Consider the following 121,896-nt stretch of genomic DNA (forward strand, 5'->3'; position numbering starts at 1 on the left):
TGGCGCCCAAGGCCAAGTTTCTCTGCAGACTGCCTGATGTTGTCGTTGAGAATCCTCATGTATTGCTCTTTTTTCATGGTGCCATTTTCTGTGATTAGGTTCCCTGGTCCATTGGCTGAAAAACACCCCCAAAGCATTAGGTTCCCACCACCATGTTTGATAGTGGGGATGGTGTTCTTTGGGTTGAAAGCTTGAAGGCTTCTATGTCATTTCCCGTCAAAAAATTACTTGCTGGTTGAATAAAAGTAACTTTAAGTCAACATTTTCCAGTGGTATGAATAATTATGGGCAGCACTGTAAATGTGCCATATGTGTAGACCCAGTCACACCACCCTCAAATACATAGCCTGCACCTCCAGAACAAACTTTTTTCCCATGTTAATAAACTGAAACATACAGTAAGTTACACAACTCATCATGCAATGACCAAATTATATTACTATACAGTACCTTAAACGGGTTCTTCAGGGCTTTTAATAAATGTTAGCTTTGAGACAATTTAAAGATCATTTCACCCCTACTTACCATTCCATAATTACGCCAATTCTGCAATTTGCCCTGTGCTCACATGACCACCTGACTGGCTGTGGGTTCTTTTACTGTTGTCTTGACTAGATCTGCTCCTGTGTATTTCTGTAAGTAAGGGTTAAATTATCTTATTTCCACAGATGCCTCAAAGCTAAAATTTTATGGGGTTTTCCAGGATTTAGCCCTTTCTATTCTCTCATGTGGCATGTTGTCACGGATGGTGTTGCAGAAAGCTGGAACTTATAAATAAACATCCGACTGGCTTGATCCCAAACTAAGGAGCATATGGGTGAACCCTATAAAACCCCTAGAGCTCTCCCTGACTGCTATGCCCATGCAAAGATCTTTGTGGTAGAGGATTGCATGCCCTCGTACCTTATGCTATGTGACACCTGAAAACCCTATAATAGTGAGGGGACACGACCACCGGCTCCCTGCACTTAATACGGACGGAGTCAGGGTCACCTACAATCAAGCCAGCAAGAAACACAAATAAAGGAAACAGACTTATCTGAGGAATCAGGAGAAGCAGCATCCAGCAGTGAACACAATCCAGGAAGAAGTATAAACCGCAAAGTGAGGCAGTATGGGAGGGGATATAAAGGGAGACAATCAGTGCAAATGGGTGACAGCTGGGAGATGGAAAGGAGATGAGAAAGTGAAACCAAAACAAAGAACATCATACAACAGGTAGAGAAGAACGTCTGCCAGATCTTCTCACAGAGCTGGCGGTGACACATGTGTTACCTAATGAAAGAATCATACTCATCTGTTCACCATCACTTAGACCAATAAGGCAGTGAGCAGAGCCTGATGGGGTTGTCCCATGACGATAACTTATCCCCTATCCACATTATAGGGAATAAGTGACTGATTGTTGGAGGTCCAACTACTGGTGCCATCTCCAATTATGAGAATAAGGACCTGTGCTCCCTGTTTTGCTCTTGCCCATTCAGGTCTATGGGGCTGTTGGTTTGCCGCTCCATTCAAACAGTCAACATGTGGCCCAATGGTTGGATCTGAGCCAAGCACTTTACAGTACCAGCATAGCAAATGAGATTTTAAAGGGTTCTCCAGCAATTATATAAGATGGCCTCCAGCAATACATCCTAGTATGTGAATGGGATATGTTTTGTCCACTTACAGAGCTGCCTGGGTTTGAGGGTGGTGGGGCATTGGTACACTGCCCTCCATTGCCTACCTTCACTTTACATTGCTGAGCTTTCCTGTCACATTGTTTAGCCTGCCGGCATATCTCACACACGATCACCCCATTACTATCTATTGTACAGCAGGAACTCTGCTCTACAGTAGATGGTAATGATGTGATTCTGTGTATTGCCTCCAATTTAAATACTCACCTATCTAACATTCACCCGCCGTTAGTTCCCAGTTGACAGCTGCCTGCTTCACCATTGTATTCAACTGTATCTGACTTTTCACACAACCTTGCTTAAATGAGTAGTACAGGGTACCGGCTAATATAACTTTATAATATATGTTATCAGAAAAAATATATATGTTTCTCCACATTTCAGGCTCTCCTTCTCCCAACCGTGAAACAAACATTTTCTACCTTGACAGACCAAGACGGGCTGCCGAGTTACTCTTCCATCTCCCTTCCATCTCCATAACCACATACAGGCATCATGTGATCCTTTAGTGAGCTAACAATGTGTCTCTCTGTCTTGGAGAATGTTAGTTAATAGGAGGGAGTAAAACTGATAAGTGGAGAAAGTGGTATTTTTCTCTTCTAAGATATATTACAAAGTTTTTTTTACATTCACCTATCTATTGATATATGCAAAGTTTCTTGAAAGGTTAGAATTGGCATACACCTATATGAGCCAGGCTGGATTTATATTCTCTTGAAAACTTAAAAATGGGCATACACTATATTAGTAAATAGGAAGATGTGGGGATAGCCAAAGTTAATTATTAATGGTCATCTTCCCTAGAATACATAAAATACATATAATCATTAATGCCCTTTTTACTTACAGGTACATAAGATTTTTTTAAAGTCTGTTACAGCAGCCATTTTTGCAAAAGTGACAACTATATTGGCCACGATTCTAGGCAATTTCCTCAGTGCTAGTTTTCATGGCCAAAACTACTTTGGGCTAGTCTGTATTCAATGCAGTATTGAAATAATAGTCAGTAATCATAGTGCCAATAGCCTTTGTGACGTCCAAGTTTGTGCAGAATGTGACTTAGTGACTTGTTGCTGAAATGTTTGTTCTCTGCAAGACATGTGCCTCTTTGTTTTATTGAAATATGTTCCTTTCATTAATTACATCATGGAAAATTACTAGATTTTGTGCAAAAAGAAAACTGACTTCAAAACCAATTCAAAACTGAACAAAAATAAAAAATAAAAACACAAGAAGAAATAACCAAATTGCAATATAGTTAATTCCAAACCAGATAGGTCTTACAAACAGTATAAATAAATATATAAATATATATATATATATATATAAAAATCGAGTTTTAGGGCGAGCACTCAACACTTGTACCAATAGAATAGGGATAAAATATTTATTAAATCACAATTTGGAACACGTGTACATTTCAATAAAATAAAGGGATAAAATACATACAAAATACCACATATAGGGATAAGAGTCGTGACAGTGGCTAGTCAAGAAACTTGGATACTGTGTGGAATCTAACACTTGTGGTGGAGCAGCTAATAAATATTCAGCCAGCACAATAGAATGTAGCCAAGGGCATATATCCCATGCGCAGATGATTTGATCAATCAATAGTGCCGGCTTGTATCCGCGGCTCCAGTGTTGATAACGTAGCAGCAACTGAACGCAACAATTGTTCCTATGGTGTAAACACAGGCTACAATGTCCTTCAATAGCGATAGTAGATAATAATAGCTGATATATGCGGCTCCAGTGGTGATGACGTAATGGAGCGGCTGAGTTCAACAATTGCCACTAGTGATTAAACACAAGTTTCACTGTCCTTCAACAGTAATAGTACGGTCTAGTAGCCGTACACATTCAATAGTATGCCTGATCGCATACAAACTGCAACTGTAATGTTCCTACCTTCCTCTTTGATCAATAGCGAGGACGTTTCTATGGACGTGTGCGGTGGGTAAGCTGCAGGTGGATCGTTCCGGCGTCTGGATGGTGACTGCTGTAATTCGCTGTCTCCAGATATCGCGGGATTACGGAAGCAATAGGTGTCCTGGATAGCCCAAAGCGCTGTTTGGCAGATAATATGCTTGGCGTCCTAGAAATCCATATTCCTCCGATTTAAATTGATGTTTGCATGGCCATGCATAAGGTGCGGAGGTGCTTCTGTTACAGGTGTGCGGCCCAGACGCGTTTCGGGAACTCCTTCCCTTCGTCAGTGGTACTGCAACACCTGTCATACTCCGCCTTTTATATCTTCAACTTGCCTGAAATCCTGAATCACTTGATTGACTTCCAGCTGAAATAAATCTCCTGCGTTTCTTCATGCGTTTTCAGTGCGGTTTTTTGTAAACTTGTATGCGTTTTTTCATGCTATACATTGCTCATGACATTCTACATGTCCTACAGAGATCCAATTTGTAGTTTCATATTGCTCAAGAGCAATATACTCATTATACTGCATAAATGGCACAAAATAATATTATCTTACTTCATAATTAAACACACTGAATAAAACCTTACTTATGCACTATCCTGTATGATGCATAACGCAAATAAATAAAAAAGAAAAATGTAATCATACAAAATATATATACATATACACTATGTGCATACATATATACGTATATGCATATCACATACGTTTAAAATCCGATAAAACTACCAAAATACAAAGCAATGTGTAGTCCATATTTCAAATATTGTAAATGGTGCAACATCTTGATAGATAAATTACTAGAACAACTTATAAAAATATATAAAATATATAAAAAATATAAAATATATAAAAAATACATAAAAAAGGTTGAGAGAGAGATCCAAGGGCTGTTTTATAAAAAGGCGCTCATTCAGGTAGATTTCAAATGTGCAGATATTGATGGTTAGACTGTACCTCATTATCTAGATGTGTATGAGACTATATATATATAATCAAAAAAAGGAACAGCACCTCCAGAGATAATTGTAGGTGCAAGCTACCATGGCAACAATGTAGAAAAACAAAAAAGTAGCAGCACACCACTAAATGCACTAAGAATGAGTAAACAAGTGAATGTGTGAACGGGGTCAAATACATGACTCCTATACTTACTATTAAGCGGAGTAGAAGCTCTTCCCATCTGATGAGAAGCCACCTTGACGTCTGGTAGATGGGCCCGACATATTTTTGATGAATTATATGCACTTAGAGCTTCTACTCTGCTTAATAGTAAGTATAGGAGTCATGTATAGGAGTAACGGTTAAAAAGGCAGAGCAGCTTGGGCACCTACACACGGAACACCGCCCCTGGGCACTTGCGAGTGCTCATTTGCATATGAAATAAACATAGTTTTTCCTGCTTCTGGATGTCTAAAGAATATAACAAAGGTACCATTAGAATCATGTATAGGTGTGCTACAGCGCCATGTAAGTGCTGTATATGGTCATATAGTGGTGACAGACTCCCTTTAATAGTAAGTATAGGAGTCATGTATTTGACCGTGTTCACACATTCAATTGTTTATCCATTCTTAGTGCATTTAGTGGTGTGCTGCTACTTTTTTGTTTTTATATATATATATATATATATATATATATATATGTACTGTATATATATATATATATATAAAAATATATATATCTATTGTGACAAAGTTCACGGTATAGGTATGGTGGGGGTGTGTATTTCACCCGGTGGTTCAGTGTAGCTGGGTGAGGCATAGCTTGCTGGAGATTGTTTTGTTTAAAGTTGTATGGGCTGGATTTCTTTGGACTGGGAGACAGGTTGGTAGTGGGAGTCTTTCAGTCCACACCCCTAGTCCACTATAGGTATTCCCTTTAGCTGAGTCTCCCTTTAGGTGAGGTCAGCTGGGCTGTAATCAAGGAGGGATAAGAAAACCCTCTGTGTATGACTGAGAGAGGAATTGACCCTACATAAAAAAGTCTTGGAGTCTGAGATGCTGTGGATAACCTGTGACTAGAGGTGAGTCAGGGAAAACTACTGTGTATTAGTTAGAGCCCAGACGGGCAGGTGTTTATTTCATTTTGATGCTTATGTTTGGGTGGGTGCTGAAGTGCCACAATAAAGCACCAGTTTGGACATTAAATCCGGTTGTCTGCGAAAAAGGCTGTGACTATAACCCCCTGAGAGAGAGCGATCCCTTACTATATATATATATATATATATATATATATATATATATATATAGAGAAGAAAAAGTCCAGTGGGAGCACCAGCCAGCATGTGGGTGCAAGGTCCAACGTAGGGTAACGGCAATCCCCAATGGTATAGAGAACAAAGAAGTAGGACTGCACTCCAAGATAGTGATAAAATCAGCAAGTGGTTTATTCACCCATAATATGGCAAGTCTTGCGACGTTTCGGCTCACAAGAGCCTTCCTCAAGGCTTGAGGAAGGCTCTTGTGAGCCGAAACGTCGCAAGACTTGCCATATTATGGGTGAATAAACCACTTGCTGATTTTATCACTATCTTGGAGTGCAGTCCTACTTCTTTGTTCTCTATATATATATATATATATATATATACTTTATATGCAATATTTTATTGCTGGTTGCTAGACATTGACGTTGTGCCGCTCCCCATATTTAACGGTATCTTTGTCCTCTGGAATACTGCACCAGGGCACAGGAGCCTAAGATTCCCTGCTCCCCATGTTCACCTTTATAGACCACAGACCACTAGGCCTGCAGTCTATGGGAGGATGGATCAATGGCGCAAGCAGAGTTATGACATCATCACATCCACCTAAGCCAGGTTGCAGGCAGCTTCACCTGCAGCCTAGAAGAGATCTGTGCCCTGCCCTGCACCTGTGGTATGGGATGAGTATATTCCTACTAAGGGCACTATGAGAGACTTTATTAATACTATGGCGGGGGTGGGGGGCTTCTAGGAACCATCATTACTACTGGGGGCTCTGTATTATTACTACGAGAAGCACTATAGAGGGGCCTTATTAATAATGGGTACACTCTGGGGGAGTATATCACTACTGGTGCACCTATAGTTTGGCATTATTACTACTGAAGGACAATAGAGAAAATTGTTACTACTGGGGACACTGTGGTGGCATTAGTATTATTATTAGGAACTCTATGGAGGGCTTGATTACTGATGAAGGCACTCTGGGGAGGATTATTATTACTTTACTACTTTGACCTTTATTGTCCATATATGAACAACTAATTGATATGATAGCAGTAGGATCAGTTTTAGAGCAGAAATTAGGGGCAGTCCAGCCAAATATTCTACCAGGAAGATTTTTGGTGGGCCAATGCCCAGAGGGCTGTCTGAGCCCTTCTCATGACCACCTGCTGGGTGCATAATGATCTGACCATTCCAGCTTTAATTTGGCAGCAGGTGCCTTCTTGAATTAAACTGCATCACCATCCTCACGACAGCTACCGTATTTTTCGCTTTATAAGACGCACACGATGATAAGAAGCACCCCAGGTTTTAGAGGAGGAAAATAAGAAAAAAATATTTTTCATCAGACCTCATATATGATCCTCAGATCAAACCCCCATAAATATCAGGACATCAGATCAGACCCCCATATCAGGACATCACATCAGACCCACATATCAGCTCTCCATGTCAGACCCCCATCAGACCTTATATCAGACCTTTATTTCAGACCCCCATCAGACCTTATATCAGCACTTTATGTGAGATCCCCATCAGACCTCAGATCAGCCCTTTATTTCAGACCCCCATCAGACCTCAGATCAGCCCTCAATGTGAGACCCCATCAGACTTCAGATAAGCCCTTTATTTCAGACCAGACCCCTATCAGACCTCAAAACAGCCCTCATTGTCAGACCCCCCCAATCAGAGTTCCTTGCCAGAACCCCCATCAGACCTCAGATCAGAATAATATAAAAAACTTATCTTATCTCTCCTGCGCCGTGGCTCCACTCCATCTCCTGCTGCAGTCGCACTCCCATGTCTTCTCCGGCCGGCACTGCACTATCACCTGACAGCGTGCAGCGTCAGGTCATAGTGCACGCACTACATCCTGACGCTGTACGTGGTCAGGACAGTGTAGCGCCGTCCCCAGGAATGAAGACCGGGAGGGTGAGTATTACAAGCGCTTGCTCCCTACTCCCATAATGGAAGCGCTCACTAGTATTTGCTTTATAAGATGCACAGCCATTCCCACCACACTTTTGGTGGAAAAAAGTGTGTCTTATAAAGTGAAAAATAAGGTATATACTTGAATATTGCGTGCCCTACCATTCAACCTCATAGGCAACAGGCCACTAAGCCTTAAGCCTATGAAGCAGTAGACTGGCACAGGCAGTTGAACTGAATATTTTGCATAAAAGTTTAGCTGACAAACTTTTGTCAGAACATCCATCCAAACCTAACTATTATTTACTACCAAAAATTCCCAAGACAATGGAAACTCCCACACGTGGCCCACAGTGGTAGGTTGGGGTTCATTAACAGAGCCATTATCTTGATTAATACTTACGACCATTATTGTAAAGCATTTCATCCTATTTGTTGGACAAGTCATTACTACACAATTTAACTAAATTGCATTGGCATCAATCTTTTAGACGGCCCACAATTGATGTGGTCAATATTTATACTATTGTTTGCCATAATGAAGAATTACAAGCAGTTACAATGTTCCTGAGAAGGACTGGAAAGGATCAGGGATGCACCTAGCCTTTCTGCTGCTTGAGGCGAAAATTGAAATGGCGCCCCCACCTCCCCATGTCAAATTCTCAGTCGAACCCCTCCCTTCCAGCCCTACTATTAAAGATATACTTAGGGAAACATTACATACAGCTCTATCATGCATACAGAAGAATACAGCACTACATACCTCTTACATCCAGTGATGTCTCCTTTAATGTACACGTTCTCTTCACCGCTTGGACAATTTCTTTCAGCCTCGTCTCGTCCCTACAGAGTTTGGCATACAGACATCTTAGATTCCTCACTTTTCTATCCCTCCTCTTCCTGGTTCCCCAACATTGTTATCCTTCTACTACCCCCAGTACTATGCGGCCCAGTGCCCTTGCATACTATACTGCAAAAATAGTGGCATACAGATAGTCTACCCCATAGTAATAGTGCTCCCTCAATAGTATTAGTGCCACCTACAATACCCCCAATAGCGATAATGCTCCCACTAGTAGCAATGCCCTCCATGATAGTTTGGGCATTTTGAGAAAATGCAAATACTAATAATCTTTATTTATTAATTTTTTATACTATGGGGGGGTGAATGTTAAAATTTTAATTTTTTTATGATTTTTATACATTCTCCCATAGAATGCAATAATTTAACATTGCAACCTATGGGAGATTCACTGTTCCTATCTACCACAGGCTAGACTCCATTGGAAAATAGCTGTGGCATGCCGCAGATCCTTTAGACGGCCTGAGGCTGCTATTGGACCCTAATGGCTCCCTCGATCTTGGTGTGAAGGAGCCATTCGGACTCCGGTAGTGCAGGGCTCCCGGAAAGACCGCTCAGATGCTGTGGTCGTAATTGACCAGAGCATCTGAGGGGTTAAAGGGTTATTCCAGTTTTGCAATTTTACGCATCAATTGACAGGAAACAACTTATGTTATCACTTTAGTAAGTGATAACATAAGTTTTTTCCTGTCAATTGATGCGTAAAATCATCAATTGTCACGTGACACTTTCCACAGTGTTGGTTCCTTATCCAGATGACATCACACCTACATCTGAAGCATGGAAAGGCTTGTAAGGCTCTGTCCTGTAAACACAACATCATCGGTGACCTTGCCCCTCAGGGCAGTGTTCTGCTCATTCTCCTGGACCCTCCCCTGTAGTTGTGATGTCAGCAATGATGATGTGTCTTAGGGTGGGGTTATTCTTCAAGGGTTTCAAGCAGGCTTGGATCCAGGACTGCAATCAGAAATTTCAGGGCTCCATTCAGGCAAAACATGTGTGTCCCCCTTCCCCCATTTTTTATTCACACCGTTTACCAATCACCATATATAATATGTTCACTATATTGTAGAGGTTATTATGATTATAGGCAGGAGCAGCACTACAATTGAATCTAATGCACTTGAAGAGCTAAAGAACCTATGATGACATCACAGTCCATGTGATCAGTGCTGAAGGCAGTGGTTGAGAAGGACCTGCGATGATGTCACCATCATGTGACCAGTGCAGGAGAGGATGGCGCTCAGCAGTGAAGAGGAGAAGTCCTAGGGAAGAATCTGTAGTGAGGTCTGCTACATGAGGAGAGGTAAGTGAAGGGATAGATTCTCAGTGTGAGAGGCAGAGTAATGCTGGGAGTTGTGGTTATTTAACATGGACTGTATGTTAGGGCTCTATGTAGGGATGTTATTAACATGGGACTGTATGTTGGAGTGGGGTGGAGTTATGTCATTTATATTGGACTGAATGTTCAGGGGGTGATGCAGTTTACATGGGACTGTATGTTGGAGGTGGCTGGGGAGGGGGTGATGTTATTTTCATAGGACTCTATATTGGAGGGGCTGAAGAGAGGAGAGTGATGTTATTTACATGGGGCTGTATTTTGGAGGGGGAAGAGGAGATGTTATGTTATTTACATGGGACTGTATGGTGGAGGGGCTGAGGAATTCTAAAGGAAGGAATATAACTACAGGGGGCACTGCAGACTGCAGGGGGCATTATAAATACTGGGGGCACTTCAGGGCAAGCATTATAACAGTAGGGGGCAATATAAATACTGGGGGCACGGTAGGGGAATTTTAAATCCAGGGAACATTATAGGTGTTCTTATTACTACTGGGGGCTCTATAGAAGTGACTTATAGATCCGCCTTATTTCTACTAAGAGCACTATGGTGGGCCTTATTTCCACTGGGAGCTCTGTGAGGGCATTATTAATACTGGAGGGCTCTTCTATTAATGGAGGCACTTTTGGGGGGCGCGTTATCACTGTTAGGGGACTTGTAGGTGGCAGTATTAACTAATGAGGGCATTCTAGAAGGGAATTACTATTGGTGGGACTTTGAGGAGCACTATCACTATTGGGGGGGGGTATCTGTATGGCACTAATTTTTCTTTAGGATAGTATTTGGGGCTATTGGGGAGCACTGCAAGCAGCAGGATAACACTGTTGGGACTCCAAGTTGGTGGACGATGATAGAAAGGTGAGAAAGCTAAATTGTCTGTGTGTCAAACTCTGCAGAGACGAGAAGCGGCTGAAAGAAGTTGTCCAAACTGAATAGAGAAGATGATGAAAGAGAAGATGTAACATCAGAGGAGATGTCTCCTGGGAGGCACTGGATGTGAGGGGTACAGTATGTGCTGCTGTATACAGTGAGGAACAGAAGTATTTGAACACCCTGCAATTTTGCAAGTTCTCCCACTTAGACATCATGGATGGGTCTGAAATTCACATTGTAGGTGCATTCCCACTCTGAGAGACAGAATAAAAAATTCTGAAAATCACATTGTCTTGCACTGCTGAACATAAGTATTTGAACACCTGAGAAAATCAGTGTAAATATTTGGTAAAGAAGCCTTTCTTTTTAATTACAGAGGTCAAACATTTCCTGTAGTTCTTGACCAGGTTTGCACACACTGCAACAGAGATTTTGGCCCACTCCTCCACACAGATCTCTAGATCTGTTAGGTTTCGGGGCTGTCGCTGAGTAACACAGAGTTTCAGCTACCTCCAAAGATATTCTATTGGATTTAGGTCTGGAGACTGGCTGGGCCACTCCAGAACCTTGATATGCTTCTTATGGAGTCACTCCTTGGTTATCCTGGCTGTGTCCCATGGGTCGTTGTCATGTTGAAAGACCCAGCCATGACCCATCTTCAATGCTCTCACTGAGGGAAGGAGGTTGTTTCTCAAAATCTCACAATAAATGGCCCCATTCATCCTCTCCTTAATACAGAGCAGTCGTCCTGTCCCCTTCGCAGAAAAGCACCCCCAAAGCATGATGTTACTACACCCATGTTTTACAGAAGGGATGGTGTTCTTGGGATGCAACTCATCCTTCTTTTTCCTCCAAACACGAGTGAAGTTTAGACCAAAAAGTTCTACTTTGGACTCATCTGACCATATGACTTTCTCCCATGCCTCCTCTAGATCATCCAGATGGTCACTGGCAAACTTCAGGTGGGCCTGGACATGTGATGACTTGAGCAGGGGAACCTTCCGTGCAATGCATGATTTGAAACCATGACGGCGTATTGTTCTACCGACAGTAACCTTTGAAACTGTGGTCCCAGCTTTCTTCATGTCATTATAGTGAAGGAAATTCTGGTCAGGCGCAAAATCACTGGTTAAAGCCGGTCTCTGTAGGTGAATCTTCTTTTTTTACATAACAAACATATGTACATAGAACAACGTGTTTCGGGGCTCAAAATGTCCCCTTCATCGGGTTATTAAGTAATCACAATAACTAGTATTAATCACAGGTTTATATAGATGTAAAAAAACGCCAAAAAACTGATTACCTGAGGGCTGCCCACAGGTAGGAGGGGCTAGCCCCAGGTATAATGGCATATAGTGAAAAAAAAACATTTTCAAACATTTCAATTTATCAAAATGTACATTATTATATACTAGATGTAGTTTATTCATATAACTATAAAACCGATGTGGGCAAATGTATAAAACTCATGAAAGTATAATCCGGCTGGGAGACAGGGGTCACGTGACCGACTCACTGCAATCACGTGATAGGGACGGGCTGGTTAGTGGGTTCGCAGAGCGCTGCATTCCTGGATCCTAAAGGTCTATATACAGTATATATATCTACAAGTCTACAATAGAGTTGTGTCTATTATTAGCACAACCTTAAAAGGTGAGCACCTTTATCCTTCAATCAATTTATTTTTTATTGAATGTATTACCCTATTGTGCGCCCCCCACCCTCTTTTTTGTTTCTTTATTTCCCTCGTGACCGAGTGGAATTTAGATTCGCCCATGGTTGCTAAGACTTCTTCATGTCATTAACCAGCTCCTGGTTAGTAGTAGTAGTTCTGTGCTGATTCCTCACCTTTCTTACCATCAGTGATACCCCACGAGGTGAGATCTTGCATGGAGCCCCAGTCCGAGGGAGACTGATAGTCGTCTTTATCCTCTTCCATTTTCTAACAATTGCTCCAACAGTTGATCTATTTTAACCAAGCCGCTTGGCAATTGCCCCGTAGCCCTTTCCAGCCTTGTGGAGGTCCACAATTTTGTCTCTTGTGTCTTTTCAAAGCTCTTTGGTCTTGCCCATGGTAGTAGTTGGCGTCTGACTGACTGTGGGGTGGACAGGTGTCTTTAAAGAGCTCAGACAGGTGCTACTAAGGTAGATTAATGAGTGGAGTAGATGTGGACTTTTTAAGGGAAAATAACAGGTCTTTGAGAGCCAGAATTCTTGCTGTTTCTCAGGTACTCAAATATTTATGTTCAGCAGTGCAAGACAAATTCTTTCAAAATCATACAATGTGATTTCCTGGATTTTTTATTTTTTTATTCTGTCTCTCAGAGTTGGAATGCACCTACAATGTGAATTTCAGACCCCTCCATGATTTCTAAGTGGGAGAACTTGCAAAATTGCAGAGTGTTCAAATACTTCTGTTCCTCACTGTAGCTGTATAGCAAGTACAATAAAATGTCTTTAGTGCTATAGTATGTGGAGAGGAGGCGTGTATGGTCTATTGGGCCATATGCATTGGGGCTTGGGCCTCGGATCTATTGAGTCTCTAGCAACACCTCTGATTACAGGGCTACCAAATACTCCTGTCTCACAATCTTTAGGTGTGGCTTATACATTAAATTGCTTCTAACCTATTAAGAGAATATGTGGGTAATTTATCAAACCAATGTAAAGTAGAACGGGCTTAGTTGCAGCAACCAATCAGATTCCACCTTTCATTTTCCAAAGGAGCTGTCAAAAATTAAAGGTGGAACCTGGTTGTTTGCTATGGGCAACTAAGCCAGTTCTACTTTACACCAGATTGATAAATGACCCCATATATGCACATAATATTATCTCTTATCTCTTACATACATACAAACATGAAAATCTGTCTGTTGTCTGTCTGTCTGTTCTTTATGCACAGACAAACGACTAGACTGATCTGCAACAAATTTAGCACATAGGTACATAGGATATCCAGGAAGGTTTTAGACCGGGTCTCAGCTCTCTAGGACGCACCTTTCCTGAGATATTCCCCAAAAAATAATGCAAATATGGCACCATCACATGACCTGCATTAGCCAATAGAAGCCCACAGGTCTTTCACTCATATCCCAACTGCTGTACACACTGTCCCATGACCATTATCAGCCAATAGAAGCTTGCAGGTCCATCAGTCTCGACATACACACAGTTTTACACCAGGTTTCCATAACCACCTAGCCAAAACTGCTGTAGGTCACCTGTAAGTGTCATATTATTTTTTATTTGCTAGTTTATTAGAGCTAGGCATGTATACCTGAGTTAATCTGTCAATGATTGTCAAAAGATCAGTAATTACCTTATAATAACAGCTTTCATTAATGTCCCCTGTCCCTTTCCACTGCTCCCTTAAAAGACAGTTGCTATGGCTTGTCTGTCTCCAGCTAAGAAGACAGATAGACAGAGGGGCGGTCCTTCACACTGCATGCCTGCATTAGGCTTCAGAGTGAGGAGGCGTGTCTCTCAGTAATCCAAATTAATTGGCTGGCAGGGAGCTGCTGGCTACAGCAAGTGTGTATGTGAAGTCAGGGAAAGCAGTTTTGGCCTCAGAGAACGGGCAGAAGAGCCGTCTTGAGAAGATCCTCATATTGTAAATGTTTAAACAGCCGTAACTAAGGAAAAAACTCAAGGAAAACAGTGGTATGTGAAGAAACTAAAGATTGCTTTATGCATAATGCTGCTGCAGCAGTAACATATGCAAACATTTTTTTTTTTTTTCTATGAAAACATGACGGTTACACTTTAAAGGGGCAAGAGCGCTGTGGATGACACTGTTAAAGGACCGTAGTGCTGTGGAGGTCACAGTTAAGGGTGCAAACTGTTGTGGAGGTCACAGTTAAAGGGACGGTCCATTATGGAGGTCAGTGTTAAGGGGCGGGGTGCTGTAGAGATCACTGTTAAGGGGGCGGGGTGTTGTGGAGGTCACATTTTAAGGGAACAGAGCACTATGGAGGTCACTGTTAAGGGGGTGGGTTATTGTGGAAATCACTGTTAAGGAGACGGGGTACTGTGGAGGTCACTAATAAAGGGGCAGCCGCTGTGGAGGTCACTGTTAATGGGGAGAGAGCTGTGGAGGTTACTGTTAAGGGGGCAGGGCACTTTGAAGGTCACTATTAAGGGAGTGGGCTGCTGTGAAGGTCCCTGTTAAAGGGGCGTGCAATGTGCAGGTTACTGTTAAGGGGGCAGAGGACTGTGAAGGTCACTATTAAAGGGGCAGCTGCTGTTGAGGTCACTGTTAACGCAGCGGGATACTGTGTAGGTCACTGTTAAGGGAGTGGTGTACTGTGGAAGTCACTGTTAAGGGAGTGGGGTACTGTGGAAGTCACTTTTTAAAGGGGCGGGCACTGTGGAGGTCTCTGTTAAAGGGTCAGAGAACGGTGTAGGTCACTGTTAAGGGGGCGGGGTGCTGTGGAGGTTACTGTTAAGGGAGGGGGGTACTGTTGAGGTCACTTTTAAGGGGAAGGGCACTGTGGAAGTCACTATTAAGGGGGCAGGGTGCTGTGGAAGTCACCATTAAAGGGGCGTGGTGGTGTGAGGGGGTCACTGTTTAGGGGGTGGGCCACTGTGGAGGTCACAGTTAAAGGAAAGGGTGCTGTTAAGGGGGCATGGCCCTGTAGAGGTCACTGTTAAGGGTCAATCGCTGTCGAGGGTTACTGTTAAGAGGGCGAGCCATTGTGAAGGTCTTTGTCAGGGGGGCGAGTGAGGTGCTGTGGAGGTTACTGTTAAGGGGGAGGGGTGCCGTAGAGATTACTGTTATACGGGATACTTTATATATCTCTATATATATGTATATATATAATATATATGAATTTCTGTCTGTTCTTTATGCATGGCCAAACGACTGGACTGATTTGCACCAAATTTGGCACATAGGTACATCGGGGTGTTGGGGAAGGTTTTATACCGGGTCTTCGCTCTTTAAGACATACTGTTCCTGAGATATTCCCCAAAAAATTATTACCCAACAGGAGCTCACAACTTTGTTGTATTGTTGTTGTTGTTCGTCCATCGTTTTCGATGAGGACATTGACAGTGATGAGAGGCAGGGGCAATATTAGAATTCGCAATATTTCATGAATATTTGGGTGAATATTCATCATATATTCGAGAAATATATAGCACTATATTGTAAATATTTGCGAATTCTCGAAGTGGCGATATTCGCGAATAAAATTCATGTTTTGAATATTCGCGCTCAACACTAGACCTTGACATCTGATAGATAGATCTTCGGCCAATAGCGATGTATCCTTAAATGGATAATAAGGCCTATGTTTGTATTAAATGTTTTGTTACATACTGAACAGACAAATATGGATGTTTTGGTTTCATAATTTGCATTTGCATCTTTATATTTACAAAGTGTATGCTTCTCCCGTGCTAGGATTGTCCTTCTGGATTCGTATGTCTGGCAACCCTGATAGATCAGGGAACGCCATGAATAACGATCATGCGCCAGAGATTCCCACAAGGTAAAGTTGATATCCAGGTTCTTGAGAGAGGATTTCAGTGTATCTTTATATAGCTTATTTTGCCCCTTATGCGATCACTTAGCCTTGGACAGCTCACCATAGAAGATTTGTCTAGGGATGCGATGGTCTGGCATCCTTACGATGTGGCCTGCCCAGCGCATCTGGGCTTTCATCAATAAGGTGTAAACTTATGGTAAACCTGCTCTGGAGAAGACTTCTGTACCTGGAAACTTATCCTGCCACTGGATCCTCATGATTCTACGGAAGCAAGTCATGTGAAAGTGGTTCAGCTGTCTAGCATGTCTGTAGAGGTCACTGTTAAGGGGTAGATCACTGTGGAGTGTCACTATAAAGGGTGCGGGCCACTGTGGAGGTCACTATTAAGGGGGCGCGATACTGTGGAGGTCACTGTTAAGGCGGTGGGGTGCTGTAGAGGTAATTGTTAACGAGATGGGCGCTGCGGAGCTCACAGTTAAGGTGGTGGAGTACTGTGGTGGTCAATATTAAGGTGGCGCGGCGCTGTGGAGGTCACTGTTAGGGGGCGGGCTTGTAAAGGTCATTGTTAAGGGGGTGCGCCGCTGTGCAGGTTACTGTTGAGGGGGCGGTGCGCGGTAGAGGTTACTTTATAGGGGGTGGGGCATTGTGGGGTGACTGTTAAGGGGGCGGACCACTGTGTAGGTCAGTGTTAAGGGGGATGGGCACTCTTGAGTTCATAGTTAAGGGGGTGGGGTTCTGTGGAGGTAACTGTTAAGGGAGCGGGATGCTGTGGAGGTCACTGTTAAGTGGGTGGCGTACTTTGGAGGTCACTGTTAAGGAGACGAAGCGCTGTGGATGTCATTGTTAAGGGGCAGACCTCTTTGGAGGTCACTGTTAAGGGGGCGGGCTGCTGTGAAGGTCAAAGTTAAGGAGGTGGGCTGCTCTGGAGGTCAATGTTAAGGGGCAGGGTGCTGTGGAGGTCAAAGTTAAGGGGGTGGGCTGCTTTGGAGTTCAGTATTAAGAGGGCGGGGGGCTGTAGAGGTCACTGTTATGGAGAACACTGTGGATATCTTTTAACCTAACACACTGTGGAGGGTCAGTGTTAAGGGGGTTAGCTGCTGTGGAGGACACTGTTATGAGGGCAGGGGTTTGGTAAGGTCACAGTTTACTGGATGGGGCACTGTGGAGGTCAATGTTAAAGGGGTGGAGTACTGTGGAGGTAAGTATTAAGAGGGCAGGGTGCTGTACAGGTCACTGTTATGGAGAACACTGTGGATATCTTTTAACCTAACACATAAACATTAAATGAAATAGTCAAATTATACCCATGCGAAGCCCGGTCATCCTGCTAGTCTTTCATATATATATATATATATGTAAAAATGAGTTTCTGTCTGTCTTTTCTTTATGCACGACCAAACGACTGGACCGATCTGCACCAAATTTGGAACACAGGTACATCGGGTGTCCGGTAAGGTCTCTAGGACATACCGTTCCTGAGACATTCCCCAAAAATACAAATATGGCACCATCACATGACCTGCATTGGCCAATACAAGTCTGCAATCACGTTACCCGCAGGTCCTTCAGTTTCGAAATGCACCGAGTTTTACACCAGGTTTCCATAACAACCCAGCCATTTTTCTTCACTGCTGTAGGTCACCTTTAAAGGAGCAGGGCGCTGTGGATGACACTGTTAGAGAGCAGAGTGCTGTGGAGGTCACAGTTAAGAGGACAGGCTGCTGTAGAGGTCACAGTTAAGGGGACGTTCAACTATGAAGGATCAGTCTTAAGGGGCAGGGTGCTGTAGAGGTCACTGTTACGGGACCGGGGTTAGGGAAGTCACATTTTAAGGGAATGGAGCGCGGTGGAGGTCTCTGTTAAGGACGCTGGTTATTGTGGAAATCACTGTTAAGGAGACGGGATACTGTGGAGGTCACTGTTAAAGGGGCAGGAGCTGTGGAGGTCACTATTAAGGCAGCGGGGTACTGTGGAAGTTACAGTTAAAGGGACGGGCGCTGTGGAGGTTACCGTTAAGAGGGCAGGGCACCGTGGAAGTCAATGTTAAGGGGTGGGCCGCTGTGGAGGTCACTGTTAAGGCATTGGGGTACTGTGGAATTTCACTGTTAAAGGGGCTGGTGCTGTGGAGGTTACTGTTAAGGGGCAGGACACCGTTGAAGTCAATGTTAAGGGGTGGGCCGCTGTGGAGGTCACCGTTAAGGCATCAGGGTACTGTGGAAGTCACTTTTAAGGGGACGGGTGCTGTGGAGGTTACTGTTAAGGAGGCAGGTCACGGTGGAGGTCTCTATTAAGGGGGCAGGCCACTGTGGGAGGTCACTGTTTAGACAGTGGGGAATTTCGGAAGTCATTTTTAAAGGGGCGGGCGCTGTTGAGGTCACTTTTCAGGGGGCAGGCCGCTGTGGAGGTCACTGTTAAGGCAGCGGAGTACTGTGGAGGTCACTGTTAAGGCAGCGGAGTACTGTGGAAGTCACTGTTAAAGGGGTGGGCACTGTGGAAGTCTCTGTTAAGGGGTTGGGGTACTGTGAAGGTCACTGTTAAAGGGGCGGTGCTGTGAAGGTCACTGTTAAGAGGCAGGGCACTGTGGAGGTCACTGTTAAGGGGTGGGGCGGTGTGAGGGGGTCACTGTTAAGGGGGTAGGCCGATGTGGACGTCACAGTTAAGAGCACGGGGTGCTGTGGAGGTCACTGTTAAGGAACAGCTAACTGTGGAGGGTCACTGTTAAGGGGGCCGGCCGCTGTGGAGGTTTTTGTTAGGGGGGCGCATGGGGTGTTGTGGAGGTCAATGTTAAAGGGGCCAGCTGCTGTGAAGGTTAAAGTTAGGGGGTGAACTGCTGTGGAGGTCACATTTTAAGGAGGAGGGGCACTGTGGGGGGGTCAATGTTAAGGGGTGGGGGGCTGTGGAAGTCACTGTTAAGGGGGCGGGGTGCTGTAGAGGTCACTGTTATGGAGGAAACTGTCAATATATTTTAGCGACACACACACAAACATTAAATAAAATAGATGAAATCCGTTCTTTATGCACGGCCAAACAACTGGACCGAACTGCACCAAATTTGGCACATAAGCACATCAAGTGTCTGGGAAGGTTTTAGACCTGAATCATTCTACAGAACATTTAAATGCTGCAGTCATTTGAAATAGTTCCCAACCCAGTGGAGTATTCGTTAGTGCCGATGAAGCCTGCAGAAGAAAATAACCATAAATCATAAAAAAAAAACAGTATACTGGATTATATGTTTTTATTAGTCAGTTTTCATTTTACAGGGTGAAAATATTCAAACTATGTCAAATTGCTGTCTCTTTGCTACATTGTCAAATAATGTTTCAGTCTTAAAATTAAACTTGGATACACACAAAATAAAACCCGGGCCGAATTTTGCTTATTCAAGTAGATCACAGAAGCATTCCATTTCACAGGCACAAATCACTTTATATTTATCTTCAATGTAAGCTGTATGGCCGAGGGACTGTTTTATTAAACATCATCTGCAAATAGAACAAAGGACCGAACCATCATTGTATTATATCACATCATGCAGTTAGAAGGCAGAAAATTGAAGAGGATTCCTTACTGTTTTGACAGCACATATGGCTTTCTGTTTATCCATACGCATACATACTGAACTTTAAGCAAGCAGAATAACTATTCTATTCAAAGTCATAACAAAATCAAAATGACTAAAATTTTATAAAATCATGGTAGCTGTTTCAGCTTAACCACCTCAGCCCCCAGTGCTTAAACACCCTGAAAGACCAGGCCACTTTTTACACTTCTGACCTACACTACTTTCACCGTTTATTGCTCGGTCATGCAACTTACCACCCAAATGAATTTTACCTCCTTTTCTTCTCACTAATAGAGCTTTCATTTGGTGGTATTTCATTGGCAAAAGACAACTTTTCCCATTTTTTTTATACAAAGTTGGCATTTGACCAAGATATTTCTCTCACCCAACATGGGTATATGTAAAATGACACCCCAAAACACATTCCTCAACTTCTCCTGAATACAGAGATACCAGATGTGTGACACTTTTTTGCAGCCTAGGTGGGCAAAGGGGCCCACATTCCAAAGAGCACCTTTCGGATTTCACTGGTCATTTTTTACAGAATTTGATTTCAAACTCCTTACCACACATTTGGGCCCCTAGAATACCAGGGCAGTATAACTACCCCACAAGTGACCACATTTTGGAAAGAAGACACCCCAAGGTATTCCGTGAGGGGCATGGCGAGTTCCTAGAATTTTTTATTTTTTGTCACAAGTTAGTGGAAAATGATGATTTTTTTTTTTTTTTTATACAAAGTCTCATATTCCACTAACTTGTGACAAAAAATAAAAAGTTCTATGAACTCACTATGCCCATCAGCAAATACCTTGGGGTCTCTTCTTTCCAAAATGGGGTCACTTGTGGGGTAGTTATACTGCCCTGGCATTCTAGGGGCCCAAATGTGTGGTAAGGAGTTTGAAATCAAATTCTGTAAAAACTGACCAGTGAAATCCGAAAGGTGCTCTTTGGAATATGGGCCCCTTTGCCCACCTAGGCTGCAAAAAAGTGTCACACATCTGGTATCTCCGTATTCAGGAGAAGTTGAGGAATGTGTTTTGGGGTGTCTTTTTACATATACCCATGCTGGGTGAGATAAATATCTTGGTCAAATGCCAACTTTGTATAAAAAAATGGGAAAAGTTGTCTTTTGCCAAGATATTTCTCTCACCCAGCATGGGTATATGTAAAATGACACCCCAAAACACATTCCCCAACTTCTCCTGAGTACGGAGATACCAGATGTGTGACACTTTTTTGCAGCCTAGGTGGGCAAAGGGGCCCATATTCCAAAGAGCACCTTTCGGATTTCACTGGTCATTTTTTACAGAATTTGATTTCAAACTCCTTACCACACATTTGGGCCCCTAGAATGCCAGGGCAGTATAACTACCCCACAAGTGACCCCATTTTGGAAAGAAGAGACCCCAAGGTATTCGCTGATGGGCATAGTGAGTTCATGGAAGTTTTTATTTTTTGTCACAAGTTAGAGACTTTGTATGAAAAAAATAAAAATAAAAATAAATCATCATTTTCCACTAACTTGTGACAAAAAATAAAAAATTCTAGGAACTCGCCATGCCCCTCACGGAATACCTTGGGGTGTCTTCTTTCCAAAATGGGGTCACTTGTGGGGTAGTTATACTGCCCTGGCATTTTCCAGGGGCCCTAATGTGTGGTAAGTAGGTAAATGACCTGTGAAATCCTAAAGGTGCTCTTTGGAATATGGGCCCCTTTGCCCACCTAGGCTGCAAAAAAGTGTCACACATGTGGTATCGCCGTATTCAGGAGAAGTTGGGGAATGTGTTTTGGGGTGTCATTTTACATATACCCATGCTGGGTGAGAGAAATATCTTGGCAAAAGACAACTTTTCCCATTTTTTTATACAAAGTTGGCATTTGACCAAGATATTTCTCTCACCCAGCATGGGTATATGTAAAATGACACCCCAAAACACATTCCCCAACTTCTCCTGAGTACGGCGATACTAGATGTGTGACACTTTTTTGCAGCCTAGATGCGCAAAGGTGCCCAAATTCCTTTTAGGAGGGCATTTTTAGACATTTGGATACCAGACTTCTTCTCACGCTTTGGGGCCCCTACAATGCCAGGGCAGTATAAATACCCCACATGTGACCCCATTTTGGAAAGAAGACCCCCAAGGTATTCAATGAGGGGCATGGCGAGTTCATCGAAATTTTTTTTTTTTGGCACAAGTTAGCGGAAATTGATATATATTTTTTTTTTCTCACAAAGTCAGCATTCTAGGGGCCCTAAAGCGTGAGAAGAAGTCTGGAATATAAATGTCTAAAAAATTTTACGCATTTGGATTCCGTGAGGGGTATGGTGAGTTCATGTGAGATTTTATTTTTTGACACAAGTTAGTGGAATATGAGACTTTGTAAGAAAAAAAATAAATAATTCTGCTAACTTGGGCCAAAAAAATGTCTGAATGGAGCCTTACAGAGGGTGATCAATGACAGGGGGGTGATCAATGACAGGGGGAGTGATCAATGACAGGGGTGGTGATCAATGACAGGGGGGTGATCAGGGAGTCTATATGGGGTGATAACCACAGTCATTGATCACGCCCCTGTAAGGCTTCATTCAGACGTCCGTATGCGTTTTGCGGATCCGATCCATCTATCAGTGGATCCGTAAAAATCATGCGGACATCTGAATGGAGCTTTACAGGGGGTTGATCAATGACAGGGGTGTAATCAATGAGAGGGGGGTGATCAGGGAGTCTATATGGGGTGATCACCACAGTCATTGATCACGCCCCTGTAAGGCTTCATTCAGACGTCCGTATACGTTTTTGCGGATCCGATCCATCTATCAGTGGATCCGTAAAAATCATGCGGACATCTGAATGGAGCTTTACAGGGGGTTGATCAATGACAGGGGTGTAATCAATGACAGGGGGGTGATCAGGGAGTCTATATGGGGTGATAACCACAGTCATTGATCACGCCCCTGTAAGGCTTCATTCAGACGTCCGTATGCGTTTTGCGGATCCGATCCATCTATCAGTGGATCCGTAAAAATCATGCGGACATCTGAATGGAGTTTTACAGGGGGTTGATCAATGACAGGGGTGTAATCAATGACAGGGGGGTGATCAGGGAGTCTATATGGGGTGATAACCACAGTCATTGATCACGCCCCTGTAAGGCTTCATTCAGACGTCCGTATGCGTTTTGCGGATCCGATCCATCTATCAGTGGATCCGTAAAAATCATGCGGACATCTGAATGGAGCTTTACAGGGGGTTGATCAATGACAGGGGTGTAATCAATGACAGGGGGGGTGATCAGGGAGTCTATATGGGGTGATCACCACAGTCATTGATCACGCCCCTGTAAGGCTTCATTCAGACGTCCGTATGCGTTTTGCGGATCCGATCCATCTATCAGTGGATCCGTAAAAATCATGCGGACATCTGAATGGAGCTTTACAGGGGGTTGATCAATGACAGGGGTGTAATCAATGACAGGGGGGTGATCAGGGAGTCTATATGGGGTGATCACCACAGTCATTGATCACGCCCCTGTAAGGCTTCATTCAGACGTCCGTATACGTTTTTGCGGATCCGATCCATCTATCAGTGGATCCGTAAAAATCATGCGGACATCTGAATGGAGCTTTACAGGGGGTTGATCAATGACAGGGGTGTAATCAATGACAGGGGGGGTGATCAGGGAGTCTATATGGGGTGATAACCACAGTCATTGATCACGCCCCTGTAAGGCTTCATTCAGACGTCCATATGCGTTTTGCGGATCCGATCCATCTATCAGTGGATCCGTAAAAATCATGCGGACATCTGAATGGAGCTTTACAGGGGGTTGATCAATGACAGGGGTGTAATCAATGACAGGGGGGTGATCAGGGAGTCTATATGGGGTGATCACCACAGTCATTGATCACGCCCCTGTAAGGCTTCATTCAGACGTCCGTATACGTTTTTGCGGATCCGATCCATCTATCAGTGGATCCGTAAAAATCATGCGGACATCTGAATGGAGCTTTACAGGGGGTTGATCAATGACAGGGGTGTAATCAATGACAGGGGGGTGATCAGGGAGTCTATATGGGGTGATAACCACAGTCATTGATCACGCCCCTGTAAGGCTTCATTCAGACGTCCGTATGCGTTTTGCGGATCCGATCCATCTATCAGTGGATCCGTAAAAATCATGCGGACATCTAAATGGAGCTTTACAGGGGGTTGATCAATGACAGGGGTGTAATCAATGACAGGGGGGTGATCAGGGAGTCTATATGGGGTGATAACCACAGTCATTGATCACGCCCCTGTAAGGCTTCATTCAGACGTCCGTATGCGTTTTGCGGATCCGATCCATCTATCAGTGGATCCGTTAAAATCATGCGGACATCTGAATGGAGCTTTACAGGGGGTTTATCAATGACAGGGGTGTAATCAATGACAGGGGGGTGATCAGGGAGTCTATATGGGGTGATAACCACAGTCATTGATCACGCCCCTGTAAGGCTTCATTCAGACGTCCGTATGCGTTTTGCGGATCCGATCCATCTATCAGTGGATCCGTAAAAATCATGCGGACAACTGAATGGAGCTTTACAGGGGGTTGATCAATGACAGGGGTGTAATCAATGACAGGGGGGTGATCAGGGAGTCTATATGGGGTGATAACCACAGTCATTGATCACGCCCCTGTAAGGCTTCATTCAGACGTCCGTATGCGTTTTGCGGATCCGATCCATCTATCAGTGGATCCGTAAAAATCATGCGGACATCTGAATGGAGCTTTACAGGGGGTTGATCAATGACAGGGGTGTAATCAATGACAGGGGGGTGATCAGGGAGTCTATATGGGGTGATAACCACAGTCATTGATCACGCCCCTGTAAGGCTTCATTCAGACGTCCGTATGCGTTTTGCGGATCCGATCCATCAATCAGTGGATCCGTAAAAATCATGCGGACATCTGAATGGAGCTTTACAGGGGGTTGATCAATGACAGGGGTGTAATCAATGACAGGGGGGTGATCAGGAAGTCTATATGGGGTGATCAGGGGCTAATAAGGGGTTAATAAGTGACGGGGGGGGGGGTGTAGTGTAGTGTAGTGGTGCTTGGTGCTACTTTACTGAGCTACCTGTGTCCTCTGGTGGTCGATCCAAACAAATGGGACCACCAGAGGACCAGGTAGCAGGTATATTAGACGCTGTTATCAAAACAGCGTCTAATATACCTGTTAGGGGTTAAAAAAAACACATCTCCAGCCTGCCAGCGAACGATCGCCGCTGGCAGGCTGGAGATCAACTCTCTTACCTTCCGATCCTGTGAGTGCGCGCGCCTGTGTGCGCGCGTTCACAGGAAGTCTCGGCTCGCGCGAGATGACTCGTATATGCGTGACTCTGCGCAGGGCTGCCACCTCCGGAACGCGAATCTGCGTTAGGCGGTCCGGAGGTGGTTATAGGGTTTGTCCCATGATAAATATCCTACATTCTTCAAACCAGCACCTTGATATGAATACTTTTTGTAATTGCATGTATTTAAATGTGTCTGTATAACACCACCTGCTGTTTAGGTTTATTTCTCTGTCCTCTCTTCACTTTGTTGAGGTGGACACCCATGCTCACTTCCATCCTTCAACTGCCACCAGCCCTCTCTGCTGTTAGAAGCTATGGCAGTTGCAGGGAAATAACTGCAGCAGAAAGGACACCTCCTGAGATGTGATAGGGAGGGATCTACTGCAAAAAGGACATACCCCCTGAGAAAGGGCACACCCCCTAAGCTGCCAGGTTTAAATAAATTTAGGAGAACAACTGAAGCAATGAATCAAGAGATCTCTAGATCCATGTGAGATACAAGGCTAGTTCTGGTTGTGCTGGTTTGTTACAAAAAGATTGTCAAGTACTATATCATGTCTGATTTTCATTTTTACATCAATCATGCCATAAACCATTTAAGGAATGGATGCTTACCAGTTAAAACCATTGTTCTTTTACTTAGGGTACTTTCACACTAGCGTTTTTCTTTTCCAGCATACAGTTCCGTCACAGGGGCTCTATACCGGAAAAGAACTGATCAGGTATTTTTTTCACGTTTTTAAAGGTCTGCGCATATGCCTGGTTCACCAGCAGGTGGCAGCAAACACAGCAAAGCTGTACTTAGGTAGAATGGAGCTTTCCATTCCATTCTACCCCCCCCCCCCCTCTGGAGAGAAGTGGTCTAGTCCTACTTCTTGCAGGAAGTGTGGGGACCAGTTAGTTCCAGTCTAGCTTACCCCCAGCTTGGGGAAGGGTGTACAGGGGCACGTCTCTGCTGGACGTGCCCACGCCAGCCAGAGCACCTTAAGGCTCTCCTGGCCATGGAGGCCAAAGCTTAAAGCCTCAGGAGCCAGGAGGAATGTTCCCTGGCATAAGCTAGAGTCAGATTACAAAGTGAAGTACAGCATACAAGAAGGAGCTGAGTTATACAGCCAGCCTGTCAGTACAGCAGAGTCAGAGAAAAACAGATATAGCAGAGTGGAGTTTGCCTGCCAGTTTCATGCTAAAGCCTGCTGGAACCAAGACAAAGCCTGTAAACCGTTTTGGAGAACGTTTATGCAAAGTAAAGCTGCCATTGAACTTCATCTCAAGGTCTGGACTCCAGTTATTCTTTAATCCCTCAATTATTTCCCCTATTTATTGCTTCGGAGCCAAAGCCTGGGATCCAGCGGTATCCAGGTAGGAGCACCGTGACACACAATAAGAGACATTTTAGGCCACAACATACCACTCAGCATTTCCTACACCTTGGAGGCAACATATAGAGAGCCCTGGGGCGAGGCAGCCCGTTGCAATTTTGGCATCACGAAAAGGATTTACTTGTGTGTATTTATACTACAAGGCCTACAGAATTGTTAGAGAACCCCCTAAAAATGACTTTACTACGTTTATTGCGGAGCGACAGGCACAGGAAAGTGCGCGCCGGCTACCAAGGGGTTAATCCGCCATCTTTACCAGTGATGGCATATGCTCTTCTTGTACCTCAAGAGCAGGAAAACAGGGAGACGCCCAGCCCAAGAGCGGAAAGCGACAGCCCTGCCCACCAGGAACTGATCAGTGCAATTACAGAGAGTGAAGACTCCACCCCTAAGACTCCTCTTATAGAAGCTTGCTCCTGCCAGCGAGAGGAAGACAAAATGGCGCAACCTCTGCGGCCCAACTGGGGCGAAATATTGTGGGGCGACGAGCCCGAAGTGCAGGCTGCCCTGCAAGAAGTATGCCTTTCCCAGGTGCAGAGGGACCCAGAGAGAAGGTCCAAGGCGTCCACCGTTCCGGCTGGTGCTGTGGAGGCGGCTGGAGTATCCACTCCACTGCCCAGGAAGGAGGATGGTCCCGTCAGAGGTTACAGCACACGCCCAGACCATGTGGGACTACAAGACCAGCATCAAGGACTGGGTGTTCCACGTCCTGGACCACTCACGGCCGGGAGATCCGAAGCTGGAGCGGCGCAGAAGAGCTGTTCTGCGCGGCCGCCCACTGCATTTACTTCTCTATGTACACCACTGCTTGCATATCTGTTTATATTCTCCACTTCCGGTTTACATGGCTGCTCTGCAGAGTGATGAGTCACAGGCTGGCCCCGCCAGCACCATGTTCAGTTTGCAGGAGCTGTGCCGCCTACATTTGGCCATGTTACTACACCCAGACATGAATCCTGCTATTCTATTTCTTACTTAGTTTCTAAATCACATCAATGACAGTCCACAGGATCTTCCCTCATCATCTCCAGAGTGCAATAAACAGCAAGCACATCAAAACACATCTGTATCTATTTATATCATGTACAATACAGTCTGCTGAGGCTGATACATAGTCTGCTGTATGCTATAGTGCCTACTGAGTTGAGTATCTAATCCCATCTTGCATAATACTGTCTGGTGTAGTATGTATCTAAGCTTGTTATGCCATGAGATGCATCTGCTGTTTGTCTTTTTTCTTTTTTCTTTGTCCTGTTCACTGAGAAGGCCGCACATGCTCAATTTCATCTTTCAACTGCCCCCTGAGCTGTGATAGGGAGAGCATGGACAAGCCCCCTGAGCTGTGATAGGGAGAGCATGGACAAGCCCCCTGAGCTGTGATAGGGAGAGAGCTCCAGCAGAAAAGACACGCCCCCTTATGTGCAACAGAAAAGACACTCCCCTTGAGCTGTCAGCTTGATATAAATCTAGCAGAGCAATGAATGGGGAGATCTCTGGATCCATGTGAGGTACAGGGCTGCTTTTAGCTTCGTTAGAAAGATGTTGTCATACACTATATGATGTCTTATTTTAATTTTTTACATTAATCATAAAAATAACCCTTTTAAGCCACTTTTATGCCATTGACACTATACACTGCAAAAGGTTTAATTCATAGTAAAAAAAAATCTGTGACAAATCTGCTGCAGAATTAACATGCAGTGGATAAGAAATATGCAGCATTCCATCATTTTCGTACATATTTCTTTCTGCTACATGTATTATAAAACCACATCCATATGAATTGTACCATAATGCAGATTTTCAGCATAGAATACTCTCTGAAAATCCTGAATTTACCCTATGTTTCTTAACTTTCTCTAGTGCTAGTAGAAGAAATACAGAAATTTTATCATTCAAAGGATTGTCTCATCTGGCTGTTACTAAAGCAAAATCGGACACAGTCCCGTTAACCAGCCGGCCAGGACACAGCAGAGCGCTCTGGTGCTGGTTGTTTCAGTAGCTCCCATTGCAGTGCATGAGAGCTACGGAAACAGCATAGCAAATCAAGCTATGCTGTTTCCGAATTAAGGAAAAACCATAGCTTGCTGTGCTACACTATTTCTGTAGCTCTCATACACCGCAATGGGAGCTACTGAAACAGCCTGCCCCGCCACGCTCAGCTGTTTCCTAGCCGACTGGTGGTCAGGACTGTGTCTTATCTTGCCTTAGTAACGGCAATATGAGACAACCCCTTTAACGTTCTATCTATGTATGTGATTTGGAGGACTATCTATTTTAAAATACTAGACACTTGGCTTTTAGGGAGGACTTTCACTTTAACTATAACAGGGGTGGCCAACCTTACAGACACAAAGAGCCCCCAAAAAAAAATATGACTATCAGGAGCCACAAGCTATACATTTACACACGATTCACTGTATTTTTCGCCCTACAAGATGCTCCTAGGTTTTAACAAAGAAAAATAAGAGAAAAAAAGATTTTTCATCTGATTTGAGGTCTGATAAATATATTATTTTCTTATTTTTCATTAGCAGAGAAAAAAAATTAAAAATATATATTTCATAAGACCTCAGATCAGACTAGTAAATCAGATCCCCAATACTCATCTGACCTAAAATAAGATCCCCAAACCTCATCAGATGGTTTGGGGATCTCCAAATCAGACCCCCAAAATAAGAACCCCAGTGGTTGGATCAGACAACACAAATCAGACTCCCAGTGTCAGACCCTCAGTGCTCAGATCTCCCCCCAATGCTCAGATCTTCCCCCATGCTCATATCTCCCCCTTCTCAGACCTGACCAACCCATGCTCAGACCTGACCAACCCATGCTCAAACAAGACCCCCCATGCTCATATCTGCCCCCATGCTCAAATCTGAACCCCCATGCTCAGATCAGACCCCCATGCTCAGATCAGACCCCCATGCTCAGATCAGACCCCCATTGCTCAGATCAGACCCCCATTACCCAGATCAGGACACCCCCCATGCTTAGATCAAACCCCCATGCTCAGTTCTATAATTAAAAAAAATCTCTTCCCTTTCCTGATCAGGCACTGGGCTCCTGCTCGGGCACCTGCTACTCTGCAGGTCTGACACGCTCTCCATTGTGACCTGATGAGCACAACGTCGGGTCATAGTGCGTGTCTCCACGTACTAGGTTCTCACACTGTGTGCATCAGGACATAGTGGAGAGTGAGCTGGAGCTGCAAAGTAGCAACAGTGCCCGATCAGGAAAAGAGAACTGAGCAATGGGGTGGAGAGTGAGCCGTCCTGACTGCTCCCTGGCTCCACAGCTAGAGCCGCACTTGAAGAAGCAAAGAGCCGCATGCGGCTCAAGAGCCACAGGTTGGCCACCCCTGAACTATAACATCAAATGTTGGCCTTGAAGGTTGGTGTGTTTTGTCCACTATATAACACCCTATTAGGGTAGATTGATTTTTAAACTCTTTTTTTCATTGAAAATTGAGATTTTGCATTTACTGGTTCATTATCTTACTGTATGTATTACTACCACCATTACAGTCTTAGGGGTCATGCTTACTGTGCACACTGTGACGCCCGACTTTGATCCACAAAAAACAAACCTTGAAAAATGCATAGCTCCCACGTGCTTTCCTTTTTTTTTCACTCCCATCAATAGAAAATCTATTCTCATTGGAAAAGTTGACAAAAATAGGACCTGCAGTGAGTCTTGCTGATGGTGATCATGAAAAAATGGTTGCGTGCATAACTCCATTGACTTGTATAGCGCAGTGTGCCATTTGTTTTAACAACAGGTAGCAAACTGAAGAACAATACAGCTGTGCACATGAGGCCCAAGGCATATAATAGAGGAGTCTTGCAGAATTTTTTTCTTTTCTAACACCTACCTGTTTTCCTCTCCATCCAGGATACAGTGATATGCTGCTATTTCCTTCTCTAGCTGCAATTTATGGGACATCAAATGTTCCCGGTCTCGCTGGTGCTGCTCAGTTTCACTTTTAATTTCCTCCAGTTCTGCTTCCAACTTAGTGATCACAGATCCCAAATTCTGAAGCTCAATGTCATGCCAGTGTTTAGCATCATGCAAAGAATTCTCCAGACCTCTTTTCTGCAAATACAAAATTAACCATGACATTTTCAAGATCTTTAATCTGATCCCTCCTTTGGGACCCCCTTCTATGAATCAGAATGAAAATCTCTTTCAATAAATGCACTGAACAAAGATTTATACTCCCACTGAATTCTATAGCAAGTCTGTTTTCATTAAATACCAAAGCTCCCTCTAGTGGTGGCGGGAAGCTGCCAGAATTTTATCATTTAACTCTATGGCTGTATGGAAATTAGGATCCCTGTGTCAGAAAAAAATTAGTTTCAGTCCCTATACCACATTTCTAGCTTGACAGCACATCAGTTAGGACCAAAAATACACTACTTATAGGTACATTTTAAGATATCAGTATTACAAATCCAAGATTGGACACTTTTGTATGTACTAGCAGAAGGACCCTGCTTCGCATGGGAATATTTAATCTATTTCATGTAATGTTTCTGTGTGTCAATAAAAGATATCTACAGTCCCCCACCCCTTAACACTGACCCCCCCCCACAGTGTTCCGCCACTTTAACCCCTTAAGGACTTAGGACGTACCGGTACGCCATGTTTGCCGAGTCCTTAAGGACCCAAGGCGTACCGGTACATCCTAACTTTAAAATTACATTGCGTCGCGGTGGGGGTTAATTGGAACAGGATGTCCGCTGAAATCATTCAGCGGGCATCCTGTCACAACGCCGGGGGGGGGGGGCATGTGACCCCCTCGCATCGTCGATCGCTGCAAACCGCAGGTCAATTCAGACCTGCGGTTTGCTGTTTTACCTTATCCGGCGGGCGGCAGTGCCATCGGGTCCCCATGCGGATGTAGGGGGGACCCGATGGCATAGCAGGCAGCGCGATGCCTTCCTTAGGCATCAGCGTTGCTTCCGGTGACGAGCCTGTGAGATCCAGCCCCCTGGATCTCACAGGCCGGAAGCTGTATGAGTAATACACATAGTATTACTCATACAGCCAATGCATTCCAATACAGAAGTATTGGAATGCATTGTAAAAGGGATTAGACCCCCAAAAGTTGAAGTCCCAAAGTGGGACAAAAAATAAAGTTAAAAAAAAGTTAAAAAAATTAAGTTTTCCCCCCAAAAATTTTTAAATTTCAAGTAAAAATAAACAAAAACGTCATTTTCCCCAAATATCACATGACCTAACCCCTCAGTTGAATACCGTAAAAAAATAAAAATAAAAACGGTGTAAAAAAAACTATTTTTTGTCACCTTACATCACAAAAAGTGTAATAGCAAGCGATCAAAAAGTCACACTCACCCCAAAATAGTGCCAATAAAACCGTCATCTCATCCCGCAAAAATCATACCCTACCCAAGGTAATCGCCTTTTGTTTCAAAAAAGAAATCATTGTGTAAAACTTACATAAATTAAAAAAAAGTATACATATTAGGTATAGCGTGACAACTTGGTCCATAAAAATATCACATGATCTAACCTGTCAGATGAATGTTGTAAATAACAAAAAATAAAAACGGTTCCAAAACAGCTATTTCTTGTTACCTTGCCTCACAAAAAGTGTAATATAGAGCAACCAAAAATCATATGTACCCTAAACTAGTACCAACAATACTGCCACCCTATCCCGTAGTTTCTAAAATGGGGTCACTTTTTTGGAGTTTCTACTCTAGGGGTGCATCAGGAGGGCTTCAAATGGGACATGGTGTCAAAAAAAACAGTCCAGCAAAATCTGCCTTCCAAAAACCGTATGGCATTCCTTTCCTTCTGCCCCCTGCCATGTGCCCGTACAGCGGTTTACGACCACATATGGAGTGTTTCTGTAAACTGCAGAATCAGGGCCATAAATATTGAGTTTGGTTTGGCTGTTAACCCTTGCTTTGTAACTGGAAAGACATTATTAAAATGGAAAATCTGCCAAAAAGTGAAATTTTTTAATTGTATCTCTATTTTCCATTAATTCTTGTGAAACACCTAAAGGGTAAACAAAGTTTGTAAAATCAGTTTTGAATACCTTGAGGGGTTTAGTTTATAGAATGGGGTCATTTTTGTGGTGGTTTCTATTATGTAAGCCTCGCAAAGTGACTTCAGACCTGAACTGGTCCCTAAATATTTGTTTTTTTCTAAGCCTTGTAACATCCCCAAAAAATAAAATATCATTCCCAAAATGATCCAAACATGAAGTGGACATATGAGGAATGTAAAGTAATAACTATTTTTGGAGGTATTACTATGTATTATAGAAATAGAGAAATTGAAACTTGGAAATTCGCAATTTTTTACAAATTTTTGGTAAATTTGCAATTTTGTGACTGTGTGTATGGCAGTTGGGATATGAAGAGAAAGACTTGCAGGCTTTTATTGGCTAATGCAGGTCATTTTTTGGGAATATCTCAGGAATGGTACGTCCTAGAGATCTGTGACCCCCACAAGATTTCTTTTCCGGTAGCAAGGGATATACCAAGTTTCGTTGAAATCGATGGTTGCGTTTTTGAGTGATCGCGGAACATACATACATATATATGTCCTATTTATATATATATTTATATAGATTATATGAAAATTTATAGAATTTAAAGTAAAAATTTTAATTTCATTTTACATAATCATATATTGATTATATATTTCTGCAACTAAATAGACATAGACCACTGAACCTATTTTGAATTTAATTTTTTTTTCTCATAGCGCTCTCTAATTTAACATGTGTCACAAACACATGTCGACACCAGATCCTCATGGATCAATAAGTTTCTGTAAGTACTATATGGTCACTTCAACAGTACCACCAGGATATGCTTGCCATTCCAGTTTCACACTTTCAGGATTTCTTATCCAAATCCAGCAAACTTGTTTCTGAATACTACTGCTGCATCTCCCTGATAGAGGCTTGTCTTTTCACAGAAGAATCTCTGCCATCTATGCCTAGCCTAGAGAGTCAACCCCCTCCAGATGCTTGGACCTATATGGAACTATAAGGTGAAGAACCATGGAAGAAAGAGCAGACTGGGTGGAATCCACATGCCAGGAACAACCCCGCTGTACTAACAAAACCGATATCTTATAAAAAAGCATTTAAAAATCAGGTTGCACCCGACTGATTTTTCTCTCCCATTTTGTCAAGGGTTTACCATCCTTGATCCTACTTTCCCATAAAATACTCACCTTGACCATGCCTCTCCCCAAAGTGACCATTTTAATTTCACAATTAATACAAATAGGTAAAGCTATATTACAGGTAGAGATCAGCACATATGAATAAAATAATTAAAATGAAGTTCTATATTCATTCCATTCAGGAACATTGGCCTACATTTACTAATGTGAGTGCACATAGATTTTGGTGTAATTGCCCCAAGCCCAGGAGGAGTGGAGCGAAGGATGGGAGTGGTAGTGGCTCTGGCAATGACACAGTTGTTAACACAAATCACAGTGGCTATTCTCACCCCAAAGCTCCTGAGGGCTGGGCAGTGACAGGAAAGCACACCCTTTCTTCCCTTGGGACACTCCATGATGTTTGGGCTTCTGCCTGATGGAAGTTGGGGTGCCCAGGGTGTTATTAGTTTTGTACGGCTACATGGAAGAAGATGTAGGTGCTGTGGCCAAAAAATGGTGCTGGAGTCAGTAACCAGGCCATTTGTAGACAATAAATAAGTCTTTCTTTACTAAAGTTCAGAATGGGAGTTGTAGTACATACAACTGTATTAAAGCACAGCTCCAAACAAATCCCAGTGCAGGTATTCCCTGACAGCAATGTATGGACAACAGCAATAATGAGGGTTGTGGTACTTCTTCTCTCTATATTTCCAAAGTCTCTCTCTCTCTGCAGAATCTAAGACAATAAGGTTCTTGCCTGTAATTACAAGGCTGAGGGGTACAGGATTCAGATATGGCTAGCCAAAACTGTGTCAAAATGTGGAAGGGTCTATTAACAATGTTCCCTTATAATAATGCTGATCGCGGTCATTAAATCCTTTAGAAAAATAAAAAAGTTATGACTCCAGGAAGATGGGGAAGAAAAATAGCAACAAAAAAACCTCCATTGTCCAAAGGGTTGATCAAACAACCTAACAACAAACCCTTTGCACTTACCCTTATGTGGGATACTGCATCATTGCCTCAAAAAGTGGTACAATTTGCACATCTAGGTTTAGAGAAAATTTGGGAGCCTACGTTGAAAAGGGCTGTGTCTTAACTAAAGAGGTATGGCTTTGTGGGAAAGGGGTATTGCCTCAGATGTACCATTTTAATTCATAACTGTACCACAATTCTGGCGTAAAATTATGTCTTAATTAAAGTTAGCCAACCAAAAGTTGATATACTGGTAGACCAAAGTGTATTTTTATGTACATTTAGCATCCTACATGTGCCACTGCGATACATTTGGACAGCCTGTCTTAATTGTATAACATCTACAGGCTTATTAAATCTACCTCAGTGTATTATATAAACTCTGTTTCTTTCTCAGATAGCGCATTTATCAAGTCTTCACTTCCATTTTTTTTAGTTTGCAAATCCATGTAATTTTCGAAAACCCTTGAACCCTTGGAATCTCTATTATGCTCTTTATAAAATAACACAGATGCACTATGAGTCATTAGTCCTTTTTGATATTATACATATGTTTGTTGAGACTTGTTTTTAAACTGTGTCCTATGTGGGGATTTGTAATTTAGAAAATAACCACAGAGGGAGACGAGAAACGTTCTATCTAAGAAATAAACAGAGCTTAAATACTTGATGGACACATTGGGGCAGATTTACTGTGACTGGCATTTCACACACCAGCCTTAGTAAAAAGACTACCAAATGTGTTAGAAGGAGCAGGCCTCTTAATCAAGTCTGCACATCTTTTGGCAATGCATGCACCAGAAATGTAAATTTACAACAACTACAATATGAGCATGTGTAGATTGGAACTATAATTTATGCCAGCTGGCCCCGCATCCTCTTGATAAGCCGCATTCTTTTCATGCTACTTTTGAAATAGTCGCAAATGGTGGTGCAAATGTGGCATATGTCATAATTTGCGACTCTTTTTATGCCACAAAAGTGACATAAATACTTCAATAAATGTTTCCAAATGGAATTAATAAACAACTTGCTTTTTAGTATACTTCGTAATATAAATTTAAAAGTGTATTCCCATTTGGGACATTGATGGCATATTACTTGAATATCCCATTAATATCATATAGGTGTAGGTTCCACCTCTGGGACTCACTCCTATCTCCAGAATGCGGCCCCTGAAGTGAAGGGAAAGCTGCTGCGCATGTGCTGCCACCCTCTGTTCACTGCTATAGCAGTGACTGTGCTTGGATTGCTTACTGTTCATTCATCACTATGGGACTTCTGGAAATAGCTCAGCTTTTTCAGAAGTCCCATAGAAGTTAATGGAGAGGACAACACGCAAGCACGGCATGTTGTCTTTCACTTCAGGGGGCGTGTTCTGGAGAGGTACGACCTGCACTTATCCTAGCGATATGCCATCAATGTCCAGGATTTGAATACCTCTTTAACTATTTGTATTAAGAATGAAGTAAGAAGAAGAACAGCCAAGGTGAGTGTTTCATAGGAAAGTAGGATCGTGGATGATAAACCCTTGACAAAACCAGTTGGGTACTGTGGCGAAACCAACCTCGCCACTGGGTTTTGGAGGGGCCTGGTTGCCAGCCTCTTGCCCCAGGATTATGGCCCATACTAACTTTGAAGGAGAAGACAGACCGGCCACACAGCTTAAATCTGTGGAACTGTTTTGGGCAGGAAAGCCATGCTTGCAGTCGGCCAAATGTGACTTCCATGGAATTCGGGAACCCCTGCTCGGATCTGGGTGATTTTTGGATATGTTGTTCACCCAGATCAGAGCTATCCATGGATGTATACATTATGGGGATATGTGGGGTTTTGAGGTGCGTGACAGAACCATCTGTCTTTGGAATTGTAGTGTATGTTATGTGAGGGTACCCAGATAGCTAATTTTATTGTATTCGTGTAGTCTGAGTGCCATTCACCTAATAATATGCACTCAGACTTGAGCTATCTGGGGATATGTTAAATGTCTGTGTTTACTGTAAGGGTTGTGACATTGTATGTTTAAATGGTGATTTCTGTCCTGTTGTCCCCACATATGTATTGGCGATTTCCCTTTGTCCTGAGAGATAATTGAATTACTCCTCGGGTGTCTCCAGGGCAGAGAGGAGGAAACCATGATGCATTGTGGGGATGTATTGTGTCTGTGTATCCTGAATTTCTGCATATCTGTCCTGTGTCACAGTCTTCCATCTGGTCCCCTAGGGTAGTGTCCACCAGATGGGGACCTGCATAAATACGGCGGGTAGCCCTCAATAAAGAGTTCCTGTTTTACCCTTTATCATGTTGAGGCTGATGTTTGGGTAACTGATCGACGCTGGGGATTGCTATACGCTGAAGATTTGCTATGCTCCCCTGGCTATAACTACTAGCTCTTGTAAGAGCTGTTCCTGCTCTCTGGACTTAGGAGAGGTTGACCCACTGGAGCCTGGAGCCTTGTCGTAGGTCCAGGGTGGGTAGGAGACGGCGAGACCTCAACCAAGCTTCGGCGGTTCGTGGGGTCTGCAGTGCTTGCGGTGTCAAGTGGAGTGCTTGGAGACCTCGGGAAGCACTAGGAGCTTCTATCGACGGAGGTACCCGGTCGAGGTGCTAGGAGATCCGTTACAGGAACCATTTGTGATTTTTATATTTACAGTACATTGATTTTGTAAGTCTAATAAATTAACAGGATTTTTCCTAGAATAAGGGACCGCACCCAGTCAGTTACTTTTTTCTGTGGTTCTTCTAATTAGTTGCAGGTGGTCCAAGCACCTAAAGAGTTTGATGCTCAGGATTGGGTGAATCTTTTAAAAAATTTGTCAACAATATGGGCTTCATCCTACTGTAAAATGGATGTCCTCCACAGAGGTCTTTCGGAAGTTTCTGCAAATATTGCAAGACTTACTTCATCTCGTCTCGTCAGTTTGTTTCTTCACACAAATTACCGTATCAAAATACTAAGCTGAACTCGGCTGCTTACCTTATTAACAAAGCTGAGTTCAGCTTCGTATTTTGATACAGTAATTTATGCGACTAAACAAACTGACATGTGATAGAGGTGAGACGAAGTAAGTCTTGCGATATTTGCAGAAGCTTCGTAAAGACCTCCACAGAGGACATACATTTTACAGTAGGATGGAGTCCACATTCTTAACATAGTTTTTAAAAGAATTGGGTTCGGATACAGCAATCCAAACCCAAATCCCTCAACCCTACTTCTTGAAGTTTGGCCACAGATGGCATCTAGAACTATGTAAATGATGAGGATGAGCATCTGTCAGAAAGATGCAAAAGAGAGCTTGAGAAACATTGTGGACTGATTTGGAAAGGAGTGGCGAGCATATCTTGTTACTCTTGGAAGTGATAATACGTGTTTTTGGCATTAACACATTAAATCAGAGGATGCTCTACACGCTCTGTTTTAATGTGGTTGTAGATTGAATTTGTATGACCTTATCATACAACATCTTATATCTATATACCAACAAAAGAGAACAGGTACTATATAATACCCAAAATATCAAATCTTTATTAAGACATAAAAACATAAATACAAATACATATGTGTAGAGACAATACAAAGTGCCCACAACGGCAGCTCACAACTACACTGTAGCAAAGTATTAGAAAATCACTGCGGTACCACAACAAAGTGTGGGGACTCTGCATACTATGTGTCTAGAACAGCATATCATGCAGACCACATAGATGATATCTACACCCGATATATCTGCATCACATGTCTAAGACAGCTGGAGACAGCTTATATGAATGATATGCTGTTCTAGACACATAGTATGCAGAGTCCCCACACTTTGTTGTGGTACCGCAGTGATTTTCTAATACTTTGCTACAGTGTAGTTGTGAGCTGCCGCTGTGGGCACTTTGTATTGTCTCTACACATATGTATTTGTATTTATGTTTTTATGTCTTAATAAAGATTAGATATTTTGGGTATTATATAGTACCTGTTCTCTTTTGTTGGTATATATATTAAGGAGGTACACCCTTGCTAACACAAGGCTGTGTTGATCCAGTTGAATAATATCTTATATCTATGCAGTATTTTCATTGAGGTGGGTGCATGTCATTTCCATAAAATAATTCCACCACTTCATACCAGTCAACCCACTTTTACATTCTAGGAATCATGCACTGTGAAATTCAAGAGATGAAAGTACGCCTAGCCTTTCACTAAGTAGACTGGTTTCTACACTCACAACCAATGCAGAAAGAAATATACATGTCAGAGAAATGTAATGGTCTGTTAAGTCAATAGTCAAGATTCCATGTACAGTTCATAGATTTTTTTAATATTAGTGACCAATGAACATACCAGTGTTCGTAGGGATTCAGTCTCAGCCTGCAGGCTCTGGATTTTGCAAGCTGTATCATGGAATTCTTCTCTCAGACTCTCCACAACTCCCTCTTCTTGGCTTTGTAATGCTGGCAGCGCCGCTGATTGCTGTTTACAGTAAATAGGTAGAAAAACCAAGTCGTTTTTAGCATATGTGATCAGACTGGAATATCTGACCTGAATATTGTAATAATTGTCTGCACCCAATCTGTCTAAAATGTTTTGGTACAATTCAGCACATTTAGTGTCTCTTCACTTTTTCTTACTTGCTTGAAAGGGGTGGGGCTTAACAGGAAAGGTGCATAAAATTCAGTCTCAAACTAAGCCAACCAATAGTTGGTCTGGAGTTCGATAAAAGTGGTCCATGCACCATATGTATCATCCAGCTAGAGCCACTGTGATAAATCTGGTGGAGGTCTAGACAGCCTGTCAAGTTTACACTATTTATAGGAATAGTAAATCTAGGCCGCTACAATTAAATTTGAACAATTTGAAAGAACATGTTTTTATTCATTTCAATTACAATGGCAGCGATAATCATCTGATTGTGTTGACTTATTTCCCTGCGGTGAGTTAAAGGTTGAGTTAAAAAGGTTGTTCGGCAGGATTATATTTTTTTATATATAGGGCAGAGTAGTTAAAAAAAATATATACCGGCCACTGGCTTTCTGATGCCTACCAAGTCCCCACTGTTCTCTACATCTTGGTCCAATCTCCATATGCAGGAAATACCTGGAGAGTCCTGCATAACAAATCACTGGCTCAGGCAGGTCACTGTTAGTGGTTAGTGATTGGCTGGGCAGTTATCTCCAGGCATTTCCTGCATGTCGAGTTAGGACATTCATTTTCAGAAATTAAATGTAATTTTTTTCCTATTTTTAAAATGTTCTTCTGGGGAGGCAATATTGGAGACCAGGGGTGGAAACACTGTATGTTCCATCTGTGCATCTCCACAGGTATCCAGAAAATAAGAGGCTTGGTGACACCTTAAAATAAGCCATCAGTTTCTATTGTCTAGTCTATAAACATATAAGTGACTATGCTACTGAATTTCATGGTGCACAAATACTGTTCCTGCACAAGGGCTTTCTGTTTTTGAATATTTGCACACAACCCCGAAGACACACACTTCCTTTATACATTGTCTGTATCGACAGTACAGCAGGGTTTCTTTGCTTTATGGAAGATACAATTAATGGGAATTGCATTGCTATTCTGCCTTATATAGTGCCTCTAGCAGTACAACCAATCTGGAAATGAATCCTCCGCATTCTTCTAATTCTGTCCCAGTCTACACAGCAAAATTGACATATGAGCTGCAGAATATGGGAAATGTGAGCCTATTGAAGTGGTCTAGAGACCACTGTGAAAATTGGAATATTAAAAGAATGTGTTGAGGAAGGGTTGAGACGTATGCATATATATCCATATATGCATGCAAACACGTGCATGCATGTATGATATATATGCATGCATTGACTGCCACATCATAGGATGATGTGCGCAGATGTGCCCAGCATCTGTGCACATCTGCCCTTGGTGGCCCACAGGGGCTCATTGTGGCCCCTGTGGGAAATATGTGGTCCCTGGTTGATCTGTGCCCCCTTATATGATCTGTGCCCCCCTTATATGTGTCCCCTTATAGTTAGTCCTGTATGGCCGTGTATATATTGCCTCTTATGTATATATATACAGTACAGACCAAAAGTTTGGACACACCTTCTCATTCAAAGAGTTTTCTTTATTTTCATGACTATGAAGGCATCAAAACTATGAATTAACACATGTGGAATTATATACATAACAAACAAGTGTGAAACAACTGAAAATATGTTATATTCTAGGTTCTTCAAAGTAGCCACCTTTTGCTTTGATTACTGCTTTGCACACTCTTGGCATTCTCTTGATGAGCTTCAAGAGGTAGTCCCCTGAAATGGTCTTCCAACAGTTTTGAAGGAGTTCCCAGAGATGCTTAGCACTTGTTGGCCCTTTTGCCTTCACTCTGCGGTCCAGCTCACCCCAAACCATCTCGATTGGGTTCAGGTCCGGTGACTGTGGAGGCCAGGTCATCTGGCGCAGCAACCCATCACTCTCCTTCATGGTCAAATAGCCCTTACTTTCAAAGTTTTCCCGATTTTTTGGCTGACTGACCTTCATTTCTTAAAGTAATGATGGCCACTCGTTTTTCTTTACTTAGCTGCTTTTTTTTTTGCCATAATACAAATTCTAACAGTCTATTCAGTAGGACTATCAGCTGTGTATCCACCTGACTTCTCCTCAACGCAACTGATGGTCCCAACCCCATTTATAAGGCAAGAAATCCCACTTATTAAATATCTGACAGGGCACACCTGTGAAGTGAAAACCATTTCAGGGGACTTCCTCTTGAAGCTCATCAAGAGAATGCCAAGAGTGTGCAAAGCAGTAATCAAAAGCAAAAGGTGGCTACTTTGAAGAACCTAGAATATGACATATTTTCAGTTGTTTCACACTTGTTTGTTATGTATATAATTCCACATGTGTTAATTCATAGTTTTGATGCCTTCAGTGTGAATCTACCATTTTCATAGTCATGAAAATAAAGAAAACTCTTTGAATGAGAAGGTGTGTCCAAACTTTTGGTCTGTACTGTATATATGGGGATGTGTGTATGCAGTGCATACATCTGTATATGTGTATCTGCCATGGCTCTCCCCCAGGTATATATATGGGTCTATAACTGCCCATGTATGCCCCAGGTTTATAATGAGTATATATGTGTATATAGATGCGCCCCAAGTATCTATATACATATATATACTTAAATGCCCCCCATAGGGACAGCGTTTAGAGCCAGGAGGTGGGGCGGTTTTTGTTTCATAACCAACCCCCTCCTAAATGCCAGCTCCTGCAGTGGGGTGGATATGTCTCCAGGTGGCTGGTGACTTCAAAGGCTAAGGGATCAATAGATCTGAGGCCTTTTGTTGAGTTTATCAGCCTAGTTACTATGCTCTGCCCCACCTTGTGTTTGTGACATGGCTGGGCGTGTGGTGCTGCTATCCTCAGGGGGCCAATTGGCTGTCCTGAGTGCAGGCATATGTCATAGTCACACTATGATGTCACATCCCTGAGGAGGGGGGAGGTGGGCTGTTTCTGAGGCTGATATATGAGCCCCAAGACAGGAACAAGGGCTCTGGCAACTGGACTACAAGGAGAGACATGGGAGAGAGCAGCTCCATGACGTGCACCTGGAGAAGGCCTAGTAACCCTGGAAGGGCTAAGTATCTACCTGTCTAGCCCCTACCTACCCCTCACATACCCCCTATATCCACAGCAATAGTAACCCCTTCCCTGCCACCAACACATCCCATTGTAATCCCTATCCCTGCAGGCCCTGTCCTCACCAACTATCCCCTAACCCTGGCTGCTGAACTCCTGCAGCATTAACCTCAGCCCTGTACCCTTGAGGCAGTCCCAGTTACCCCTGTAGCTGCCCTGTAATCCTGTACCCCTGACTGTATTTCTGTGTCTGTGGCCTGCATTCACCCCTGCAGCACCACCGTTAACCCTTCGTTATTCCCTTAGGGATAGGATTAGAACCAGGTGGGGTGGGCTGCTAATATATGTGTGTGTGTACTGTATAGTTAGTTTGTGGGTGGAACTTGGGATTGTGTAGTGTAGTTTAGTACTGTATATTTAGTGCTGTATTGTTAGTACTGTATTGTTAGTACTGTATTGTTAGTGTATTGCGTGTGTTGTGTTCTGTAGGTGTTAATAAATACTGTGTGTTATTTATACCTATTGTGTAACGTGTGGTTACTAGCGGTAGTTAGTAAGGCGCATGCAGCTAGTTTAGTGATTAGCGTAAGACAAAGTATTGTATTATTATTATTATAATGGTATAAATAGGCGGAGTCATCGATAGATGGTTCCTCCTATTTATGAATATTATTTATTGATATTTGCATAAATATTGGTGATTAATATTCCCCCTTTACAGAATGTTTTTATCGTGATAGCAACATCTCACACTCAGTTTTGTAAGTAATGCAGGGATTAAAGGGGCAGTCTTTGATATGCTACCCTGGAATCTGTTTCCAGCACTAATGGTAATGTGAATGGCCATAGCTGATCCAACAGTGGCTCTGCATAATAAGGCTACAGAGGAGTTTAATGATTCATGGTGGAAAGAGCCTTTAATATTTCCTTAACAGGAGATATCAGTTTTCTATTATCTGGTCACATTGGAACAACATTTCAAGATATTTTGTAATTTGCATTATTTTAAAATGTTTAAGGGATATTCCATCTTCACAAAATCAGATTGGTTTGGTCTGACATTTGGCACCCCTGTCAATCTGCTGTTTGAAGGTGCTTAAATACTTGTGGGAGTGCTGCTAAATCTTCAGTACTTACCTACACGCTGTCTACATAGTAGTGGCGGTGCAGGGTATTTACAGCTTCATCCTCTCCACTTGAATGGGTCGAACCTCCACTGATTTGATATTGATTACCTATACTGAGGATAGGCCATTAGTATTGTGAAGCTGGAATACCCCTTTAAGTTAATCCTGATATGTTAAAATAATATAATTATAAAATATCTAAAATGCAAAGAGCAGTTCAGCAGCCCTGCTCCCTCCCTGAACATTCCTGAGGTTTTTAAATGAAAGAAAAACTCTGATAGGGTAAGCGATGTATCAGTTTTCTCTAATTAACATGATATCTCTATGGACACAGTGTCATTGCAGCTGTGTAGAAGAAGCGATGGTTGATGCTACTTTTTTGCCCTATTCTTTTTATGTAACATGAAAAAAAGCAATAATGTTTTGTAAAAAAAAATGAGCATCATCAATGATAAGTGGCTTATAGCCCAGTGAGGTCCAGACAGTGCCCAATCCCTACTGCTTCCAAACATACCTTCCGCTTAAAGTTGATTCTTTCCTTAGAATGGTGCTTCTATTAAACAATTGTGTAATTTAAAAGGGTTGTCCATCCCCAATATTAAATTTAATTTGGGCTTGGAAAGTGTTTACAATAAAGAAAAAAGATTTTCACCTTGTCACTAGAGCTCAGGTCAAGCACTGAGGCTCTCGTCTTCACTCTTTCTGGTCTCCTGTCGACTTGAAATGTGATGTCCGGTCCATGCCGGCCATGCAGTGGCTTCAGTGCTGACAGGTCCCCAAGTGGCATGTGACCGCTGAGCATTTGTGGCCTTTTGCTGATTGGGGACACATCACCGCTAAGGGCAGCAAATGTCTGCAGTGGTGCATGTGACCACAGGTTGGAAGCTACAGAAGACAGGGACAGTAGCGATACAAAAGCCTTGGTACTAGAATAGAGCAGGTATGACTAGGTTAGTGTCTTTATTTCTTATTTTTAAACACTTCACCAGCCCTAATTCAATGATTTTGGGATCGGACAACCCCATTCAGCATGACATTATTTTAGACAAAATGCATAAACATTCCCTATAGGAATACTCACACATTGCAAATGAGTCACAATTGAAAATTGAAAGGACTCCAAAATACATTGGAACTTTTTTTTTACCAAACCTGTTAGCAAGATCATATTGTCCAAACTGCGGGCAGCAGAACTTACTGTATCGACAGGTTAATATTGATGGTGACTAAACAGTAACACTAAACAGACACTCATCCCAAATCCCTCCTGACTGGCTTATACACATTTACATTCAGTTCAGCCAAGCATGTATGTGTTATAAATGGGGAGAGAAGAGAAAGGAGCTGCCAGGCACTTCTGGCGGCGGCTTATCAACTGGAAAACTAAAAGAATTGGGCTACAATATTTACTTCACATAATCCTTCTCTCCCCTTGATGATATCAGGAGGAGAGGAGTAAATATATTCAGCTGATTCTTCTCCCCTCCTTGACATTATCTGTCGGGGGAGAGTCGGGAGCTCACCATACACATTAGATTGTTATCCGAACTGTTCCTTGTGAGTTAATCTGACAATATGGGGACAATCAGAGTAATAGATATATTTATTATTAAGAAAGTTATTGTATTCTGAATTGAGAATGCACACATAAAATGCTATTGGATTTAGATAATAAATTTCATATTGTCACATCACAAGAATAATTAGCTTCATGTGATTGCTAAATTCATTTTCAAGACCCAAGAGATTAAGTGTTTGAAAGTATTTCTTGGAACACCACCCACATTACTCCTACATGCAGTTTTTCCTCTGAGTTCCTCTTAACAGTATTAGTCCTCTGAACTTGTGGCAGATTACCCTTGGGAAGTGAAATTCCTCCTAAGAGAGGATATGTAAAGGGTGGTGACTTCATATTGTTCATGTCTGTAAAAATAATTTTAGGTTCACTTACTTTGGCTTGAAGAAGGGCACTAGATTCAGCTCTGTTCTTTTCAATGTCCTTCTCCCAGTGAATTCTGATGGTCTCCAGTATATCATCAAGTCCCGTGCCGATTGGCGTGTCTACTTCTTCTAGCTGAGATCCTGCCAGCTGCTTGTATAGCATCTTCACATCCTGAAAGTTTACTTGATTATTGGGGTTGTCCCATGAAAAATATTCTACATTTTTCAAATCAGCACGTTTTGTGTAATTAAATTTGTGTAATTAAACATTTTGAATTATCACTGACTTATTTGTATTACACTACCTGTTTGTTCTTTTCCTTATTTCTCTGTCGACCTCAGTAACATTGCTGAGGTGGTTGCACATGCTCAGTTCCATTCTTCAACTGCCACCAGTCAGATCTACTGTTAGAAGCTGTGACAGTTACACGGAGAGAACTCTAGCAGAAAGGGCACACCTTCTGAGAAGAGAACACCCCTTGAGAAAGGACATGCCTTATGAGAAGAGCACACCCCTTGAGAAAGGACAAGCCTTCTGAGAAGAGCACACCCCTTGAGAAAGGACACGCCTTCTGAGAAGAGCACACCGCTTGAGAAAGGACATGCCTTTTGAGAAAAGACACCACCTAAGCTGCCAGCTTGAAGTAAATATAGAACACAATTGGAGCAATGAGAGGGAAGATCTCTGGTTTCATGTGAAGTACAGGGCTGGTTCTAGCTTTGTTAGGAATAGATTGTCATTATTATATGATGCCATATATTCATTTTTTACATTAAAGAGGTTATCCAGGCTTTTTAATGTTGATTACCTATCCGACACCCGGCACCTCCGCCGATACAGCAGTGGACAGGAAGAGAGAAGTTGATCAAACAGTTGATCGGTGGGGTTGCAATGTGACGGACTCCCGCCGATCTGATATTAATGACCTATCCTGAGGATAGGTCATCAATATTAAAAAGCCCAGACAACCCCTTTAATCATGGGATAACCCCTTTAATGAATAGGAGTTAAAGGGAATCTGTCAAATCCTATATAATGCCCGAAATTAATGAAACATACATTAAAGGGAATCTGTCAAATCCATTTGACTGCTCCCAATTAGTGAAGCATACATAGGGACAGACACACTGAAATGAACAGTCTGTCATTTAGGCTGGGTTCACATCACGTTTTTCCCATCCATTTTACATATACATAAAATGTGTACGTTAAACGGATGCCTCAGACTGATGCCATCCAATGGCATCCGCTCACCATAGAGTTAGATTGTAAAAAAAATATATAGTTTTTTTTTTTACCATTGTAAAAAAAAAGTATACCTAGGCATAAAAGGTGATGTGAACCCTCCCTTATCTATTAAAGTAACAACGCTGCAGAGAATTGGCAGTTCCTGGCAGTGTGCCGGAGAAGTAATTCATTGCCAGAGAAGAGTCCAGCTTATTCATGAGTTCCCTTTCTCCCCATCCAATCACTGGTGACTGACAGTTCTTCCCTAGGGTGAAAACTAAGGAGAGAACTGCCAATCATCAGCAGATGGGCAGGGAGAGAGGAAGCTCATGAATAAGCCGGACTCTTCTCTGGCAGCATGTGCTGTAAGCATTAAACTCCTTATTAAAAGTTCTCAGCAGCGGTGTGACTTTAGCAGATAAAAAAGAGATGCAAATGAGGTCTTAACAAGCTCTACCTCTAATGCCACCAGATCTCCTCACGCTGTCTAAGGCGCTCTCTCCCCAAGGAGAGACAGTACCCCCAAATTTAGCAGATAAGTGACAGCCAGTTGAGTTCAGCATGTTTGCCATTATTTTACAATGCCCTGAATGAAAACACACCTTTTTGTACATTATATTATTGAAATATATGTAACTGACCCTAGTTTTAAAGCAAATGTTCATTTTTCACTTTTTACATAGAGTAGTCTAACTTTCTAAATACATCATTTAATTTATCTTGTACAGATCATGAGTTAAAGCCCATGTTTGGGCAGATTATTGCTAATGAGCATTCATACAAACGCTAGTTAGCGATAATCTGACTGACAGCAATTCAACTGATAAAGGCTGCGTGCCGAAACGCGTCTACTAGACATTAAATGAATATGGAATAAAAAGAATTTACTTTCAAGCAAGACAGGAGTTCCTGGGATTCCTTATATATTCCACTAAGCTGTTAATCTCCCTCGTATCACTACTAGAGGTGACCGACTGTCATATGTGATGGCTCCCTAGATCATCACACCAGCAGTTGGGGTTGTGCATCACTACACAGCAAAAGCAGGTTTAAAATGCTCACCACAAGACCTCCATACCCTAACCCAGCCCTCGTAGGATACAAAACAAAATCTGGATTCATCGCTAAAGACAATATGGTTCCAGTCCATAGCAGGCTAGGTTTCCCATTCACGACACCACTGCAAACAGAGGCAACAGTGGCTGGCTGTCAATGTCAGGACATGTATTGGTTGCTGTGACACCAACTTTCCTTCTGCTAAACACCTGGAAATTGTCCAAGGGGAGACGGGGTGCATAATGAAGATGCCCCTTATGTCTGGATGGTGGACAATGAAAGTGTGATTGCTGCTAATGCTTGTCTGTGGATCAAACAATCCTCCATACTGTTGGTATGTCTGGGCTGTCCAGACCCTGCTCGCTGTGTGTGCTTGTCCTTACATAACCAATGCCCCCAACACTTCCTAAGTCAAGTGATTAAAGGCATTGTTCAGAATTTCGAAAAACAGCTTTCTTCCAAAAACAGCACAACCACTATCCATGGGCAGAGCTTCAATACTGCACTCAACCTGTGGACAGGGGTGGTGCTGTTTCTGGAAGTAAGCAGCCATGTTTTTCTAACTCTGGACAACCCCTTTAACAATCCATGTTCAAACTGACTTCTATGAAAATACATATCAGGCTCTTCTGTCCTGGGTTGGAAGACTTGATGGCCTGAATCTGCACAGACGGGCACCATTCCATCCATTACTAGTAAGTCAATTTACTCGATATACCTACACAGCCTTTTCATATGAATCAGTCGTTCTCTGAATTGTTTTTATAGGAATTGTTGAAAGCCGCTTATCACGATTATCATACTATGACCTCAAGGATTTTCTTGCAGTATGTGGGTAAATGTTTTAAACTGGCTGAATGAGAATCCATTGTGTGTGCTCTCTTATATTGGACATTGAATTGATTAGTTGATCTAAGGTACGACTTTGTATTATTTTTACCTCCTCATGATTTTTGGACAGTAAGGCAAGCTCCTCTTTCATGCTTTCTATCTGACTTTCCAAATCCATTTTTGTCAAGTTCGCATCATCAATCACTTTGTACAATGAACGTATCTCCTCCTCCACTGCTTTTCTAAAAGGCTGTTCATTCTCGTATCTGAAAATTAAATGCCATTGTTACATTAGAAAATCAATACTTCATTTAATGTGTATAGTAAAATGTCACATTTTGTTTGTAAAATATATTACATTTATTAAACTTATTTCCTGTCACTACATCAGACCTCTTGAGGGAACAGCGGAAAGGATCTTGCTGAACATTGCATACAGCACATATTTTACAGGGAACAGGGTCTTGAAGCAAACTATGCAGCCCCTGATGAGCTGAAAAACTCTGTGTATGTATGCACTCATTCAGCAATCAACCTAAAGAACAAGGGTCTTGTCTTGAGGTACTTTCAAATAAATAAAAAAACGTTACTGTATATTTTTCCCAAATCAATAGTACATGTGAATTTTCAAGACCCTGTAGCTGTAATAGCTAACCTCCGGCACTCCAGATGTGGTAAAACTACAACTCCCAAGAAGCACACTTACTTAGCTGTTTTCAGAACTCCATAGAAATGAATGGAGCATGCTGGGAGTCATAGTTTCACCACAGCTGGAGTGCCAGAGGTTAACCATCACTGCCCTATAGTATATATTGTTACAGGAAAGTGCTATTTTCCTTTCCCTCCAGTGGCCTATAGTTCCTCTTTCCCTGTAGGCTCTCCATAAATGTTCAGAAACCTCTCCATTTGTCAAAAATACATAAAAGCATGAAACAGTAAATACAGGGAGGAGGGATATGCAGCTGCAGTATTTCTCCATTTATGTCTGTGGGAGTCTCATGCTGTAAGAGGGGAGGTGAAGCAACAAAAGCAGACATCTAATTGACACAGAGCACACAGCCCATCACCGACATCACACCAGGAAGTGTACATATGTAATGTATATATATTCAAACCTATTGCCCTATTGTATCCCGCTTTTTCCTTATTTTCCAATTTTTTTCCTTGTTTTGGTACTTACATTTCCTCCCACAATACACATCTACAGCTGTGGAAATAGGTATAGTGATTTTTTTCTCTTGAAATTATTTAAAAGCTGATAACTAAAAATCTGCTCTCCATCTACCTTCTATTTTTTCAGTGGGAGATCCTCCCTGTAGTTGATACAGAGCATTTTTGCGCACATGAATTGAAAATCTGCATTGTGGAAGAAAAAGTAACATGTTCATTCATGCTGTGGATTCTTTGTGGTTGAAGTCAATGGAAGGCCTTAAAAACATATCACAATCCGGATCGAAATATGATCAAAAAAAGTAGCAACCCTATTTGTCATGTGCACTACCACAAAAAGGGAATCTGCAATTGTTTATTATATATTGTAAATGTCATATTATGTTATTGTATGTGCCATATTCTACTGAATAATAAGGTATGGTTTGCATAAATAATGGAACTTACCATTCCATTCCTCTTGGTAGGAGTGGGCTGGTCCTAATTCCTGCCAGGAGGGGAGTTCTAGAGAGAGTTAGCTGAGCAAGCCTGGAGTGAGGGATCACCTATATCTGTTCCTGCATCATGGGCCTTGGGACTCAAGATACAGCTTGTCTGTGAGGACCACTACTCCAGGGAGACTGCAGGTTCCCAGGACACCATACAATCTGCAAGCTACAGCATACAAAGTCAGCAGAGTGATTAGATTTACAGCCTCCACTGCAGGTGAGGGGATACAAGTTAAGACACCCATCACCACAGTTCAGGACTAGTGATGAGCGGCAGGGGCGATATTCGAATTCGCAATATTTTGTGAATATTTTGTAGAATATTCATCATATATTCGTGAATTCGCGAATTTGAGATTATGTTCTTGATTGCGAAAATCAGCAATGTATTATTCATGTAATGCGCGCAAAATACCGGCGTGGGTTAGGCAACTTTTCTATTGGTTGCTAGGGATGTTGCTAAACTGTGACAAAGCCTTCTCATTGGCCCACAAGCTAGAAGAAGGGAGGGATGATCACCTGACTCTTACTGTATTAAAAACAAAACAAAAAAAACCCTAATATTCGTCATTACGAATATATAACACTATATTCTAAATATTCACAAATACTCAAAGTGCCGATATTAGCGAAAAAAAATTGCTTTTAGAATATTTCTGCTCAACACTATTCAGGACAGGCACATGCAAAAGCCTGCCTTTCATAAGTGGACAACTATAGCCACAAATGCTAGCTTATTGCTGTTGTGAAGGGAGATGAGGAGAGAGAGAGCGAGAGAGAGGAAAGAGAAAGGCTACTTTAGAGTGCTATTGTGTGCCATCTTGCCAGCCCCCATACCTCATCAGCTGGGGATCTTTGCACCTTGTACAATCAACAGCTGGATGTACTGTAACTCATCCTTTGCACTTAGTAAAGAAAAATGTTTGTAATTCTTCTATGTCTGTCTGATTCCTTTACATCCCCTTTTTAATGCACCAAACCCTAGCGAGCAACGGCCTGAAAGAGTACACTGTGACACTACCACTCCCATCCTCTGCACTGACTCGAGAGGGGCTCGCTGCACATGCAGTTGGACAAAGAGAAACACATTTTTCAATGCCTTTTTTATGTTTTTTTCTACACATACTTGTGCTAAGAAATAAAACTGTTATTTAACTTACAATATGCATTCATAAAACAACTAACAGCTAAGATATACAGACAATTAACATTTCAAAAGGCAAGTGATGCTAAAACATGCGTATATAAACAGGCTACAAATAGCATTTACAAACAAACATGTTATTATGAGAAATTTCAGTGCAGAGTCAGGAATATAGCGAGCTACTCATTGCAACCCTCTCTGTACAAGGAATAGATTCAATAGGAAACATGTAATATAAGACATCACCACCCCTAAACCACCCCCTGAAACACCCCCAAATATGTACATTCTGTGGTATTTTATACCACAGAAAACAAAAAAACTAAACAGAACTGTCTGAGTGTTTTAGAGATTAATGATTGGTTTTGATAAATTTGTAGAGCAATTTACCTGGTGAATTCCTGCTGTGAATTCCTTGCACTTTTAGCCAACCCAAATGTTTCCTTGTTTACTAGCACAGGGAGGCTCACATTCCATACACTGGTAATGACTTTTTGTTGCATTCCCATGAGTGTGATACTATGTTATTTTATCCACATTAACATTCTCACAGAGGAGCATATTCATGACTCAATTTATGGAAATTTGAGAAAATATTATGGTTATGTTTTATTTTATTTATTTATTTTTTGCTTAATGGAATGTAAAATTATATATATATATATATATATATATATATATTTTTTTTTTTCACGTGTGAATAATTCTTTTGTCTAGTGCAGCCAATAACGATGTATTGATAGTGGCATATATTCCAAAGAAGGTCGGCACTGCTCAGGAGATTTGGCGGTGCACGTGTCTGCGGGCAGGAGTCCCAGTAGATAATTCGCAAATAAAGACCGGCACTCGCTTGATGAATATTCTTGTAGATTTATTCAGTCACATATTTCATCATAGTGACGCGTTTCAGCAACTATATGCTTTCATCAGACATGTGAATACAACTTACCACTAGCTCTGATATATATACAAAGGAAATGAAATCACATTGTTACAATAAACTCCTCCCACAATCAAGTGTCTGGGGAGTATGTGATTCAACTTAATCTAACAGGTGAAATGTATTATCAGAAACATCTAGTTTCATATCGAAAAAAAAACAGAAAGGAAACATCGTACAAATAATCGCATCACATGAAGCTACTGACATTGTAATCTCGATTGAGACCTTTCGGATCCATGGTTTGTAACCGATGGATCCAATATGCCTCTCTTTTCAAAAGCAATTTATTTCTATCTCCACCGCGTCGAGGTAAAGTAACACCTTCTATGACCTGATAGCGTAATTGTGCTATAGTGTGTACCTTTTGATGAAAGTGGTATGGTAGTAGGAGTAGCAAATTCTCCTTTCTAATTGTCGATTTATGTTTACTCAGTCGGTCTTTTATTCTCATGGAGGTTTCCCCCACATACAATAGACCACAGGGACATTTAAGAATATACACTACAAATCGACTATCGCAGGTAAAAACCCCTTGGATAAGGATTTGTTCGCCAGTATGCGGGTGTGAAAAATAACCACCCTTAATGACATTCGAACAATTCACACAATTTAAACATGGGAATGTGCCTTGTCTCGGGGTGGATAATGTAGTCTGTCTAGGGCCAATCTTATTGCTGCCTATATCTGCTCTAACAATCTTATTGCGCAGATTATCTGTTCTTTTAAAACACATCATTGGGGGTCTCTTAAATTCATCAATTTGGGGATAAGATCTCGAAACTATCTGCCAGTTTATTGACTAAACTCAGCTTTGAAAAAGCTTTTATGCAGACGGATCTTCGGATCCGTCTGTATAAAAACTAACCTACGGCCACGGATCACGGACACGGATGCCAATCTTGTGTGCATCCGTGTTCTTTCACGGACCCATTGACTTGAATGGGTCCGTGAACCGTTGGCCGTGAAAAAAATAGGACAGGTCATATTTTTTTCACGGCCAGGAAACACGGATCACGGATGCGGTTGCAAAACAGTGCATTTTCCGATTTTTCCACGGACCCATTGAAAGTCAATGGGTCCGCGAAAAAAATACGGAAAACGGCACAACGGCCACGGGTGCACACAACGGTCGTGTGCATGAGGCCTTAGGGACACCAAAAGCTAGCTAATAGGGCCACAAAAGTCCTTTTAAGGACTGGTATAGGTGTGCTATCGATAGGTGTGATATAGAGGGGTGTAAATGTAATATACTTATAATATACTTTCTAACATAGAAATTATATTATAGTGTATTTGTATTGTGCAGCAGTTGTGTGCGGTTCTGCTGTGATACCGCAGCTAGATAGAGGTACAAACACTATTCGAGTAACTAATTGCAATGGGTGTGATATACCCGTTACCCCCAAACAAACTGGTTGAGGGCTGCAATATACCTTCTTCCACAAAATCCTGATTGAGGGGTGCTATATACCTGTTTCTGCCAAATACTGATTGAGGGGTGCTGTTTACCAGTTTCCGCCAAATACTGATTGAGGGGTGCTATATACCTTCTTCCACCAAATACTGATTGAGGGCTGTGATACGACTGCTTCCACAAAATACTGATTGAGGGGTGCCATATACCTTCTTCCACTATATACTGATTGAGGGGTACTATTGCTATATACCTTCTTCCACCAAATGCTGATTGAGGGGTGCAATACACCTACTTCCACAAAATACGGATTGAGGGGTGTCATATTCCTGTTTCCGCCAAATACTGATTGAGGGGTGCTATATACCTGTTTTCGCCAAATACTGATTGAAGGGTGCCATATACCTTCTTCCACTAAATACTAATTGAAGGGTGCTATTGCTATATACCTTCTTCCACCAAATACTGATTGAGGGGTGCAATACACCTACTTCCACAAAATACGGATTGAGGGGTGCCATATTCCTGTTTCCGCCAAATACTGATTGAGGGGTGCTATATACCTGTTTTCGCCAAATACTGATTGAAGGGTGCGATATACCTTCTTCCACTAAATACTAATTGAAGGGTGCTATTGCTATATACCTTCTTCCACCAAATACTGATTGAGGGGTGCAATAAACCTGCTTCCATAAAATACTGATTAAGGGGTGCCATATTCCTGTTTCCACAAAATACTGCTTGAGGGGTGCTAAATACCTGTTTCTGCCAAATACTGATTGAGGGGTGCAATATACCTGTTTCTGCCAAATACTAATTGAGGGGTGCCATACACCTGTTTCCGCCAAATACTGATTGAGGGGTGCTATATAGCTGTTTCCGCCAAATACTGATTGAGGGGTGCCATACACCTGTTTCTGCCAAATACTGATTGAGCAGTGCTATATACCTGTTTCCGCCAAATATTGATTGAAGGGTGCCATATACCTTCTTCCACTAAATACTGATTAAGGGGTGCTATTGCTATATACCTTCTTCCACCAAATACTGATTGAGGGGTGCAATACACCTACTTCCACAGAATACTGATTGAGGTGTGCCATATTCCTGTTTCTGCCAAATACTGATTGAGGGGTGCTATATACCTGTTTCTGCCAAATACTGATTAAGGGGTTCCATATACCTTCTTCCACTAAATACTGATTGAGGGGTGCTATTGCTATATACCTTCTTCAACCAAATACTGATTGAGGGCTTCGATACACCTGCTTCAACAAAATACTGATTGAGGGGTGCCATACACCTGTTTCCGCCAAATACTGATTGAGGGGTGCTATATACCTGTTTCTGCCAAATACTGATTGAGCGGTGCCATATACCTTCTTCCACCAAATACTGATTGAGGGGTGCAATACACCTTTTTCCACCAAATACTGATTGAGGGGTGCCATATACCTTCTTCCTCTAAATACTGATTGAGGGGTGCTATTGCTATATACCTTCTTCCAACAAATACTGATTGAGGGGTGCAATACACCTACTTCCACAAAATACTGATTGAGGGGTGCCATATACCTGTTTCCACAAAATACTGATTGAGGGGTGCTAAATTCCTGTTTCTGCCAAATACTGATTGAGGGGTGCTATATACTTGTTTCCACCAAATACTGATTGAGGGGTGCCATATACCTTCTTCCACTAAATACTGATTAAGGGGTGCTATTGCTATATATCTTCTCCCACCAAATACCGATTGAGGGGTGCAATACACAATTTTCCGCCAAATACTGATTGAGGTGTGCCATATACCTTCTTCCACTATATACTGATTGAGGGGTGCTATTGCTATATACCTTCTTCCACCAAATACTGATTGATGGGTGCAATACACCTGCTTCCACAAAATACTGATTGAGGGGTGCCATATACCTGTTTCCGCCAAATATTGATTAAGGGGTGCTATATAACTGATTCTGCCAAATACTGATTGAGGGGTGCCATATACCTGTTTCCACCAAATATTGATTGAGGGCTGCGATATACCTTCTTCCACAAATACTGCTCTTCTCTATGGACTTAGGCAGAGGGTTATTTAGAAAATGACAGGCAGAGGAAGAGGCATACTGTTCCGCATGTATGGTAGGGGTCAGGCAGATGCACCAGGCCAGAGCCTAAATGGGAAGTTGGAGAAGGCGCGTGCGATAACTTCAAAGGGCGCACCAGAGTTGGTTGAGTGGCTCACTCAGCTTTCCGCTTCTGCACCCTCCTCATCCTCTGTATATACACCCTCCTCACTCTCTGCTGTGTGCACCCCCGAAGACACCACCACCACCACCATAGTCCCTCCACTCGAGTCAGAGGAATTATTTTCCTATCCATTCCCAGACCTTACTGATGTGCAGCCATTCTTGGCATCGGATGAGGAAGAGGAGGTAGCAACGGCCGTCACCCAGCAGTCTGACGATAGTACCCAGATCGGCACAAGGAAGTTGGTCCCCGTTGTTGCTGCCTACTCCGAGATCTCTAATGTCAATGGTGCTGAAGGTGACGAGTCGATGGACGTCACATGGGTGCCAACAAGAGAGGAAGAGGAGGGGAGTTCAGAGGGAGAGACGGAGCAGCAGATAGGGAGGAGAAGGAGGAGAAGCAGGCAGAACTTACACTGCACAGGAGGCAAAAAGCAGACTGCTAATGTATCTGCATCCACCATGCACGATCACATCTGGCGCTCCCAGGACGCCGGCACATGGCTCTGCAGTGTGAGCTTTTTTTAACGTGTCAGCTGCTGATAATAGTGTTGCCATCTGCAGCCTGTGCTGTTAACGCATAAGTCGCGGTAAGCCCAACACTCACCTAGGGACGATCGCCTTAAAGGGAACCTGTCACCTGGATTTTGTGTATAGAGCTGAGGACATGGGTTGCTAGATGGCCGCTAGCACATCCACAATACCCAGTCCCCCATAGCCCCTCGTCGAGTGTCCTGTCCGAAAGGAGTTCAACACAGCAGGTGGGGACCGTGACCGACAAGCGCACTCGCCTAGCTCATGACAGTGTGGACTACCTCACATTTCTAATGAGGCATGGATCTCGGAGGAATTCAACACCTGTGATGACCACGTTTATTAGAATTTCCTCATGCCAGCCCACACATATCCGCCACCACTGGCCTGCAGTAAAATTGTTATCCAATAACCGTCTAATATACCTCCAGCTACATAATCACTTGATCTTTTCTGTCTGGTGAATGCCTAATGTCTGGGGCCTGTACTCCACTGGCCTGCAGTAAAATTGATATCTAATGACCGTCTAATTTACCTCCAGCCACATAATCACTTGATCTTTTCTGTACGGTGAATGCCTAATGTTTGGGGCCTGTACTCTAGTGGGCTACAGTATAATTGTTATTTAGTGACCGCATAATGTACCTCGAGCCACATAATCACAATTTCTTTGCCTTGATTGCCTAATTTTTAGGGCCCGAACTCCGTGGCCTCAAATAAAAATTTTCTAGGGTCCAGCAGGGCACTTTTTGAGAATTCCCTTTAAGACGCATAAAAATGGCCCATGATTAAAATAAAAAATTTGGGGGGGAATTTTTGTCATTGATCCCCCTCTGGTATGTCACTGTCCATGTTGTGGGACTATTTGTGCACTTCTAGTAATTATTTGGTGGCTGCAAATATGACGTGAAGGTTTTTCAGGTTCGCGTGCCATTAAAGTGAATGGGGCCTGCTGCAAACTTGCGGTTCGCGAACATTTGATCGCGTTCGCGAATCGTCCCGGCCGATGTTCGTCCATCACTACTTAAGCGCTCCTTATCTCTGCTCTCTGACATAATAAACACTTATTAAAGCTCAGTTCTTATCTTACTGATAAGATTGTGGCTTAAATAAGTGTTTATGACCTCTTATTAGTTTAGAGTAGTTTAGAGCATAAAGTGAAAGTGAAAGCACTTTAGGCTACTTTCACACTTGCGTTCGGGGTTCCGCTTGTGAGTTCTGTTTGAAGGCTCTCACAAGCGGCCCCGAACGGATCCGTACAGCCTCAATGCATTCTGAGTGGATAAGGATCCGCTCAGAATGCATCAGTTTGGCTCCGTTACGCAATTTGGCTCCATTTGCAATTGCACCATATTGTGTCAACGACAAACGGATCTGTCCCCATTGACTTGCATTGTAAGTCAAGACGGATCCGTTTGGCTCCGCACGGCCAGGCGGACACCAAAACTCTGCAAGCTGCGTTCGGGTGTCCGCCTCCTGAGCGGAGCCAAACGGATCCGTCTTGACTTACAATGCAAGTCAATGGGGACAGATCCGTTTGTCGTTGACACAATATGGTGCAATTGCAAATGGATCAGTCCCCCATTGACTTTCAATGTAAAGTCAGGAGTCCCTATTAATATACCATCGGATCAGAGTTTTCTCCAATCCGATGGTATATTTTAACTTGAAGCGTCCCCATTCCCCATCACCATGGGAATGCCTCTATGTTAGAATATACCATCGGATTTGAGTTAGATCGTGAAACTCAGATCCGACAGTATATTCTAACACAGAGGCGTTCCCATAGTGATGGGGACGCTTCAAGTTAGAATATACTAAGAACTGTGGGCATAACAGCCCCCTGCTGCCTGGCAGCACCCGATCTCTTACAGGGGGCTGTGATCCGCACAATTAACCCCTCAGGTGCCACACCTGAGGAGTTAATTGTGCGTATCATAGCCCCCTGTAAGAGGTCAGGTGCTGCCAGGCAGCAGGGGCCAGACCCCCCTCCCTCCCCAGTTTTAAATTCATTGGTGGCCAGTGCGGCCCCCCCTCCATCCCCAGTATTATATTCATTGGTGGCCAGTGCGGCCCCCTCCCTCCCCAGTATTATATTCATTGGTGGCCAGTGCGGCCCCCCTCCCTCTCTCCCCAGTATTATATTAATTGGTGGCCAGTGCGGCCCCCCTCCCTCCCTCCCCAGTATTATATTAATTGGTGGCCAGTGCGGCCTTCCCTCTCCCCCCTAATTACAATCACCCCCCTTCATCATTGGTGGCAGCGGAGAGTTCCGATCGGAGTCCCAGTTTAATCGCTGGGGCTCTGATCGGTTACCATGGCAGCCAAGACACTACTGCAGTCCTGGCTGCCATGGTTACTTAGCAATTTTAGAAGCATTATACTTACCTGCGATGTCTGTGACCGGCCGGACGCTCCTCCTACTGGTAAGTGAAAGGTCTGTGCTGTAAGCAATGCGCCGCACAGACCTTTCACTTACCAGTAGGAGGAGCGCCCGGCTGGACACAGATAGCGCAGGTAAGTATAATGCTTCTAAAATGGATAAGTAACTATGGCAGCCAGGACTGCAGTAGCGTCTTGGCTGCCATGGTAACCGATCGGAGCCCCAGCGATTAAACTGGGACTCCGATCGGAACTCTCCGCTGCCACCAATGATGGGGGGGTGATTTTAATTGGGGGGGGGGGGAGAGGGGAGGCCGCACTGGCCACCAATGAATATAATACTGGGGAGGGAGGGAGGGGGGCCGCACTGGCCACCAATGAATATAATACTGGGGAGGGAGGGGGGGCCGCACTGGCCACCAATGACTATAATACTGGGGAGGGAGGGGGGGGCCGCACTGGCCACCAATGAATATAATACTGGGGAGGGAGGGGGGGCCGCACTGGCCACCAATGAATATAATACTGGGGTGAGAGGGGGGGCCGCACTGTCCACCAATGAATTTAAAACTGGGGAGGGAGGGGGGTCTGGCCCCTGCTGCCTGGCAGCACCTGATCTCTTACAGGGGTCTATGATACGCACAATTAACCCCTCAGGTGCGGCACCTAAGGGGTTAATTGTGCGGATCACAGCCCCCTGTAAGAGATCGGGTGCTGCCAGGCAGCAGGGGGCAGTTATGTACACAGTTCTTTTAGTATATTCTAACTTGAAGCGTCCCCATCACCATGGGCACGCCTCTGTGATACTGTCGGATCTGAGTTTTCACGATGTGTTATGCAGACAGATCCGTTCTGAACGGATGCAAGCGTTTGCATTATAGGTGCGGATCCGTCTGTGCAGATACCAGATGGATCCGCACCGAACGCAAGTGTGAAAGTAGCCTTACACAGTTATAAAAACCATTAACCCTTTGTGACAGAATGGCTTGATATTTTTAATAAAGGCCAATTAAAAATTAAATAATTTGCGCAAAATTTGTAAAATGCAATCATAAACAAAAATTGCATCTGAAGGTGTACATAGCTTTTAAAGACCCACTTCTGCTGTACATATGCAGTGGATGTTGTGAAGGCGTTAAAGGTCATCAGTCAGCAGGATCAACCCTATTAAACCAGACAGAATGTCTGGTAGAGAGTACTCTGCTAATTAAAAACATACCTTCTCTGGTCCTTTGCAGCTTTTGGAAGAATAATTGTGTCCAGGGAAGCAGAGAGGAGAATTTAAGGTGCACTAAGTGACCCTCTATGCCTGAAACCACTAATTTGCATATCTTTAAAAACACGTATTTCTCGTAAGCGAATCAACTGATGAGCTAAAGAAAAGTATGTTTGTAATCAGCAGGGTGCCCTGCGAGGCATTATGGCTGGTTTAATAGTGTTGATCCTTTTCAAAAAGTGGGCAGGGCATGGTTGGTGGGGATGGGCTGGTAGCCCTGGGTCCAGTGTTTCTGTGGGCTCATCGCCACAATTCCCATTACAAGGAAGAGTGTGATACCTGTACGAGAAAGGACTTGTGATGACATCATCATCATGTGACCCGTAACATAAGGATGTTACTGGTCACATGGTGAAGATGTCATCACAGGTGCTTTCTCCTCCAGGAGGAGTGTTGCTGCAGGAGAAATTTGCCGTAGTTTAATGTGGAGATTACATTAGGAAAAGGTGACAGAGGGCATTATACTATATACTGCATACTGTGGGGTGCTATACTGTGTATTGCATACTGTAGGGTACTGCATACTGTGGAGTTTTATAGCATATACTGCTTACTGTGGCATACTGCATACTGTTTGGTTCTATACTTTATACTGCATACTGTAGGATACTATATATTGTGGGTTGCTATACTGCATACTATAGGGTACTGCATACTGTGGATTGTTATAGTGTATATTGCATACTGTGGGGTCTGCACCTCTTAATTAATTTGCAGCATCTTACTGTAGCACAACTCTGATTAACTCTGGTGTATGAAATTTTAATAATTTCGCTTTTTGCTGTTTTAAGGCTACTTTCACACTTGTAGCAGAGGATTCTGGCAGGCAGTTCCGGCGACGGAACTGCCTGCCGGATCCGTCAAAACGTATGCAAACTAATGGCATTTGTCAGACGGATCAGGATCCTGATCTGTCTGACAAATGCATTGAAATGCCGGATCCGTCTCTCCGGTGTCATCTGGAAAAATGGATCCAGCATTTATTTTTTTTCAATTTTTTGCGGTCTGAGCATGCGCAGACTGCAGTGCTGGATCAGTTTTGCCGTCACACTCGGGGCCAGATCCAGCATTAATGCATTTCAATGGGAAAAAATGCCGGATCCAATATTCTGGCAAGTGTTCCGGAATTTTGGACGGAGATAAAACCGCAGCATGCTGCAGTATTATCTCTGTCTTGAAAAGTCAAAAAGACTGAACTGAAGACATCCTGATGCATCCTGAACAGATTGCTTTCCATTCAGAAGGCATTAGGATAAAACTGATCAGTTCTTTTCCAGTATTGAGCCCCTAGAACGGAACTCAATGCTGGAAAAGAATAACGCTAGTGTGAAAGTACTCAACCCCATATTCAGTTCATTTTTCATTTTCCAATGTGTTTCGATGATTACTTGAAATATTGTGGGCAGGACAGTTTCTTTAGCATTTCTTCCAGATATCACAGTTGTAAAGATTCTACATGCATGGTTGGTTTGGAAACAAATTACTGGCTGACAAATTAATTTAATTACTGTCTCCATGAGTTCATATAATGTAAGGATTAAGTAATTTATGGTTCAGTGTACACAAACATATAATTGTACATTCAGATGGTAATTTTTAGTTAAAAGAAAAATGTTGCAGCTGCTCTGTATTTAGAAGAGGTACTGTAAAACAGTCCCACAGCCCCTCTATTCTCTGCCTGCACTGATATATTTCGAAAAAGGAAGCTGAATATTCCCTCTATTCAGTTCCTATTAGGCCCCTTTCACACGGGCGAGATTTCGATGAACGCATTGCACCCGCACTGAATCCAGACCCATTCATTTCTATGGGGCTGTGCGCATCACTTGTGCGTTGCGTTTTTCACGTAACGCAGGCCCCATAGAAATTAATGGGGTTGCGTGAAAATCTCAAGCATCCACAAGCAAGTGCGGATGCGGTGCGATTCTCAAGCACGGTTGCTAGGTGATGATCGGGATGGGGACCCGATCATTATTATTTTCCCTTATAACATGGTTATAAGGGAAAATAATAGCATTCTGAATACAGAATGCATAGTACAATAGGGCTGGAGGGGTTAAAAAAAAATATATATATTTAACTCACCTTAATCCACTTGTTCACGCAGCCGGCATCTCTTCTGTCTTCTAACCCCTCCAGCCCTATTGTACTATGCATTCTGTATTCAGAATGCTATTATTTTCCCTTATAACCATGTTATAAGGGAAAATAATACAATTTACACAACCTTGAACCCAAACCTGAACTTCTGTGAAGAAGTTCGGGTCTGGGTTCCACATTCAGTTTTTTATCACACGCGTGCAAAACGCATTGCGATAAAAACTGACTGCAATTGCATACCTACTCGCGCGGATTTGCCGCAATGCACCGGGACGCATCCGGACCTAATCCGGACACGCTCGTGTGAAAGAGGCCTTAGGCCTCTTTCACACAAGCGTGACGGATTAGGTGCGGATGCGTTCAGGGTGCGTTCAGTGAAACTCGCACTATTTTGCAAGCAAGTTCAGTCCGATTTGTCTGCGATTGCGTTTAGTTGTTCAGTTTTTTTCCGTGCGGGTGCAATGCGTTTTGATGCGTTTTTCACGTGCGTGATAAAAAACTGAAGGTTTACAAACAACATCTCTTAGCAACCATCAGTGAAAAACGCATCGCACCCGCACTTGCTTGCGGATGCAATGCATTTTTCACGCAGCCCCATTCACTTCTATTTGGCCAGGGCTGCGTGAAAAACGTAGAATATAGAACATGCTGCGATTTTCACGCAACGCAGAACTAATGCGTGAAAGACAACGCTCATGTACACAGATCCATTGAAATGAATGGGTCAGGATTCAGTGCGTGTGCTATGCGTTCACGTCACACATTGCACCCGCGCGGAAAACTCGCTCTTGTGAAAGGGGCCTTACAGAAACAATGCTGTGGAATCTGGAAAGATCAGTGAAATACTGGACACCATATAGCACTCTTAAAATTGCAAAGCTTCTGAAGCGTGATCATCGAACAATCAAGCGTTTCATTCAAAATAGTCAACAGGGTCGCAAGAAGCGTGTGGAAAAACCAAGGCGCAAAATAACTGCCCATGAACTGAGAAAAGTCAAGCGTGCAGCTGCCAAGATGCCACTTGCCACCAGTTTGGCCATATTTCAGAGCTGCAACATCACTGGAGTGCCCAAAAGCACAAGGTGTGCAATACTCAGAGACATGGCCAAGGTAAGAAAGGCTGGAAGACGACCACCACTGAACAAGACACACAAGCTGAAACGTCAAGACTGATTTTTCTAAGGTTTTATGGACTGATGAAATGGGAGTGAGTCTTGATGGGCCAGATGGATGGGCCCGTGGCTGGATTGGTAAAGGGCAGAGAGCTCCAGTCCGACTCAGACGCCAGCAAGGTGGAGGTGGAGTACTGGTTTGGGCTGGTATCATCAAAAATGAGTTTGTGGGGCCTTTTCGGGTTGAGGATGGAGTCAAGCTCAACTCCCAGTCCTACTGCCAGTTTCTGGAAGACACCTTCTTCAAGCAGTGGTACAGGAAGAAGTCTGCATCCTTCAAGAAAAACATGATTTTCATGCAGGACAATGCTCCATCACACGCGTCCAAGTACTCCACAGCGTGGCTGGCAAGAAAGGGTATAAAAGAAGAAAATCTAATGACATGGCCTCCTTGTTCACCTGATCTGAACCCCATTGAGAACCTGTGGTCCATCATCAAATGTGAGATTTACAAGGAGGGAAAACAGTACACCTCTCTGAACAGTGTCTGGGAGGCTGTGGTTGCTGCTGCACGCAATGTTGATGGTGAACAGATCAAAACACTGACAGAATCCATGGATGGCAGTCTTTTGAGTGTCCTTGCAAAGAAAGGTGGCTATATTGGTCACTGATTTGTTTTTGTTTTGTTTTTCAATGTCAGAAATGTATATTTGTGAATGTTGAGATGTTATATTAGTTTCACTGGTAAAAATAAATAATTGAAATGGGTATATATTTGTTTTTTGTTAAGTTGCCTAATAATTATGCACAGTAATAGTCACCTGCACACACAGATATCCCCCTAAAATAGCTAAAACTAAAAACAAACTAAAAACTACTTCCAAAAATATTCAGCTTTGATATTAATGAGTTTTTTGGGTTCATTGAGAACATGGTTGTTGTTCAATAATAAAATTAATCCTCAAAAATACAACTTGCCTAATAATTCTGCACTCCCTGTATGAAACATGAAAGACTATGCCCAGCTTCTCAAACCAATTTCTGTTTCCCCCTCAATGCTTCAAAAATAAAAAGTGAAACCATTTGTCAAATAATTATGTCAAATATAATGTCTTGCCCCTGTACAGCCTTATATGTTTCCACGGTAAGAGACAGCAAACATGCTCTCTGTAGTCTGATTCTTCATATATAGGGTTGAGCGAACACAAACTGTAAAGTTCGGGTTCGTACCGAACTTTACGGTGTCCGGCACCAGAACCCGAACCCGAACATTTCAGTAAAAGTTTGGGTTCGGGTTCAGTGTTCGGGTAATATTAATATACCATCGGATCGGAGTTTTCTCCAATCCGATGGTATATTTTAACTTGAAGTGTCCCCATCACCATGGGAACGCCTCTATGTTAGAATATACCATCGGATTTGAGTTAGATCGTGAAAACTCAGATCCGACAGTATATTCTAACACAGAGGCGTTCCCATAGTGATGGGGACGCTTCAAGTTAGAATATACTGAGAACTGTGGACATAACGACCCCCTGCTGCCTGGCAGCACCCGATCTCTTACAGGGGGCTGTGATCCACACAATTAACCCCTCAGGTGCGGCACCTGAGGGGTTAATTGTGCGGATCTCAGCCACCTGTAAGAGATCAGGTGCTGCCAGGCAGCAGGGGCCAGACCCCCCTCCCTCCCCAGTATTAAAGTCACTGGTGGCCAGTGTGGCCCCCCTCCCTCCCCCCCCCTATTAAAATCATTGGTGTCCAGTGCGGCCCCCGACCACCCCCTATTAAAATCATTGGTGTCCAGTGCGGCCTCCCCTCTCCCCCCCCTAATTAAAATCATTGGTTAACAACCCCCCTCCCCCATCATTGATGGCAGCGGAGCGGCAGTTCCGATCGGAGTCCCAGTTTAATCTCTGGGGCTCCGATCGGTTACCATGGCAGCCAGGACGCTACTGCAGTCCAGGCAGCCATGGTTTCTTAGCACTTTTAGCAGCATTATACTTACGTGCGCTGTCTGTGGCCGGCCGGGCGCTCCTCCTACTGGTAAGTGACAGGTCTGTGCTATAAGCAATGCACCGCACAGACCTTTCACTTACTAGTAGAAAGAGCGCCGACCGGCCACAGACAGCAGTAGCGTCCTGGCTGCCATGGTAACCGATCGGAGCCCCAGAGATTAAACTGGGACTCCGATCGGAACTGCAGCTCCGCTGCCACCAATGATGGGGGGGAGGGGGGTTGTTAACCTGTGGCCACTGCCACCAATAATTTTAATTAGGGGTGGGGGGGCCGCACTGGATACCAATGATTTTAATAGGTGGGGAGGCCGGACTAACCACCAATGATTTTAATACTGGGGAGGGAGGGGGGTCTGGCCCCTGCTGCCTGGCAGCACCCGATCTCTTACAGGGGGCTGAGATCCGCACAATTAACCCCTCAGGTGCGGCAGGGGGCAGTTATGTACACAGTTCTTAGTATATTCTAACTTGAAGCGTTCCCATCACCATAGGAACGCCTCTGTTAGAATATACTGTCGGATCTGAGTTTTCACGATTGTGAAAACTCAGATCTGAAAAAGCTAATACTATTATTTTCCATTATAACCATGTTATAAGGAAAATAATCAAGTGAAGTTCGGGTCCCCATTGACTTCAATGGGGTTCGGGTCCAAGTTCGGATCAAGTTCGGGTCCCGAACCCGAACTTTTTTTTAAAGTTCGGCCGAACTCCCCGAACCTGAACATCTAGGTGTTCGCTCAACTCTATTCAATTGACCCCCTTAAATACTCTTTCTCATAATTGGATTCACCTGTGTATGTAGGTCAGGGGTCACTGAGCTTACCAAGCCAATTTGAGTTCCAATAATTGGTTCTAAAGGTTTTGGAATCAATAAAATGACAACAGTGCCCAAATTTATGCACCTGCCTAATTTTGTTTAAACAATTATAGCACACTTTCTGTAAATCCAATAAACTTCATTTCACTTCTCAAATATCACTGTGTGTGTCTCCTATATGATATATTTAACTGACTGACATTTTTTATCGTAACAACCAACGATTAATACAGGAAAATCATGACGATTAACAAGGTTGCCCAAACTTTCGCATCCCACTGTATATATATATATATATATATATATATATATGTTGCAATCCATATTTCACTTACATCTGGGTAATCTACTTTATAAATCCACGTCAGTTAGAATGACCAGGCAAATGGAAGGCAATATGACTGTAGGATCAGACTACACATGATTTTCTTGTAGTCTGTTGTCATGGAAACATATATGCCTGCATAGAAGCTGAAGAAACAAAATGATAGGGCATTTTTAATCAAGGCTTTCTTCATTTTATGTCATTTATTTCATTTTAGATGCATTGACACTAGTGATGAGCGAGCATGCTTGGCCGAATACCTGTTAGGCTCGAGCATCGCTATGCTCGGCACATGGCGGTACTCGGCTGAGTACCACATGTGCTCGAGCGCCATGCTCGAGTATCCTCCCCGCACGTTTGGCGCCTGCTAAGCAGCCAATAAACGTGCAGGTAAGTATTGCCATCTGTCACAACCAGACAGCTGAGAAGCTCTGACAGGAGCCGTCCAGAACCTCCTCCTTGAGTTTCTTTGTTTTGATTTTAGTTCCTCATCTCGTTAGCCTATCTCAGCTGTCATGCAGTTGGACTGATTGCTTCCCTTTAAGTTCCTCCCCATGATGCATTAGGTTGCGGCTTATACAACTTCCTGGAGTGCGTGTGCATGCCTTTCCTAGTTCCCAGTCGTCTGCAAGATAAGTACTGTTTATGTATTTGTGATTTTCTGTTTGCTGGATCCAGGTGACCCTGGCTCCCTCCGTGTCTGTGTAGGGGGCTGGTGGTCTTGTCCCCTCACTATTTTAGGGTCTTCAGCTGTAAGATAGTCGAGGTACGTGGATATGCGCCCATCCACCTTTGGGGTGTCCGCATAGGCTGAGCAGTCAGGCAGGTCTCATGCAGGGGTCTCCCTTTTGTTCCTTAGTTGTGGATCCAGTGACTCATAGATTATATTGTATTGTCTTGTTTCCCTGTACACCATCCGTGACATTATAAGCCGCCAAAACCGTCTCAAGCATGGATCCGGTTTCACTTTTGGCTGAACGCTTCCAGGGTCTTTCATTGGAGGTAGCTGATCTCCGTAAGACTTTTTCTCAGTTTCAAGTGACCAGTTCAGCTTGCGTTCATGGAGTTTGTTCTGAGCCTAAGATCTCGCTCCCGGATACGTTCTCCGGGGGTAGTGAGAATTTTGTGCGTTTTAGAGAGGCTTGCAAACTCCATTTTCGCCTTCTTCCCCATTCCTCTGGTGATGAGGAACGGAGGGTGGGGATCATTATATCGCTGCTCAGGGGTATAGCTCAGTCCTGGGCCTTTCCGCTGCCGGAGGGGGCACGGCCCCTCCGTTCAGTGGATGAATTATTTTTAGCCCTGGGTCAGATATATGATGATCCGGATCGTATTGCTCTGGCTGAGTCTAGACTACGTCTGTTATGCCAGGGTAAACAATCCGCAGAGATATACTGTTTAGAATTTCGGAGATGGGCAGCTGATACTGGTTGGAATGATGCTGCACTCCGAAGTCAATTTTGCCATGGTCTTTCAGAAGGATTGAAAGATGCATTTGCCTTTCATTTGAGACCTACCTCCTTGGATTCTGCTATGTCTCAGGCCGTTCGTATTGACAGGCGTCTTAGAGAGAGAGGAGAGATCTCTCCTTCCTGTCATGCTCAGTCGCGGGACAGTGCAGCAGTCACATTCTGTGCGCAGGGGTCTCAGTCGCTGTCAGCCCCTTCTGAGCAGGAGCCCATGCAGCTGGGGTTGATTGCCTCAGACAATAGAAGATTCAGCCCACATGGGAGGGTTTGTTTTTGTTGTGGAGGTATAAATCATTTGGCAAAAGTGTGTCCCTCTAGGAGATTCAGGCAGTTCTCTGAGAGTAATAAAGAAACAAAAAGGAAAAAATCTTTTAAAAATGTTTCGTCTGTTACTATTGGCAGGGTTGAGGCGGAAATTGAAGGTTTTCCGTTTGCTTGTAGTTCCCGTTTTGTCCTGCCTGCTAGGGTGGCTAGAGAGAGCAAGAGCATTTTTTGTGAGATTTTTGTGGATAGTGGAGCAGCTGTCAATCTCATTGATAATCAATTTGCAATAACTCAAGGTTTCCAGGTATGCACTTTGGGAAAGGATATTCCTGTTTTTGCTATTGATTCCGCTCCACTTTCTCAGAAATCATTAAAGGGCATAGTTCACAATATCCGTTTAATTGTGAGTGATGCTCATGTTGAGGATGTGTCATGTTTTGTCCTTAGCGGTTTGCCTACTCCTCTAGTGTTGGGGCTACCCTGGCTCACTAAACATAACCCCACCATTGATTGGCAAGCGAGGCAAATAAATGGTTGGAGTGACTTTTGCAGAGAGAATTGCCTCATGACATCTGTTTCTGAGGTTTCTAGCTACTTTCACACCTGCGTTTAGGTCGGATCCGTCTGGTATGTGCCCAGACGGATCCGCACCTATAATGCAAACGCTTAGGGCTCTTTCACACTTGCGTTATTGTCTTCCGGCATAGAGTTCCGTCGTCGGGACTCTATGCCGGAAGAATACTGATCAGGATTATCCTAATGCATTCTGAATGGAGAGTAATCCGTTCAGGATGCATCAAGATGTCTTCAGTTCCGGTACGGAACGTTTTTTGGCCGGAGAAAATACCGCAGCATGCTGCGCTTTTTGCTCCGGCCAAAAATCCTGAACACTTGCCGCAAGGCCGGATCCGGGATCAATGCCCATTGAAAGGCATTGATCCGGATCCGGCCTTAAGCTAAACGTCGTTTCGGCGCATTGCCGGACCCAACATTTAGCTTTTTCTGAATGGTTACCATGGCTGCCGGGACGCTAAAGTCCTGACAGCCATGGTAAGTGTAGCGGGGAGCAGGGGAGCAGCATACTTACCGTTCGTGCGGCTCCCCGGGCGCTCCAGAGTGACGTCAGGGCGCCCCAAGCGCATGGATCATGTGATCACATGGATCACGTCATCCATGCGCATGGGGCGCTCTGACGTCATTCTGGAGCGCCCGGGGAGCCGCACGGACTGTAAGTATACCGCTCCCCTGCTCCCCGCTCCTACTATGGCAACCAGGACTTTAATAGCGTCCTGGGTGCCATAGTAACACTGAAAGCATTTGGAAGACGGTTCCGTCTTCAAATGCTTTCAGTACACTTGCGTTGTTACGGATCCGGCAGGCACCTCCGGCAACGGAAGTGCATGCCGGATCCCAACAACGCAAGTGTGAAAGAGGCCATAGATCCGTTCAGAACGGATCCGTTTGCATTACCATGAACAAAAAAAAAAAAAAAAAAAATTTTTTTTTTTTTTTTTTTTTTTTTTGTTCATGATAATGCAAACGGATCCGTTTTGACTTTACATTGAAAGTCAATGGGAGACGGATCCGTTTGAAAATTGAGCCATACTGTGTCAACTTCAAACGGATCCGTCCCCATTGACTTACATTGTAAGTCTGGACGGATCCGTTTGCCTCCGCACGGCCAGGCGGACACCTGAACGCTGCAAGCTGCGTTCAGGTGTCCGCCTGCTGAGCGGAGCGGAGGACAAACGGAGCCAGACTGATGCATTCTGAGCGGATCCGCATCCATTCAGAATGCATTAGGGCTGGACGGATCCGTTCGGGGCCGCTTGTGAGAGCCTTCAAACGGAACTCACAAGCGGAGCCCCGAACGCTAGTGTGAAAGTAGCCAGACTGTACCACCTTTCCTCTCTGAATTTTCGGATGTCTTCTCTGAGAGTGGAGTTCAGGATTTGCCTCCGCACAGGGAGCACGATTGCCCTATTAATCTCATCCCAGGCGCCAAGCTGCCTAAATCTCGTTTATACAATCTTTCCCAACCTGAGAGGGTCGCTATGCGTGCTTATATCTCTGAGAGTCTGAGAAAAGGACACATACGACCCTCGAAGTCACCTGTTGCCGCTGGTTTTTTCTTTGTTAAGAAAAAAGATGGTTCTTTAAGACCTTGTCTGGATTTCAGGGAGCTGAACAGTATCACTATTCGTGACCCTTATCCGCTTCCTCTGATTCCGGACCTGTTTAACCAGGTTGTTGGGGCTAAAGTCTTTTCCAAATTAGACCTAAGAGGGGCATACAACCTGGTCAGGGTCAGAGAAGGAGACGAATGGAAGACGGCTTTCAATACCCCTGAGGGCCATTTTGAGAATTTGGTTATGCCTTTTGGTTTGATGAATGCCCCAGCCGTTTTTCAGCATTTCGTGAACAGCATTTTTTATCATTTAATGGGAAAATTTGTATTAGTGTATTTGGATGACATTTTGATTTTTTCTCCTGATTTCAAGACTCATAAGGAACACTTACGTCAGGTCTTGCTCATCCTGCGGGAGAGTAAATTATACGCGAAACTGGAAAAGTGTGTGTTTGCGGTTCCAGAAATTCAATTTCTGGGGTTTCTTCTCTCCGCTTCTGGTTTTCGCATGGACCCCGAGAAGGTCCGCGCTGTGCTTGAGTGGGAGCTTCCTGAGAATCAGAAGGCGCTGATGCGTTTTTTGGGCTTTGCCAATTATTACAGGAAATTTATTTTGAATTATTCCTCTGTTGTTAAACCACTCACTGATATGACCAGAAAGGGGGTAGATTTTTCTTCCTGGTCGGTAGAGGCGCGTAAGGCCTTTTCTAATATCAAGGAGAGTTTCGCTTCCGCTCCCATCCTGGTACAACCTGATATTTCTTTACCCTTCATAGTTGAGGTTGATGCTTCTGAGGTGGGTGTGGGTGCGGTCTTGTCTCAGGGTTCCTCTCCTGCCAAATGGCGACCGTGTGCCTTTTTCTCGAAGAAACTCTCTTTCGCAGAGAGAAATTACGATGTGGGAGATAGGGAGTTGTTGGCCATCAAGTTGGCTTTTGAGGAATGGCGCCATTGGCTAGAGGGAGCCAGACACCCTATTACCGTGTTTACTGACCATAAGAATCTGGCCTACTTGGAGTCAGCCAAGCGTCTAAACCCGAGACAGGCCAGATGGTCTTTGTTCTTTTCAAGGTTTAATTTTGTTGTCACATTCCGCCCTGGGGTTAAGAATGTGAAAGCAGATGCCCTGTCACGTTGTTTTCCGGGAGGTGGGAATTTTGAAGACCCGGGTCCCATTTTGGCTGAAGGTGTGGTGGTCTCTGCTCTTTTTCCTGAATTGGAGGCAGAGGTGCAGGCAGCCCAGTCGGAGGCTCCTGATCTTTGTCCTCCTGGGAGGTTGTTTGTGCCTCTCACTTTAAGACACAAGATTTTTAAGGAACACCACGATACGGTCCTTGCTGGGCACCCGGGGGCAAGAGCCACACTGGATCTCATCGCTCGGAGATTCTGGTGGCCTGCGCTTCGTAAGTCGGTTGAGGGTTTTGTGGCAGCCTGTGAGACTTGCGCTCGTGCCAAAGTCCCTCATTCACGGCCATCAGGTCCTCTCCTTCCCTTACCCATTCCTTCCCGTCCTTGGACACATCTGTCCATGGACTTCATAACGGACCTGCCTCGTTCCTCGGGGAAGACTGTGATTCTGGTGGTGGTGGACCGTTTTAGCAAAATGGTGCATTTCATCCCTTTTTCTGGTTTGCCCAATGCTAAGACGCTGGCGCAGGCATTTATTGACCACATTGTCAAATTGCATGGTATCCCTTCAGACATAGTCTCTGATAGGGGCACGCAGTTTGTTTCCAGATTCTGGAAGGCTTTCTGTTCTCGCTTGGGGGTTCAATTGTCATTCTCTTCTGCTTTCCACCCGCAGTCGAATGGCCAGACGGAGCGCGTCAATCAGAATCTGGAGACATATCTGCGCTGTTTTGTGGCAGAGAATCAGGAGGATTGGTGTTCTTTTTTGTCCCTTGCTGAGTTTGCTTTAAATAACCGTCGTCAGGAGTCCTCTGATAAGTCACCATTTTTTGGTGCATATGGGTTTCATCCGCAGTTTGGGACTTTCTCGGGAGAGGGGTCTTCTGGTTTACCTGATGAGGACAGATTCTCCTCGTCTTTGTCATCTATTTGGCAAAAGATTCAGGATAATCTAAAGAGCATGAGTGAGAGATATAAGCGTGTGGCAGATAAGAGACGTGTGCCTGGTCCGGACCTGAATGTTGGTGATCTGGTGTGGTTGTCTACCAAGAATATCAAATTGAAGGTTCCCTCCTGGAAGTTGGGTCCTAGGTTTATTGGGCCTTACAAGATCCTGTCTGTCATCAATCCTGTTGCCTACCGTCTTGATCTTCCTCAGACTTGGAAGATCCATAATGTTTTTCATAAGTCCTTATTGAAAACTTATGTTCAACCTATTGTACCCTCGCCTTTGCCTCCTCCTCCGATTATGGTTGATGGAAATCTTGAATTTCAGGTCTCTAGGATTGTGGATTCTCGTCTTGTCCGCGGTTCCCTCCAGTACCTCGTTCATTGGGAGGGTTATGGTCCTGAGGAGAGGATGTGGGTCCCAGTGACGGACATTAAGGCCACTCGTCTCATCCGGGCTTTCCATAGGTCCCATCCTGAGAAGGTGGGCCCTGAGTGTCCGGAGTCCACTCGTAGAGGGAGGGGTACTGTCACAACCAGACAGCTGAGAAGCTCTGACAGGAGCCGTCCAGAACCTACTCCTTGAGTTTCTTTGTTTTGATTTCAGTTCCTCATCTCGTTAGCCTATCTCAGCTGACATGCAGTTGGACTGATTGCGTCCCTTTAAGTTCCTCCCCATGATGCATTAGGTTGCGGCTTATACAACTTCCTGGAGTGTGTGTGCATGCCTTTCCTAGTTCCCAGTCGTCTGCAAGATAAGTACTGTTTATGTATTTGTGATTTTCTGTTTGCTGAATCCAGGTGACCCTGGCTCCCTCCGTGTCTGTGTAGGGGGCCGGTGGTCTTGTCCCCTCACTATTGTAGGGTCTTCAGCTGTAAGATAGTCAAGGTACGTGGATATGCGCCCATCCACCTTTGGGGTGTCCGCATAGGCTGAGCAGTCAGGGAGAGTGGCAGGTCTCATGCAGGGGTCTCCCTTTTGTTCCTTAGTTGTGGATCCAGTGACTCATAGATTATATTGTATTGTCTTGTTTCCCTGTACACCATCCGTGACACCATCACTGTAATGCCAGTAGCCATGTTTTCTACTGGCATTACAGTGATTGGCTGGCCGGAAAGCGTCATTGGGTGCTATATAGGAGCCGGTCACGCGGGTTCGGCTCATTGCGAGTCAGGGAAAGCTGCTGTTAGGAAGGGACAGAGAGTGTAGGGAGAATTTGATCGCAAATTACTCATTTTAACGACGTTGCCAAGTGTGTTGGCAGCAATTTGAAAGTGCAAAGTTGTACATTTTTTATTGTTTTTTATAATTTACATACAAACCGGATTCCAAAAAATTTGTGACACTAAACAAATTGTGAATAAAAACTGAATGCAATGATGTGGAGATGGCAAATGTCAATATTTTATTTGTAATAGAACATAGATGACAGATCAAACGTTTAATCCGAGTAAATGTATAATTTTAAAGGAAAAATACGTTGATTCAAAATTTCACGGTGTCAACAAATCCCAAAAAAGTTGGGACAAGTAGCAATAAGAGGCTGGAAAAAGTAAATTTGAGCATAACGACGAGCTGGAAGACCAATTAACACTAATTAGGTCAATTGGCAACATGATTGGGTATAAAAAGAGCTTCTCAGAGTGGCAGTGTCTCTCAGAAGCCAAGATGGGTAGAGGATAACCAATTCCCACAATGTTGCGCAGAAAGATAGTGGAGCAATATCAGAAAGGTGTTACCCAGCGAAAAATTGTAAAGACTTTGCATCTATCATCATCAACTGTGCATAACATCATCCGAAGATTCAGAGAATCTGGAACAATCTCTGTGCGTAAGGGTCAAGGCCCGTAAAACCATACTGGATGCCCGTGATCTCCGGGCCCTTAAACGACACTGCACCACAAACAGGAATGCTACTGTAAAGGAAATCACAGAATGGGCTCAGGAATACTTCCAGAAACCATTGTCAGTGAACATAATCCACCATGCCATCCGCCGTTGCCAGCTGAAACTCTACAGTGCAAAGAAGAAGCCATTTCTAAGCAAGATCCACAAGCTCAGGCGTTTTCACTGGGCCAGGGATCATTTAAAATGGAGTGTGGCAAAATGGAAGACTGTTCTGTGGTCAGACGAGTCACGATTCGAAGTTCTTTTTGGAAATCTGGGACGCCATGTCATCCGGACAAAAGAGGACAAGGACAACCCAAGTTGTTATCAACGCTCAGTTCAGAAGCCTGCATCTCTGATGGTATGGGGTTGCATGAGTGCGTGTGGCATGGGCAGCTTGCATGTCTGGAAAGGCACCATCAATGCAGAAAAATATATTCAGGTTCTAGAACAACATATGCTCCCATCCAGACGTCATCTCTTTCAGGGAAGACCCTGCATTTTTCAACAAGATAATGCCAGACCACATTCTGCATCAATCACAACATCATGGCTGCGTAGGAGAAGGATCCGGGTACTGAAATGGCCAGTCTGCAGTCCAGATCTTTCACCTATAGAGAACATTTGGCGCATCATAAAGAGGAAGGTGCAACAAAGAAGGCCCAAGACGATTGAACAGTTAGAGGCCTGTATTAGACAAGAATGGGAGAGCATTCCTATTTCTAAACTTGAGAAACTGGTCTCCTCGGTCCCCAGACGTCTGTTGAGTGTTGTAAGAAGAAGGGGAGATGCCACACAGTGGTGAAAATGGCCTTGTCCCAACCTTTTGGGGATTTGTTGACACCATGAAATTCTGATTCAACATATTTTTCCCTTAAAATGGTACATTTTCTCAGTTTAAACTTTTGTTCCGTGATTTATGTTCTATTCTGAATAAAATATTAGAAGTTGGCACCTCCACATCATTGCATTCAGATTTTATTTACGATTTGTCTAGTGTCCCAACTTTTTTGGAATCCGGTTTGTATATTTCCCAGAATCCGACCACATTTTTGCTGTCTGCTTTTTAATCCGTTAATCTCAGTGCTCTGCATTTGAACACAGTCTGTGGTTTTCAGGGCCATATATTGGGAAAAAGTGAAAAAAAAATATACTATTTTTGCTGTCTACGGTGTAATGCGCTAATTGTGTGATCTGCATTTCAAAGCATTTGCTGGTTGTCAGGGCCTTATCCAGGGCAAAAATAAGGGTTGTCAGGTTCATATCCAGGCCCAAATTTTAAATACAGAAAAAAGTATTTTTTCCCAGAATTTGAACACATTTTTGCTGTTTACGGTGTAATGCGTTAATTGTGTGATCTGCATTTCAAAGCATTTGCTGGTTGTCAGGGCCTTATCCAGGGCAAAAATAAATGTTGTCAGGGCCATATCCAGACCAAAAATGTAAATACAGAAAAAAGTATTTTTTCCCAGAATCTGAACACGTTTTTGCTGTCTACGGTGTAATGCGTTAATTGTGTGATCTGCATTTCAAAGCATTTGCTGGTTGTCAGGGCCTTATCCATGGCAAATATAAATGTTGTCAGTGCCATATCCAGACCAAAAATGTAAATACAGAAAAAAGTATTTTTTCCCAGAATCTGAACACATTTTTGCTGTCTACGGTGTAATGCGTTAATTGTGTGATCTGCATTTCAAAGCATTTGCAGGTTGTCAGGGCCTTATGTAGGCCAAAAAATAAAATACAGAAAACATTATTTTTTCCATAATCTTAACACATTTTTGCTGTCTATGGTGTAATCCCTGCAATTCAATACCTTTTGTGGTTGTCAGGTCCAGATTTTGACAAAAAATACATGTTTTTTCCCATAATATATCCACAATTTTTAGGTCAACGGTGTCTGCCGTTAATTGTCACATCTGCACTGCAATACCTTTTGTGTTTGTATGGTGCAAATATTTGAATAAAATCTAAAAAGCTAGCAAAAGCTTTTCAAAGACCCCAAAGTCCTTTTAAGGACTACTGTGTGTGTTTGACATCAGCAAGATATTTTTATTTAATACCTATTACTGACATATACTGTACATCATCAGCAGACTGTGTTTTTTTGCGTAAATTCAAATAATCAGCTCCACATTTATTGTCTATAGTGTGTGCGTTTAATACACATCCGTGACATATAGGGTACTCCATCCAAAAAGGGTTTCTTTAGGTATAATTTAACAAATATGGGCCTAATCTAGTGTCCATAGTGTGTTGTTTTCTGTGACATATACAGTACGCCATCTGAAACAGGTTTCTTTAGGTCAAATTTTACAAATCTGGGCTTAATGTTATAGTTCATAGTGTTTGTCTTTCTGTGACCAATACTGTACTACATGTGTCTGCAGCGCTAATTTAAATAATTTGTGCCACATCTACTGTGTGTGCGTTTGATCCATATCAATGACATACTCTACTTTATCCATACACGGTGTATGCTAGTCTGTGACATTATCAGGGCTACATCTCCAGTGTAATGTGTGCACATCCCAAATAGCTATTTTTCTTTATTTGCAAATACACTTACAAATCCTACGCTACTGTATGCGTGACATACTTTGAAGCTTATATAACATTTGATATTATGAATGCGGCATGTACGGGCCGTGTAAGTGGTCGTGTTGCTGATGGTGCACGCAGAGTCCTGTGTGCAATGAAACAGAGTAAAATAATGTAGCAGAGGGCCTACAGGTGCTCTAACACTGAAAAACATTATTTGAAATGGCCTTCGGTCGGCTAACCTTAAAAAATATTCTTTTCTAGTCCCTTCCGGTCAGCTGACCCTCTAAAACATTATATGTGAGGGCCTTACGGTTGAGCTCACCCTCTAAAACATTATATGTGAGGGCCTGCAGGTGAGCTGACCCTACCAATCCTATGTGAGCGAGGGTTGCCTAAAAAGCATGTTGATATGATGGATGATGAGAATAAGGATGAGAAAAGGAAGATTGAACCATTTAACCTTTTTTGTGGTGGCAGAGGTGCATGTGAATACAGTGTATTCAGTACAATAAAACACCACATTTAAATTGCCTTTATGTTCAGCCACTGTTTTTGTTTGTATTATTGTTGTTATTTATTGTATTGTTTTTATGGTTGAAAAAATATGTTATGGTTATTTTGAAGTTAATTAACAGGCCATCCCATTGGTTTACCTCCACTCTCGTGTGTTATGTTTTTATTTATATTAATGCATACGTTTGGAATGTTTGTTGTGCGTGGGACATATAAGCTGTATGACTGCCATGTGAGTGAGCTTGCCGAGTTGAAAAGCTGCCAACAAGTTACGGCCATTATCAGACACATCAAACAACCATGCCTGGTTGTAGGTTGAGTGGCGAGAGCCACAGTTCAGTCTGGTCCCTTATACCCTGTCACCGTTCTGCGGCGGTGTGCTGTTTTTCAGCTAAGCAAAATAATTTCAGCGTGGCCTGTTGCTGCCTCCCCACTGCCGTGCTGCACTGCTTACAGCTACCAGTGGCGGATTATAATAAGGTCGTTTGGAAATTACTATATGGGGGCAGTGTGGGGGCGTTTCTATTAGGGGACATAATTTTTGGGACATTATACAGGCATTATTACCTGGAGCACAATATAGGGTGTTATTATTACTGGGGGCACTCTAGAGGACATTATAATTGCTGTAGACAGGGACCTTTGGGATAATTTATCAAACTGGTGTAAAGTAGAATAATGTTGAGCTCGAATATTCGAATAGCGAATATTAATCGCGAATATCGCAACTTTGCTAATTTGCGAATATTTCAAATATAGTGCTATATATTCGTTATTTCGAATATTCGTCATTTTTTTACATCTGAAAACATTATTCCTCCCTGCTTCTATCTTGTGGGTCAATGAGTCATTGGCCCACAATCAACTTAAGCAGGAAGGAATCATGTTTTCATATGGAAAAAACAAATATATAGCAATATAGTGAATATATTCGTTATTTAGAATATTTGCATAATTTTTTCCTATCTGTACAGTTGTTCGCATACTCCTCTCTGACAAGTGTCCCTGTCACCATGGGAACGCCTGTGGGTTAGAAAATACCATCGGATCTGAGTTTTCCCTGAGATCGTGAAAACTCAGATCCGATGGTATATTCTAAGCACAGGCGTTCCCATGGTGACAGGGACGCTTGTCGGGGAGCAGTATGCCAAAGTGGAATAACAGTGCACATTGAAGAAAAAAAAAGACGAATATTCTAAATAACGAATATATTCGCTATATTGCTATAACTTAGTTTTTTAGAATATTCGTCATATTCTAAAAAACGAAGTTATAGAAATATAGTGAATATTAGTAAAATACACATATAGACTGTAATTTAGCTAATATAGTGCTATAATGATTTTTTTTATGGTCTAATTTTTTTTTGTCTCTTCTGAACTTAAGTTTTGGAAAAAATGTACACTATTAAAAAAAAATACTATAGCACTATATTAGCTAAATTGCAGTCTATATGTGTATTTTACAAATATTCGCTATATTGCAATAACTTCGTTTTTTAGAATATTTGTAATATTCTAAAAAACAAAGTTAAAGCAATATAGCGAATATTCGTAAAATAAACATAGACTGCAATTTAGCTAATATAGCTATAGTATTTTTTTTCTATAGTGTAAATTTTTTGCAAAACTGAAGTTCAGAAGAGACAAAAAAAATTGACTATAAAAAAAAGGATTATAGCACTATATTAGCTAAATTATAGTCTATATGTGTATTTTACGAATATTCGCTATATTGCTATAACTTCGTTTTTTAAAATATGACGAATATTCTAAAAAACAAAGTTATAGCAATATAGCGAATATTCGTAAAATACACATATTAGCCATAACCATAGCCAACCAATAGGAAAGTTGCCTTATACAGTTAAAAGAAAATCGCAATACGCGAATAATTAAATCGCATATTATTCGCGATAAATAGAATAATGACGAATATAAGATGAATATTCAATCGAATATTCTCAAAATTTCGCGAAATCGAATATGGCACCTCCTGCTCATCACTAAAGTAGAACTGGTTAAGTAGCTTATAGCAACCAATCAGATTACACCTTCCATTTTTGACAGCTTCTTTGGAAAATTTAAGGTGGAATCTGATTGGTTGCTGTGGGCAACTAAGCCAGTTCTAGTTTACACCAGTTTGATAAATGACCCCAATTATGAGAAATCTAACGTGTCTGTGTAACAAATTCTGCAGAGATGAGATGCGGCTGAAAGAATTTGTCATGGTGGTCTGGGTCAAACGGAGGAGAAGAGGAAAGAGAAGATCTACATGACAGGAGATGTCACTGGAAGTAAGAGGTATATGGTGCTATATTCTCCTATATGTAGAGTGGGCTGAGATTTTAATTTGTAGATGTCACCTGCAGTCCTATGTAAAAGCCCAGATAACAGTGCAAACTTTCTGTGTGCATATAATGTAGTAGATGTTCCGTGCAGTCCTATGTAACACCCCACATAACACAATAATTCACCGTGTTATGTGGGGTGTCACATATGACTGCAGGTAACATCTATGACATCTATACACAGAGAGTTAGGAGATAGGGGTGCCAGGAGTCAGACCCCCACCAGACATCAGCTGTTTGAGGAGACCGCAATGTTCCAGTGAGCGACACAGCCTCTTTGCTCCTTACCAAGCACAGCTCTGTCCATTTGATAGCACTAAGCTTGGTATTGCAGCTCATTGAGCTTGGTATTGCAGCCCTTCACTCAGAGGGGATTGAACTGCACGAAGACCATGTGAACGATGAATATGATGTCATATGGCCTAGAAAGAGACTTTGGCACTCACGAAGCACCGCAGCCTCTTCATACAGAATTTTTTTAAACTAAAATGGAGGGAGTGGTCCGTGTGGGGTAGACAGCCCTGGGTCTCACATGCACTTAATTCGCCCCTGACAACTACTGACTGATGGCTAACTGGGGCTAAAAGATGATAATTCTGAGGTGGAAATGGAGTAGGAGTAGGAGAAGGGGGGTTTGCTTAAACTAATAAAGGTGGTGGTGAAAATCCTGATGGGAAGTGGGCCTGCAATCCTTGGCGTTGGTAGCACCTATGCCATCCCAGGGTACGACTTGCTCCCGGCCTCCAGAAGGTTCACCCAGTGTGCCGCCACGGACATGTAGCGTCCTTGGCCAAAAGCACTTGTCCATGTGTCAGTTGTTAAGTGGACCTTTATAATAACTGCGTTTGTCAGGGCACGGGTGATGTTACGGGAGACAATTGATGGTGTAACGCAGGGCTGGCACACCAAGATAAATAGTGGCGGCTGGGGACTGAGTAACGATGGAAGGCCGCCGCCATGAGGCGGAGGAAAGCCTTAGTGTCCACAGGCCTAAATGGCAACATTTCCTGGGCCACCTATTTTTAAAGGTTTGCATTAAGTGCTAAGGCCTGTGGGTGGGTGGCTGGGTATTTGCGCTTTGGTTCAAAGGCCGGGGTTAAGGACAACTGTACGCCTATTTGGTGTAGCCTGCCTTCTCCCTTTGCCATCCCACAGCTTCTTCCAGCCTGTTGCGGTGCTGTGGATCCCTCCCCCTCTGTACTGCTGTCCTAGCTTGGCTTGTCACCAACCAAGGTTGGATCAGTAATGTCATCGTCCAGCAATCCCTCTTCTACTTCCTCACTCAGGTCATCCTCCTGACTTGTGTTGTTGACCAAACAAAACTGTCACTTTTTGACAACTGTGTCGCACCCGCATCATCCACCTCATTAAACACTAATTGCCATTCCCCACCCTCATCTTTTTCTGACTGTGGATGCTGAGGAGTTTGGGAATCAGTGCACAAGATCTCCTCATGTCCCTCTTCATGGAGGGTAAGCTCACCTGCAGGCCCAAACCGAAAATCTTTCACTGGGTCAACTCACCTTCAGGCCCGCAACTCAATGTAAATGAGGCCCTCCTTTATGTGATATACAGGTTGTATATAAGTGCCTCTTCCTTGTAATTTTTTGCTGCAATTACACTTCATATACAAGTAAATCTACAGGAAATAATGTTTTTTATTTTATTTTTCATCGAAAGTTTATTTTTGATTTCAAATGTGGGTGTAAAAAATTACTTACATTGTGGGCCTGGTGATCAGTCTAAGGCCTTTTAGGCAGCATCATCAGCAGCATGGTGATAAAAATGAGTGGCAAGGTGACATACTGTGGAGATGGCAGTATGAGGAGAACACATAGTGGCACAATGACTGAGTCTGGATGAAAGACTAAGGCCACAGATTGATTATAGAGATGCAGATGGCAAAGGCATCTTCACAGCTGTATGATGGGCACCTGCAGAATAATGCAGCCATCAAAATGAAGTTGGGTTTGTCGGTTCCACCGCAGCTCACCAGCAGGACCGCAAATCTAATCTTTAAAAGGGTCAGCTCACCTGCAGGCCCAAACCAAAAATCTTTCTCAGGGTCAGCTCACCTGCAGGCCCAAACCCCAAATCTTTACAAGACAAAGGCCACAGATTGATTATAAAGATACAGATGGCAAAGGCATCTTTAGAACTGTATGATGGGCACCTGCAGAATAATGCAGCCATCAAAATGAAGTTGGATTTGTCGGTTCCACCGCAGCTCACCAGCAGGACTGAAAATCAAATCTTAAAAAGGGTCAGCTCACCTGCAGGGCCAAATCTAAAATCTTTTACAGGGTCAGCTCACCTGCAGGGCCAAATCTAAAATCTTTTACAGGGTCAGTTCACCTGCAGGCCCAAACCCAAAATCTTTTACAGGGTCAGCTCACCTGCAGGCCCAAGCCTAAAATCTTTTACAGGGTCACCTCACGTGCAGGCCCAAACCTAAAATCTTTTACAGGGTCAACTTAACAGCAGGCCTGCAACTCATGCTGCCTTGCTTTGAAATGGTAGCTGTATTCGTTTCTTAGGCGCCCTCTCCTAAATCGAACAATGATTCACCTTCACCCGTGGTCACCATATTAGGCGCATAAAAGAACATCGAAAGTTGATAGGGAAGATATCAAAATGGATCGTGGACATGCGATCAGGCAGACGTTATCTAGAGTCAACAAAGCGGAAGCAGGGCCTCTCCTGTATAACGTTTCCTTATCCAAAATACAGCAGTGACATTCCTTGTAATTGTTTATTGCTAATTCCAATAACAGGGCATCTTAAGAATCCTGTATTGTTATTTATCATCAATACATCCCAGAGTCAGGAGAAATTTGCACACCCCCCGCTTGCCTTCCTTGCATGTGGTAGCTGTTTGTCAGGCTACCGCTCCGGAATCAAACAGTGATTCCCCGTTACCCGTAGTTTACAATTGTTTTGAGCTGACTATTACATGGACAGTTGATAGGCCAGACATCCGAATGGATCGTCGCCGTCACGGGGACGTGCCATCGACCCCAGGTTAACTAGAGTCACCAAATCGGCAGCCGGCCCTCGCCCATAATGTTTTAGATGGTCAGATCAGCAGGCCATTGCACCTAATGTTTCTGAGGGTCACCAGCAGGCCATCAATGATAATTTTTCAAGGGTGTGTATGATGCCCTCCTTTATGTGTAACAAAGGGTGTATTGCAGCGCGGTTCATTGTACCTTTTGGCAGCACTTTCACTTAGTGCATAGGCTTTATGAGTGTAGGAGTCCCACTACCTGAACAATTGTAACACAATGTGAATGAGGCCCTCCTTTATGTGATATACAGGCTGTTTCCGAGTGCCTCTTGCTTGTAATTTTTTGCAACACTTGCACTTTATATACAATTTAATATACAAGAAAGAATGTTTCCTAACAATTTTTACTGTAACATTTTGTTTGTGCGGTTTTATGCGTATTTTGGTCAGTCTGTAAAAGTGGGGTACAACGCGGACAAAATGGTTCCCCGCAGCAACCTGGGAGTCCAAGATGCATCCAGACATCGTCCCCATTCTGTTCCCGATCCATTTCGGTGGTGTTTCTGTCACTTTCTGACTTTTTCCAATGGACCAGGCACCCTCCCCTCTTCCGAACAGGGGGTTCCTGGTTGTCTCCCATTGACTTCCATTATATTTGTGTGCTTGGCCGAGCGCACGAATATCGCAATGTGTTCGGGCCAAACACCCGAATACTTTGGTGCTCGCTCATCACTAATTGACACACTAAAAATATATATAGCCTTTAACTTCAGCAAAACCCCTCGACTATGTTATGTTGGCAGGTGCGGACTGTGTGTTTGCCTGTGTATGAACTTTGCTTCTGATCCTCTGCTGTCTGCCCTGAACTTGTTTTACAGATACTCACAAACTCTGCCTGTCCTGATCCTGGCCTGTCTCCTACGAGTATTGTTTTCTCCTTTGGTGCTTCGCATCGGTGCCTCTGACCCCTGTGAGTCAGCTGCCAACTATACAGGGACTATTCCAGGATATAGCAGTCTGGTTGGTTTCCTGCAGTGAAGTCAAGATACCTGTATAGAGTTTAAAGGGTTAAAAAGCCAGGACAATGCCCTTAGATTTAGCCCAACGTCAAACTGGTTAGTTGGCCCAGTGGGTCCACGCCTAGATAATGGTATATCTGCATAATATTTGGTATATCTGCATAATATTTTTTATCCCACCAGTTTAGAATTGCTGTTTGCATCTGTATGGTGTGGCGCTAGCCTGTTATTGAAGAGACAAAACCAAGTTACAGTATCAGTAATGTGCAGGAATTCCTAGAGAGCTTTTGCAGAGTATTTGAAGAACCCAGGCAAACCTCTTCTGCTGCCTTCTCTATATTACGTCTATTCCAGGGTAATCTCATGGTTGGCCAATATGCCATCCAGTTCCGAACTCTGGCCTTGGAGCTGGTCTGGATTAATGAGGCTTTAGTAGCAACTTTCTGGGAAGGTTTGTCAGGGAGAATTAAGAATGAGCTGGCGGGTTGCAACATTCCATCTACCTTGGAGGCCTTGATTTCCCTCTCCACTTACATCACATTCTGGGAGCGTGCCAGACAGGCAGCACGTGTGAAGAGACCTCTTCTCTAGCACCTATTTATCAGAGACCTTTGTCACAGTCTTCTACTTCTGCTGCTTCACCAGAGCCTATACTGGTGGACAAAGTCAGGCTGATGGAGGAGGAGCTCATGCGTTCTAACAACCTCTGTATGTACAGTTTTGTGGAGATAAGGGGCACTATGACTGTATATGTCCTCTCAAGTTGTCAACTCCAGAGTATATGGTTGGTAGGAGAGACTACCCTGGGTGAAGATCAGTTCTGTCCTTAGTCGACTTTACCTGTGATGCTGGATTCTGGCTTGGCAGGAAACTTTCTGCACTAGGCCTTGGTAAATCAATACCACATTCCAGTCCAATGCCTTGAGAAGTTATTGTTGGTGACGTCCGTCGATGAGAGGGCTCTCATGGAGCCCATTCAGTTTGTTGCCGAGTCCTTGGAATTACAAGTGGGCACATGCCACATAGACAAGATCTCTTTAATTGTTCTGCCTAAGTTTACCCGTTCCCTGTTACTGAGGCTGCCCTGGCTTTGAAAGCATAGACGTGTCTTGGATTTTAACTCTGGGCAGATCCTGAGATGGGGTTCTACATTTCATTCTTGATGCCTGACTCTGGTTCTACCTGTTCGATCTCCTCTTGTTCTGCAAAACCTACAAGGCCACCAGCTGCCTATTCTAACTTCTTTGATGTCTGTCAAAAATGTGGCAGAGACATTGCTGCCCCACTGTTTTTATGACTGTCCTATAGACCTAGTCCCTGGGATGACTCCTCCACAAGGCTGAATTTATCATCTATTGCTACCAGAAATGCAAGCTATGTTAGAATATATAAAGGAACATTTGGACAGGGTATTCATTCACAAGATTTTACTCCTAATTCTTCTTCATCAAAGAGGAGGTCTAAATAAGATAACAGTGAAGTATAAATATAATATTCTCCTGATACTAGAGCTCTTTGATAGTTTGTGCAGTTCCAAAATCTTCACTACACTGGATCTACCAGTAAATTCGAAACTAGAGTTTGTTTTGAATTTGAGAAGGAGACAAATGGAAAATTGCTTTTAATACCAGTGATGGCCACTATGAGTATCTGGTCATGCCATTTGGTCACAGCAATGCTCTGGTTGTTTTTCAATTTGTCAATGACATCTCCTCTACTCATGTGTTTTGTATCTGGATGACATCCTGATTTTTTCATCGAACTTAATTACAAGCAGGTTTGCACTGTACTCTATTGGAGAATAGACTGTATGCAAAATTTTAAAAATGTATCTTTGAAAAGACTTCACTTCCTTTCCTGGGTTACATAATATAAGATTAAGGCATACAGATTATTCCATCTGCAGCATTGAACTGGCTACAGCCCACTGGTCTCCAAACTACCCAGCACTTTTTGGGCTTTGCAAAGTATTCAGTGAATTTATCCCCCATTTTTCTACCCTGACCCTACCCAATCGGATTCCTGAGGCAGAGGTGCCCTTCCTGGCCCTTAAGCAGGCATTTACCGTCCCAACATCTGTAAACAGTTATCTGTGGGGGCAGGAGCTGTGTTGACACAAAAGAGTGCTACCAGCAAGATGGTCACTTGCAGGTTTTTCTCTAAGGCCTTTTCTGCAACTGAAAATAATTATCCTATCAGTGATTTCTCTTGAGGAATTCAAACATTTGTTGGAGGAAGCCTGTGACCCAGTCATTATTTTCACTAACCATTTAGAAAGGGACTATTCCAGGAGGCAGCAGCCTGGTTGGTTTCCTGTAGTGAAGTCCAGATCGCTTAAAGGTTGACTAACAGGGGACTGCTAGGACAATACCCTTAGGTTTAGTCCAAAGTAAAACCGGTTGGTTGGCACAGTGGGTCTATGTGCACTGCCCATTACAGACTACAATGATGATGGCATTGACACCTTTATTACTCTAAACAACCAGGGAGTTTGACATAGTTATTACTGTTGAAAAAATACACATTTCCATAAATTTCATCCAAACAAAGGAGGGATGTGTTGTCACTGACCACTGCTTTAGAACACATGTGGGGTAATTTATCAAACTGGTGTGAATTAGAACTGGCTTAATTGCCCATAGCAACTGCTCCTTTGGAAAATGAAAGGTGGAATCGGATTGATTGCTATGGGCAACTAAGCCAGTTCTAATTTACACCAGTTTGATAAATGACCCCAATGGTCTTTACTGTCCTAGACCATAAGGAACGTTTTATAAATAAGTCACTCTTAAGGATTTTGGTATTAATTACTTCACTGCATTAGATCACAAGAATTATTACCACTAAAGGAGTTGTCCAAGTGTCTAATACTGATGACCTATCCTCAGGATAGGTCATCCGTATGTGATTGGTGGGCATGTGACTTCCAGCTGTCACAACCAGACAGCTGAGAAGCTCTGACAGGAGCCTTCCAGATCCTCCTCCTTGAGTTTCTTTGTTTTGGTTTCAGTTCCTCATCTCGTTAGTCTATCTCAGCTGTCATGCAGTTGGACTGATTGCTTCCCTTTAAGTTCCTCCCCATAATGCAGTAGTGTGCGGCTTATACAACTTCCTGGAGTGTGTGTGCATGCTGTTCCTTTTTCCCAGTCCTCTGCAAGATAAGTGCTGTTCCTTTATTTGTGATTTTCTGTCTGCTGGATTTTCAGGTGACCCTGACTCCCTCTGTGTCTAGTGTAGGGAGACGGTGGTCGTGTCCCCTCACTATTGTAGGGTCTTCAGGTATTAGATAGCCGAGGTACGTGGATATGCGCCCATCCACTTTTGGGGTGTTCGCATAGGCTGAGCAGTCAGGGAGAGTGGCAGGTCTCATGCAGGGGTCTCCCTTTTGTTCCTTTGTTGTGGATCCAGTGAGTCATTAATTATATTGCATTGTCTTGTTTCCTGTACACCATCCGTGACATTATAAGCAGCCAAAACCGTCTCAAGCATGGATCCGGTTTCACTTTTGGCTGAACGCTTCCAGGGTCTTTCATTGGAGGTAGCTGATCTCCGTATGACTTTTTCTCAGTTTCAAGTGACCGGTTCAGCTTGCGTTCATGGAGTTTGTTCTGAGCCTAAGATCTCGCTCCCGGATACGTTCTCCGGGGGTAGTGAGTATTTTGTGCGTTTTAGAGAGGCTTGCAAACTCCATTTTCGCCTTCTTCCCCATTCCTCTGGTGATGAGGAACGGAGGGTGGGGATCATTATATCGCTGCTCAGGGGTAACGCTCAATCCTGGGCCTTTTCGCTGCCGGAGGGGGCACGGCCCCTCCGTTCATTGGATGAATTCTTTTTAGCCCTGGGTCAGATATATGATGATCCGGATCGTATTGCTCTGGCTGAGTCTAGACTACGTCTGTTATGCCAGGGTAAACAATCCGCAGAGATATACTGCTCAGAATTTCGGAGATGGGCAGCTGATACTGGTTGGAATGATGCTGCACTCCGAAGTCAATTTTGCCATGGTCTTTCAGAGGGATTGAAAGATGCATTTGCCTTTAATGAGAGACCTACCTCCTTGGATTCTGCTATGTCTCAGGCCGTTCGTATTGACAGGCGTCTTAGAGAGAGAGGAGAGATCTCTCCTTCCTGTCATACTCAGTCCCGGGACAGTGCAGCCGTCTCTTTCTGTGCGCAGGGGTCTCAGTCGCTGTCAGCCCCTTCTGAGCAGGAGCCCATGCAGCTGGGGTTGATTGCCTCTGACAATAGAAGATTCAGCCCGCATGGGAGGGTTTGTTTTTGTTGTGGAGGTATAAATCATTTGGCAAATGTTTGTCCCTCTAGGAGATTCAGGCAGTCTTCTGGGAGTAATAAAGAAACAAAAAGGAAAAAATCTTTTAAAAATGTTCCGTCTGTTACTATTGGCAGGGTTGAGGCGGAAATTGAAGGTTTTCCGTTTGCTTGTAGTTCCCGTTTTGTCCTGCCTGCTAGGGTGGCGCTCGAGAGCAAGAGCATTTTTTGTGAGATTTTTGTGGATAGTGGAGCAGCTGTCAATCTCATTGATAATCAATTTGCAATAACTCATGGTTTCTAGGTATGCACTTTGGGAAAGGATATTCCTGTTTTTGCTATTGATTCCGCTCCACTTTCTCAGAAATCATTAAAGGGCATAGTTCACAATATCCGTTTAATTGTGAGTGATGCTCATGTTGAGGATGTGTCATGTTTCGTCCTTAGCGGTTTGCCTACTCCTCTAGTGTTGGGGCTACCCTGGCTCACTAAACATAACCCCACCATTGATTGGCAAGCGAGGCAAATAAATGGTTGGAGTGACTTTTGCAGAGAGAATTGCCTCATGACATCTGTTTCTGAGGTTTCTACTAAGACTGTACCACCTTTCCTCTCTGAATTTTCGGATGTCTTCTCTGAGAGTGGAGTTCAGGATTTGCCTCCGCACAGGGAGTACGATTGCCCTATTAATCTCATCCCAGGCGCCAAGCTGCCTAAATCTCGTTTATACAATCTTTCCCAACCTGAGAGGGTTGCTATGCGTGCTTATATCTCTGAGAGTCTGAGAAAAGGACACATACGACCCTCGAAGTCACCTGTTGCCGCTGGTTTTTTCTTTGTTAAGAAAAAAGATGGTTCTTTAAGACCTTGTCTGGATTTCAGGGAGCTGAACAGTATCACTCTTCGTGACCCTTATCCGCTTCCTCTGATCCCGGACCTGTTTAACCAGGTTGTTGGGGCTAAAGTCTTTTCCAAATTAGACCTAAGAGGGGCATACAACCTGGTCAGGGTCAGAGAAGGAGACGAATGGAAGACGGCTTTCAATACCCCTGAGGGCCATTTTGAGAATTTGGTTATGCCTTTTGGTTTGATGAATGCCCCAGCTGTTTTTTAACAGCATTTCGTGAACAGCATTTTTTATCATTTAATGAGAAAATTTGTATTAGTGTATTTGGATGACATTTTGATTTTTTCTCCTGATTTCAAGACTCATAAGGAACACTTACGTCAGGTCTTGCTCATCCTGCGGGAGAATAAATTATACGCGAAACTGGAAAAATGTGTGTTTGCGGTTCCAGAAATTCAATTTCTGGGGTTTCTTCTCTCCGCTTCTGGTTTTCGCATGGACCCCGAGAAGGTCCGCGCTGTGCTTGAGTGGGAGCTTCCTGAGAATCAGAAGGCGCTGATGCGTTTTTTGGGCTTTGCCAATTATTACAGGAAATTTATTTTGAATTATTCCTCTGTTGTTAAACCACTCACTGATATGACCAGAAAGGGGGTAGATTTTTCTTCCTGGTCGGTAGAGGCGCGTAAGGCCTTTTCTAATATCAAGGAGAGTTTTGCTTCCGCTCCCATCCTGGTACAACCTGATATTTCGTTACCCTTCATAGTTGAGGTTGATGCTTCTGAGGTAGGGGTGGGTGCGGTCTTGTCTCAGGGTTCCTCTCCTGCCAAATGGCAACCGTGTGCCTTTTTCTCGAAGAAACTCTCCTCCGCAGAGAGAAATTATGATGTGGGAGATAGGGAATTATTGGCCATCAAGTTGGCTTTTGAGGAATGGCGCCATTGGCTAGAGGGAGCCAGACACCCTATTACCGTGTTTACTGACCATAAAAATCTGGCCTACTTGGAGTCAGCCAAGCGTCTGAACCCGAGACAGGCCAGATGGTCTTTGTTCTTTTCAAGGTTTAATTTTGTTGTCACGTTCCGCCCTGGGGTTAAGAATGTGAAGGCAGATTCCCTGTCACGTTGTTTTCCGGGAGGTGGGAATTTTGAAGACCCGGGTCCCATTTTGGCTGAAGGTGTGGTGGTCTCTGCTCTTTTTCCTGAATTGGAGGCAGAGGTGCAGGCAGCCCAGTCAGAGGCTCCTGATCTATGTCCTCCTGGGAGGTTGTTTGTGCCTCTCGCATTGAGACACAAGATTTTTAAGGAACACCATGATACGGTCCTTGCTGGGCGCTCGGGGGCAAGAGCCACACTGGATCTCATCGCTCGGAGATTCTGGTGGCCTGCGCTTCGTAAGTCGGTTGAGGGTTTTGTGGCAGCTTGCGAGACTTGCGCTCGTGCCAAAGTCCCTCATTCACGGCCATCAGGTCCTCTCCTTCCCTTACCCATTCCTTCCCGTCCTTGGACACATCTGTCCATGGACTCCATAACGGACTTGCCTCGTTCCTCGGGGAAGACTGTGATTCTGGTGGTGGTAGACCGTTTTAGCAAAATGGTGCATTTCATCCCTTTTCCTGGTTTGCCCAATGCTAAGACGCTGGCGCAGGCATTTATTGACCACATTGTCAAATTGCATGGTATTCCTTCAGACATAGTCTCTGATAGGGGCACGCAGTTTGTTTCCAGATTCTGGAAGGCTTTCTGTTCTCGCTTGGGGGTTCGGTTGTCATTCTCTTCTGCTTTCCACCCGCAGTCGAATGGCCAGACAGAACGCGTCGATCAGAGTCTGGAGACATATCTGCGCTGTTTTGTGGCGGAGAATCAGGAGGATTGGTGTTCTTTTTTGTCCCTTGCTGAGTTTGCTTTAAATAACCGTCGTCAGGAGTCCTCTGATAAGTCACCATTTTTTGGTGCATATGGCTTTCATCCGCAGTTTGGGACTTTCTCGGGAGAGGGGTCTTCTGATTTACCTGATGAGGACAGATTCTCCTCGTCTTTGTCATCTATTTGGCAAAAGATTCAGGATAATCTAAAGAGCATGAGTGAGAGATATAAGCGTGTGGCAGATAAGAGACGTGTGCCTGGTCCGGACCTGAATGTTGGTGATCTGGTGTGGTTGTCTACCAAGAATATCAAATTGAAGGTTCCCTCCTGGAAGTTGGGTCCTAGGTTTATTGGGCCTTACAAGATCCTGTCTGTCATCAATCCTGTTGCCTACCGTCTTGATCTTCCTCAGACTTGGAAGATCCATAATGTTTTTCATAAGTCCTTATTGAAACCTTATGTTCAACCTATTGTACCCTCGCCTTTACCTCCTCCTCCGATTATGGTTGATGGAAATCTTGAATTTCAGGTCTCTAGGATTGTGGATTCTCGTCTTGTCCGCGGTTCCCTCCAGTACCTCGTTCATTGGGAGGGTTATTGTCATGAGCAGAGGATGTGGGTCCCAGTGACGGACATTAAGGCCACTCGTCTCATCAGGGCTTTCCATAGGTCCCATCCTGAGAAGGTGGGCCCTGAGTGTCCGGAGTCCACTCGTAGAGGGAGGGGTACTGTCACAACCAGACAGCTGAGAAGCTCTGACAGGAGCCTTCCAGATCCTCCTCCTTGAGTTTCTTTGTTTTGGTTTCAGTTCCTCATCTCGTTAGTCTATCTCAGCTGTCATGCAGTTGGACTGATTGCTTCCCTTTAAGTTCCTCCCCATAATGCAGTAGTGTGCGGCTTATACAACTTCCTGGAGTGTGTGTGCATGCTGTTCCTTTTTCCCAGTCCTCTGCAAGATAAGTGCTGTTCCTTTATTTGTGATTTTCTGTCTGCTGGATTTTCAGGTGACCCTGACTCCCTCCGTGTCTAGTGTAGGGAGCCGGTGGTCGTGTCCCCTCACTATTGTAGGGTCTTCAGGTATTAGATAGCTGAGGTACGTGGATATGCGCCCATCCACCTTTGGGGTGTTCGCATAGGCTGAGCAGTCAGGGAGAGTGGCAGGTCTCATGCAGGGGTCTCCCTTTTGTTCCTTAGTTGTGGATCCAGTGAGTCATTAATTATATTGCATTGTCTTGTTTCCTGTACACCATCCGTGACACCAGCACCCCCACCAATCAGCTATTTTAAGAGGCCACATTACTCCTGTGAATGCCACAGCCTCCTCGCAGATTACCAAGCACTGCCTTGTCCCTTGGATAGCTACTTGAATGGGTCTGAGCTGCACTTAGGCCATGTGACCGATGAATGTGACATCACTGGCCTAGGAAGAGGCCACGGACTCAATAGGCATTGTGGTCTCTTCAAACAGTTGATCGGCAGGGGTCCCAGGAGTCAGACTCTCACTGAGGCCTAGTTCACACGAACATGTGTGATCCGTGGCCGTATTGCGGGCTGCAAATTGCAGGCCGCAATACACGGCCACAGTTCCGTGTGCATTCCGCATCACGGATGCGGACCCATTCACTTCAATGGGTCCGCAAATCCAGAATTGCGGAACGGCTGCACGAAACGGGACCCCTCAGAAGCACTATAGAGTGCTTCCGTGGGGTTGCGTCCCGTACTTACGTTCTGCAAAAAGATAGAACATGTGGCATTCCGGCGATCGTGCATTGCGGCCCGCAATTTGCGGCTCGCAGCACAGGGACGGGTCACACACGTTCATGTGAACTCGGCCTGATACTGAGGTTAGGTCATTGGTATTAAATACTCAGACAACTCATTTAACTCGTTAACTATCATTGACCACAAGAGATGTTACTATGCCGCCTTTAACTCCAAAGACTAACAGAGAAATTCTATGAACTGCCCAGATTTATCTGGATGCTGAATGCAATATTTCTCTAAACACTGTATTAAATCATATACGTATACCTGGATTCTGTGTGGCACTGTGTATGGCTGATGTACTGTATGTCTAATTATTTGGGGGCAGTATATAAAAAATCAGAAGACACAACTTCAACTTATCTTCTTACTGGTTCTTTTTTTTGAGGATACATGAGCACCAAGATAGATCGATGACATTTCAGACTACAGTGCAAACGTTTTTCAAGATACTGTTTGTGGTTTTAAAGTATTTTTGAGTGCATTATGTAAATTTTTATCTGGTGGTCATTTAGTTCACAACCATCAGTGTCCAGGTCCCCAACTGTCCTGTTCACTAGCTAGAAAGCCATAGGCTAAAGTTCACACAGCAAACTCAGAGGCAGAAACATCCGTGGCAGATCAGTAGCAGATTAAGGCCTCATGCACACGACAGTTGTTTTTTGCGTCCGTAAATTGTGCGTCCGCCCCAAAAACGGATGCGGCATCTATTTTTTTTTTGGAGGATCCGTTTTTTTCCACAGATCCCTTGTAATAAATGCCTATCCTTGTCCGCAAATGTGAAAAAAGTAGGACATGCACTATTTTTTTGATGAAGGGAAACACGGACACAAACAGATGAACTATCAGCATTTTTTTGATGACCCATTGAAATTAATAAGTCCCCATCCTATCCGCAAAAAAACGGAACGGAGGCCGAGAAAAACAACTGTCATGTGCATGAGGTCTAAGTAGCAGATTACTAGCTGAAAACAGGTCGCCTATGGTGGCAGATTTCTAATTTGGTGGAGGTTTTAGAGGAGATTTTACAAGAGTATTTGAAGAGTATTTGGTTGAGGTTTCCTCAATCAAATCTGCTTCTAAGTCCCCTTTCACACGGGCGAGATTTCCACAGGGGTGCAATGCGTGAGGTGAACGCATTGCACCCGCACTGAATCCGGACCCATTCATTTCTATGGGGCTGTGCACATGAGCAGTGATTTTCATGCATCACTTGTGTGTTGCGTGAAAATTGCAGCATGCTCCTCTTTGTGCGTTTTTCACGTAACGCAGGCCCCATAGAAATGAATGGGGTTGTGTGAAAATATCTAGCATCCGCAAGCAAGTGCGGTTGCGGTGCGATTTTCACGCACGGTTGCTAGGTGATGATCGGGATGGGAACCCGATCATTATTATTTTTTCTTATAACATGGTTAAAAGGGAAAATAATAGCATTCTGAATACAGAATGCATAGTAAAATAGGGCTGGAGGGGTTAAAAAAAATATTTTTTTTTAAACCCCTCAGCCCTATTTTACTATGCATTCTGTATTCAGAATGCTATTATTTTCCCTTAAAACCATGTTGTAAGGGAAAATAATACAATCTACACAACCTTGAACCCAAACCTTAACTTCTGTGAGGAAGTTCGAGTGTGGGTACCACAGTCAGTTTTTTATCACGCGCGTGCAAAACACATTGCACCCGCGCAATAAAAACTGAACAACGGAACGCAATCGCAGTCAAAACTGACTGCAATTGTGTACCTACTCGCGCGGGTTTGCCGCAATGCACCGGGACGCATCCGGACCTAATCCGGACACGCTCGTCTGCCAGGGGCCTAACAAGTAGCATGTCACTTCTCAGTGTGGATTTTGCAGCTGAAAATGCCAGTTTTCTGCTGCTGAATCAGTGGAAGATCAGTGGCATATTTTACCCATGTGAACATAACCAAAAAGGGAGCTTTGCTAGTTCCTGTGTTCCATGTAGGGAAACTGCACTACACATTGTACATTTTCACACACACACACACACACACACACACACACACACAGTGATGTTTTGCATAGGACTGATAGAAATATGAACACCTTTCTTTGAAGTCTTCTGCACATGCTTGTATATTCTCTGTCTGCAGCATAAGTCGAGCATTCTCCAAGACTGCATCTCCAACCTGCAAAAATAAGGTAGTTATACAAAATAAATGAAGTGTTCTGGTTATGTTGGGATATGTGGGCTAACACTAGATAACTGGGGAACTCACATATTTGTGAATGTAAAAAAAATACAAATTTATGGCTACACATATGCCTCGCTTCTATCATTGAGACTTTCCCCTATCTCTTCAGGGTAAGCCCCTTTGCTCGAAGCGTTTCTTTGACTGTTATTGATTGTACAGTCAAATCATCAGGAGCAGTATTGAAGCTAATCGACACAAAGACAAACAGAGAGTGCTGCACGCTCTGGAACATAGCGTACAGACACGTAGCCTGAGGCACTGGGCGGACGTAGCGTGGCCGCCCAGCGCCGCTCCTAAAGAAGAATAAGCCATGCCTCCTAGGCTAGCGTTAGCGGCGATGGAGCCAATGAATCAGGGACACTGCATACAGTGGGCACATCTCTGCTCTGCCTATTGATAATGCTGGAGGAGGTATAGGAGGTAAGTATAATGTACAGGAGTGAATCTACGGCAGTACCATCAAATCCAGGACATACCCTCGCCCATTTGATACATCGGATGGGTCTCCAGGTGGATGACAATCAAACAGGAGTAGAATTGGAATGGTATATTCGCATTGGTATAAAAATAAATATATCACCAATACCTCAGTGTGTCTGCCATCCTGTGCAAAAGGTACATATAAACACACAATATAGGAGGAAGGACAAAGGACGATTGGCACTGGCCTTTCACCCACTTGAAACCTCCCTCTAGGAGGAATCCACCTGTCAGTGAATACTCACCCCTGGACGCCTTCCTCATGAATGTAACTGAAAAACTAAGTACACTACATGTACAGTACAGACCAAAAGTTTGGACACACCTTCTCATTCAAAGAGTTTTCTTTATTTTCATGACTATGAAAATTATAGATTCACACTGAAGGCATCAAAACTATGAATTAACACATGTGGAATTATATACATAACAAACAAGTGTGAAACAACTGAAAATATGTCATATTCTAGGTTCTTCAAAGTAGCCACCTTTTGCTTTGATTACTGCTTTGCACACTCTTGGCATTCTCTTGATGAGCTTCAAGAGGTAGTCCCCTGAAATGGTTTTCACTTCACAGGTGTGCCCTGTCAGGTGTAATAAGTGGGATTTCTTGCCTTATAAATGGGGTTGGGACCATCAGTTGCGTTGAGGAGAAGTCAGGTGGATACACAGCTGATAGTCCTACTGAATAGACTGTTAGAATTTGTATTATGGCAAGAAAAAAGCAGCTAAGTAAAGAAAAACGAGTGGCCATCATTACTTTAAGAAATGAAGGTCAGTCAGTCAGCTGAAAAATTGGGAAAACTTTGAAAGTAAGGGCTATTTGACCATGAAGGAGAGTGATGGGGTGCTGCGCCAGATGACCTGGCCTCCACAGTCACCGGACCTGAACCCAATCGAGATGGTTTGGGGTGAACTGGACCCCAGAGTGAAGGCAAAAGGGCCAACAAGTGCTAAGCATCTCTGGGAACTCCTTCAAGACTGTTGGAAGACCATTTCAGGGGACTACCTCTTGAAGCTCATCAAGAGAATGCCAAGAGTGTGCAAAGCAGTAATCAAAGCAAAAGGTGGCTACTTTGAAGAACCTAGAATATGACATATTTTCAGTTGTTTCACACTTGTTTGTTATGTATATAATTCCACATGTGTTAATTCACAGTTTTGATGCCTTCATAGTCATGAAAATAAAGAAAACTCTTTGAATGAGAAGGTGTGTCCAAACTTTTGGTCTGTACTGTATATGAGCAGGGACCGAATAATCTCACTCTGGGTGAATCTGAGGCTTTAGAGTTGTTACAGAATGACAAAGACATCATTATAAAGCCTTCAGACAAAGGAGGAAATGTAGTAGTCCTAGGAAGGGAAATATACAGGGATATGTGTCTACGTATCTTAAATGATAAATCATGTTATGCCAAATAGTGATAAGCGGCAGGGGCAATATTCGAATTTGCGATATTTTGTGAATATTTGGGCGAATATTCGCCATATATTCGAGAATTCATGATCTCCAGGCATTATTTTCTTGATTGCGAAAATTTGCATAAAAATTCGCATTAACTGGTATTTAAAAAAAAATCAAATATTCGCGATTACGAATATATTTTGCGATATTCTAAATATTCGCGAATTCTCGAAGTGCCAATATTCGCGATTAAAATTCGCAATTCGAATATTCGTGATCAACACTAATGCCAAACTTCGCTCAAACCCAACTGATGCCCTTAAAGGGAAACTGTCACCGGGATTTTGTGTATACAGCTGAGGACATGGGTTGCTAGATGGCCGCTAGCACATCCGCATACCCAGTCCCCATAGCTCTGTGTGCTTTTATTGTGTCAAAAAAACTATTTGATACATATGCAAATTAACCTGAGATGAGTCCTGTCCCTGACTCATCTCACGTACAGGACTCATCTCAGGTTAATTTGCATATGTATCAAATCGGGTTTTTTTACACAATAAAAGCACACAGAGCTATGGGGACTGGGTATTGCAGATGTGCTAGCGGCCATCTAGCAACCCATGTCCTCAGCTCTATACACAAAATCCCGGTGACAGGTTCCCTTTAAAATCGAATTGACAGAGGTACTGGGTGAGGATAAAAGGCAAGGCTTAGTGAATATGACCGAATATACCTACCTGTTACCCGATAACCCCCTCACACCTGTGTTTTATGCTCTGCCTAAAATACATAAAAGGGTTAATCCCCTTAAAGGCAGACCGATAGTGTCTGGGGTCGGAGGCCTCACTGAGAAGATCAGTAACTATGTGGATGTGATCCTACGCCCTTTCGTGCTGTGTCTACATTCATACGTAAGGGACTCGATGGATGTGCTCAGACGTCTGGGCGACGTAGTATGTGACAGTGGCACACTCCTTGCCAGTTTAGATGTGGAAGCCCTCTACAGCTCCAACCCACATGAAGAAGGATGTGAGGCTGTGAGGGCATTCCAGGCAGGAAGGGGGGCACATCTGAAACCACATAATGAGTTTATCATCAAGTTGCTGACCTTCATCCTAAATAGCAACATTTTCCTGTTTGATAGGCAGCTCTTCCACCAGCTCAGGGGAGTTGCGATGGGCAGTCCCTGTGCAAATCTCTACCTGGGCTGGTGGGCGAAAGAGGTTGTGTTCGGGGAGAGCATGAGTCGATGGACCTCGTCCATTATGTTGTGGTTGAGGTTCATCGACGATGTGTTCATATCGTGGGATAATACCTCCTCTGCCTTTAAAATTTTTGTGTCCACCCTCAAACAGAATGATTTAGGCCTGTATTTTACTAGTGAGATTCATAATACCCTCTTGACATTTCTTGACCTCTCTATCAAGATTAGCCAAGACAGAACTATTTCAACGAATATATATAGGAAACCGAGGGCCACCAACACATTGCTCAAATGGGAGAGCAGTCATCCTCTCCCACTTTTTGTACAAAATGCATTTGCCAAGCATCTCACTTTATAAATAAGCTTAGCATTAGCACTTGAATGCTTTTTATGACTATGGCATTATTGTTCTTTATCTGGTTTGCAGAGTGCTGTTGCATTGTCTTTTTTCTCTATGTTTCTAGCCATGGCAGCGTGCACCAGCGCATTGGGATGTGCTGACTAACCCCCTTTTTTTTGCAGATTTACAGCGCTGGAGGTGTGGCACTCCAGCGAGTCGTGCACTCCTGATTAGCCTATCTGCCCCATAGGCTGATTTTAATTAGTTTCAGTATAAAGCTGTTGCCAGCTCTCACTACATTCATTGGAAGCCGTCTGGTGCCAGGAGAGGTATGGAGTGGGCTCGGCATGCATGTTGGTACCTGCATCCCTTGGAAGTAATGGAGGCCTTAATGGCACCAATAAAGGTAAAAGGCAGAGTGGACCCAGCATGCATGTGGAACCTACACTTCCTGAACTTTATGGCGTACATTATGTTGTATAACAGGTAGTATTTAGTGTTAGGTTCCCGTTTTACAGAGATCGCCTTGACATTTGGCAGACGGGCTCAAATGGTTTTGTACAAAATGCATTTGCCAGGCATCTCACTTTATAAATAAGCGTAGCATTTGCACTTTAATATTGTGACTATGGCATTATTGTACTTTATCTGGTTTGCAGAGTGCTGTTGCATTGTCTTTTTTCTCCACTCCCACTTAAGCGTGGCATCCCCAAAGGGCAATATCTGCGGGAAAGGCGGAATTGTTCAGAATGGAGCGACTTTAAGACTGCTGCAAATGATTTGAGGAGTAGATTCAGTCGGAGGGGCTATGCAGCAGAACCACTTAGAAGGGCATATCATCATGCAGCTGCATGCAACAGAGAGAGAGTTTGCTACATCCGAGAACTACTATTGTTGATGATTCTAAAGCAAGGATCATCTTTTGATGTAGCACATAGGGAGATTCTGAAGATTCTAAAAGACAGCTGGGGCCTCCTGCAGTCAGACCCGGTGGTAGGACACCTGGTGGGAGAATATCCACTCATTACATTCCGTAGAGGTGGTAATCTGAGGTATAAACTAGTACACAGTGCTTTTTCCACTCCAGCATTGGACACGTGGTTACCCAACAGACCACCGGGCAACTTTAACTGCAGTGGATGTGTGGCATGTAGAGTCAGAAAGAAGGGCAAGACAGTGGTAAGCACGACTATGAAAAGGAGATATGTGTTCCGGTCCTTTATCAATTGTAGAACGGTGTGGCAACATGCATATGTAACTTACAGTATGTGGGTAAAACAAAACAGGAGTTCAGACGCCGTATCGGTGAACATCTGCAGGATATTGTAAACAAAGCTGATACTCCAATCGCCCAGCATATTGTGAAACATCCCCCGGATGAAACCGACTGCATCAGATTTCAGGGAATTGAGCATGTGAGAACATCTGCATGAGGAGGCGACGTGGATAATCTCCTCCTCCGAAAAAAGTCTCAGTCTTCAAACTGTTAAACCCCATGGACTGAATAAATTTATTTCGTACACTAGCTTCATTCAGTGATATTTACCAGGGGTAATATCTCTTGGTGATTCTTTATAGGCTTACAGTATCCTCCGCGGTTTACGATGACTGAATCTCCTTTAGTGTGATACGTTGGTCTTGTTATCTGTTGCGATGACCTCAGTAGATGTGTGGCCCCTCTGAGGTCATTTTAGTATTTGCTGCTGACAGTATTACTGTTTACAGACAGGGGGTCTGTACATTTATGTTATGTATGGTTATGTCCACATCCTTATTGTGGGTAACCTCTGTGTGTATGCTGTGTTTATATGTTCCTTTTGCACAGGATATATTTATTTGTATACCCATATGAATATACCGTTCCAATTCTACTCCTGTTTGATCAGCAGTTTTAAATTTTTTTAAAAAAACTTTTCCACATTTTTTGCCCTTTTTTTAGTTATCTTTTTTTTTTTTTTTTTTAGTTTTAGGGATAAGTCCGCGAACACCCGTGCCCCCACACACACGCACACTGAATAAAGATTTACACGCACGCACACACACACGCAGACACACACTCCCCTATGGCCCGCCGGATGTTCTCGGCCGAGAAGACATACGCCCAGATTGCCTCCGAGTCCGAGAGTCCCAGTGAGGACCAGGATGACCCCACTTTCCTGTTGTCATCCGCGTCCTTCTCATCATCTAGCGATGATGATGAGCCCCCAAGGTGGCGGAGACGCCGCCAAGTGGAGAAAGGGGACCGCCATGATAGGGACCCTGTGGCCCACCCTAGTACGAGCAGCTCTGGGGCTCATACTAGTTTTCCGGCCCACCAGTTAAATCCACCTGAGCCCCCTGCCGGTGAACTTGTCTGGTGTACCCCAGAGCGATTTGAGCCCGTGATTCCTGATTTTGTAGGCCAACCAGGAATCCAGATTTCCACAGTGGGCTTCACTGAATATGACTTTTTTTGTCATTTTTTCAGTGACCAACTGGTAAATCTAATGGTGGAGCAGACGAACCTGTACGCTCAACAGTTCGTTGCTCAACACCCGGGCTCCTTTTTGGCTAGGCCCGGTGGCTGGACGCCGTGCTGCATATGGGGCCTCGTGCTGCATATGGGTTTAGTCAAGAAACCTAGTGTCAGGCATTACTGCAGTGGGGACGTCCTCTACCAGACCCCACTTTACAGTACGGCCATGACACGCTCCCGCTTTGAGGCCATCCGGAAATGTATGCATTATTCAGATAATGCAGCATGTCCTCCCCGAGGTGATCCTGCCTATGACCGCCTGTAAAAAATCAGGCCGGTTATCGATCACTTTGGGGCCAAATTTGTACAGGCCTATGTACCTGGAGGTCACGGTTGATGAGTCTCTCATTGCGTTCAAGGGGAGACTCATTTTCCGCCAGTATGTTCCCTCAAAGCGGGCGAGGTATAGCGTGAAGCTGTACAAACTTTGTGAGAGTACCTCAGGGTACACTTACAAGTTTCGTGTGTACGAGGGTCGAGATTCCCGTATTTAACCCCCAGAATGTCCCCACACTCTGTGTTAGCGGGAAACTTGTGTGGGACCTTATGCACCCACTGCTAGATAAGGGTTACCACCTGTACGTGCATAACTTTTATACTAGTATCCCCTTGTTCCAGTCCCTTGCCGCCAGATCCACCTCCGCTTGTGGGACCGTGTGGAAAAATCAACGCGGCCTCCCTGCCCACCCCCTCCAGGTACCTATCCCCAGGGGTGAGACCCATGCCCTTACCACTGGAAACCTGTTGCTAGTCAAATATAAGGACAAGAGGGATGTCCTTGTACTGTCCACAATTCATAGTAACGGCATCACCCCTGTCCCTGTGCGAGGTACCGCGGCAACGGTCCTCAAGCCCGATTGTATTGTCGACTACAATCGGTATATGGGAGGAGTTTATCTCTCTGATCAAGTCCTCAAGCCATATAATGCCATGCACAAAACCCGGGCATGGTGCAAAATAGTTGCGGTCTACTTGGTACAGGCCTTGTACAACTCTTTTGTGCTGTCCCGGAGTGCTGGGGACACAGGGACATTCCTTCAGTTCTATGAGGCAGTCCTCAAGGCCCTGATGTTTTCGGACCGGGAAAGAGCAGGCCGGAGTACCTCGGGAACTGGAGGCACCAGGATCGTCCCTGGCCAACACTTTCCAGGTGTGGTCCCTGATACTGGAAAGAAGGGACGGACCCAAAAAAGGTGCAGAGTGTGTCACAGGAGGGGGATACGGAAGGACACCACTACTCAATGTGACACGTGCCCCGATCATCTGGGCCTCTGCATTATTGGTTGCTTCAGGGAGTACTACACTTCCATGGAGTACTAAATTTATATCCAAATTTAGCCACTGACAATCGGATAAAAAAACTATGGTTCTCAGACTTGAGACACCAAAAAAAATGTGTTCAAAGAGTTTGTAAAACTAAAATAATTTAAAAAAAGTATACAAATTAGGTATCGCCGCATCGGTAATAATCTCCTCTATAAAAATACCCCATGACCTAAACCCCCAGATTAACACGGTCCAAAAAAAAACAAAAAACGGTGCAAGAAAAGAACTTTTTTTGTCACCTTACATAACAAAAAGTTTAATAGCAAGCGATCAAAAAGTCATATAGCCCCAAAAATAGTGCCATTAAAACCGTCCCCTCATCCCGCAAAAAATGAGCCTCTACCTAATACAATCGGCTAAAAAACAAAAAAAAATTAATGACTCTCAGACTTTAGAGACACAAAAATATTTTTTTTGTATCAAAAAGGATAATATAGTCTAAAACCTAAATAATTGTAAAAAAGTAGACTTATTAGGTATCGACGTGTCCGTAAGAATCTCCTCTATAAAAATAACCCATGACCTAACCCCCCAGATTAACACGGTCCAAAAATTTTTTTTTAAACGGTGCCAAAACAGCTGTTTTTGGCACTTTTCCATTTCAATCAGTATTTTCCGGTAACAAAGCAAGGGTTAACAACCAAACAAAACTTAATATTTATTACCCTGATACTGCAGTTTACCGAAACGCCACATTTGTGGTCGTAAACTGCTGTATCACTAAAAGGCAGGGCGCAAAAGGAAAGGACCGACATGGTTTCTGGAAGGCCGATTTTGATGGCCTTTTTTATTGACACCATGTCCCTTTTGAAGCCCCCCTGATGCACCCCTAGAGTAGAAACTCCCTAAAAGTGACCCCATCTAAGAAACTACACCCCTAAAGGTATTCAAAAATGATTTTCCAAACTTTATTAACCCTTTAGGTGTTCCTCAACAGTTAATGGCAAATGGAGAAGAAATCTCAGAATTTCAACTTTTGGTAACCTTACCTCACAAAAATGTAATATAGAGCAACCAAAAATCATATTTACTCTAAAAATAGTCCTAACAAAACCGCCACCTTATCCCGTAGTTTCCAAAATGGGGTCACTTTCTGTGAGTTTCTACTCCAGGGGTGCATCAGGCGGGCTTGAAACAGGACACGGTGTAAATAGTCATGGAAATAAATAGTCAGGGCAATAAAGATACAGTTTTGTTTGGCTAAATGGGTTAAAAGGGAAAATTTGGCAAAAAATTGAAATTCTGAAATTTCATCTCCATTTGCCAATAACTCTTGTGGAGCACCTAAAGGGTTAACATAGCTTGTAAGATCAGTTTTGAATACCTTAAGGGGTGCAGTTTCTTAGATGGGGTCACTTTTAGGGAGTTTCTACTCCAGGGGTGCATCAGGGGGGCTTGAAACAGGACACGGTGTAAATAAACCGGTCCATAAAAATCAAAATTGAAAATTTGGCAAAAAAATGAAATTTTCAAATTTCATCCCCATTTGCCAATAACTCTTGTGCAACACCTAAAGGGTTAACAAAGTTCATAAAATCAGTTTTGAATACCTTGAGGGGTGTAGTTTCTTAGATGGGGTCAATTTTATGGAGTTTCTACTCTAGGGGTGCATCAGGGGGGCTTCAAAAGGGACATGGTGTAAATAAACCAGTCCAGCAAAATCTGCCTTCCAAAAACCATATGGTGCACCTTTCCTTCTACGCCCTACTGTGTGCCCGTACAGTAGTTTATGGCCACATATGGGGTGTTTCTGCAAACTACAGAATCGGGGCAATAAATATTGAGTTTTGTTTGGCTGTTAACCCTTGCTTTGTTATTGGAAAAAGTGGATTAAAATTGAAAATTTGCCCAAAAATCTAAATTCGGAAATGTTATCTCCATTTGCCATTAACTCTTGTGGGACACCTAAAGGGTTAACAACGTTTTTAAAATCAGTTTTGAATAGCTTGAGGGGTGTAGTTTCTAGAATGGGGTGGTTTCTATTATGTAAGCCTCACAAAGTGACTTCAGACCTGAACTGGTCCCTAAAAATGGGGTCTTTAAAAATTTCAGAAAAATTTCAAGATTTGCATCTAAACTTCTAAGCCTTGTAACATCCCCAAAATATAAAATATCATTCCCAAAATGATCCAAACATGAAATAGACATATGGCGAATGTAAATTAATAACTATTTTTGGAGGTATTACTATGTATTATAGAAGTAGAGAAATTGAAACCTGGAAATTTGCAATTTTTTACTAATTTTTGGTAAATTTGGTATTTTTTTATAAATAAAAATGAATTTTTTTTACTTCATTTTACCAGTTTCATGAAGTACAATATGTGACGAAAAAATAATCTCAGAGTGGCCTGGATAAGTCAAAGCGTTTTAAAGTTATCACTACTTAAAGTGACACTGGTCACATTTGCAAAAAATGGCCTGGTCCTTAATGTGAAATAAGGCTGTGTCCTAAAGGGGTTAAGTGCTAATATAATAAAATGTTCTAGTTATTTTATGGAATCAAATAGCTAGTATCAAGCTCCTCAGAATGTATGAAAGTGTTAAAAAAATTAGGAGGTAATTTGTTATACTGAAATACGGCTATATTAGGCAACATTTCCCCACCCATGCCAGGTCTAAAATTGTGGGCGTGGCATGGCTGGTGAAGGGGACGGGCCTGCACCTCTTGATAACTTCGGCGGATCCACAATCAGATATAGGTGCCTAAAATAAATGACCCCCTAAACTTCTCATTATTCCAGATCTGAATCCTCAGGCCTCTTTCACACGACCGTGTGTCCTCCGTGGCCGTGTTGCGGCCTGCATACGGCGGGTCCGCAACATATAGGGCACCGGCAGTGTGCATTCCGCATCACGGATGCAGACCCATTCAGTTGAATGGGTCCGCAAATCCAGAGATACGGTGCAGAACGGAATGGAACCAAGGAACAAAAGCAATACAGATTGCTTCTGCGGGGTTCCATTCCGCAAAAAGATAGAACTTGTTCTAGCTTTTTGCGTAACGGAGGGATCACGGTACCCATTCAAGTGAATGGGTCTGCGATCCGCATGCGGCTTCCCCACGGTCGGTGCCAGTGCATTGCGGAACGCAATTCGCGGTCTGGAGCACGGCCATGGGGGACACACATTCGTGTGAAAGAGGCCTCACAGTGCAGTGGCTTTGAAGTGTTTGCCAACAGCTCATCCTGCTTTACCTGCCTCCTAATTCACAATCATAAATTTGTAATCATATTGTGTCAGTCATATTGTTAGAAGGGCTCTCATCCCCTGATCTGGATCTTGAAACCCCAAAATTCCCTACTCTGTGAATGAGTATGAGTTGCATCTAATTGTCAGTCCTCTTAAGAAAAGAGCTGCTAAACTATAACTTCACTGCGTGAAAGGTCCCAGAAGAGCTCTAGTGAAGGTTATTATAGTGTCAGCAGGGATTAATGAATTGCAAGCCTTACAGTAATTTCACTCAGATGCAGTTAAGAAAAAGACAAGATGCAGACTATTCACCAAACCTAGCAGTTTTACTATATACCCTGAGTGCTTTCTGGTTATAGTCACTGGAAGTCTGCTGTACTATTTACGTTTGCATAAAATAACATCAATGTAAAGCACAAGCAGTCATTAGGTGAGCAGTGATAATATTATTTTGTGCATCTGCTGCCCTCTGGTGACTATAAATATACTGTACGTTTATACAGTGATTTTAAATTGTTAATGCATTTAATAAACAAATCTGCCTCTACACCTATTAATTAAATATCCTACTTACAATTTGTAATCAATTGCATAATTAACAGCAAAATTCCATCAAAATATGTCATATCATTTGATGTTTGTGGTTTATTGTTGGCTATTAAGGAGTTTTTGTTTTTTCTCTAATTTACTTTTGTATTTGGATCATTGTCTTGCTATATAACTCAGCTAAGCTTCATACCCTGGTCCGATGGCAACACACTGAGAAAATTTACTAATGCTGGCTCAAATTTATACAGGATAAACTTAGACATCACAGTCAGAAGATGTGCCAAGTTTTCAATGTGCTAGATTGAGTGCATCTTATTAGAAGTTAGACACTTTTCCTTTCACCATCTTAAAGGAGCTGTTCACTCTTGGGGACCTTTTGGGCAGAGCCCCCAACATGACCATACCCGAGGCTGGGAGCATACTTACCTGCTCCCACTGCTGGGTTTGGGCTTCTTTTACTCCCCCCACCACTGCCTCCTGATTTCCAGTATCATTTTCCAGTTTGACACGGGTCATGTGGCTTCAATGATAACATGTACTCCATGTGTCACATAATCAAGGTACATGGCATGGCACATGGGATACATGTCACCATTACAGCCAGTGATTGGCTGAATTGGACTTGAGACTTGCTTTCCTTCGTAGTGGCTCTGACTTCCATGGCAGTTGGTATGCCACCATGGTAGGTCTGAATACAAAAGAGGTACTTGACATAAATCCCAGATGTTGGGTGGATGTTGAGGGTGCAGGTAGTCAAGGGATGAGGACCTCTGGCTCTGGCTGAGGCCTTTCACGGGAACATAGAACACCGTCCGACGATTCCTGCAGACAGCACACCCGTCCTGTTGCAGCTGGGTCATCCGGGTATACCTCCGGTTCCGTCCGCGGCATCGGGGGTTTCTCCAGGCAGGTCACGGCTACAGCATAGGGCCCCTGAAGGGACTCCATGGCGGTGTACTCCACCACATCTCCCGTATAGAGGCTGTGGCGGGCCTGAGGGAGGTAAGGGCGATTCACGGAGCGTCTGTTGACATTAAGCTCCTGCCCGGTCTTGTCATCCCTAATGAAGCCAGACCCCCTCTCAACCAAAAAACACACCACACTTCCGGTCCTCCTCTCTAAAAGCGGGTCCCTGGGCTGGGGTCGATCCCATACCCTTCGGATGCTGGCACGCACAGTTTTGCACCTTTCGCTCCGCAGCAAATTCAATAAAGTCATTTTTAAGGGGTTTTTCGGCAATTCTATAGGCAGTATAATCCAATGGAACATAGATTTATTCTGTTCGGATCCTGTTCGTGACATCAAAATTACATCAAGCGCCTCCCCCAGGGCCCTTTAAGAGGAAAAAGTACTTGTTTTCGTGACGCCAGTTGCAGTGAAGCAACAAGGGCACAGGGTCCCTTTAAGTGATACTGTGGATGGTACCCAAGTGTAGGAATGCCAGAGTGGTGTAGGGTGGCCTAAAGGTGTTGGTGCACATGTCACGGTGCTCCTACCTGGATACTCTGGGCCCCAGGCGTTGGCTCCGAAGCAATGAATAGGGGGGTTGTTGATGAAGGGGATGCAGAAATAAATTGAGTCCAGATCTTGTTATGAAGTTCAATAACAGCTTTACTTTGCATAAATGTTTCTCCAACAGTTTCAGGCTTTGTCTTGGTTCCCAGCAGACTTTAGCATTAACTCTGGCAGGCGAACACACTCAACTTTGTTACAACGGTTGCTCTCTGGCTCTGCTGTGCTGACAGGCTGACTGAATAACTTTGCTTTAGCTGTCTGCTGCAACTTCTCTTTTTGTAGTCTGACTTTAGTTTAATCCAGGGAATTTTGGTCCTGGCTTCAGAGGCTCCAAGCTGTGGCCTCCACATCCAGCAGAGCTGAAGGTGCTGTAGCTGGCTTGGGCAAGGCACATCCAGCAGGGATGTGCACCTGCAGCACACCCTGCCTTGGCAGCAGGGCTGGGACAAGGCCATTTGGTGCCCAGGGCGAAGATGGCAAACTGCGCCCCCCCCCCCCCCCCCCCGTTTTTAAGAAAGAATCAATGTTGTTTCAAAACAAGAATATACTTAGGCCTCTTTCACACTTGCGTTGTTGGGATCCGGCATGCACTTCCGTTGCCGGAGGTGCCTGCCGGATCCGTAACAACGCAAGTGTACTGAAAGCATTTGAAGACGGAACCGTCTTCCAAATGCTTTCAGTGTTACTATGGCACCCAGGACGCTATTAAAGTCCTGGTTGCCATAGTAGGAGCGGGGAGCGGGGGAGCGGTATACTTACAGTCCGTGCGGCTCCCCGGGCGCTCCAGAATGACGTCAGAGCGCCCCATGCGCATGGATGACGTGATCCATGTGATCACGTGATCCATGCGCTTGGGGCGCCCTGACGTCACTCTGGAGCGCCCGGGGAGCCGCACGGACGGTAAGTATGCTGCTCCCCTGCTCCCCGCTACACTTACCATGGCTGTCAGGACTTTAGCGTCCCGGCAGCCATGGTAACTATTCAGAAAAAGCTAAACGTCGGGTCCGGCAATGCGCCGAAACGACGTTTAGCTTAAGGCCGGATCCGGATCAATGCCTTTCAATGGGCATTGATCCCGGATCCGGCCTTGCGGCAAGTCTTCAGGATTTTTGGCCGGAGCAAAAAGCGCAGCATGCTGCGGTATTTTCTCCGGCCAAAAAACGTTCCGTACCGGAACTGAAGACATCCTGATGCATCCTGAACGGATTACTCTCCATTCAGAATGCATTAGGATAATCCTGATCAGTATTCTTCCGGCATAGAGTCCCGACGACGGAACTCTATGCCGGAAGACAATAACGCAAGTGTGAAAGAGCCCTTAAAGCAATAGAACAAAGGACTGTGGGACTTTGAAAGTATTCATTTTAAAACACGTGTGTAAACACGAATATGAACTTTGCCCCACGATAGCTCTTTTGTAGAACCCCCATAAAAACTTACAGTTACTTGACTTGGCCCTTGGGGATCTCGGACGCCACTTCAACACTTGGCCGGGGGCTCGGCAGAGCTGATGTTGTGCTTTATCCTAATGAGAAAGATTTCATAATAAGGATTTGGAGAAGGGGCAGAGGAATAGCAGAGCAGGGAGAGGCTGGTGCTGCTACTAGGGGGTCATACCATGGGGGAGTAATAAAACCCACCATAATGCCCCCCCCAGTAGTAATAATTCTCCTTATAATATGCAAAACATACCCCTTTGTAATGCCCCCAGTTGAGCTAATGTTCCCATAATGTGCCAACATAAAATACCCCCCTTCTCAGTGCCCCCGTAGATGACCCCCATAGTGCTCCCCCCTTCCCCATAGTACCCACCATAATGTGTCCCAGTATAAAATGCCCCTATACAGAGCCCCCCATATAAAATATCTTCTTTTTAGCCTCAGTAGATGCCCCTAAATAATCTGCAGTAAGATGTGCCCCCATAGATGCCCCCATATCATGTGCCAGTAGCCAGAGCCCCCCCCATATCATGTGCCAGTAGCCAGAGTGCCCCCATATCATGTGCCAGTAGCCAGAGTGCCCCCATATCATGTGCCAGTAGCCCCCCATATCATGTGCCAGTAGCCCCCTTTATTGCCAATAGCCCCCTTATGGGCCAGTAGCCCCCCTTATGTGCCAATAGCCCCCCTTATGTGCCAGTAGCCCCCTTATGGGCCAGTAGCCCCCCTTATCATGTGCCAGTAGCCCCCCTTATCATGTGCCAGTAGCCCCCCTTATCATGTGTCAGTAGCCCCCCTTATCATGTGCCAGTAGCCCCCCTTATCATGTGCCAGCCCAGTAGTCCCCCCTTATCATGTGCCAGCCCAGTAGCCCCCCTTATGTGCCAGCCCAGCCCAGTAGTCCCCCCTTATCATGTGCCAGCCCAGTAGCCCCCGTTATCATGTGCCAGCCCAGCCCAGTAGTCCCCCCTTATCATGTGCCAGCCCAGTAGTCCCCCCTTATGTGCCAGCCCAGCCCAGTATTGTACCTATATAAATAAAAAAAATAATAAAAAAAACTTATACTTACCTCCAGCAATGTGATGCGATGCAGGCCGCCTCTTCCGTCTGTGTCCCTCGCTATACGGCAGTCAGGCGACGCGATGACGTCATCGCGCCGCCTGCACCGGCCTCTGATAGGCTGCCAGCACTAGGCCGGCAGCCTATCAGAGGAACAGGAGGGGACACACCTCTCCCTCCTCTGCCGCAGCGCAGGCATCTGTATTGCCGTCCTGAGGACGGCAATACAGATGACTATGGAGATGAGCGCTTCCGCAATGGAAGCGCTCATCTCCTGCTCTGCCCTGCCGCCGGCCGCGGCCGCCCTCACTTGTCACCAGGGCCGCGGCCTTGCGGCACTCAGGCTTGCCGGCCCACCGGGAAATTTCCCGGTATCCCGGCAGGCCAGTCCGGCCCTGCTGCGCCCCCCTCCTTGTAGCGCCCAGGGCACCCGCTCCTTCGGCCCCTGCCTTGTACCGGCCCTGCTTGGCAGGGAGTGAACTGCAACTGACTCTAACTAACTAGTCTCCTCCCTTCCTTAGAGAGAGGGTTAGAATGGAAAGAAGGGTTCCATTCTCTTTAACTGTAGCTCTGCCATGCTTGCTGCTAGCTACTGGTGAACCAGGTACATTACATAAACATTAACAGTTACATAGGAATAGCAATGCACATTGTATAGGACCTGCAATAAATGCATAAGCTGACATTGTGTTAGCCCATAGGACACAGTAGCGGGGTGCTGAGTGGTAATGGCACTCTAGGTCATTACACATGGGGTACACATCACTGCTGTACTCAATCATTGGCTGCAGCAGCTATTTGACCTATGTCAAACTAGATGTTGAGTGTAGGCGGCAGCAGAGGAGCAAGGGAGATGAAACCCAGCAGTAGGAAGCAGATAAATATGCTTCTGTCTGCTCTCCCCACCCATATGTGTTTGAGAGGAATTGACAACCTATTTAAGGCTGGTTTACTTGACACAATTTTTTTTGTATAAAGAACTGGAGCACATCATAAATCTGTTGCTTTTCTACAAAGTCATTAAGCCATAACCCTGTATCTAGGCACTTTAAAGTGTTGTCTGTTGAGGCACTGACTTCCAGCTACATAGCTACTGCAGTGCAACTGATCATCAGGGTATTGGTTGTCGGATACTTGCCAGTCATATATTGATAGCCTATCCTAGGGAGAGATAATGAATAGTAAAATCCTGGAGAACCTCTTTAACAGTATTCTAGTACAGTCAAGAATTCCGAATATCTTTAATGAATAGTTACTTCAATAATGTGACAATAAAACATACCTATATGATTGCACTACCACCACAGTATTTGTCCTATGTATCCAAATAAAGAAGCAGCACTCCAAAAAAAAGATCAAAAAAGTGATTTATTTACCCAATGGACAGCAACGTTTCACTCCCTCTATGGAACCGTTCTCAAGAACACTGGCTGTAGCTGCTAGTGAGATCTACAATATACCTGAAATGTTTTGTAACTTTTTGGATAACTTTTAGCTGTGTCCTTTGATTAATTCTGGGCAGGTTTACCACTTCTTCATTTAGAGGTAATGGCTTTCACTAAGGACAGAGGTAAGTAGGAAACATGGACCTACATTAGGATTGTCTGAGCAGGCTCGGACTGACCCACAGGGGTACAGGTGAATCCCCCTGTGGGGCCCTCAGCAAGGTGGGCCCCTAGTCTTGCACCCCTACACAAGTGGCACATAACACAGTAGACTAACTGCACTACATACATATATTCAATGTACAGCACCTCAACCAGTCTTTGTTCATATAAAACACTTAGATTATTAAAGAAACTCCCCAGTTTGTTATTGTAGACACGATCAGAGCTAAGATGACTTCTTGGTACAGAGTAAAGCTAGCCAGTATCCTCTTTTCCCCAAGACCTACCTTCTCAAAGGGACCCCCATATTCAATCATCTGGTAGCATCTTGCTGCTGTGTGAGCAGGTAATATTTGAATGTATCCGTACGGTGGGCCCCAAAAATAAATTTTACTGGTGGGCCCTAGTCATCCCATTCTGACACTGTGTCTGAGTGTTCCTTATGGTTTAGAGGTTTAAAGGGTTTATCTCATCACAGAAATTGGTGACATATTGCTACAATATGGCTCTAATGTCTGATCGATGGGTAGGGGGACATGCACAGATATCATAAGGCTTAGAACAGAACTTAATATAGACCCCAGTGAGATATCTGATGAATTTACTCAATTTTTTTTTTGTGTAGGAATATCTTAATAAAAAAAAGTCTTGCATTTTCCCACTTTACCCAACTTCTATGTTGGAACAAGTGTAACAGATACTTTATAAAGTATTTCAGTGCATATGAATTTATACACTTACCACTGAACTTGGTGGAAGCTGTACATTGAGCACTCCCTATTGGTCGCTGCATGAAAAAAATGCTATTGTTATATGTTGGAAAACAGAAGAAGGACCACCCCGCACTTCGACCCCATAGTAGTGCTGTGGCCTTCCTCGATGGTAGGTATGCCATTAGTGGTAGGGGTTCAACTGCTATAACTCTTGCCAATTTCTAAGTAAGCACTGTGTCACGTGGCTTCCTGTGTGCTCCACTTGTTGTTTTTTTCCTCCGAGTGGCTGCATGGGTGACCATTATACTCAATAGCTGTCTAGACTATCTGTAAAATGTCAACCTTTTTTTTATTGATCAGTGAAGGACCTCTGCTAATCTTATATTGGTAATTCCACTAATGTCTGTGATGAGACAGCCTAATTAGAGTTGAGCAAACACCTAGATGTTCGGGTTCGGGGAGGTCGGCCGAACTTTAAAAAAAAGTTCGGGTTCGGGACTCGAACTTGAACCCCATTAAAGTCAATGGGGACCCGAACTTCACTTTATTATTTTCCATTATAACATGGTTATAACGGAAAATAATAGTATTAGCTTTTTCAGATCTGAGTTTTCACGATCGTGAAAACTCAGATCCGACAGTATATTCTAAAACAGAGGTGTTCCCATGGTGATAGGGACGCTTCGAATTAGAATATACTAACTGTGTACATAACTGCCCCCTGCTGCCTGGCAGCACACAATCTCTTACAGGGGGCTGTGATCCGCACAATTAACCCCTCAGGTGCCGCACCTGTGGGGTTAATTGTGCCGATCTCAGCCCCCTGTTAAAAGAGATCGGGTGCTGCCAGGCAGCAGGAGCCAGACCCCCCTCCCTCCCCAGTATTAAAATCATTGGTGGCCAGTGTGGCCCCCCACCCCCACCCCCCCTATTAAAATCATTGGTGGCCAGTGCGGCCCCCCCCTATTAAAATCATTGGTGTCCAGTGCGGCCTCCCCTCTCCCCCCCTAATTAAATTCATTGGTTAACAACCCCCCCCATCGTTGGTGGCAGCGGAGCGCCAGTTCCGATCGGAGTCCCAGTTTAATCGCTGGGGCTCCGATCGGTTACCATGGCAGCCAGGACGCTACTGCAGTCCTGGCTGCCATGGTTACTTAGCACTTATAGCAGCATTATACTTACGTGCGCTGTCTGTGGCCGGTCGGGCGCTCCTCCTACTGGTAAGTGACAGGTCTGTGCTATAAGCAATGCGCCGCACAGACCTTTCACTTACCAGTAGGAGGAGTGCCGGACGGACACAGACAGCGCATGTAAGTATAATGCTGCTATAAGTGCTAAGTAACCATGGCAGCCAGGACTGCAGTAGAGTCCTGGCTGCCATGGTAACCGATCGGAGCCCCAGCGTTTAAACTGGGACTCTGATCGGAACTGCCGCTCCGCTGCCACCAATGATGGGGGGGGGGTTGTTAACCAATGAATTTAATTAGGGGGGGGGGGAGAGGGGAGGCTGCACTGGACACCAATGATTTTAATAGGGGGGGGGCCGCACTGGCCACAAATGATTTTAATAGGGGGGGTGGGGGTGGGGGGGCCACACTGGCCACCAATGATTTTAATACTGGGGAGGGAGGGGGGTCTGGCTCCTGCTGCCTGGCAGCACCCGATCTCTTTTAACAGGGGAGGCCGCACTGGACATCAATTTGATTTTAATAGGGGGTGGGGGGGGGCACCTGAGGGGTTAATTGTGCGGATCACAGCCCCCTGTAAGAGATCAGGCAGGTGCTGCCAGGCAGCAGGCGGCCGTTATGTCCACAGTTCTCAGTATATTCTAACTTGAAGCGTCCCCATCACCATGGGAACGCCTCTGTGTTAGAATATACTGTCGGATTTGAGTTTTCACGATCTAACGCAAATCCGATGGTATATTATAACATAGAGGCGTTCCCATGGTGATGGGGACGCTTCAAGTTAAAATATACCATCGGATTGGAGAAAACTCCGATCAGATGGTATATTAATATTACCCGAACACCGAACCCGAACCCGAACTTTTACTGAAATGTTCGGGTTCGGGTGCCGAACACCGTAAAGTTTGGTACGAACCCGAACTTTACAGTTTGGATTCGCTCAACCCTAAACCTTATGACTTACCCATACAGTGACAGCGACATAGGGTTGATATATTGTAGAGAGTTATTAAAGTTGCATAGCAACCTTTATTTTCTCTCAATTCTCCCATAATTTTTTGTTGCTAAGATGCCTGGACCTTAGGCAGCAATGCAAGATCTAGAACCCTACACAAAGAGTTATGCAGTGATCCAAGCTGGGTTGACTTGGCTACTGAGTGTTCCTAGGCTTTGATGCTAAAACGTGACTGTCTGAATAAGGTTTTAGATTGACTGAGTACAAGTAACTGAACAGATATAGGATTTGCTCATTACAGGGCATTTCATTTTTTTTTCGGGGGGGGGGGGGGGCCCATTTATTTTAATGGCAGGCGAACATGAAAAACCTTCAGATCATATTTGCAGCCACCAAATACTTAGTAGAAGTGCACAAATAGCCCCACAACATGGACAGTGACATACTAGAGGGGGATCAATGACAATTCCAACAAAAAATATGAATCTTGATCAGGGGACATTTTTATGTGTCTTAAATGGAAATTCTCTGAAATGTGCCCTGTTGGAACCTAGAAATCTTTTATTTTAGGCCACGGGAGTATGGGCCCTAAAAATTAGGCATTCACCTGACATAAAAGAAATTCTGATTATGTGGCTCAAGGTACATTATGCGGTCAATCGATAAAAGTCCCTATAGAAGAGCAGTATTTGTGGAGGAAGGTATATCACACCGCTACCTCAATCCGTTTTTTGGGGGGGCAAGTGGTATATCACATTAGAAATAGTTTGTTCCAATAGCGTTTGGTACTCTGTGTAGCTGAGGTAACGCAGCAAAACCACAAACTAATGCTGCGCTACCCAAATGCACTATATAGATATTATATAATTGGTATATAACACCCCTGCTTCAATAAATTTTTGTGGGGGGCAACTGGTATATCAAACCAATTGAAATTATTTGTTCCAATAGCGTTTGTCACTCTGTATAGCTGAAGTAACGCAGCAAAAACCGCAAACAAATGCTGAACTACCCAAATGGACTATATAAAAACTATATAATTGGTATATCACACCCCTGCTTAAATCAGTCATTTTGGGGGGCAACTGGTATATCACAGTAGAAATTATTTGTTTCAATAGTATTTGGCACTCTGTGTAGCTGAGGTAATGCAGCAAAACCGCAAACAAATGCTGCACTACCCAAATGCACTATATAAAAAGTATATAATTGGTATATCACACCCCTGCTTAAATCTGTTTTTTTGAGGGGCAACTGGTATATCACACCAGTTTAAATTATTTGTTCCAAAAGTGTTTGTTACTCTGTGTAGCTGCGGTAACGCAGCAAAACCGCAAACAAATGCTGCACTACCTAACTGCACTATATAAAAAGCAAATAATTGGGATATAACACCCCTGCTTAAATCACTTTTTTGGGGGGGGGAGGCAACTGGTATTTCACACCAGTAGAAATTATTTGTTTTAAAAGCGTTTGTCACTCTGTGTAGCAGCGGTAACGCAGCAAAACCGCAAACAAATGCTGCACTACCTAAATGCACCATATAGAAAGTATATTATTGGTATATGTTGTGGAAATTTTATTAGGATGTGTTTCTAATATATTGTGTATTGTCATCATGTCTCTCAGTGTCAGGGTAAACCATTGGAGTGGATATCTTCCCGTGTATGTCCTGTCACAGCTGCTGGGCGCAGAGGTCTCCGTCGGCGAATGGTCCATGTGCTAAGCACTGGGCTGTGGGCCGGGGGAAACTGATGTGTTCAGCAGAGCAGTGTTTTGTTGGCTGATGTATGGACGCCGGCTAGGGCCCCCGCGCAAGACGCAGATTTATTGGTTCGGCGTGGATGCATTTGTTAAGAGAACAATATATGAAAGGAACGTGCGTTTGTTGTCTCTAGTGCGCCTGATCAGCCGCTGGAGATAATGACGTTGTCTTGTAAATAAACATGCATGAGGATCATAGTAACTTTATCTGGCATTGATCACTGAGCAAGGCTGGATACAATTAACTCCAGTTGTTATAGGATACATGTGTTTGTTAGCTGGCTATGTTATTCTAAGTGATGGTGTCTTGTCTTCCTATGTCATCACTTCCTGCATCCTTGTTACATGAAGTAAGTGGTCGGGTGACTGGCCAGCCCCTTTTCTATTGTTACTGTGACCATTTAAGTTGCATTACTGAAATAAATGAACTTTGCACGATATTCTAATTTTTTCGAGTTTCACCTGTATTTGTTCCAATAGCGTTTGGCACTCTGTGTAGCTGCGGTAAAGCAGCAAAACAGCAAACAAATGCTGCACTACCTAAATGCAGTATATAGAAAGTATATTATTGGTATATCACACCCCTGTTTCAATCAGTTTTTTCTGGAGGCAACTGGTATATCACACCAGTTGAAATTATTTGTTCCAATAGCGTTTGTCACTCTTTGTAGCTGTGGTAATGCAGCAAAACCGCAAACAAATGCTGCACTACCCAAATGCATTATATAGAAAGTATATAATTCGTATATAACACCCCTGCTTCAATCACTTTTTTAGGGGGGCAATTGGTATATCACACCTGTAGAAATTATTCGTTCCAATAGCGTTTGCCACTCTGTATAGCTGAGGTAACGCAGCAAAACCGCAAACAAATGCTACACTACCCAAATGCACTATATAAAAAGTATATAATTGGTATATCAGACCCCTGCCTCAATCAGTTATTTTGGGGGGCCACTGGTATATCACAGTAGAATTTATTTGTTCCAATAGTATTTGGCACTCTGTGTAGCTGAGGTAACGTAGCAAAACCGCAAACAAATGCTGCACTACCCAAATGCACTATATAGAAAGTATATAATTGGTATATCACACCCCTGCTTCAATCAGTTTTTTTGGGGGGCAACTGGTATATCACACCAGTTGAAATTATTTGTTCCAAAAGCGTTTGTCACTCTGTGTAGCTGCGGTAACGCAGCAAAACCGCAAACAAATGCTGCACTACCTAAATGCACTATATAGAAAGTAAAAGATTGGTATATAACACACCCCTGCTTCAATCCCCAAAAATTTTTTGGGGGGGGGGGCAACTGGTATATCACACCAGTAGAAATTATTTGTTCTAATAGCGTTTGGCACTCTGTGTAGCTGCGTTAATGCAGCAAAACCTGAAACAAATGCTGCACTACCCAAATGCATAATATAGAAAGTATATACCGTATATACTCGAGTATAAGACGAGTTTTTTGGCACATATTTTTGTGCTCAAAAAGCCTCCTCGTCTTATACTCGAGTCTAGTCTAGCTCCGGTAATACAGGCAGTGCGGGGGGCGGCGCTCACTCACTGACGTCACGCGCATGCGCCGCCTAGTGGGAGAAGGCGCGTGACGTCAGTGAGTGAGCGCCGCTCCCCGCACTGCCTGTATTACCGGAGCAAAGACAAAGTAAGAATACTGCTGTGAGCGTCGGGGAGGGGGATCTGTGTATGGCACTGTAGGGGGATCTGTGTATGGCACTGTAGGGGGATCTGTGGATGGCACTGTAGGGAGATCTGTGGATGGCACTGTAGGGAGATCTGTGGATGGCACTGTAGGGGGATCTGTGGATGGCACTGTAGGGGGATCTGTGGATGGCACTGTAGGGGGATCTGTGGATGGCACTGTAGGGGGATCTGTGGATGGCACTGTAGGGGGATCTGTGGATGGCACTGTAGGGAGATCTGTGGATGGCACTGTAGGGTGATCTGTGGATGGCACTGTTTAGGGGGGAGATCTGTGGATGGCTCCCTGTATTTAATGCAGAGTGTGTGTGTATATAATGCACACACTCTGCATTAAATACAGGGAGTCACCCTCTTGCAGATGTGTGTATATAATGTAGAGTGTGTGCATTATATACACATACACTCTGCATTATAGCTGCATTTCCCACCCTAGTCTTATACTCGAGTCAATAATTTTTCCCATTTTTTTGGGGTAAAATTAGGGGCTCGGCTTATACTCGGGTCGGCTTATACTCGAGTATATACGGTAATTGGTATATCACACCCCTGCTTCAATCACTTTTTTGCGGGGGAAACTGGTATATCACACTAGTAGAAATTATTTGTTCCAATAGCGTTTGGCACTCTGTGTAGCTGAGGTAACGCAGCAAAACCGCAAACAAATTCTGCACTACCCAATTGCATTATATAGAAAGTATATAATTGGTATATAACACCCTTGCTTCAATCAGTTTTTTTTGGGGGGGGGGGGGCAACTGGTATATCACACCAGTAGAAATTATTTGTTCCAAAAGCGTTTGTCACTCTGTGTAGCTTCAGTAACGCAGCAAAACCGCAAACAAATGCTGCACTACCTAAATGCACTATATAGAAAGTATATTATTGGTATATCACACCCCTGCTTCAATCAGTTTTTTTAGGGGCAACTGATATATCACACCAGTAGAAATTATTTGTTCCAATAACGTTTGGCACTCTGTGTAGCTGCGGTAACGCAGCAAAACCGCAAACAAATGCTGTACTACCTAAATGCACTATATAAAAAGTATATTATTGGTATATCACACCCCTGCTTTATTCTGTTTTTTTGGGGGGGGCAACTGGTATATCACACCAGTAGAAATTATTTGTTCCAATAGCGTTTGGCACTCTGTGTAGCTGCGGTAACGCAGCAAAACTGCAAACAAATGCTGTACTACCTAAATGCACTATATAAAAAGTATATTATTGGTATATCACACCCCTGCTTCAATAAGTTTTTTTGGGGGGCAACTGGTATATCACACCAGTTGAAATTATTTGTTCCAATAGCATTTGTCACTCTGTGTAGCTGTGGTAACGCAACAAAACCGCAAACAAATGCTGCACTGCCTAAATGCACTATATAGAAAGTATATTATTGGTATATCACACCCCTGCTTCAATCAGTTTTTCGAGGGGGCAACTGGTATATCACACCAGTAGAAATTATTTGTTTCCAAGAGCGTTTGGCTCTCTGTGTAGCTTCGGTAACGCAGCAGAACCGCACACAACCGCTGCACAATAGAAATGCACTATAATATACTTTCTATGTTAGAAAGTATATTATAAGTATATTACACCCCTCAGTAAGTCACACCTATCGATAGCACACCTATACCAGTCCTTAAAAAGACTTTTGTGGCCCTATTAGCTAGCGTTTGGTTTCCCTAACAGTCTGTCCCTGCTCCAACAGCAAGCTTTCCCTACACTGACAAAAGACTGAATGTAAAATGGCGGCCAGATCGGGTTTATTTATAAGGTAGGGGGTATGTCCATGTGCTGAAACGTTACAATTGGCTGTCCTGTACCACCTGATGGATGTGTCATGGGTGAAAGTTCTTCACAATGTAAAAGAATATGGCGCCGGTGGACATCGCCATATGTTAGCCCGTTCGGTGAACGAGCAAAGTTCGCCGTGAAACGACCGCCGGGCGAACCTCAAGGCCTTACTTATAACTTTATGACTTTATGGACAGTTTTGTAAATGGCAGTTTTAAGAATCTGAATTGTGCTTCTATAGAAGAATTCAAATATGGTTGGGAACAGCAAAAACTGGCTACGACTCCCAGCATGCACAACTTCTTGACTGTTCTCAGATATCTCTTAGAAGTGAATGGAGCATGCTGGGAGTTGTAGTTTTACCACAGTTGAAGTGCCGGAGTTTGCTAATCCCTTAAAGAACGGTTTTAGGGTGCTTTTGATGCAGTTTTAGAAGTCATTGTCACTAATGTGTGAAGGGAAGTAAAGAATATAGGAAAGATTCTAATTCTCCTCCTTTTCTGAATCTACGTCTAGTTTTAGCTTCAAAACTGCATGGAAAAATTGTATCAAAACAACACATATGAAATTAACCTTCCCCACCCAACATAGTCAAAAGACCAATGACTTACCTGATGATATATATTCTCCCAGTTGTCCCTGAGTGATCCCCAACTGCTTACAGTTGATGCTTTCTTGTCCAGATAAATCCTGATGTGTTCTTCCAACTCATGGTTCACCTGTTCTAAGGCTCTCACTTTATCTATGTACTCCACCAAGCAGCTATTCAAAGATTCAAATGTGGGGGCTCTTCCTCTTTCCAAGCTTTGGGTGACAGGAACAGGTGGGCCAGAGCTGCGCAGTCCCTGCATAAAAACACTGCTGATACCCAGGGCCCGTCGAGAAACCCGAGTGCCAAGACTACTTACACCTCCAGTTGGAACACTTCCTACATAGACACCTGGTGGCCTGGGGAGGTTACTCGCGCTGCCAATGCTGACTCTACGATTGGTAGTCCCAGGACACTCAGCAGAAGACAAAGCGGGCTGCTGCCCCAAGATAGATGACCTACGTCTTGGTAAAGGCATTGCTGCAGGAGACTCTCTCTACACTGTTCCTGTTCTCAAACAGTCTGGGTTCCCTTCTCAACGTTAGGCTGTTTTTTGGGGGATTTTTTTTACGTAGAATTTTTTAGGATTGCATCTTGTCACACGCAGTTCTAGAACATGATGTTTGTACTATTTGTCATGGAGTGTTCTCTCTCATTGTTCTATGGCTTCCACTGTCTCAGCAATTCTTTTCAGGAATAATCTGATTGTTGTGCATAAAAGTCCCATGAAAAGCAGTGAAAGTGAATATGTAGCCATTTGATACCTGTCACTAAAGCAGGTTTAGGGCTATTTTTTTTTTATATAGGGAAGGATCATACATGTTACACGATCATTTGTGATGTAAAAAATACAGTATGATTGCTGTTTATTTGATATGATTTTCTTATGTGTACTGTACCAGTTTAGGAAGACAATATAGAAAACACTTCGATAAGCTTAGCTAATCACATTTCTATTAAAAGGAGTTTATCCCTTCCAGAACATGGAATATTAAGTGGCTTAATTTAGACTATTAAAATTATACAAAATTATTATTTATAATAATTATTATAATTATTTATTATTATTATTATAATTCTTTGCATTTTTCATAATTTCCATAGCCTTATGTTTTTCTCATTGGAAAAGGTGGGGATCATATATGGTATAATTATATAAGCAGCAGGAGATGTACAGCTGCATTCTACCTTACTTTTTTGCTTTTGGCTCAACATATCCAAAGGTGTGTGAAACCAGATGACCATCATTTAAAGTGAGTCTGTTACCCTTTTAACAACACTAAAGGGGTTCTCCAGGAATTAAAAAAAATGAAAATATTTAAATATTATTTTATAATAAAAAATACTTAGAATGGCTTGTTTTTTCTAGGGAGCAATCATTAGGAGAAATAAAATGGCCGCCGTCCTATTAGTACACACAAAACAAGGATAAGTTACTTCACCACAATGAGCCATAGTGCTGCCTCAACCTTCTCTCTGCTCTGCTTGTCAGAAATCATGATCCTGAATACAGGTGAATCTCTGTGTGAATGGAGATGATAAGGAGACATGAGAGGAGGGTGAGGTGTGGCTAATGAGCAGCACTTGTTTACAGTCTCCATTACCACAGCTTGTCCTGTTTGTCCTCTCTGTACTTCATGTCTCCTCATTAACTAAATTCCCCAGAGATTCAGCTTAAATTCTTATCATCTGTATTCAGGATAATAATCCTTGACAAGTAGAGTAGAGAGGAGGATGAGGCAGCTTTTTAGCTGTGTGATCAGGACAGGCTTCTTCTTAGGCCAGTAATGATACATTCATGGCCTAGGCACATTTCAGTCCCAT

General features: G+C 43.6%; 1 protein-coding gene across 1 annotated transcript; it reads right to left on the reverse strand.

Moving 5' to 3' along the window:
* Window positions 1-19,681: 19,681 nt before the first annotated feature.
* On the reverse strand, window positions 19,682-120,550 carry BFSP2 (beaded filament structural protein 2). The gene is made up of 7 exons (XM_040433297.1): window positions 120,095-120,550; window positions 94,562-94,644; window positions 48,637-48,793; window positions 45,423-45,584; window positions 39,066-39,194; window positions 30,480-30,700; window positions 19,682-19,804 (listed from the first exon to the last, which is right to left on the reverse strand). The coding sequence occupies exons 1-7, from the start codon at window positions 120,548-120,550 to the stop codon at window positions 19,801-19,803; spliced, it is 1,212 nt and encodes a 403-aa protein (XP_040289231.1). The 3' UTR covers window positions 19,682-19,800.
* Window positions 120,551-121,896: the final 1,346 nt, after the last annotated feature.

This window comes from Bufo bufo, chromosome 5, assembly GCF_905171765.1.
Source record: "Bufo bufo chromosome 5, aBufBuf1.1, whole genome shotgun sequence".
Taxonomy (NCBI): Eukaryota; Metazoa; Chordata; class Amphibia; order Anura; family Bufonidae; genus Bufo; species Bufo bufo.

Bases quoted from the DNA above. Each gene is read 5' to 3' on its own strand.
- BFSP2 (XM_040433297.1), bottom strand. From the start codon at position 120,550: ATGCCTTTACCAAGACGTAGGTCATCTATCTTGGGGCAGCAGCCCGCT. The intron at 94,645-120,094 runs GTAAGTCATTGG...TTATTTTTGCAG, and splicing joins GGGAGAATATATATCATCAG to GTTGGAGATGCAGTCTTGGA. The intron at 48,794-94,561 runs GTGTTCATATTT...TTTAATTTTCAG, and splicing joins GCAGAAGACTTCAAAGAAAG to ATACGAGAATGAACAGCCTT.